We start from the raw sequence: 141,726 nt of genomic DNA, 5'->3' as shown, positions 1-141,726 counted from the left end.
GATTAGTTAGGTTTAAGTAATTCTAAGTTCTAGGGGACTGATGACCTCAGATGTTAAGTCCCATTGTGCTCGGAGCCATTTGAACCATTTTGTAATCTTACTCCTCTCGAAGTTTACAAAATTTGCGCAAAGAATGAAAACTTTAATGGTGTTGTGTAGGAGGGTAAGATTACGCCGCGTTAGGGATTTTCGTGTAGATTTTGACATTAGTACTGTTAAAAGGTTGTGTTCAAACTGCCGTGTGACGAATATTGTTTTAGAAATGTTGTTGAAAATGTTGCCCGTTTACAATAATACACAACATTCTTGAAAAACCAGGTGTAGTGCACACTTCTCAAGCCAACATATGGTGCGTAGCGGAGGACATCTTCTAGCACTTGCAACGTCATCAGCAGCTGGATCGACTATTGCAGGGCAGACTGAATCTGATAGGTCGGTTGTGGGCCAGCGTGAATGTTTGCTGGAGCGCCCAGCTGTCAGTAGTGTTGGGACAACCGATTGTTTTTGAAAACCGAGTGGCCAGTCTATTGTTTTTGCGTTCAGTTGGTTTTTCTTTTTTGTCGAATGAAAGAACCGAATAAAATTAGTCTCTACGGACATATCGGCTGTATGAATGTTTTCACTCACTCACCAAGCTTCAGTGGTTTCATTGAATGCGAGACAACAGAATGAAACAAGTCTTCGTCAGTTGAGGTCGTTATATGAATGTTTTCACTCACTGGGTTTGAGTGCTTTCATTCAATGCGAGACAAGGGAGTCACAAGTCTCTGTCGGCAGCAACCGTTATATGAATGTTTCCACTCAGTCTCCGGGTTTGAGTGATTTTCTTTATAAACTTCTTTTGATTTTTCGGTTATACATGAATCACGACTAGGGTCGACAACATTTTTAGAGACAAATAAAGTATTTTATTCAAGGACATATACATAAAAACATATTTATAAAAATAAAGTCTCTTCAAAGTTTATATGTTTACTTACTCAAACACGAATTTTCGTAATTGGGACATTAAAAATAAATATTTCGTTGGTTTCAAAAGTTTAATATCTGATGCTGCACTGTAAATTTATGTATATATAAATGAACAGTCACTTTTTAACACGTTTTTCTTAGGTCAGTTTCTTGTCTGTTAGTTCAGTAAAAATTTTGTAGTTGATTTTAAACTATTGTATTGTATTGTATGTTAACCGGGGACCTAGAAACGACGGAGAGGATCCGTCCCCGCTGCAGCCGCAGCGCTCCACAACCCCACGACGACTACCGCAGTCCACTTCACCCCTCCGCCGCCCCACACCGAACCCAGGGTTATTGTGCGGTTCGGCCCTCAGTGGACCCCCCAGGGAACGTCTCACACCAGACGAGTGTAACCCCTATGTTTGCGTGGTGGAGTAATGGTGGTGTACGCGTACGTGGAGAACTCGTTTGCGCAGCAATCGCCGACATAGTGTAACTGAGGCGGACTAAGGGGAACCAGCCCGCATTCGCCAAGGCAGATGGAAAACCGCCTAAAAACCATCCACAGACTGGCCGGTTCACCGAACCTCGACACAAATCTGCCGGGCGGATTCGTGCCGGGGACCAGGCACTTCTTCCCGCCCGGAAAGCCGTGCGTTAGACCGCACGGCCAACGATTTTAAACTAACTCCCCGACAAGCTAGAGTCTTGAAACGTTCAACATAGCTCATAAATGGATGACACTGCAACAGCAACTCGCTTTAGAGTCTGGTGTGTGGTGAAGGGTACTTTGTTTTTCGCTATGTCTGTCAGTTGAGTAGAAACTTTGCAACTGATTTTAAACTAACTTTCCGATGAGCTAATTATTTGATACTTTCAACTTAGCTCAGAAGCGAACGACAATACAATATTAACTAGCTTTGTTTTCTGCTTGTGGCGTAGAGCACTTGGTAAGCACTGCTGTTTCCCTGTTTTCCTGCTCGCACTTAAGTGTGATTGCATTTTAAGCTTCCCTGTGAGCTCGATTCTCCCTAATTTCTACATTCGGGGCCTTTTAGCGAGATATATGTAGGAGGTAGCAGTATATTGGTTGACTCAGTTGAAGAGAAACTGAAATAAATCTGACATTTACCACATGTCTCAGTTGTAATATTTTTACACACACTCCCGAATAAAAAGGTGGAAATAACTATTTAAATAAAAAACTTTTTTCTATAACGCATTTTTCGTTTGAAAAGAAAGTATGAATAATTCAGCCAGTATGCAAAGCTGCAACGGTGTTCAATGATTCAGTTCAATTGCTCCCAGAGACTGCTTTCACTCGAAAAAATAAATGACCAGTAATCCAACTGACACCTAAACCTACAACCGACTTGCTCGATCGTTTTCATGCAGCTGCTCCAACAGACAGGTTTGACTCAAAAGGATGAATGAATGAATGAATAATTCAGCCGATACGTAAAACTACAACCGAATGCGTCGATTGTATTCCGGCAACCGACTGAATCGATTGTTTTTAATTTGTTGTTCCCATCACTAGCTGTCAGAAGGGCTGTGAGGGGCGAGCAGAGCTCAGGCAAGAGGCAGTCACGAGGCCCAGCAGTTACCGTAGTTTTCCCGGGCGGAAAGAGGTGTGTTCTGACTGCATGCTCGCAGGATGAGCTAAGGTCAGGGCCATATTCTCCATGAATTCAGTGCATGTCTTGCATGCTCTGTTAAATAACTGAGTCGTCGGGTCACAAATACTTGTCATACGTCCATTCGTAAAAATTAATTTCTAATATAATACTGTGTCACAGTCTGTATTTTATTTGCTTTGAACCGACAGCTAGTTCCTGTGCTGCACAAGAGATGGTGCACTTGCATGGACGCTTCCTAGTAATAGTTCTTAAAGCGTGTAAGCAAGTGGATGTGGTAGTCTAGACTCCCATTTGGCCGTTTGTGACTTCATACCAAGCTCGTGTGAAATATGGGTAGACGCATATAATAGAAACATTGGATTCAGCATGTTTGCTCTTCAGCTACCCTGAATTTAGAGAGTGTTAGTGAGTTTAGTGACGGATGAATGCATCGAGGTGAATGCCTTTGAATGATATTTTATCCAGCAATATCGCTAAATGAATAATCTTTAATAGTGATGTTATAGTAATAATTATTTTTAATAAATCTTTCCACTCAAGCATTAAGAGGTACAGTGGCTTTCAAAAAATATGGTGCAAGGCTGAAACCATAGTAATACTATAAGGAAGAGAAGAAACTGTACAGAAACATCTATAAAGGGTAACTACAGGAGGATGTAATTAGATAACCACGCAGTTAACGTCAGATTTCAGTCGCTGTCTGGCTTACAGCTTATTGAAATGTTTGACCCAAAGAAGTTTTCCAGCTTTGCATTTGTGCTTCCTGAGGAGGCGTTTGAAAACTTAATGACAGTATATTAGAAGTTCTTCGATACTATTAGTTTAATGCCTGAAGTGAGTGCTCTGTTTACGCCACAACATCTTGAAACCCAGTGCGTGAAGGAAATACAAAGTTTCCTACGTCGAAATGAACACCACATTACATTGCCATAACGCTATAAAATCTGTGAACTGATTTTAATCATACCACCGCAATAAAAAGAATAAAGACCTTCATTAGGAATGTACAAGGACAAAGTCGTCTGTCCGAACTCTCCTTCGAAAACGATGTTGGTGCAGATGAAATTTGGAAACTCATTTTTCTACGGCGTTACTGAGGAGTTCTGCAAGGAGGCCGCAGTGCGGAGTTCCACTAAAGATAAAACGATGGCGAGTGTGCAAAGTCACATATGCATACAACTGATAAGTTGCATGTTGCATGCCTTACCAACATCTCCAGGATGCACCACTGGCTGAGATGGAGAGGTCTGTGACTTGGAATATCGTCACCACTATAATTTTAATGAAAATACGTAAAATGCCTTGCACGCGTGCTAGAAAGAAACCAATAACAGATTTGTAACAGCGGAAATGGGACTAGCTCACCGAATATAATTCATGTCTGAAGCTTTAATAGTTAAAAAGTTGTTAGCATTATTACCATTATCATTTATAATGAATTGTAAGAACTAAAACCCTCACGAAAGTTACTCTTATGATACCTCAGATGAAAGAGAATAATGCCAAGAATATAATGAACGGATTATTTTTCTAACTAAACAAATATAAAACGTGTTAAACTTAGCGAAATAGTGCAATAACTATGTAACTCTCCACAAATGATCTTCTCAGCATGTACATCCTTCTTTAGTATTCCAAAAACTTTCGATGTACAGGGTGATTACAACTAAAATTAAACTTTAAAAAATGCTGTAGAAATAACACATCTGGTCAGAATGACGTTAAATTGCAACGGAATATTATCGGAGAAAAAGGGAAACGTATGGCAGGAAAAAAATAGTGTGAAAATTGATCAATAGATGGCGCTGTATGTGTCAGAATCCGTAAATGAAAACACCTGTCATGCGCACGATCCATTGAACGTGGTACAAACAAGCCGGGTACACGGCTTTTTCTCCTTTTGCGTCTGCGACGTTCGCCATGACTGTCTCAATGCAGGATCGCACTCTGCTTGTTAGCTGCGTTACAAGAACAATGACTGTGCACATGTCGCTGTGCAGAAGTTCCGGACACTAAAGAGTTTGGAAAAAGGCGTTTGTTCGATGACTCCTGAGGGTCTGGAGAAAATGATTCGAAAATGCTACAAGCCATGTTCTTTTGCTGTGCAACCAGGTAGAAGGAGGAAACGAATTGATTCGGCGTCAGTGGGAACAGTGGCCACAGCGATGCAGGAGGAGACGAGTGGTGGTGTGCAAACGTGTAGTGCACGGAGAATTGCCCGCACATTTGACATACCCCGAGCATGGTGCGTAAAATCCTATGAAATATCCTTCTTTGTCATCCATTAAAAATTACCCATGTGCATGAGTTGCTTCCCGTCGACCTGCGAGCAAGAGAGACTGTTGCTTTAAAATTTCTTGCTCGCATGGAAATGGACAATGTTTCACCGTGGAAGATTTTGTGGACAGACGAAGCGCACCTCTATCTGACAGGATACGTTAATACACAGAATTTTTGAATACGGCAACGAAAAATCCACACGCAAATCAACCAATACCACCTCATCATGAAAAGGTCACTGTGTCATGCGGGTTTACGCCATCATTCATCATAGGTCCACATTTTTTCGAAAAGGCAGGTGCTTCCCGTTCTGTTACCTTTACCACCACGGGTAAGCGCTATGAGTGTCTTTTGCGCAACCACGTCATTCCAGCTCTCCAACAGCTTGGGTGTGTGAATGGGATCATCTTTATGCGAGATGGTGCACCTTCGCACATTGTAAATCCAGTTAAGCAGCTGCTGAAGCGCCATTTCGTAAATTCTACAATTATCAGCTGCTATTTCCCTACAGCCTGGCCGTTCCGATCACCTGATCTTAATTCGTGTGACTTCTGGTTGTGGGGCTATCTGAAAGTTGTTGTGTTCAGTCTTCCGACAGCAAACTTAGCTGCATTGAAGGCACGCATTGCGCAACACATTCTGAACGCGACTCCAGAAACATTTCGATCAGTTGTGGAACATGCTGTTTAACGATTTCAACTTGTTGCAGAAAACGGTAGACAGCATATTGAACATGTTTAGCGCCAGTCACACGGAAATTAATAATCCGATTTAATTTCGATTGATGCGTTTCATGCGGCTTTTGGCTTCAGAACAATTAAAAACCGATGCGATTAATGCTTTTATTCGGTTTTTGTCCTCAGGACAATTGAAAACCGATGTGAGCGATGCTTTTTATACGGGTTTTGGCCTCAGGACAATTAGAAACCGATTTTTCCCATCCGATGTGATATGACCTTGCCGTGGTGGATGGGCTTACGTAACTAACAGTATCACACCTGTACAGCCATGCACACTGAGTAATACAGTTTGTTTAACATCAAACGTAAACCTTAGGCATTGTTGTGTGATTCATTTGTCATTTGTAGTCGACCACTACTAAATTATGATGCTTAAGCGTCATCTATTGCTACATTTTGTAACTATCTATTTTTCTTCTGCCATAGGTTTTCCGGCTTCTGTGATAATATCCCGTTGCATTATGACGTCATTCTGACGAGTGGTGCTATTTCTACAGTGGTTTGAAAGTTTAACATTAATTATAATCACCCTGTATATTTAATTATAGCTTCAACTTATAAAATAGGTCAACGAATTTCTGCTACCTTTTACCTGTCGACATTTCCATTTTTTTATCTGAACTGAGAATGTAAAAATACCTGTTTCCTCAGCATTCTACCAGTTTTGAAATTTAACCACAGTGGGTCTTTTCCGTCCTTAATCCACTTATTTGGCACATAGTTCTCGCCATTTATAATGCCCATAATTCCTCTAAATCCAGCATATTGGAGCTATGTCATGTCCATTATTGTCTAAGTGAAATTGTGACAACTGCTTGTCTGCTCTTTCTAACAAAAATATTCTCTTAGCCTTCTTGATGGATTTATTAACCTCAGAAATCATCATAGCCATGATGATATCATGATCACTAATCCCTGTTTCTGCATTGACACTGTGAATAAGGTCAGGCCTCTTTATAAATAAAAGTCTCAAAATATTTTCACTTCAAAGCCGGTTGTCGAACCGTCTGTTCAATAATGGCTGCAACTTGGGACATTAGTGTCACGTATCGCTATGTGATATAGGTTCATTCTCTGCCACTGTTTCATGGTTTCATTTTTGAGCATTTGGCCTGAGTGCTTAGGAGAAGAGGTTCATGTTTTTCGCCCTGGGACGGTACATTACCACTGTTGTCAGCAGAAGGCAGTCAGTGAATCTAAATAGGAGAGGTGCACCTCGCCATGGAGCTTGGCAGTTTTTGTGGAAATTATGCTGCTGTCTGCTTCGTGATATTGTGGACAGAACCAGCACCCTGGGCTGGCTGTGGGCAGGAGGCGTCGTGATGCCACAGGCATACCTAGAGAAAATTTTAGTTTTTTTGCCTTTTCTGCAAGGACACCAAACGCTGTGAGCAGCAGCACTACGCAGCCAGCATGAAAATGACGTTTGCTTTCGCTTCATAATTTTGGTTATCTAATTTAACTGAATTGACCCACCACCGCTCTTGGTTTGAAGAGAACAACTAATCAAGGAAACACTGCTCCGTGATGGTACTGACCTTGTGTTTGTTAATGAGCATTTTATACCCAAAGAGTGGGAAGATTCCGCTGTGTCCCCCGGACTTTTTCGTGAAATGAGTGATACTCTCATCCATCACATTGACAACAGCATTTAGTCATCCCTTCCATGTAAAGTTTTTTGCAAGTATGTAGTAGAGGGCTGTGAACTTAGATTTTGGAATTTCAGCTCTAGACCGTCATTGAGAGGTGCCCGCTGTCTAGTGCTGAATGGTGCATGCGAGCTGATGTGAAGGAATGTAAGTCTCACAAATTGCGGTAGTGCTATCTACATAATGAGCAGTTTCCTACTTGCTTTCCTTGCCGTGCAAAGTTGTGTTGCTTAGTTTGATTATAAATTGTAACATATTGTTGTATCGTTAATTTTGATTGTGCAAGCTGCTCAGATGATCAGAACTTATTGCGCATTTCCAAACAGTGTAAGAAATTTTTTGATACGTACCTACAGTATTACAGTCATTCTGTATTTTGTTTTAGATTTCAAATAACTGAATTCATATGCACATCGACGAACTTCAAGCACTACATGTCCATTTCTCTATGTTTTATATACATCAATATTGTAGTCTATTAAGATGTTATTGCATACTCACTAAGTGAAAGGTGGGTGAAACTGGGTACTTTCAGTTTTGTACGTATGAGGACAAAACTTACACATGCAGCATGAAACACTTTTACAAGAGAGAGATAATTGGTTGACTTTTGTCCATTAATTTCTTGTGAATATCTATGTCACTACTAGCTGAAAACAGCTATTTATTTTTAATTTGTGTTGTTTAAAATATTTTTGCCATAAGTACAATTCTTTAAAAAGGAAGATGTGAAGTTAGTGTGTTCAAAGCAGATCCTTGCGTAGTGAATGTGAATTAATGAGTGATGCTCATTTTGCATGAAGTGTGACATATCTGAGGCACATTACGAACTTCTGTGTCGCATAAATTAAGTATAATATATCCTCTATTTAGAAGGTAGAACAGATGATAAAAGAAATGTGTAATATACAAATAGTACAAGACAAATCATCTTAGTTTTAAGAAAAACCAGAGTAATATTTTTTAAAAAACATCAGTAATCATGAGGTGTTTTTGAACTTTTTAATTAAAGTAAGATGAATGATTAATTTTTGTTACTACTATTTAAGTGAATTCTTAATCTCTTTACATAATAAATAACCGAACCTCATGGTACTAGTTGTAATGTGGACCCTGACTTGTTCACTGCATGAATGATTGTAACTGAAGTCAGTAATGTTTTGCTACATGTATTTGGATGCAGGTTCTCTTTCGCAATCATGGTGGGCTGGCTGGCTGATTTGTGAAAGGGGACCAGACAGGGAGGCCATCGGTCCCATCGGAGTAGGGAAGGATGGGGAAGTAAGTCGGGCGTGTCCTTTTCGAAGGAGCCGTCCCGGCATTTTCCTGAACTGATTTATGGAAATCACGGAAAACCCAAATCAGGATGGCTGGGCACGGGTTCGAACCGTCGTCCTCTCGAACGTGAGACCAGTACGCTGTCCACTGTCATGCTAAGTTGTTTTCAACGTTCTTGCCGATTCGTTCTGAGAGATGTTAGATATCCTAACGTGCGGGTATGAAACACAGGCTTCCTCAGTACTGAAATATGGAATTTACTTTTCTTTTACTTTTATTTGTAAGCGTCAGGCCACTGAGTTTAATACAAGGAATTACTGCCAAATATTACTGAAAAAGGAAGATTTTGTGTATCGTCTGAACTCTGTAAGTACAGTAAAGGCTCTTTGCTCCTTGCTATCATAGAAGGAAATTTACGACGCGGGGTCTAAAATAGAAACTTTATACGTTCCTATGTAAAGGTAATTGCAGATATACAAATGTGTGAATTTGGTGCTTCTAAGTACAGTTCATGTTTATTAAAGTGGCGAACACAGTGCGCCGGGGCGTCGTCGGTCGAGTGTGTTGTTGTTGACGCTATCGTTCAGTCCACCTACCTTGATACGATTCTTGCCGATGTCCCTTTACTATGTGGTAGCAGATACGTGCTAGGCAGTGCAAAGCAGCGTTGATAAAACCACTACCTAATACCTACCACACAGAGGCCTCGTAACTTTAGTTGGTTGTCAGCCACTGAAAGTTCATGATTAAGAAATCGGGCGTTCGGGATATTCAGTCTACTTTCACAGACCCACAACTATTCGCGAGTTTAACATTCGCTGGTTTCAGTGGTATTCTTCGTAAGAAATGCTCGCCAAAATATTCCGTACAGAGCACGAAACACGCCACGTGGAGTTGTTACTACGACCAGAAAGTTTACACGCTCATAACTCTTAAACTATTTAACTTGGAAATACCAAAATCTCATTAAAATGTTCGAAATTCCAGTCGCTTCAGTCACGATATGTTCGAACCGAAATAAGTTCACTATTTCCTCATCTTACAGGGTATTTTTAAGGAGCCATCTAACATCGTGTTGTCCATAGGCCGGCTCTAAGCGACTCTCTCGAGGTGTTCCCCTCCCTGGACACTCCTCTGTTCATGTGGGAACAGCTTAATTCTGATCGGCTGTTGATCTAAACGACCAGTCAGAACGCTCCTTCCTGATAATTCTCACTGCAAATCTATCACTAATTTGATAGTAATTAACATCAGCAAAACGTCAACTTCTTGTATTATGTTTAACCAAAATAAGGAAATTGCGAAATATTCTTCAAATTAATAAATAAACTTATTCCGCCTCTAACTTGCATTCTGGCTGCTTTTAGACAAAAGCATGCTCACATAGATATCATGCACACATAGACATACGTCACCTGAATCGTGGTTGCAACGTAACTTTCCCATGGTTCGTTTGTACAAGGTTTTATGTAAAATCAAATATTAAATTTTAACGTATGTCCCACATACACTCTCTCAATCATTCTAATGCACTCACACAACAAAATATAATCAAATAATAATTTGGACCGATTTTTGTATTACGTAATGCAAATTGACTAAAGTTTTAAAAAGAAAATTCTAATTAATTGATTTTCGTGCACTGACCACTTTGTAACGACTTCCAATGATAATGAAAGTCAATCTCTTATTGTTCCTAACTTGTTTTTACAAAACAACAGTGGGTTTTAAGAATTTTAGGTAATTCTCTTTATCTCCGGAACTATAATAAACAAATATCTGAAATTTTGACATCATTCCATTACTAAGAAAAGGCTGTGAACCAAATTTGAACAAAATCAGATAATAGCTAATGTGGATTATTTAGATTCGCAGAGGGTATGAATGTTCGCATCGACTGAATGTTACGCTATGCAGTTCTCACGGCAGGCAGCGTCAGCTGTGCTATGAGCAGAGCGAAAAGAAACATAGTCCTCCTGCAGCCACCGTACTAGACTGCTGCGTGCCTTACTGCGACGTATGTTATCTCGTAATAACTTGCTGCGTTACAACAGCACGCCCCTACGATTGACGCGCATGGACAAACATTTAGAAACATTTGAAGAAGTCCAGTGAATATGTACTCACCTCAACCGACTTAAAAGTTGTAATCATGTGGTTAATCCATGGACACCACCTACCTCCTGAGAAACCCACAGGCAGTCTTAAATTGAAGCGCATGCAGGGGAGATGTACCACGCCAATAGCCAGCAGCAACGGTTGTTGCAAACATAGCTGTCGCCGCATGTCAAACTAAACGCATAAGTGTAAAAATTTCAAAGCGCACAAAACCCGCACAAATGCGCTTTAGATACGTTTACTTATTGCCTGTGGTGGACACTATATTGAGTGAAGGTGGTCAGTAAGTTGTATACTTCGTTACGAACTGTGAGAGACGCTTTAGTATGAAGTAATGTAGTAAAGTCTGCTAACAGGGTTGCCAACCAACAGTTGGATGATAATGTAAGTCTCCAAAAATTGTAGATCGTGCTGTTATGTATATAAGCAAAGCAAATTTTCTGCCCGAAAACGCCATTCTATTAATTTTATAAAGTTTTAGTTCCTCTCGCATGAAACCACAGACAGACTTCTAGTGGTGCACTGAGATGCTTCTGGTATGTAGTGCATAGTAACAGTCGCTTATAGCATTCAAAGCAACAATCGACGCGAAGATTGTGCTACGTGATTGTAGGTGATTCAGATATGCGTTTTTATAGTGTTTTTTAAAATATTTTTGCCATACGTACAATTCTAGAAAAAGGAAGGTGTAAAGTTAGTGTGTCAAAGCACATCCTTGTATAGTGAATGTGAATTAATGAGTGATACTCTTTTTGCATGGAGTATGACATTTCTGAGGCACATTGTTGGTCGTTATCAGCCCTAATATTCTGTGTGTCGTTGTATTGAAATCTTGTTGTCGTTTTGCTGGTTGCATGGAGTGGAACTAATTTTGTTGATTGGTCGGTCGGCTGTCTGTCAGTTGGGTTGCCTTCAGATTAAGAAGTCATTGGACAGGCTGCGTGTCTCACCTAAACGGGCGCTTGTGTTACAATCTCAGGCCGACCCTTGCAAACTTCTGAGCGCCGTTCCTTGTGTGTTACATAGTAATTTACCTGTTTGGGTTTTAGTTATTTGGTTGATGTGTGGCCTTCAGTTGAGTATCAATATCTCTTAAACTAATGTTCTTTTCTTGTCCTTAAGGCATGAGATTTTTATTCTTTATAGGGGCCTTAAGCCGAATATTATATGAAATGTTTTAATATACCCCCTTCTGCCTTTTGAAACTGAAACTCTTCTTTCTAGGGCTTAAGCTGTTAAATTATTTGCTTATGTGCGGCCCTCAGTCGAGTTTTATATCTCTTAAATTAATGTTCTTGTCTTGCCCTTAAGGCATAAGATTGTTATGCTTTTTTATGGGGCCTTCAGCCGAATTTTGCATGAAATAAGATAAGGCCTTCTGCCTTTTGATTGAAACTCTTCTTATTACTTAAAATGTGGCCTCCAGCCAAGTTCCTTTAAAATTAAATTGATAAGGCCTTACGCCGGCCGCTGGTGGCCGAGCGGTTCTAGGCGCTTCAGTCTGGAACCGCGCGACCGCTACGGTAGCAGGTTCGAATCCTGCCTCGGGCATGGATGTGTGTGATGTCCTTAGGTTTAGTTAGGTTTAAGTAGTTATAAGTTCTAGGGGACTTATGACCTGAGATGTTAAGTCCCATAGTGCTCAGAGCCATTTGAAGCATTTGATAAGGCCTTCAGCCTGTTTAGATTGAAGACTTAGAAAATATTTTTGGGTGAAAGCTCCAGAAGAACTTCGCATTTAAATTTATTACTTAGGCCTTGTGTCTTGGATTTTGAGCGTGGCCTCCAGCCGATCTAAAGTTAATCAAGGAGGTCGATTAAAGTTTTGGTGTTTTGCATCCTTATTTTAATATTGTGTGTTGAAAAATAAAGTTTGTATGTTGAGTGCAACTGACAGCAAATTATTTTGGCCCCTTTCCACAGCCTAATCCGCTCTGTCCTGCTAGCCCAGGCATTTCATCTGCATGTCAGTACCCTGAGGAAGATCAATGAGAAACTTGCCAAAAGCGTGGAACTTTTAAAGAAATCTGCAGTCTCTATTCAACTCAACTGGGGACTTGTGAAACAATGACGAAAGCGATTCGCATCTTAATTGATCAGCGATACCTTAGCTTTTCTCTTTCACGAAACGCTTGAATTTTGTGCCTCGGATTAGCAGTTATGAATGACAAAAATACAGTGTTATAACATTTTTGGGGCCTAGAATGAAATTAGAGTTTAAAAATGCTAAGAATAAGAGAATTTCAGAGCTGTTGTTGCAGTCAATTGAATGACGCTCCGCCTGGAATTTCACGCCACCCTTCACGGAAACTAGCATCCTCGAGGCAAGCAACACTCCATGAATTTATGGAAAGTTGTTGGCAATTAAAATTTTGGCTTTGAAATATCAGCAAAATCAACAGTATAACGGAGGAACGTGCATGAAGTTCTTTCTGTTATATCAATTTTGTTATTGTAATTGTCATGTGCGGCTCTTCTCGATGGTTAACTTTGTTTGGAGGTGTTCTGCAGAGTCTGTGCACCATGTGCCTTGTGATTGCTTGTTTCCGAGAAAATGAACAGGTTGATTACTCGTGTGTTATCATATCTGTTTTATCTTGTGGTGCACATTATTTATCTGCAAAAAACGGACTGCTTGTTCCTGTGTTTCAGCTGTAAAACGTAATACCTTCTACATATCCGTGCCAGTAGGAACGTATATGTTTGGTTATGATAAAAAATTAAATGCAACTGTAAAAGACCAAAAACACTTATTATGTGTACAGAAAAATTGGACTGAACTAGTAACAGAGGAAGAATGACTGAAGATGTTAATAACTATTGCTTTTCTGGTGATCAGTTCTAAGTCCGCAGCTCGTGGTCGTGCGATAGCGTTCTCGCTTCCCGCGCCCGGGTTCCCGGGTTCGATTCCCGGCGGGGTCAGGGATTTTCTCTGCCTCGTGATGACTGGGTGTTGTGTGCTGCCCTTAGGTTCGTTAGGTTTAAGTAGTTCTAAGTTATAGGGGACTGATGACCATAGATGTTAAGTCCCATAGTGCTCAGAGCCATTTGAACCATTTTGATCAGTTCTAAGACTGGTTTGGCCCGTCTCTCTCTCTCTCTCTGCAATTCTAACCCCTCCTATACTTTCCTCTAATAGAAAACTGAAGAGCCCTTGATGTCTCGGACAGCATTTATCAACCGATACTTTGTTTAAGGCAATTTACGCGTTAATTTTTTTCTCCCCAATTCGGTGCATTACCTCTTCATTGGTTACGCGAACTATCCATCTAATCTTTTGCTTTATTCTGTATCACCATATTAGAAAAACTTCTGCACTGGAGTGACAAAAATCATGGGGTAACTCCCAGTATCACGCCGGACATCCTTTATCCCGGCGTAGAGCAACAGCGCGACGTGACACGGACTCAACAAGTCGTTAGAACTTCCCTACGGAAATATTGAGGCACGCAGCCTCTATAGCCGACAGTATGTGCGGAAGTGTTGCCGGTGCAGGATTTTGTGCACGAACTGACCTCTGGATTAAATTTTCGATGGGATTGATGTCGGGCGATCTGGGTGGCCAAATCATTCGCTCGAATTGTCCAGAATGTTCTTCAGACCACTTGCGAACAACTGTGGTCCAGTGACAAGACACGGTTGTTTGGGAAAATGAAGTCCATGAATTGATGCGAATGGTCTGAAGTAGGCGAACATACCATTTCCAACCAGTGATCCGTTCTACTGGGCTAGTGAACACAGTTCATCCCATGTAAACACAGTCCACACCATTGTGGAGCCACTTCCAGATTGGGCAGTGCCTTGTTGACAACTTTGGTCCATGGCTTCGTGTGGTCTGCTCCACACTCGAACCCTACCGTCCTCTCTTACCAGTTGAAATCGGCTTCCCAGTCGTCTAGGGTCCGACCGGTACGATCAAGAGCCCAGGAGAGGCGTTGTAGGCGATTTCGTGTTGTTAGCAAAAGCACTCGCGCCAGCCGTCTACTACCATAGCCCATTAACGCCACTATTCGTCGCACTGTCCTAACGGATACGCTCGTCGTACTCTCACAGTGACTTCTGCGGTTATTTCACAAGTATTGCTTTTCTGTTAGCACTGGCAACCACGCAAACGTCGCTGCTCTCGTTCGTTAAGTGAAGGCTGTCGGTCACTACGGTGGCCGTGGTGAGAGGTAATTCCTGAAATTTGGTATACTCGGTAGACTCTTGTCACTGTGGATTTCGGAATATTGAATTCCCTAACGATTTCTGTAATGGAACATAATATAATTCTGGCTCGAACTACCATTCCGCGTTGAAAATACGTTAATTCCAGTCGTGCTACCAGAATTACGTCAGAAATCATTTCACATGAATCATCAGAGTACAAATGACCGCTCTGTCAATGCGCTGCCCTTTTATACCATGTGTAACCGACACTACCCCATCTGAATAAGTACTTATTATTCAAATGGTTCAAATGGCTCTGAGCACTATGGGACTCAACTGCTGTGGTTATCAGTCCCCTAGAACTTAGAACTACTTAAACCTAACTAACCTAAGGACATCACACACATCCATGTCCGAGGCAGGATTCGAACCTGCGACCGTAGCAGTCGCACGGTTCCGGACTGCGCGCCTAGAACCGCGAGACCACCGCGGCCGGCGTACTTATTATTATCTCATGATTTTTGTCACAGTGTATTAATATGATTATAAGACAAATGCAGGGCCGCAGAAAGTTTTAGAACTAAGGGAAAGATAGATGCTTCCTATAGAAGAGTCAAAGATACCTTTGCAGAAAGAGCTCGGATGAGAAACCAGTACAACAAATAAGAGAGTTCTGAAAGATGGAAGAAATATATAGGAGGCACATACAAGGAAAATGAACTTGAAGACCATATCATAGAAAGAAAGTTTAAGTAGATGAAGATGGAATGGAAAATATGCTACTGCGAAAAGAATTTGACAGAAAACTGAAAGATCTAAGTCGAAACAGGGCCCCTGATGTTGGTGACACCAGTCAGCATTACTGAAATCCTTGGGAGAGACAGCCACGACAAAACTGTTCCACCTGGTGTCCGAGCTGTATAAAACAGGGTAAATATCCTCAGACTTCAAGAAGAATGTAATAATTCCAGTTCCTGAGAAAATAGGAACAAATATTACGGAACTATCAGCTATGTCATGCTTACAAAAAACTGACACTAATTATTTACAGGAAAACGGAAATATTGTTAGAAGCTGACCTTTGGGAAGATCAGTCTGCAGAAATGCAGAAACACACAGGGCAATACTGGCTCTTTGACTTTATATAATGCCTATAACCTGTCTTCGCTGTACTATTACTCATTAAATTCTAATAAAATTGCCCTGATTAAAGAGACCTACTTACTACGTGTCTAAGGCCTAGAAGAACAATATAATCAGATAATCTGATTGACCTTCTGGTAAAATTCGATATACATACACTTAGCCTTCTCTGGCGTCTGTAATGATTTACTTTTATTAATTGAGCGAATTTCTCTTCATCTAATCTAACTTTGGATCCCATAAGCAGAATCTAGATTACGCCTAGTGGGAAAGACATATGTGGATTCCTTTATGGCTTATAACACATGGCTGTTCGTAATTTTATAGTACATCTTTAACAAAAAACAGTGTATCAGTCCGGTTAACAACTGCTGGTCTGGAGTTCTCGAGGCAATCTTACCTTCTGGAATCTGAAACCATATTATTAAAGATATAGGAATTCTCGTTGGCCGTACAATTCGTACGACATAAGAAGAGTTTACTATCGTACCAATGGTAGATCTGAAGGCACAAGATCATTTCCGTCATTTTGCGTATGCAAGGCATTAGTGCAAAGCCTCTTGGGTACTCATATTATCATAATGAAAAAGGTACTTTATTTAATTAAATTGATGAAAGGAAAGCATTGTAAATGAATGAATAAATTAATGAATGCAAGTGTTTTTACATATGACGATAAGATTAACATTACATAGATAACGTGGTACCTACAAAACAGTCACACGATGACTTGCTCTTCTGAACAGCGTGAAACACACAAAGTACAAAAAATCTTTTGGTGAATTAAATTCTTAAGTTAATTATGAACAAACACAACGTACAAACAGATCGGAAGCTGCCCCACTTTAGTCATAAGCGAGAATACCACTCCGCTATTCTTCCTGCTTTAATAACGAGAGACTACTCTTCTATTACCGATCAACAAGTTGAAAATGAGTAAAGACACTACCTTGTGTTCCAGAGTAGACGTATAGAGAAATATTGTGTACACTTCTCAGTTGTTGTTGTTGTTGTGGTCTTCAGTCCTGAGACTGGTTTGATGCAGCTCTCCATGCTACTCTATCCTGTGCAAGCTTCTTCATCTCCCAGTACCTACTGCAACCTACATCCTTCTGAATCTGCTTAGTGTATTGATGTCTTGGTCTCCCTCTACGATTTTTACCCTCCACGCTGCCCTCCAATGCTAAATTTGTGATCCCTTGATGCCTCAAAACATGTCCTACCAACCGATCCCTTCTTCTAGTCAAGTTGTGCCACAAACTTCTCTTCTCCCCAATCCTATTCAATACCTCCTCATTAGTTACGTGATCTACACTCCATACAAATACTTTCAGAAACGACTTCCTGGCACTTAAATCTATACTCGATGTTAACAAATTTCTCTTCTTCAGAAACGCTTTCCTTGCCATTGCCAGTCTACATTTTATATCCTCTCTACTTCGACCATCATCAGTTATTTTACTCCCTAAATAGCAAAACTCCTTTACTACTTTAAGTGTCTCATTTCCTAATCTAATCCCCTCAGCATCACCCGATTTAATTTGACTACATTCCATTATCCTCGTTTTGCTTTTGTTGATGTTCATCTTATATCCTCCTTTCAAGACACTGTCCATTCCGTTCAACTGCTCTTCCAAGTCCTTTGCTGTCTCTGACAGAATTACAATGTCATCGGCGAACTTCAAAGTTTTTACTTCTTCTCCATGAATTTTAATACCTACTCCGAATTTTTCTTTTGTTTCCTTTACTGCTTGCTCAATATACAGATTGAATAACACCGGGGAGAGGCTACAACCCTGTCTCACTCCTTTCCCAACCACTGCTTCCCTTTCATGTCCCTCGACTCTTATAACTGCCATCTGGTTTCTGTACAAATTGTAAATAGCCTTTCGCTCCCTGAATTTTACCCCTGCCACCTTCAGAATTTGAAAGAGGGTATTCCAGTTAATGTTGTCAAAAGCTCTCTCTAAGTCTACAAATGCTAGAAACGTAGGTTTGCCTTTTCTTAATCTGTCTTCTAAGATAAGTCGTAAGGTTAGTATTGCCTCACGTGTTCCAACATTTCTACGGAATCCAAACTGATCTTCCCCGAGGTCCGCTTCTACCAGTTTTTCCATTCGTCAGTAAAGAATTCGCGTTAGTGTTTTGCAGCTGTGACTTATTAAACTGATAGTGCGGTAATTTTCACATCTGTCAACACCTGCTTTCTTTGGAATTGGAATTATTATATTCTTCTTGAAGTCTATGGGTATTTCGCCTGTCTCATACATCTTGCTCACCAGATGGTAGAGGTTTGTCATGACTGGCTCTCCCACGGCCATCATTAGTTCTAATGGAATGTTGTCTACTACCGGGGCCTTGTTTCGACTCAGGTCTTTCAGTGCTCTGTCAAACTCTTCACGCAGTATCTTATCTCCCATTTCATCTTCATCTACATCCTCTTCCATTTCCATAATATTGTCCTCAAGTACATCGCCCTTGTATAAACCCTCTATATACTCCTTCCACCTTCCTGCCTTCCCTTCTTTGCTTAGAACTGGGTTGCCATCTGAGCTCTTGATATTCATACAAGTGGTTCTCTTCTCTCCAAAGGTCTCTTTAATTTTCCTGTAGGCTGTATATATCTTACCCCTAGTCAGACAAGCCTCTACATTCTTACATTTGTCCTCTAGCCATCCCTGCTTAGCCATTTTGCACTTCCTGTCGATCTCATTTTTGAGACGTTTGTATTCCTTTTTGCATGCTTCATTTACTGCATTTTTATATTTTCTCCTTTCATCAATTAAATTCAATATTTCTTCTGTTACCCAAGGATTTCTATTAGCCCTCGTCTTTTTACCTACTTGATCCTCTGCTGCCTTCACTACTTCATCCCTCAAAGCTACCCATTCTTCTTCTACTGTATTTCTTTCCCCCATTCCTGTCAATTGTTCCCTTATGCTCTCCCTGAAACTCTGTACAACCTCTGGTTCTTTCAGTTTATCCAGGTCCCATCTCCTTAAATTCCCACCTTTTAGCAGTTTCTTCAGTTTCAATCTGCAGTTCATAACCAATAGATTGTGGTCAGAATCCACATCTGCCCCCGGAAATGTCTTACAATTTAAAACCTGGTTCCTAAATCTCTGTCTTACCATTATATAATCTATCTGATACCTTTTAGTATCTCCAGGATTCTTCCAGGTATACAACCTTCTTTTATGATTCTTGAACCAAGTGTTAGCTATGATTAAGTTATGCTCTGTGCAAAATTCTACAAGGCGGTTTCCTCTTTCATTTCTTCCCCCCCAATCCATATTCACCTACTATGTTTCCTTCTCTCCCTTTTCCTACTGACGAATTCCAGTCACCCATGACTATTAAATTTTCATCTCCCTTCACTACCTGAATAATTTCTTTTATCTCGTCATACATTTCATCTATTTCTTCAGCATCTGCAGAGCTAGTTGGCATATTAACTTGTACTACTGTAGTAGGCATGGGCTTTGTGTCTATCTTGGCCACAATAATGCGTTCACTATGCTGTTTGTAGTAGCTAACCCGCACTCCAATTTTTTTTATTCATTATTAAACCTACTCCTGCATTACCCCTATTTGATTTTGTATTTATAACCCTGTATTCACCTGACCAAAAGTCTTGTTCCTCCTGCCACCGAAATTCACTAATTCCCACTATATCTAACTTTAACCTATCCATTTCCCTTTTTAAATTTTCTAACCTACCTGCCCGATTAAGGGATCTGACATTCCACGCTCCGATTCGTAGAATGCCAGTTTTCTTTCTCCTGATAACGACGTCCTCTTGAGTAGTCCCCGCCCGGAGATCCGAATGGGGGACTATTTTACCTCCGGAATATTTTACCCAAGAGGACGCCATCATCATTTAATCATACAGTAAAGCTGCATGTCCTCGGGAAAAATTACGGCTGTAGTTTCCCCTTGCTTTCAGCCGTTCGCAGTACCAGCACAGCAAGGCCGTTTTGGTTAATGTTACAAGGCCAGATCAGTCAATCATCCAGACTGTTGCCCCTGCAACTACTGAAAAGGCAGCTGCACCTCTTCAGGAACCACATGTTTGTCTGGCCTCTCAACAGATACCCCTCCGTTATGGTTGCACCTACGGTACGGCCATCTGTATCGCTGAGGCACGCAAGCCTCCCCACCATCGGCAAGGTTCATGGTTCATGGTTCTCAGTAACACACCATAAATACAGACAGTGTGCTGCTTTCATATGTCGCTCTCCATCTTTCTCATTGTCCGTGTAATTCAGTGCACCCACACTCAAAATTACATCACATCACACAAAGCGGCACTCCTGTGTTTCAGAATAGTTCAAAACAAATAGAAAGATGAAGGCTTTGTTCGCCTCCAAAGTCCCAAGCCATGGGAGAGTGTCAGCGCCCTCAATTCTCACTGGGTGAGGACGCACTCACGTCGAAAATCTTAATCAATAAAACGCAAATCGATCAGTGGACCCAAATATAACATCAAAATTTCCTCGCGAGTGATAGAGACGTAAGAACTTAATACACGGAAGTTGGCAAATTGCTACAGACAACCTGCAATAAGAATTAGAATCATAGTTAAGAAAGGTAAACCTACATGTATAGTGTTTGTAGACTTAGAGAAAGCATTTGACAATGTAGATGAATCGACTCTTTGAAACTCTGAAGGTAGCAGGGATAAAATACAGGGAGCGAATGGTTAGTTTCAACTTGTACAAAAATGGTTCAAATGGCTCTGAGCACTATGGGACTAAACATCTGGGGTCATCAGTCCCCTAGAACTTAGAACTACTTAAACCTAACTAACCTAAGGACATCAAACACATCCATGCCCGAGGCAGGATTTGAACCTGCGACCGTAACGGTGGCGCGGTTCCAGACTCAAGCGCCTAGAACCGCTCGGCCACTCCGACCGGCCCAGCTTGTACAAAAACAAGACTACAATTCTAAGTTAAAGAGCGTGAAAGGGAGTCAGAAGAGCTTGTGGCCTGTCAATGATTTTATTCAACATATAATCTAAGCAAGCAGTAAAGTAAAGCAAAGAAAATTTGGAGAAGGAATTAAAGTTCAGTGAGAAGAAACAATAATTTTGGTGTTTGCTAATGACATTATAATTCTTCCAGGGACAGGAAAGAACTTGAAAGAGCAGCTGAGGGGAATGGATAGTGTCTTAAAAGAAGGTTATAAGCTGGACATCAACAAAAGTAAAACACGGGTAATAGAATGGAGTCGAATTAAATCAGATGATGCGAAGGAAATTAGATTAGGAAATGATGAGTTTTGTTGTTTGGGCAGCAAAATAACGTAATGGCCGAAGTAGAGGAGATATAAAATGCAGACTGGTTATAGCAAGGAAAGCATTTATGAGAAAGCAGAATTTGATAAAATACAGACTGATTATAGCAAGGAAAGCATTTATGAGAAAACAGAATTTGTTAACATCTAATGGAAATGGAAGTGTTAGGTCTTTTCCGTAGGCGTTTGTCTGGAGTGAAGGCTTGTACAAAACCAAAACATGGACAACAAGCAGTTCAGAAAAGAAGAACAGAAGCTTTTGAAATATTGGATACAGAAGAGTACTGAAGATTAGATCGGTAGATAATGTAACTAAAAAGCAGGTAATGAATCAAACTGCGCAGAAAGTAAATGTATCTCGCAACTTGACTAAAATAATATATCAGCTGACAGAACTCGTCAGTTTGGTGTCAGAGAGAAGTATAGGAGGGGTTAAAATTGTAGAGAGAGACCATGAGAAGAATCCAGTAAGCAGGTTCGAAAGGATGTAGGCTGCAACTGTTACATGGAGAGAAAATTGCTTGCACAGCATAGACTAGTGTGGAGAGATGGATCAAACCAGTCTTTGAACTGAACACCAGAACAACAACACTTATTAACATTTTCAGTCATTCTCCCTCAGTTGGTAATTAAATCCTATTTATTCTGCGTACAATAATAACTGTTATTTGTCTTTGCACCCACATCTGATTTTGTATCATAACCAAACATTTACACTGAGGTGACAAATGCCATGGTATAGCGACATGCACATATACAGATGGCGGTAGTATCGAGTACACAAGGTGCAAAAGGGCAGTGCATTGGCGGAACTTGCATTTGTACTCAGATGATTCATGTGAGAAGGTACGAAGTGGAGTTAAATTGTATCCAATAAAGAATACAACAGCGCTTGGCATCAACAGAAGAATTCTTACGGATATCGTACAGACAGTCTGTAAGCCTGTCGCATTCCTAACAAATAATGCTTCCTAGAGGACATTAACATCAAACACATTTTAATATTAAGATTTCATTTGAAAAGTAACCCGATTGAAAACGTATTTAGAAAATTCAATCATTTTGCACTAACGTATGTAAGTTCACAACACACACTTTGAGTGGAAATCATTGAACCTTTTTAACACATAGTAATCAACCCACCCATTTACAGAACCCCGTATAAACCATCAGTTCTATTAATGAACAGCAAAGAAGCTAATGACTGGATTAACTCACTGCTACGACTGCTGAAAGAAGAATTAACACTGGAGGAAAGGAACACACTGATTCCACTCGCTGAACAGGCTATAATTCGAAACTCAGAGGGTTATCTTTTGGCTTTTTTGAAAACATTCAAAATTAGATGACTTTACAACCATCAAGATATGTAAATCTATAATCAGTAAGTTACGTAAAAAATCTGCGCTAAGCAATGTCGTACATGAATGGTTTTACTATGATGCACCAATTTACGTACAGCGAATCCTAAATAAAACTGTGAGCTATTTTGTCTGAAATTTGCAAACATATGTTTTTTTATGTAATTGGATAAACCAGAAAAAAGAAGAGTACATATGTAGTTTGTAAGAGGATGTACTTCTCGTACAGTAATTTCATGTGTGGCACTGATGCATACTAAAAACAAAGCATAGTAATGGAAAATTAGTTTAAGTCTGAAAGAGGTCTCTTATTTAAATTGCTGTAAACTAAGTAGACTTTTTAAAATGGTCATCACTTTTCTAATGTCAAAAGTTATTACTTGTCTGTGTGTACATTAGTTGTGAAGATTTTTGTGAGTAAACAGTGGTTGTGTGACTAGAACAGTAAAGCACTTGAGGATAATATGAGCTCGAAAGCAGAGTACAAAATGTAAATATTTATGATATAATCAGTGGTTTAGTATAGCCATACTATTCTCTGATTGTCTATATTTATAAAATGAAAATTGATGACCTTGAATGAGGCCAATTTCTAGTTCATTAACTGTAAATAGATAAGACGTAGTTAAGCGAAGGACGAATACCTTAGCGTGCAAGTTGTGCGTATAATAAAATGTGATGCTCCTCTGATTGAGCATAACGTTGGAATTTTAATTTGGTTTGCGTGTATTGTTGCACATGCACGTGGTAATTATTCTGCTTTAAACAGATGAGTCGCATTCTGGAATGACGACTTTAAGTCGTGATGAGTTCCTATTGCGGCAATTCTTTGAAAAGGAATTGGATAAATCTATCAGTAGCTCACAGAAAAGGAAGGGTACTTTATAGAACGTAAATACCTTTGTAAATCGTGACAAGAAAGTGTAATGATAGATGTGGAACTAATTTCTTTTATGTAAATACAATGAAACTGCTTTTAGTTACAATAAGACTAACGCTATCCGCAGGAATTCATTTGAAGTACGAGGTTTGTCCAGAAAGTAAGTTCCGATCGGTCGCGAAATGGAAACCACAGTGAAAACCAGAAACGTTTTATCTGGAACAGTTAGATACGCCTTCCACCTACTTCTCTACATAGTCGCCTCTCCAACTTCGAATGTTGTCGTAGTGTTGTATCAACTTTCCAATATCCTCGTCATAGAAACCAGCCGCCTGTGTTTTCGGCCAGTTATCTGCACTGGTCTGCAGCTCGTTGCCTGTGGAAAAATTTTATCTTCACAGCCAGCGGTTCTTGTGAACAGAGAGCAGGGGGAGCCAATTACGGACTGCATTGTGGGTGATCAAACACTCCTCACTGGAAACGCTGCAGGAGCGTCTTCATTGCCCCTGCAGAGTGCGGCCGATAATTGCTATGAAGAAGGAACTGCTCGACAGTTGTGTTATGTGGGCTGCATGACACAGGGGGAAATCACTAACCAGGCCCTCATACTTGGCGGGAGACGCTATTCCCTACGCATCTCTACGTGCTCACTGTTCGCTCTAAACTGAAGAGCGACGCGACACGATCGACGGGCATACTAGAGACACTGCCCAACAAATCTTTGCAAAGCTTTACCGGATTTTCCCAGTGGTTTCCATTTCGCGACCGATCGGAACGTACTTTCTGGACAATCCTCGTACATTCACATATCAAAACTTACAGTATGATGAAGTGAAAACCAGTGTCAGAATTATTATGTAACCCATTTGTACATTTAAAAAAAGGACAATGAAGCGCTAGTGACTGAAATAAGGATATTAACGTACTGGCTAATGTTTGAGAGAAATCTTGTGTCGGGCAGTGTTGCATAGTGCAACCGGACAGAATCTTGACACGGATGCTGTAAAGAGGTGAAGATTTCACTTACCTGAGTTCAAATCTTTGAGTTGCTCGTTGCCTATGGCTCGGTGTGCAGAAGAAGCATGTTCTTGCATTGTCTGACGAGGAGTTCTAAACAAGTACTATCGCGAACTCGGTAGCAACCGCACTGTATCGCCAGCTGACTCTGTGAGCTTTAGCTGCGCATGCATACGGCGACAATCCCAGTTTCGCACAAGCGGCACCATTAAGACGTGCCCAACTAACAGAAACGGACTTGATATGAAAGTGTGCCTAATAAGGACGCAAATTGTGCCTGTTATGAACTTTAATGATTGAACGTACGTTGCGGTGCGTAATAAATAAGGAACCAGTGAATTCCGCTACGAGATAAAACGAATAGACCGTTACAGGAAATAAACTCTAAAATGATGTCACTATAGAAGTATTGTGCTGATCTCTTAATGACCTGTAAGGATGCACTTGTGCTGTGGTATGATATCTTTTAATTCTGCAAAGCCGTTGTGAGTCGTTCAAAGACATTTCTGATATCACTGTGCGATTGTACTATGGAACGTCGCCCATGCTAGACAACTGATGCCTAGACCAGTGATACCGCAGTTGGGTCATGATGCCAAATTCCAGTCCAGCCCTATAACTCATCACCCGGGCTCACTCCTTCTGATTGGCGGCATGTGACAGCTGCTGACATCATCTGTCACCTGTCACCTATTCCTATGTTCATATCGACGAATGCTGAAACTGCATCAACTGAACTATTTTAGATTCACTGTAACAGCGTAGTGACAACTATTCTCAGCCTGCTATATATAACTTATCGAACGGGTGCATTGACACTACACTCGGAGTAAAACGAACGAGTCAAGAAATTTATGGACGATGAAAAGAAAAAAAAATGTTTTAACTGCGTCAGTATGTGTAAAATGTAATGTATATTGAAAGACACTGTTTATAATTACAGATGGATTGTGATGCATGTGCTCAGTGGCGATTAGCGCCGTGAAGTCAGCTATCACAAACTATTCCTGTGCCATTCAAAGGGGCTGTATAACAGTACATTTAAAATGGAGGAAAGGAAATCCATAGCCTCCAGAGTATAGGATACTACGGCCATTAAGACATTATATCTTGTGTAATTTTTCGGTATATTTCTGTCTGCAAACATTTGATACCTCCAGCTTGCTTTCTTTCCCGCCACTTGTCTCTTAGCATCTTGTCTGTCTGCAGGGATAGCAAAAAAGTGATGCTGTTGTGCTGTCTAGACTAATTACGTTTGATTTAAATCTGATATATAGTAGTATAATATTGTTACTATATAATTTTAATTAATATTGTGTTTATACTGGTTGCTGGTGAGTAGGAAAGTTAGTTATTAGTATTTTATTAATGATCTCATTCATAAGCAGCCTTATCACAGTCGCTCAAGAAAGTTATAATTAAGCTTTACTTGTTTAGTCAGAATCGGACGATGACTTTCCTTGTCCGCAGTCTCGATGATTCAAAGCGATCTGCAATCCTGTGTAAATAAAGTGTCTTGGTTTTCTTGCGTTGCGTAGTCAGTCGGGAGACCTCAGATCAAGGGGAAAGTTTGCTTTGATAGAGTTTAATTATCCGATGAAATAATGGAGCTCTTGGATCTAATAATTGCAGGTTCGTTTCCAATTCATCGGAAGTTCCCTTCTGATTACCAACGAAACGACACCTCCGTGCAAATTTCCTATTAGAGAATACATATATAATGAAATTCCTTACACACCTTTGATGTAAATGCTCAGTATATATTTTCTTGAGTAGTGTACAATATATTTTCAGTCTCTTTCTTCCAGTAATCTCGATAGCACAATTACAATTATTCAATGCGGCTATTCAGCACGGAGAAGATCCTAGAAGTCCTCTCAACACACCAGAGAATATTACAAAGAGTAATTATGCGCTCATGGAATAGTAATAGTGCTGTACTACTTTGCGCATCGATTCAGCGAGTATATAGACGGTCAAGTAGGAAACGTAATTCACTCATAGAATTGTGCAGCGATAATTAGTAGAATATAAAGAGATATTTCAACTATTCTCTGCCCTCTGCATTTTCACGGTTGTAACCAGGGGCACAGGAGGACGTCGGTGTTATTAATACAGCGATGCCATTGATCGGTAGCCATTGCTGCTGCCTTAAATGGAAACTGCACGATTCATAAAATAATCTGTCTTTGAAGAATTTGGTTTTCGAAATCCGATCCATACAAAGAAGTATTGCTCCTCTACACTAATAACAGCGTTGGAATGCCTATATTACTGTATAGATTGTGCTGGCGCCGAATAATTCGTCCCCGTCATTAACATGATTTGTTCATTCTCCTTTTTCGCTATCACATGCGACAAACAACATTTAATCATTTATCCAAGAAGGAGGAGGAATTATATACCATTAAATCTATAATAAATAAGTTATCAATTAGAACAGGACAGTATACATCATTTTTATATCTGAATGTATGCTACTATTAGGTATTATTTTCTACTCTCAAATAATGATTTAATCAGAATCGAAAAAGATGCGAAACCTGTATCTAAGTCTAATAATTATTCTTTATGTTGAGCACAAGTTGTCTTTACAGCTAGTATACTGTCCAGTCAGCTGATGTGACATATATAAGGCGGTGTAGTTTCCAGACTTTCGTTCTTAAATGTAATGCGAGACTATTTACTGTGGAAACTCATTTTAGGCACAAAGAACGATTTTATCTCAAATGTGGATCAGTTGGGCCATGAACCTATCACTGATATCTGATTTCTGACATTTCTTTGACACCGTGGACACCTGACGAAAACACACGTTATCCATCTATAAATTCCAGATTTCGTCACGATGCACTACTAGCTCGTGTGATATTTGTCTGAAAGAAATTTCTGAGGCTCAGTCATGGATCTAACGTAGCCCACTCCAAAGTTTGAAGTAGAGAGTGAAGAAAAAAAAAAAAAAAGCTGGCGTAAGAACAGTTTCCATCGGGTAAAATACATTCGTGAGTCGTTCACAAGAGGTATTTTGATGTCTTAAACATAAAAGAACTACAAATTCAAAGTGTAGTAAATATAATGATTGTAACTAATGGATGAACATAGATTACCAAATAAATTAAAATATATTTCAGTTAACAAAGTTCAGTTTTCTCATTTACATGCATATGTACATAATTTCTCTATGTATTATTCCTCTGTAACGAGAAACAAAAAATCTATATTATAATTCAATTGTCCATGAGGATATAAATTATTAACAAATAATGGTTACATTTGCAGTAATTTTCAAAGCCATTCAGTATAACAGCAAATCTGATTACAGAGTCCATTTAAGTTCAAGACGAATTCCGCTAGCACAAATTCGGTCAATCTCCATAATGTAAAGGTCTCGCAATAATGACTGATAAGCTCATCTCGTGATGAAGGTGCACACTGTGTTGGAAAGTACTGTGATGGACTGATTGAGTCCCTAGGAGACCGAAAGGCGTGTATGCAAGGTTTAGTTGAACTGCTGTTGAAGTGCCTCAGAGGTGAATGAGGCTAACCATAAAAATGAATAAAAGTACGTGTCAAATTGCGTGCATTATCTTTTTGTATTACTGTATGACTAAGCGTTATGTTGTTCGAGAATGGGCTTCACACTAATTACAAAATCAGCTACGGCGCACCTTTTGAGGCACACTGATCCGTTTGGGTCTCTCTATACTTGTGTGAAACATTATTCGGAATGTGATTTTCCTGTTCACAAAAATCAACTGATCATACACGTGCTCAGAAGAAGAAAGATTTTCACAACTGTGTAAAGTAGAAGTCTTTCTATCTCACTGATTCGTAACAGCTGATGTGAATCTTCTTACAGAAATTTTTTTTCTTACAGAAATTATTGATGACTCTTATACCCGCCAGTGCAGAAAATACTCTTGACGCAGCGTCGTTCACTTGTTGATCACCTTTCGGCGTCTCCTGACTGCGGTTACACCCATTTCCAGAGACCACGGTACCACACAAAAGAGGCCGAGGACAGTGATTGCAATAAAACTCGCGGTAAAGCTGCCAGTCACATCTCTGACTTTACCTGAAAAAAAAAACATAAAACTTAGATTATAAACAAACAATACTGGAACCAGGAAATCCTTGCCAAGCTGAAGAAAAACTTCTGGTTATAATTGTTTTTAATCATGGTAGCAGAAAGCTTCTACTGTAGAAAAAAAGGCCTTGGCTGATTTACTATTTGGCATTTTAGGAAAAAAGCAATATGAGGCTATGTGTGTTGAGAGAAATCATTAGTAAGGTTTTACGACCTTTCCCTGATGTTTACCTCATGTACACTTTTCTCGCGTGGAAACAGAGTGGCACAGATATTGTTCATGTCTTTTTAGTAATGAGTTGTGTAGCACTCGACAGTTTCCATTCTTATAAATATATTGGCAAATACGGTCGCTGGAGAACACGAAAAGTGAAGGGTTGATAATATTTCTTACTTTACTCATATTTTTGTGTACATTTCAGTTATTTAACCTTCGTCTATGTCACAAGAAGTTAAAGTTCTTAAATCAGTCTTTCATTTAATATATGCCCAAGTGCATAGGATATATACTACTTAATTCTGTTCAATGAAATCAATGTGTTTGGAAAGCCTGCACGTGTGGCATTCATGATTTTCATGATTTAAGTAATGAAAACTGCAACAGTTGCTTATTTTTTCATGCTTAGCGGAACGCGTTTCGAGAATTTATTCTCATTTTCAACTGAGTTTGTTTACATAAATATTTTTGTGACATTTACATGTTTCCTTTTCTGCCTCTCTTGTACTGTAGTTGTCTTTTTGAGGATGTACTGGGAAAACCGGACTAAATGAATCTTTGAATGTTTTTATATGCTAAAGTTGGAGATAGTCTAGTTGCAAGTACTGTGCCTCCTCCATTACACAGAATATCACACACAGGCAAATTATCACTTACGCTGTTTGTTTTTGTAATCAAAACAATTTACGGAGATATTACTACACTATGGTTTCACAAAGAGTTTGTACGCAGCTGTTAACCAGATCTGTCCCCGATGTAACACGTGTGGAACCAGTTCGGACGTCAACGCGCTCCCAGTGTCGGCGTCCAGAATATAGAGGACCCGAATCAGAGCAGGGCTTTCGCTTATTCCTCTCCATTTGGGTGCTTTGCTTTTTTTTTGTCAGGGAGTATTATAAATTCGAAACCAATAAGTGAATTAAATACCATCAGTAAAATTGGACTGCCTAATAGCGGTATATTAATGAAATACAGTGGTGCGTCCTTAGGGTTCCGTACATGAAGGTCAAACACAGTCCATAGCTGATTTTTTTATGTGCTTTACCTTGCTGATTAGATCCAGAATGTGATAATAATCTACAGAAAAGGTGGTAAGCAGTAATTGAAACAAACATACATAGTTTATTAAAATTAACAAATTTCATACAAAAAAATTGCTGCCTATACCGCAGGTTACATTAGACAATTAAAACATATTGACTCATTTTGGTTGTGCATAACAAGCATCTTCAGGTGATCAAATCGTAAGTGCAGGTGAATATGCGCTGAACAGTTTCAGTAGAGAACACAACGCAAAAACGTGCGTTTGTATTAAAAAACTAACAGACTAAGAGAATACTGATATTAAAAGCAGCGTCAAGGATGGGTCAGGTGGTAACACATGATCTTGCGAAATGCTGGTAAAAAGGGGGGGAAGGGGGCAATTGCATAATTAAAATTTCTTAAGTCATGCATTATGTCCATTTGTAGAACGGGTAATGCAGTGAGAAAACTTTATACAACGGCAACAAAAATTAAAACCTGTTCCACACCCTGGTTGACATGAGAGCAGTCCATCATTACCGGGATGTAGAAGAGTTTTTAATTCTTGTTTGTCGTTGCATAAGGCTTTCTCAGTATATTACTTGTTTCACAAATGCCAATAATGGAAGACTGACGCAGTTTTACTGGTGCAACTCCCCCTACCCCCTCTTTTTTTACCCGCGTCTCGCAAGATTATGTGTTACGACCCGGTTCACCTTGAAGTTGCCTTTGACATGGGTATTGCCTTAATCTAGTTGCTTTTTTTTTTTAATGAGAATACATGTTTTCTCATGACTTTCACTGTTGATGCTGTTCAACGCGTATTCACCTCCATTTACGATTTGGGCAATCTAAAGATTGTTGTTACACACAAGCGAAACATTCATCATGTTTTAACTGTCCTATGTGAATTACTGTCTAAATGGTAAAAGTTTTTCGTACATTTTTTAAAATTTTAGTAAATTATGGTAAGTCCTCTGTCTCATTTCGTGATGTCAGGCTTCACAAACATAAAAAGTGGCTCAGACGGAAACAGAAGTTGTCATGATGCCTTTAGACGTCATGTCTTCGATTTTGGAACACCTGTTCATTTTTTTCCTTTCTGTTATTTGACCTGGCAGGTATACTTACCGATGGCAGGTCCAAACGCGACGGTCATTACGCCGCCCATAACAGTCTGGATCCCGAGGGCGGCGGGGAAGCGCTCCTGGCTGCACGAGTCGGCCACCACCAGGGGCGCCAGCACGAACATGAAGCACTTGCAGAAGCCCAGCAGCGCACACAGCACCGCGATGGCCATGAAGTCGGTGAAGAAGATGTACACTGGAACACGAAACACGAACAGAGCAGTCACGCTGATGTCACGCTGCATGTAGAAAAGGCAGCGTGATTCGAAAAGATTCGTCAGATTTCACGAGACTATATTTAGTGCATGTCCGCAGCTCGTGGTCTTGCGGTAGCGTTCTCGCTTCCCCGGTTCGATTCCCGGCGGGGTCAGAGATTTTCACCTGCCCCTAGATGACTGGGTGTTGTTGTGTCGTATTCATCATTATCATTCATCCCGATTACGGTCGGAGGAAGGCAAAGGCAAACCACCTCCATTAGGCCCTTGCCTAGTACGGCGAAGCGGGTCTCCCTCATCGTTCCCATACGCTCTGTCACGAAGCATGGCACTTCATCTCCATTTCCATATTTAGTACTTGAATGAAGAGAGAAATTTGGACTAAATTTCAACTTACGCATAGGACTAAGAAGTTTTTATTGTCAAAAGGACCATACGATTTTATAAGGGTATTTCATTTACATGTATGTACGTCGAACCTTAGGGTATTTCTTTCGATTATGTTTGTATCAAAGCTTCGACTTACATTTCACAAGTGTTCAGCGTGCTCTCCACCGAAAGCTGGATAAACATCCAGACGATAGTAAAATTCGTTGCATATTTTTGCGTCCCTGAAGTAACTACGTTCACTTCTGTAGCCATGTGGCACTGCAGCTAATCCAAAGTTGTTAGAAAGGGAGGCACGTTGTCTTTTGCAACGCCACGTCCCTCCCCCCCCCTACCCCTTACTTCTCAAAGGAAAGGAGGATCTCGGAGGCCAGTGATACAATCCGAGATCCATACTTCCGTTATGGCTCATCTATATTACTAAATGACTACCCGGATTAATGGTTCATGGCCACAGTTGCAGGTTACCTATCTAACGACTTACAGAAGCAACAAAATTTTGATTTTCAACATTTCACATAATCATTATCTATTCATTAAGAGGTATAATCTTATGTTAAAGGTTTAACACACTAAGAGAAACATACAGTTAGAAACTGTGTATACAGGGTGTTTCACAATTCATACAACGCACTTGTACAGATTGTAGAGGGTACTTAGTAGATCAAGTTTTACATAGGAACCCGTGTCTGGAAACATCATACAATGTGCTACATAGCGTAAAATTTTAGGCCCTGGAGCCTGTAAATGCACAGTATGTATATACAGGATGATTTCGTGATGATGCAGCCGTGCATAGTGGCCACACAGTTTGAGGTGCAATGTCACAGACTGTGCGGCTCCTCCTGCCCGAGGTTCGAGTACCTCCTAGGGCATGGGTGTGTGCATTGTTCTTAGCATAAGTTAGTTTCAGTTAGTTTAAGTTTGCAAGTCTAGGGACCGATGGCCTCAGCAGATTTGGCCCTTAGGAATTCACACACATTTGAACATGGTGCAAAGTTTCAAAGTGCTGGTCCCAAACCACGCTGGTGGGTTATTACGACAACCTACCATAGTAGTTTGACTTTTAACGTGGATAACCTTCCGAAAGTTGTGGCTACGTAACTGTACATCTACATTATGGAAACGTAACCATTAAAAACCTGAAGATGCATCAATGCTGTCGAGAGACCGGAAGCTGCTAATAAAACACCATCAATTACTTACCGATAGATGACAGTTGCATTAATTTAATAGTTCACAATGTAAGATACTTAGAGATGACATGATTACATACCCCATTGTTTAAAATTAAACCTTGTAAAAGCAGTTACACAATGATAGATCTACAGAACTGTAGTAAAATACTCACATTTGCGAGATATCTCTCATATGGATAAACAAATTCAAACACAAGCTACAAATATACCAATATGGCTGAGACTGCATTAGGGTCAGTGGATCATTGTTGCAATATAATGAGATACATATCAGTATGGTGTAAGATGGTGTGCTCTCCTGACCTTCATTTCTTATATATTCCGACCTCACCATCGTATTCTGCGTATCAAGACGATTCATTTAAGCCAAGACTCGATAGGGTAGAGTCAATGTTACATATTTCCATTTAATCAATATGTAAATCTAATAAATAAATCGCAAGTGTGCACCAAGATTAAAAAGTCGAGGCTGGAATACACAAACATTCAAGACATGACGGCCACAGGAGTTTTTGTTCAGCAGGGGCAACAAGCTTGCTGGAAAGTCCGTAGGAGGGTGGGTTAGCATGCAGCTGCACCGGCCGACTGACCGCCCATGGACCAAAAAAGTGTTCACCTTAAAAGCAAAACCCGTTGTATAGTTTGGGAGAGCCCCAGCATACGCATTTTTTTTTACGGACCTAGTGCGCAGTTTCAGAGTTCTCACTAGTGGACAGTAAACGCCTAACGCAGATGCTATATATTTCCGAATTGGTTGGCTTAAACGGAGCGCCATTCTCCCGTTTGTAAGAGTAACGCTGATTGGTGGACTATTTCTGATGCAATGAGCCGGAGGAGTGAGAGAAAGACAGCGGATGATATACCCTTTACTTTTTGCGTGGAAGGAAGTCGTTCCGGTGACGCTCTTGTAGCGAGAACACGTAGCGGGAGTGAGTGCGCTCGTGCGTGTATGCAGAGAGCGAGGAACCATGTCTCTACTCAGTACTATACTGGGAGAGCACCTCTGACGCTAGCGAATCGGAGTGATACTCTGTATTGAGTTGCTTGCGATTAAGAGTTTGTTCACTGTGCTGGCCGTGACACTTAATGTGCAGTGTGGACACAGACAGAGTATTAGTTAGCGCCTGTGAGCGAACACTGAGTGGCAGTGTGGTGGACTGGTTATCTGTCATTGCGGCTGGTGTTACGCTGAGCGCGGGTCTGATGAAAATCGCACTCTCATACTTGCCGTGAGGTCTTTCAATGGCCAAATACATTCCTGCTATTTTAGGTCTGTGGCTGGTGGCTTCCCGGTGTGTTTCCTGCACCAACAATACGTCGCATTTATGCTTATGGCAAATGTGTGCTAATAAAACACTCTTATGACTAGAGAATCCCTCAATATTTATCGAGATAGTGTACCACGCCAATAGTTAGACTAAGTGCAGATGGGAGTCATTGACTTCATCAAGGCATAGTGAGAGTTCGATTGGCGAAGGTCAATCCAGATAGAAAGAGATAGTTTTGTTATTTTTCAGCGACGAACGACGCAAGTAACAGTCGTCGCAGCTCACGGTATTGTGCACTACACCGTAGGCATGCCCCATCTTTCCTCCATTAGAAATAACATACTTAATTCACGTCACTCCATTACATTTCTTGTGCGACAGCCTCGACCGTACTTAGAAAAATTCAATCGTATAATTATTCAAGTTGAGTAGGCACGGCTCTCAGCCATTCTGCTGAGTAAATAACATTCTTAAAGAAAAGGGATGAAAGAGCTTTCACACACTTTGTATATAAATGTCATTAACAGGATTCCTATTCCTATTCCAAAAAGAACCCAGAAATTTGAATATCAGTTTATAAATAAAAGTTTCATTTGAATCTTCTTAAATTTTGGAATAAATGATATTTTCCGTTCGTTTAATGTTTTTCTTACACTAACTAGTAAAACTCCAGTACCCAAGTATCCCACTAGTTACGTAAGAAAATAGAATATTTTTGTTTCTTTTTCTTGCAGCGGACGACTCCGGAAGATATTTATTGCTGAAAGTTTTTCAGGCATTTCTTTTTGGTACATTAGGAGCGTCTGTCTGACTTCTGTAGTAGTGTGGGGTGGAAATTGCTTCTTGCAGGAGCCAAAGGGTACTTGTCAGATCAGTCCATTGTGCAACTCGTCAACATAACACCCACACACTGAAATGGGACAGAATGTAATTTCAGACTCTCATCCAGCTGTGCCTATGTTGTATAACAGAAATCTCGCCAGGTTTTGTCAGAGGAGAAGATGCAGTTCACTAAGCAACCAGTTCAACTTCACATCAGATCCGTTTCTCAACCGCTACAAGGGTTGGGTCAGCAGTTGCAAAAGAAGTCCAAGGCGAAGAAGAGAAAGACGTTAAAGCCAAAGAAAACAGTGTATTTATGAAAGCAGAAACTGGAGATATGTAGAAGAAAAATCGATAATCATTATGAAGTAGTTGATGAAGAAGAAGAGAATGATTATGATATTAACGATGATGATGGTGATGATGTCGACAAAGACGAAGAAGGAGAATAAGAAGAGAATTATTATGATAAAAATGACGTTTACGATTGGAAGACTGTCTAAAACCGATCGCCAGCAGATATCGACTATACACACTGGAATGACTCAAACAAATTGTTAGAATGAGTAGTTAGCTTCAATAGCGATAGGCAATAATTAATATGCTAATGATATAATATCTACTTAGGAGAAACTGCGAGAAGCATTGATTATTGCTTGAAATTTACAATGGCTGCAAAAGTAGGGTCAAAGACTCAATTCCAGAACGGAATGTTGCATTTGAAAACATCTGTCAGTTGAAAGACATCCACACAAGGTGCATTTCGCGAATTCGAAAGTTTTGGAAATAGTTCGTGTAATTACTGTATGAAATTTGGCTTGTAGATCAGCAGAAATTGGATCTTGGGAACACGTGGTGAGGGATCGTATTCGACTTCAGAAGAGAACAGAACGTTTAGGCGGATTTGTAGTGCCAACACTACAAACTGGTTGTCACACATGGTAAAAATATGTGAAAATATTAAGTGTGACAACACTGAATGTAAAAAACATTGTATAATTTAAACTTTGAGTATCCCTTGTCGTAGCCAGAGCGTACATTTAACTTTTCTTTCGAATGTTTTACAATAATACTTATATATAGAATATTTCTCCTTCATTTTTTCTCCAGTTCACCCTTCTGTAATATATTATAAAACGAGAGATGACTTTTTTTTAACCTTGGAAAAACTGTTAGAGAGAATAATATTGCACATAGCGAAAATTTCAAGTGTGTGTATGTGCTTACGATATTTTTAGATAAATAATCCAACACTTCTGAACTTGCTGCCGAATTCAAGTAAAGAAGGAGAAGCTTTTAAAAATACAGTATTATAACTAGATGCTTAGAAGTATGGCGAGCTTTGCTAAAATATATTGTGCTGTCATTAGCTGACTGATGTTAATGAAAGCTAAAAAATTTCCCATTACTGTCATCTTGTATTTATAAAAGCTGTCATTGGCTGAAAATTTTTCTTACCAGCGTCATTTTGTATTCTTGTATTTCCCGCCCACCGCCATCTTGCGAACTTAAAACTTCCTGCCAATGTCATCTTGAAATTTTAAAATTTCGCACCAATGTGACGTCATTGAAAGCGTGCCGGGGTTTCTGAAGGCACGAAGACGACATGGATAAGGGACCGTGATTTGTGACGTCACAAAAGTAAACAAATTACATTTTTTTTTACTTGTACACAAAGTGGTCCAAGTTCCCCAGAGATATACTTCTCAAATGACGATTGACAATTTTACACCTTAAATTTATCGTGAAAGAAAGCGTGTACCTTAGAAAAGCAGGTCATAACTGACATTAAAAACGGTGCGTACCTATTAAATCAGTGACATTAATGTGACTGCTCCCAACCAACATTTCAATCGGAGATATTAATATACTGAGTGTAATCACAGCTTTAACTCTTTGTGTCTTAGGTACAACGATGGGGTACAAAGAAGGAGCCTCATAGAAGATTGTGAGCCTAAAGACTGAAGACAGGCACAATCGGGCGTACCCTGGAAACGGTAAAAAATTTCACCGGCTAATCCTTCTAACACCAAGACGCAACGGCCTTTATCAAGACCCCCTTATGACTATCTCGATAAATATTGAGGGATTCTCTAGTCATAAGAGTGTTTTATTAGCACACATTTGCCATAAGCATAAATGCGACGTATTGTTGGTGCAGGAAACACACCGGGAAGCCACCAGCCACAGACCTAAAATAGCAGGAATGTATTTGGCCATTGAAAGACCTCACGGCAAGTATGAGAGTGCGATTTTCATCAGACCCGCGCTCAGCGTAACACCAGCCGCAATGACAGAAGTAAATAACATTGAAGTCCTTACCATTCGCGCTCAGAAGTTCTCTGTGACGTCGGTGTACAAACCACCAGATGTGGACTTTATTTTCCATGAATCAAACAATTTTACATATGACCATAATAATTTTGTCATGGGCGATTTCAACTGCCATGGTGAAGCATGGGGATATAATGAGACTGATGAGAATGGTGTACAGCTTGAATCCTGGGCTGACACTAATGACCTACAGCTCATTCATGACCCAAAACAGCCAGCATCGTTCAACAGCAGAAGATGGAGAAGGGGATATAATCCTGACAACATCTTTGTGAGTAGGAAGTTGGCAGCACAATGCATGAAGCTTGTTGAAGAATCTATCCCAAGTACACAACACATACCCGTCATTTGTGTTGTGAATGCCATGGTTAAACCAGAGCAGGTGCCTTTCCGAAGACGGTTTAATTTCAAAAAGGCAGACTGGCAGAAATTTAAAGAGCAATTGGATGAAGAGATTGAGAAAATCCCTCCTCGACCAGATGAGTATGGTAGATTTATCGATATTGTGAAAAGGATCTCAAGGAAAAACATCCCAAGGGGTTGCCGTACCCAGTACATCCAGGGTCTGACCGCCAGCAGCAAGGTCTTACTTGACAGGTACAAAAAGCTTTTCACTCAGGACCCCTTCAGCGAAGATACGATGGAGGCTGGGGAGGAACTAATGCAGGCTATTGCTGAGGATAAGAGATCACGGTGGTGCAAACCAGTCAAGAATCTTGACATGAAACAAAACAGCAGACGTGCATGGAAATTACTGAAAAACTTAAGTGGAGATCTAACTGACCACCAGCAGAAGAACAACGGGGTAACAGCAAATCAGATTGCTAGCCAACTTCTGAAGAATGGGAAAACCAAAGGGAAAAGAGAAAGGGAAAGAGTTATACCCCAAGAACAAAAAGATTACGGACTCCTCAATGCTTCATTCACAGCAACCGAACTGGAAGACGCCATTCAGAGTATGAAGCTGAATAAGGCCGCTGGAACTGATGACCTTAGAACGGAGCAGATAAAACAGTTTGGGCCCAAAGTTCGAAACTGGTTACTACAAATGATGAACACCTGTATTAAAGAGCTGAACATTCCAAAACTATGGCGGCAGGCGAGAGTGGTGGCTTTACTAAAACCTGGCAAGGAGATAAAGGACCCCGAAAGTTACAGACCAGTGTCACTTCTATGCCATCTCTATAAGATACTGGAGCGGATGATTCTCAACCGGGTGGCAGAAACTATAGATGGAAAGCTCATAAAGGAACAAGCCGGTTTCAGACCGGGAAGATCTTGTTGTGGGCAAATACTTAATCTGACGCAACATATAGAAGATGGGTTTGAAAAAAAATTAATAACTGGAGCAGCTTTCATAGATCTTACTGCTCCATACGACACGGTAAACCACAGAAAGCTATTGCCCAAATTATATCACCTCACAGGGGACTGTAGGTTGACGATGGTTATTGGTAGTCTTCTGCAAAATCGAAGATTTTATGTCTCCCTAAATGGTAAGAACAGTAGATGGCGACTGCAGAAGAATGGCTTACCACAAGGAAGTGTACTTTCTCCCATCCTTTATAATGTGTACACTAATGACCAACCTATACCTCATGATGCAAGACTGTTCGTATATGCTGATGACACAGCTGTGGTGGTCCAGGGGTCCAATTTTGATTCAACATCTGGAAATCTCTCTAGAGCGCTTGAAGAACTGGCTCAATACTACGACGCCAATCACCTCAAGCCAAACCCTGACAAAAGCCAAGTATGTGCTTTCCATCTGCGCAATAGAGACGCTGGAGTTGAGCTCGACGTTACATGGCAAGGTAAGAAGCTAAAGCACTGTCCAACACCTAAATACCTTGGGATTGTACTTGACAGAACGCTTTCCTTCAAGCAGCATTGCCAAAACACCAAGCCTAAAGTCTGCTCCAGGAATAACATCATCCGCAGGCTGATAAACTATGAATGGGGTGCTCAACCATCAGTACTGAGAACATCAGCACTTGATCTGTGTGTTTCTGCAGCAGACTATGCAGCGCCAGTATGGGAAGCATCTGCACATGCTAAACAGGTTGATGTAAGTGTAAATGAGACAATGCGAATTGTTACAGGCTGTCTCAGACCCACACCAACGGGTAATTTGTACCTACTTGCTGGAATTGCCCCATCCAAGATCAGAAGGCATGTGGCAGCAGACGCTGAGAGAACAAAGAAAGAAACAGATTCTCGACACCCACTGAATGGGCACGTCACTCAGGCTCGGAGGCTTAAGTCTAGAAATAGCTTTATTGCAAGAACCAAAATCCTTGACGGTTCACAGGAAGATAATAGAGTCCGTAAATGGGAGAATGAACAAACCGCACTGCAGATAATACCAAAAGAGCAAATGGCACCTGGAAACAAACTTCCTTACACAGTGTGGAGAACACTAAATAGGCTGAGGGTTGGTGTACCCAGATGAAAAACTAATCTGTGCAAGTGGGGACTGCTGACTAACGATGACGACGTTCTTTGCGGATGCGGAGAGTTACAAGACGAGGCACATCTGCTCATGTGCCGACTACTGCCGGAGCCCTGCAGTTTTAGTGACCTGCTACATGCCAACGACAAAGCCGTAACGGTGGCTAACTATTGGAAAAATAAAATTTGATCTGGACACGGAAAAGTAAAGTAAGGTACAACGATTCTTGTTAATGAAATCAAAGATATTTAGTAAAACAGACGAAAATAAAACGCTGCTTTGCCTAATTTAAGAAAACGGAAAGGAAGAATCTTTAAGGCACTAGAGAAACAGAAACCGTGGTCCTTTTTGACGTAGCAAGCATCATAATAAGTCTAATGCAGACGCAATTATAGACGGACCAACAATGAAACATTCAGCATACAGAAGAAATACTGACTGATGACGGCAGACCTAGAAAATGCGCAGTTTAGTATCTCACTTTTATCTCCCCTCCCCCTAACCGACGAATTTGTAATAAACAGATTTTGCAAAATCCCGCCCTAGCATTCAATCTCTCACGGCATACGTGAGAAAAAGAATATGGCCTAACAGTCGATCATTTGTCAACAACTTGTGCTTGTGTGTCCGTCAGCAAAACACTGCTGAAAAACAATGTTTCTTAGGTCAGGAAACAGACCAGAAAACTTAAGTCTGTTAAATAAAAACATAATCATTTTTAATCGTATAGTGTCTCCAAAATATTACGAAGTGTCCTGCCAACAAATAGGTGATCGCCGAGCGAATGGTTACACCAAGACAGGTCAACGCAGGACTGTTTAGGAGCGTTTACACGCACAAACATTTTTTGGATAGTGGTAGTAATCTGAGGCCGATAGGTGCATTAATGCATAATATTCTCTCTTAAGACTCCTTGTTCTCATTATTCAAGAACGACAGCTTGCGCTGTATTTGAAAATGACTGCTTATTTACATATATTTGGGGCTGGTTTGTTAACGTTATTAAGTGAGTTGGATAGGTTGGGCACGTCATTGTACGAGATATGCGAGAAAAATAATGAGACTAATTTTACATCTACCAAAGATTTTATTTTTTTTCAAAGAACAGTATTGTCCATTCAAAGTAGTTCGCTTCGGCACCTACAGTGTACGGCGCTTCAATTTGAATTTCCCACGACATCGTAGCTCCGCCGGAGGTCGCGATTGCCGTTCTTGAAAGTCATAGGCATCTAGTAAACAGTCAGAACCTCAAAATGGCCGAGATGTTACGGACGAGTGAGGAGTACAACCGAAGAGCTGCGATTATCGAAAGTCTTCGAGCTGGGCGTTCGCCACTGCAATAGTCCGATTCTTAAGGTACCCGAGATAAAAAGTTTACGATATTGTGGCCAAGTATAACGCTTCGGAGAAGTCTGGGGTGATATCATGCCCCCAATTTTTTTGAAAAGGGACGAACTGTCCCAAAGAAGTTTATCTGCAAGTTTTGACGACTGTCGTGAAACCATGGATGGTAACTGGGGGAGACACTGTATCTTTCAACGGTGCACCGGCTCATATGAGCCATTTAGCCCAAAACGGGCTCTCTGATAACGTTGACATTTGAACCCCCTCTACTACTATGTTTGGAGCGTAGTCGAAAGTTACCAATAAAACGATTCACCCTAATGTCGCATCTCTACACACCGCTGTCGAAACAGCATTCACGAATTCGAACAGTGCTATTTTAGAGAGTGCGTGCGATCGCTTCAGAGCAAGATTGGAGGCGATCATTGCGGCTGGAGGGGGTTACATCGAGTAATGTTATTCTTGAAAGATACCACTACTTATATGTAAAAGGATTATCAGTTTCATTTTTATTGTTTAAATAAATTTGCTTTTAAAGAAAAGATTCATTTGTCCGGATTTAAGGGCCGCACCATGTATACACCGGCAGAGTCGTTGTTTGCAGTCTTGGTAGCAGCGCTGAAAATTTACGAATAGCAGGACCTTTAACATATCATCAGATTATTCTGAATGTTCTCCAGAAAACCAAAATGATGTTCTTATAAGATGTTTTTAGATTTCGTGAAGAGAAAAAGTTCAGGTGAATAGGGGGGGGGGGGGAGGGCTGTGGAACAACAGGAATGCCGTTTGGGGTAAAAAATTCTGTGACGGAAATAAAATATAAAATGAAATGTCGTGTGACTAGGGCCTCCCGTTGCGGAGGCCGGTAGCCTGGTGCAAGTCTTTTGAGTTGACGCCATTATAACACCCAGTCCCTGCGTGGAGAAAATCTCCGACCCAGCCAGGAATCGAGCCCGGGCCACTTGGCATGGCAGTCCATCGCGCTGACGACTTTTTTTAAATTTTTAAAATTTTTTTAATCTCATATTTTTCGCTTTCATTCGTTGCTTCTGCTCGGGGCGGCCGTCGTAAGACATCCATTTAAATTCGCCGTTGATCGGTTAATCAGTTTTCTTATTACAGAGGGCAGCTAACCCTCTGACAGAACACGCTCAGCTACCGTGCCGGCGACCACTCGGCTGTCGGGGCTGACGTAATGGAAATGGCCGTATGACAAGGGGCGTTGCCATGACGCAGCATCCACTTGTCTGTAGCGTCCGGTCTTACGCGATCCACCCTTGCCCTGGGCCTTTAAAGGACATCTTTGTAAAACACTTGGTTGACATTATGTTCTGGAGGAACAAATTCTTTGTCCACGACACCCCCACTGTTCAAAAAGTTTTTATTTGCTCACTTGAGCTTCTTTCGGTAGAAGAGATGTCTCAGTATGCCACTGTTCATTTTGCCACTTTGCTCAGGGTTGTATTCAAAAATACAGGATCCATTGCCTGTGGTCACACGAGTGAATTATTTGTGGCCTTTGACAATCCTCTCAAGAAGATCAACGCACACGTTTCTTCGATGGTAATTCTTCTCGGTTGTGAGGTTTTTCGGCACTATTTTGGCAAATACCTTTCGCATACGCAGAACTTTGGTCAAAATTTGATGTACGGTGAAAGCGTTTAAGAGGTCACCCATCATCCTTATTGTTAAATGCCAGCCTGATTTCACAAGAGCACGCATAAGTTCGACGTATCCGCTAGTTTTTGAAGTTAAAGATCTCCCAGAGCGAGGTGCATCTTCAACGTATTCTCGGTCTTCCAAAAATAATTTTTGCCAGCGAAGGAATATTTCCCATATTCAGCTATTCAAATGTTACACTTGCGGATTTCTCATGTTTGACATAAAAGATGATAGCATAACGTTGCTCTGAATTAAGCTGTTCCATTTTCGTAATACGTAACAAAAACACGACTTCACGTATGGCGCTCTCAAACACCACGTGATGGCTAAAGAAAACTGAAACTGGAACTGAGCATCTGGAAGGGATGAACACATCGGTCTACCAAAGTAGAACAACACGGCGTTAGCAGATCGCTCGCAGTCTCATTACTTTTTTCACACACGTCGTATTTCGGGTGAGTGAGTGCATTTCTGCGTACATATATAATTATTATGCAATAGCATTGCAAGTATACCTTACTGAGAATTATACTGAATGCCAGAGAAAGATGTTTATTTATTTTTTGTTCCTGGTTTTTGCGTGTTTGAGTAAAGATACGGAGCGCATTTGTGGTGCACAGTGAATTTCGTTTTATTCGTTTCACCTCAGAACTCCACACATCGACTGTATTACTCTTGACTGACACACTGAAATTCATTCACTTTAACCTAGCGAGATTATATCACCACTTAATTACACTGTCATTTAAACCACTTAATTTAGGCTGATCATCCCATTCTGTAATAAACAGCTACTAATTTTTGAGGTGCTGTCCCTCTACAGTGACATCATGTCACTACGCAAGGCAAGATGCAGAGGAGCGACCTATGCGTGTTGTTGTAAGCAGCAGGGTACTTACGTGCTCGAATGACCAGAGTCGCCGCTGAGCTCAGCAGAAAGACCAGCCTGTTGTCGGGCACGCAGCAGGCTCCCAGCACAGCCACGCTGAAGCGGCCCACCAGGTCGGCGATCCCCATCACGGATATGCAAAGCGCGGAGTCCTCGCGGGAAAACTCGTTGTGGAACAGGTAGAGCGGCAGCAGCGTGCAGAAAACCATGTCAACGAACATGGAGAGCGCCGTGCCCACCAGGATGTTGGTGCAGCGCAGGTCTTGCAGCAGTCTCAGGTCGAACAGGTCCACCACGGTCAACCACCAGCTGCGGATACGAGAGACAATTTACTTAGCTAAATACTGCGAGTTTTTCTACGCCTCGTTTGAACGCGGCTCGTTCACAGATTCCCCTGCTCCTCATGCTCGGATAGCGCGCCATGATGGTGGGGGAAGTGTGCAGGTAGGCTGAGCGCTGTGGCTCTCGTGCCAGGGCACGTCTCAGAAGACGAATTCTTGGCCGCCCCTGAGCTAAACCATTGCTTAAGGCATATCTTAGAAATACAAGGTGTAACAAAGAGGTACAGCCAAACTTGCAGGAAAACTTACTCACACACAGACGAATAAAATGTGTTGTATGGACATAAGTCTGGAAACGCTAATCATGGGAAAGACACAGAAAAAAACGAAACAGTGTTACAGGAAACGTTTTCTTGCATGAAATGTTCAAAATACCCTGTTGGTTATTTTTGGTTAGAATATACAGTAAGACGTAATACTAGAATTGGACAAAAAGTAGAGACAGCACTGCCATAACATGAAGGATGTGCGTCCAGTGGCATGTGCATTGGCTCTAGCTGATAGCAGAAGGTCTGTTGAAGTAGTCCAGTGAGTGGCGACGGCTGTGTTTGAATCAGTTGCAGTGTGTACTGTCTGAAAGTGCGGCAGGCCCGTTCAAGAGCCCTAGGAGTAAGTTTAGCAAACACGAAAAACGTGCATGGATCAAGATTGAAGTGGCACGTAGTAGAGTGCACAACAATGTTTTCAGGGACTAGGTGAGGTGTGGTGATGCAGCATTGCCATATCATATGGTGGCGAGATGGCCGAAATTGTTTCGGGGTGGCAGGGATGTCATTCAGGATTAGCCCAATTAATGGAAATTTCATGGTTCTCCTCTCCCACAGAACATGTGCCATGAACCAGCTGGTACCAAAGTGATGGTTATTGTGGCTCACAATATCCACAGGCTAATCCAGCATCACCTTGTACCGCAGGGGCAGACCGTCACTGCAACCTACTACTGCAGTTCCTTGTGAAATCTACTTGATCCTGCACTGAGAAGAAAGTGGCGGCATCTTCTGGCACTGCATCCAATCATCCTTCATCGCAACGCATGGTGCAACAAGGTGAACCCATACACGAGCTACTACGTATGTGAGGGTAGTAGATACTGGAACATCCACAGTATTCACTCGATATGAGTTCGTGCGATTATGAACTGTTTGCCAAAATGAAGCAACCTGTTCGTGGTATACGCTGCAAAACAAGAACTTCGTGGTATACGCTACAAAACAAGAAAAGACATCATCCGTGCCGTAGAGCGGTCCCCTTGAGAGGCATCGACAGAGAGGGCCGCGCTGATAGTGTACGACGCTATCCACCTGTTTGGGGGAAGGTGATCGAGATGCAGGGCGATTATATTGAGGGCATAGAATTCGGTGAACATCTGTCAGTAAAGTCTGGTATGAATTATAATAATGTTGCCACTACTTTTTATCCACCGCATTTACTTAGATTCGGCGCTAGTGTTCGTTGTTCCACTGGAACGAAGGTAATGTTGACATGTGACTCTCTTCATTATTGTGATGACATGCGACTAACCTCTACTAGCATCAAGCACGTTATACCAACTGTTTAATGTTCATCATGGACTGTGGTAGGTTCCGTGAGACATGGATAGCAAGAGGGGGAACAATTCCTTGGCCTCCAAGCTCTCCGGACCTAAACCCACTGGACTCTCATTTGTGAGGGCATTTGAAAGTCTTGTGTGCGGAAACCCAGTAATGTACAGAGTCTTAGTGCGTGTACTGTGGAAGGCTGTGAAACAGTGAGCAGTTCTGCATGGATACTCAGCGCATAAGGTATTTAATGCGACGGCGGATTGATGCGTGTATCATTGCTGACAGAGGGCATTTTTAACACTGCAGTTAGGAAAGTGTTTCATACCATGCTGATGCGTTATTTTTCTGTTCGTTTCCCACGATTAATGTTTTGAAGAGTTGTAGAAACTGAGCTCTAACATGGAAATAAAGCATTTATGGACCCATCCACATACAACATTTTTTCTTGCTCTATGGGTGAGGAATGTTTCCTGAAAGATTGGCCATACGTTTTTGTTACACACTGTATTTGACTTATCACGTTTATTTGTCCCACTAAAGGATGCAAGAATTCATAGTACACGTGAATCTGCAAATACTGTACTACAGCTACAAAGCTGGAGAGATGCTGACATTAGAAAGGAAACCAGAACGAAATAACGTTTCTGTAATATTTGTCTTTCAGACTTTAGTACTCTGGGTATGACGGTACTTAGCAGGCAGCAGTACTCATAAATACTGACTGCCAGCTTCGCACTGAGTTGGACTATGACATATGCGTTGGTATATTGTGGTACAGAGGACATCACTGCTTAACAGTACTATTAGTAATTTAATGCTACTAGCAATTACTTGATTTTTCATGAGCTCATACGTGTGAGTGCTTTACTTTCAGAACATGTACTTATAAAATCAAGGCATTTCAAAACCAAATTATGCAACTGGACAGTCTTTGTGTAAATCGTTTGGCCCTATCCTTTTATATATGCATGTTACCCTCTCCGTAATTCTTATGGTTTGAGGCTTAATTGTATATTAGCATTGTTCGTACGAATCAAATTCCTTGACTTACAAGTACACCGGACGGAAAGGATAGTCATCCCCTCGGAGGCACCATTTTAATACTGTGTAACACAGCCTCAATTTTGGTAATGGACTCAATTCGGTGACGAAGAGTGTTCACAAGTTTCTTCGGCAATTGTCATATAGGATTCTGTTACGACCACTCTACATACACCATGTTACATGGCTACGCCTGGTACACCACTTCTTACCAGGTGAAGCCATTAATTTGCGATTTGTTTATTGATCTATCAAATGGTGTATCGGCAAGTGCCGGCACGAAGACGAAGATCATAAGAGCAAAGAAGGTGGTGAGAAGACGTCAGCCAATAGCCCGCTGACAAGGACCGCACCACGACAGGGTCGTCCTCTAGCCGAAGAGAATATAAACACCGCTCCTGCCAGCCTCGGCCGGAGAGTATTAGGACAGTACTAGCTCGATCCTAGAAGAGAGCACTACGATAGCCGTTATTAGTGATCCACAAACTGTGTGACAAACTCGCATGAACGATGTATACGACAAAGGACTTTGATTGTTTGCATGTCGCCCATCGTTTGCGACACCACTGTAAATTCAAAGTTAAGTAGTCTATTGTCTATCCTGTTTATTGTATAAAAGCTACAAATGTGATTTGCTTGAATTTTTGTATAGCATTCCGAGAACGCAACATCCATTAGGCACCCTATACGAGACGAATGGGCAGGACCCAACAGTGGGAATGCTGTTGTTCGCCACGCTTCACTTGCTGTTCCAAAGAGGTACAGACGCTGTGTATCTGATTAAGATCGAGTGAAGGTGTGAGTCTCAGTGTTCGCCAAATCAGGAATCTATGCGTGCAGCCATGTGAACAAGGGATGGCAGTGTATGCCGTATAATCATTATAAAGATTTGGAAGAAAGGGCAACGTTTGGTCACCGAATTTTATAACAAATATCCTACGGAGTGTCTGATACGTCACTCCCTAGTTTTAAATAGTTCTTTATTTATGAACAAATTTTCTTAGACCTACTTTTGTTAGAAACAGCACTCAATGAGGTTGTGTTTAACATCATTTCTTCTTTAGTTTCAATTACAAAAGGACGCCTCTGACTGTGGACGAACGGGCCAAAACAGCAGCTGTTTGTGACGTCTGGGGCACAGTGGTGCGAGTACAAATGTCGTTGAGGGCTGAACGAGTGATCCATGCAACGCTGGATGCAAAAACAGTTAAAAATTGCCATTTCAAATTACTAACAACAGGGAGTGTCGCCGGTGCAACAAGATCGGGGAGACCCTCGACTTCGAGGACACCAGAAAATGTTGACAGAGTTCGTGAAATGTTCATGAGGCACCCTAAGAAATCACTGCGTCAAGGATCTCGTGAAAGTGGTCTTTCTTGCTAACCAGTACAATGATGTAAAAGACCTCACTTTTACGCCACTGAGCCACGTTACATGCAACAGTTGTTTCCTGATGACTGTGACAGAAGAACTGAGTTTGGATAAATTTTCTTGAGTTAAAATGATGACTGGCCCACGCTTTTTGAGAACATTCTGTGGACTGATGAGGCAGTTTTCCACATTATAGGATCTGTAAACTGGCGTAACTGCCATTACTGGGTAGCCGAAAAGAAGCACAGGGGCATCCGAAGGTGATAGTGTAGTGTGGCATCACGTTATCCGAAGTTGTTGGTCCTTTATTTCTGCGGAACACAATGAAGGTGAAAGATACCTGTAAATGCTGCAAAATCGTGTATGGCCAGTAATTTCACAGTGGAACAATTTACAGCATCATTCATGCAGGATGGAGCACCTGCACATCTTGCAAACGATGTCCGCGAAAGACTGCATGATCATTTTCCAGGTAGTTGGTTTGGCAGACGTAGTACACATGAATGGCCTGACCGCAGCCCTGGTTTAAGGCCTTGCGATTTTTATCTGACGTGTTAGCCATATTGCTAGTAGTAGCTCTTTTATTCCCGAGGAATAATCCATGTAGATCACTTGTAACAAGGCAAAACCGTAACTAGACGCTATTATGCTTCATTATCGGATCGTTTGAAACTTGCGTTGGCTGAAAAAAGATCGAGGTTGGCACTCGAAGAAGTACTATGTCACCATGATAATGCACTATCCCACACGTCAGCGGAACGATGGTGAAAGTGCATTAATTGGGCTTTGAAGGTTCCTCATTCACGCTATTCACCAGGCTCAGCCCCATGTGACTTCTTGCTGTTGCCTACCTTGAAACTTTGGCTTACTGGGACGAAGAGTTTGTTAGAGGATAGCTGGACCAAGTGTATATCTCTCAAAGCAGACTTACGTCGAGAAGTGAGGTGGCCGGCCGTTGTGGCCGAGCGGTTCTAGGTGCTTCAGTCCGGAGCCACGCTGCTGCTGCGGCCGCAATTTCGAATCCTGCCTCGGGCAGGTCCTTAGGTTAGTTAGGTTTAAGTAGTTCTAAATCTAGGGGACTGATGACCTCAGATGTTCAGTCCTATAGTGCTCAGAGCCATTTGAACCGTTTTTGAAGAAGTGAGGTGTGTTGTTTACGAAACAATATTTGTTCGGCTTTCTTACCAGACTTATCAAAGAACCCTGGTATTTTTTCCTTAGAGCTTACTATACCATAACCTATATAAATGACACTAGTGCTAGTTAGTAGCGATGCGAAAAGGGCCATGATCACAATAGTTAACCTTTAATCCAGACTGTCGTTTTATATACAGTAACAAGGCCCGTGGCTACGAATACAGGATCGTAACCTTTTGGACGAATTCTGCGACTTGTTGCCCACAGAATCCGGGAAGGCTGCGCTGACCACGCTGGTGACGGAGACCCGTGGTCGCAGGCTGCCGCCGCCACGCCGAGTTGTCTTGCTGTCGCTCTTGACCTTATCTTCCTCCTGCAAGTACAAGCTATCAGTTTGTGCCTAAGCCTATGCACTCTTCTACATCTCTTACACATGCGTCACTTTTATTCCAAGCAGTAGCTCGGAGACTTAAAATCTAATGTACAAAACTTGTTGGAATTCTTCTTTCTTTTTTCTCCTTAATTTACTTACCTCGATCGAAGGGAGAGAAGATAACGATTTAACGCGCCGCCGAACACAAGGAGAAGTTATTCAATCTGTATATTGAGCAAGCAGTGAAGGAAACAAAAGAAAAATTCGGAGTAGGTATTAAAATCCATGGAGAAGTAATAAAAACTTTGAGGTTTGCTGATGACATTGTAATTCTGTCAGAGACAGCAAAGAACTTGGAAGAGCAGTTGAACGGAATGGATAGTGTCTTGAAAGGAGGATATAAGATGAACATCAACAAAAGCAAAACGAGGATAATGGAATGTAGTGGAATTAAGTCGGGTGATGCTGAGGGAATTAGATTAGGAAATGAGACACTTAAAGTAGTAAAGGAGTTTTGCTATTTGGGGAGCAAAATTACTGATGATGGTCGAAGTAGAGAGGATATAAAATGTAGACTGGCAATAGAAAGGAAAGCGTTTCTGAAGAAGAGAAATTTGTTAACATCGAATATAGATTTAAGTGTCAGGAAGTCATTTCTGAAAGTATTTGTATGGAGTGTAGCCATGTATGGCAGTGAAACATGGATGATAAATAGTTTGGACAAGAAGAGAATAGAAGCTTTCGAAATGTGGTGCTACAGAAGAATGCTGAAGATTAGATGGGTAGATCACATAACTAATGAGGAGGTATTGAATAGAACTGGGGAGAAGAGGAGTTTGTGGCACAACTTGACTAGAAGAAGGGATCGGTTGGTAGGACATGTTCTGAGGCATCAAGGGATCACCAATTTAGTACTGGAGGGCAGCATGGAGGGTAAAAATCGGAGACCAAGAGATGAGTACACTAAGCAGATTCAGAAGGATGTAGGCTGCAGTAGGTACTGGGAGATGAAGAAGCTTACACAGGATAGAGTAGCATGGAGAGCTGCATCAAACCAGTCTCAGGACTGAAGACCACAACAACAACAATGGAAGGAGATTGGCCCTCAAAAGTATATTTTCCTCATTCGTTTATTGGATTGGATTGGATTGTTTGCGGGAAGTGATCAAACAGCAAGGTCATCGGTCTCATCGGATTAGGGAAGGACGGGGAAGGAAATTGGCCGTGCCCTTTCAAAGGAAATGCAATCCCGGCATTTGCCTGGAGTGATTTAGGGAAATCACGGAAAACCCAAATCAGGATGGCCGGACACGGGATTGAACCGTCGTCATCCCGAATGCAAGTCCACTGTGCTAACCACTGCGCCATCTCGCTGGGTTCTTCATTCGTCATAGGTTAACCAGGGTAAAATTAAAACTGAATGACGGATGGGAATTTTAGCCCAACTGCTTAAGTTTGCGAACGCAGCGTCGCAACCACTAAACAGCATTTCTCGGTCTCTTACACCTGAAAACTATCTTTATGAGTTATGGAAAAGGTTTGAAGACACGCAAAGACATCAGCTGGAGTACATCATGGTGAGACAGAGATTCCAAAATCAGATGTTGGAATATAAGGCGTATCTATGACAAATAAGCAATTTAAGTACGACGAAGAGTAGAATGAAGTTAAAGAGAATATTCACGTGGATCAGTGTGTATAAAAAGTGGGATCGTGAAATACTGAGAAGTTAGAGAATATTCACGTATATTAATGTGTACAAAAAGTGGGATTGTGAAATACTGAGAACTGCAGAACAGCGTTTCAAGTTATCTGAGACCATGAATAGTGTGATAACGAATACCACAGTGGGAAATTAATCATAAGAAAAATGGACACCCCTAAAAACGCAAATCACAGGAAGTGGACACATGAATTTAGATATAAGAAAGGTAACTGAGAGGGAATATTGTGTAGCGGAAGGAATATCTCAACTGATCTACAAAAGGAGGATATACAAAAATGTTCAAGAAGACGAAGGAGTACAGGAATATAAGTTGTGGTGTCACCGCCAGACACCACACTTGCTAGGTGGTAGCCTTTAAATCGGCCGCGGTCCGTTAGTATACGTCGGACCCGCGTGTCGCCACTATCAGTGATTGCAGACCGAGCGCCGCCACACGGCAGGTCTAGAGAGACTCCCTAGCATTCGCCCCAGTTGTACAACCGACTTTGCTAGCGATGGTTCACTGACAAAATACGCTCTCATTTGCCGAGACGATAGTTTAGCATAGCCTTCAGCTACGTCATTTGCTACGACCTAGCAAGGCGCCATTATCAGTTACTATTGATATTATGAATCATGTACCGTCAAGACCGACGTTCACCATTAATGGATTAAAGTTAAGTATTCCACCAGCTACGTCCGTTTTTTCTGAATTCTAATTTCCTTGTCCTGTTCCAGACCTCACGCCAGCCTGCGTGAGCTAAAACGCGTGCCTTTCCGCCTCCTCTAGTAACACGGTGTTGGCTCTCCTGCCAACCAAAACATAAGTCACATGTTAAGGCAGAGGTTGTAAATACAGCTCCAGTTGTAAGGATCTTTTTATTTAAAACACGACCGGTTTCGGGCTCTTACGTGCCCATCATTACCGCGTCCTGTATTCGTCCACTGGGGCGCTCGGGTTTGCAGCACAAAGTTATAACACCTGGAATGGGCACGTTAGAGTCCGAAACAGGTCGTGTCTTACATAAAAAGAACCTTACAACTGAAGCGGTATTTTCAACATGTGCTATAACGTTCAGTTGCTGATGTTGCTCAGGCAGGATTGTTTGCAGATTGGAAGGAACTAAAAAGAACATACAGGAAAACTAAAGCAATGTCAAAGCACTGAAAATTAAATGGTCGTCGGAAGGACAAATTCAGCATGTAAAAAAGTTGAAATAATTTTCGGTTAAATTAAAAGCGAGGACGTCCACATTAAGAGTGCAAGAGATATTCCACTCTTTAACGTAGGTGAGGGAGCCGATGGGTGGGAATCGTACAGTGAGTGTCCCTACGAAGAAGCAGACTGTGTGCTGATGTGATAGAAGAAAAAATAGGTGTCGATTTGAAAGACGCAGTAATTGTAGTGTTAGAATCAGAGATTGAAACAGCTTTGCAAGACTTGCGGTCAAACAAAGCTACAGAATTTCTGAAATCAGTATTTCAAAGACTTTCTTTGTCTTACAGTTCTTAAATAAATTGCATTACACATGTACTTCTTAAATTTTTGAACTGGTGTTTTTCAAATGATATGTCTTCCAAATGCAATTTTTTAGAAGCTATTTCCCCGACCAAAACGATTGTGTTCTGCACGGAAGGTGGCATTCCGGTCACCCGATAACCACACCAACCGTGACATCAGGCACTTGTTAAGCGGGCTACTGTTTGCAGGGTAGTTCTATACCCACAATCGCTATGTACGCAGTCACAGACGGTGCAATGTGGCACAGAGAAGACGTCCACAGACTCTCCGCTGTGGAGGGCAATAGGAAGAATGGAAGCCGGAGAGTCCAAACTGATATGGCCCGATGGCTTAATGTGAATCGTTCTGTTGTTTCTCGGATGAGGCGGCAATTTACAGAGACCGAAACTATAGCCCGGAGACGTAGACAGGGCCGACCATGTACGACATCAGAAAGACTGTGACGTTATTTGGTTGTAAGGGCACGACGGTACCGCCGTAGTACTGTACTGCAACTGACATCTGACCTCGCAGCATCCCCTGGACGTGTTGTATCGAGCCAAACGGTACACAGAAGGCTTCAGCAGAGTGGCCTTTATTGTTGCAGACCTGCTGTCTGTTTACCTCTGGCGTGTCTTCGCAGAAGGGAACGTCTAGAGTGGATTGGTTCAAATGGCTCTGAGCACTATGGGACTCAACTGCTGTGGCCGTAAGTCCCCTAGAACTTAGAACTACTTAAACCTAACTAACCTAAGGACATCACACACTTCCATGCCCGAGGCAGGATTCGAACCTGCGACCGTAGCGGTCGTGCGGTGCCAGACTGTAGCGCCTTTAACCGCTCGGCCACTCCGGCCGGCTCTAGAGTGGAGCTGTTAACATGCCAGCTGGAGGGTTGAATGGTGGGCCAATGTTCTCTCCACAGATGAGTCCCATTTGGCCTGGAGAGTGATTCTCGATGGATTCGCATCTGGAGGGCAGAACAGGATTTCGGGACCCAGACGTAGTGGAAAAAGACCGATGTCGAGGAGGACCCCTAATAGTGTGGGCACGGATTATGTTGATCATTCGAACATCTACATGAAATTGTATGGGTGAATCAGCAAGATTGAACTACTGTGAGGTACCTTGAGGAGATCTTGGGATCTCATCCGCTGTTGTTGCGAGGTGCTGTTGAGGCGTAGCGCCGTATAACGATCCTGCCTTGGAGGCGATTAAGTGGGAGATGTGTCTCAGAGTTGGGTAGTGACAAATGGTGACGAGAGACTGGACGCGCACGTAGTTTATGTATCAGCCGATAGAGAACAATATTGCATAGGGGGACTGTGATTTTAGTTTCGATTGTGCCCACTAGAATGCACTGAAGTAACAGAATATTTTTCATAAACTGTTCTAGTATTTTCGTAAAGTGTTATTATGTCTTTTTGTGTATGTAGAATGTTATAAATGAGTTTTAGCAGTATGAATGATGCGTGAGTGTGGTTTAAGGTTAATATTAAGATAATTGTTCAACGAGTTATGTAGTAGGATTTAGTGTGGGAACATTTAGAAGAAGTATGGATATAGACAAAGGGGATTTTTGTAGAACAGATTTGTAAAGTAAGTTTATGGTATAGGGAAAGTTAATTCAGGTATAAATAACAATAGTAAATAACTTTATGCATAAGCAAAACTTCAGCATATTAGATAATTACGTCGGTAAAAAGTGCAACCATTAGGTTTACTATTTTGCGATTGGTTATTGATGAAAAGCGCGAATTGACGCTGGAGAGTGTTGTTTTAGTATTGGCTGTTGAGTAAACTGACCAATGGTAAAGCAGTATTCTTCGCGCGCCTTTCTCTGCTGATAGTGAAGACTTTGAGTATTCTAAAGAAGTATGGGAGCCTAGCCATGAAACAGTACGGACGTGTGTAGTAGTAGTTCCGATGGAAATGACAAGTTGCCGGATCTAACAGTGTTTCATACATCAAAAGTGTTGTAAAGTGACGGCATAATTATTCCGATGGCTGTGTAGAAGTTTCGGAAATTGTAAGTGAATTTTGTGACGAGTAAAGACATAAATTCCGCGTGCCGTATTGGGCAGGTCGGTGGCTAAAAACTGTGACTGTATTTGGTACCGACAGACTTAATATTTGGCGAGCATTATCAATAAAAAACAATCAGTATTTTTGTAGCTATTACGTTTTCGGGAAATGAAACACCATAAACTTGCTAACGTGAGTGAAAGGGATTGTGAGTGACTGTTAAGACTAGCACGGGCTTGGCAGTGATACTTGTTCACCCAAGTTTCAGAATATGTTAATTGAGGACAAAATTTCTAACCTTTCATTTGTGTGAAAACTTTCTCCCGAAACGTAGATTAGTGACTTCAATTGCAGCCTGGTTCACGTCGAAGTACAGTAGGTTTCACTCGGCTTCCCTACTGATGATCTGCTGAGACAATGTTCACAGGTAGGTGTTGGTCCGTCGTAAAGGGACGGAAAGAACCGCGCCGCCGCACTGTGTTCTCGAATTTCGTATTGATGAACGATAATGCACGACCTCATAGAGCACGGGTAGTTAGAGTTTTTTTCGAAACGAAAGATATTGTATGTATGGCGTGGCCTGCTCGCTCTCCCAATTTGAAACCCATAGAGCACGTCTGGGATGCATAAGGGAGACTGGTTGCATCACGTCAGCATCAACAAACCACTTTCTACGATTTGCGAGCAGCACTGCAGGTAGAGTGGGTGTTATTGACTCAACATGAGATTGATGACAACATTCACAGCGTGTCGCGTCATTGTCAGGCCTTTACTGGTGCCAGAGGTGCTCACACCCCGTACTGAGCACATTAACCAGTTGTCAGAATACGTGTGCAAATCCGTCAAGTTGTAAGAAAACGAAACACATTTTTGTGTACCGTTATGCATGTTGCAGTTGATTACGTTCTGAATTTTTTACATTGTTTCAACTTTACTATCACCTGTTTATACTGTTTCGTGGCAAAATAAACACAACCTTGCAAAAATTCCGTTTGTTGCTTTAACTTTGGACATCAGTGTATCCAGTAGCTATTGATGTTAAAGACAGACTGTGATAATTGAGGCAAAGTTTACGGAAACTGAAGATACCTTAACAGAACTCGTCGAACTAGTAATGACGTTCGACAACATTAAACGTTCAAGGTATTAGACATTCTGAGGAAAATGTATACAAGCTACAACGACAGATAATATTCAATATGTGTAAGTGGCAGTCAGATGAAAACGAGACAGATGGAATAAAGTAGAGAAACTGTTTACTATTTCAAAAATAATCGCCAAAACTTTTAATACATTTACTCCAGTGTCAGAAAAGACGGCCAATCCCATCATGGAAAACTGTTAACGCTTGCCTATGGAAGCATGATTGTACCCAGACGTGCACCTCTTCGTCAGAATAAATCGATGGCCACGAATGTCTCCCTTCAGGGCTCCGAAAATGTGGAAATCACATGCGGAGAGATAGGGACTGTATGGAGGACGTGTAAGGGCTTCCCAGCCAAACGTCTACTGCGTAGTCGAAACAGCAGCTCCGGTAAAGTCATGATGACCTTTTTCTTCGACTGCAAATCTTCCCCGCTCATTGACTTTCCGGAACGCTGCACGACAGTTAAAGCACCAAGGTACGTGGACACTTTGCGAAAACTGAAGCGCGCCTTCAAGTCCAAACGCACAGTAATGTTCACGGACAGCATCATTCTGTTACAGGATCATTCCCGCCAACATGTTGCCGAGCTTGTTTCGACAACTTTGCATAAGATTCGCTGAGAACTCCTTACAATTCATCCATACAGTCCCAGTCTCTTCCCATGCGATTTCCATATTTTTAGAGCCCTGAAGGCAGACATACGTGCCGCGCGGGGTAGACGCGCGATCTCAGTCGCTTTGCCATGGTTCGCGCGGCTCCCCTCCTTCGGACTTCGAGTCCTCCCTCGGACTTGGGTGTGTGTGTATGTGTTGTCCTTAGCATAAGTTAGTTTAAGTTAGATTAAGTAGTGTGTAAGCCTAGGGACCTATGACGTCAGCATGGACCGATGACATCCGTGACAGTCTATTTGCTACGGAGAAGAGGTGCACACCTGGGCCATTAAGGCATTGATCGTCTTGCATCAAAGTGGGATAAATGTATTAACAGCTATGAGGTCTGCTTTTGAAATAATTAGAAGTTTACATTTTCCTGCCTCTTATATAAGACTGAATGGGGAACAATAAGATCATGAGAGAAGTGCCCTCATTAAAAATAGTGTCAGTCAATGATGCAGTCGTTCTCTCCCAGTGTTTGAAGTGTATGTCTAAGACGCTACGGTGGAGAAAAATATTCAAGAAAGCGATAAAAATTCAGGGCGAAAGTAAATCAATGACAATATCCGCCGATGACGTTGCCAACGTCAGTGAAAATGCGGAAGAATTATACTACCTGTTGATTTAGGTTAGTTCGGTTTAAGTAGTTCTAAGTCTAGGGGACTGATGACCTCAGATGTGAAGTCCCATAGTGCTTAGAGCCATTTTTGAGCACAGGCAAAAGAGGAGTATAATAGTATCAAACATAGATCTTAACTTAAGGAAAGCATTTCTGCGCACGTACGAGGGACTTTCAAAAAGTAATGCATTTTTTTTTCTGAAAGCATGTTGGTTTTATTCAGGACTCCAATACGTCACATTATTCCCGACTCTTCCGACTACAGAGCCTCATTTTTCAACATAATCTCCGTTCAATGCGAAGGCGTTACGATGCCTTACTGGGAGGTCATGTACGAGGATGTTCGCACAGTAACAGTTTACTGGTCAACGTTTGAGCCAACGTCTTACTGCATCACCCTCGTACTGCTTCCCGCGGAGTGCATGCTTCATTGAGCTAGAGGATGAGAGGTCGGAAGGTGCGAGATCTAGGCTGTAGGGTGGATAAGAAAGTACAGCCCAACGAAGTTTTGTGAGCTCGTTTCGGATGCGCAGGCTTGTATGAGGCCTCGATTGTCATGGCGAAGGAGACTCACTTACATTTTTGTGGTGACGAACATGCTGATGTCATTTCTTCAATTTCCTGAGGGTAGCACAACACACTTCAGAGTTGATCGTCGCACCATAGAGGACGAAAAACGGAGTAACTTCTTCAGAGTCTCAGAAGACTTTACCGGCTGTGGTCGCGGCTGTGAACATTTTCTTCGGAGGAGAGGTGGCGTAGCGCCGCTCCGTGGATTGCCGTTTTGTTTATGATTCGAAGTGATGAATACATGTTTCATCGCCTGTGGTGCTCCACGATCAGTCTGGTAACGCGCAAATAATTCCATACAGGTGGTCCTTCGTTGCTGTTTATGGTCTTCTGTTAGGCGGCGACGAACCCAGCGGATTCACAGGTTTGAGTACCCCAACTGGCGGACGAGTGTGTCAGCACTACCAACAGAGAGATCCAGTTGAGCAACAATGTTTTTGACTGTGATCCGTCGATCACGTCGAATGAGAGTGTCCGTACGTTCCAACATCGTACGCTTCACAGCTGTGTGCGGCCGGCCGGAACACGGGACGTAGGAAAGGTTTGAGCTTACTTGTTGCGATTAAGGTAGACACCTGGCCTAAAGAACCGCCGTAATTCTGTTCACTGCCAGGTCTTCGTAGACATTCTGCGAGCGTCAATGAATACCTGCGTTGCTCTGGTTTTTCGGCAAAAGAAACTCAGCTCTCTGCTTCGAACGCTCCTCCGTTACAGACGTCATTTTGATGGCTACCTATAGCGCCATCGCCTACCGTAGCTTCATAAAACTACAGCGACTGAAGCGGGAATATCTCACGATGTACCGCAACAAATTCCGCTTTTATTTCACCGCAATCGGACGAGATAAAAAAAAGTATTGTATTACTTGAACGCCGCTAGCGCATTTGGATCAAAGCATTTTATGGAAGAGAAAAGAAGAGAAGCAGATGAGACGTGGTGTTTCAGAAGGATGCTGAAAATGAAATGCACTAAGGATATAAGAAATTTAGGAGTTTCTTTGTAGAATCAGAGAGAAAAGGAATATGTCGAAACCAGTAGCTACAAGAAGGGACAGAATAACAGGGCATGTGTTCAGACAACAGGGAATAATTTCCATGGTACTAGAGGGAGCTATAGAGGGCAAAATCTGTAAGAGGTGACGGAGACTGGAATCTATCCAACAAATAACCGATAAAGTTAGATGCAGGTGCTACTCCCAGATGGGTCCATAAGGCTAGAAACTACCATCGTACAACACGGATAAAAGTCAGTGAAGAAATTATTTACTACACAGAGCAGAAATGTTTGGGATAGCTGAACAAAATAGCACACGAACTCACAAAGAACACGCACATTCAGTATTTGTCAACAATTCTGCTCACTGAAACGTGGAATTTATAGTCTGTGTCTATAAATGGTTTGAGCTAGACAGTAAAAAAATATTAGTGTTAGTGAAATCGAGGATCGTCCTAGTATTTTCCTATAATGGTGGTGGTGGTTAGTGTTTAACGTCCCGTCGACAACGAGGTCATTAGAGACGGAGCGCAAGCTCGGGTTAGGGAAGGATTGGGAAGGAAATTGGCCGTGCCCTTTCAAAGGAACCATCCCGGAATTTGCCTGAAACGATTTAGGGAAATCACGGAAAACCTAAATCAGAATGGCTGGAGACGGGATTGAACCGTCGTCCTCCCGAATGCGAGTCGAGTGTGCTAACCACTGCGCCACCTCGCTCGGTTAGTATTTTCCTATAAGTCTGACGGTAAGCCAAGAAGTATTATGATTAATCTCAACGTAAAAGATATAAATTTGTATGAAGTGTAAGGAAGCCCATGTATGAAAAGACACAGTGAGAGACACGTGAGCTTTTTTGGTGGAAATGTAAAAATTTATCACGTTTAAGCAGGAAGACATGGTGTTTTTTTTATAATCCGCGATCTCTGTTTTGACAGTGTGTTCCTGCCCTGCTAGGATCACAACACTTATTTTAGGTTATTACAGCCTTTTCCTTGCTTTAAGCAAATAATGGAGTTAATCAGTACTGAGGGCTGTGGCCCTCTCTTTTCCTACAGAAGACAGTAATTAAATTTTCTGTTATCTACCAGATCAGGACTCGACCACTGACGCTTTCCTAATCTGATAGAGCTGATATCCTTCTTTCCAGATACCAGAAGCACTAGTCCTTATGAAATTTCGTCAAATCACATTGATGCGCCAAAGAAACTGGTATAGGCATGCGTATTCAAATACAGAGATACGTGAACAGGCACAATACAGCGATGCGGTTGGCAATGCCTATATAAGACAACAAGTGTCTGGCGCAGTTGTTGGATCGGTTACTGCTGCTTCAGTTGCAGGGTATCAAGATTTAAGAAAGTTTGAACGTGCTGTTATAGCACGAGCGATGGGACACAGCGTCTCCGAGGTAGCGACGAAGTGTGGATTTTCCAGTACGACCATTTCACTAGTGTACCGTGAATACTAGGAATCCGGTAAAACATCGCTGCGGCCGGAAAAGGGTCTTACAAGAACGGGACCCAAGACGACTCAAGAGAATCGTTCAACGTGACAGAAACGCAATCCTTCCCCAAAGTGCTGCAGATTTCAATGCTGGGCCATCAACAAGTGTCAGCGTGCGAACCATTCAACGAGCTTTCTGAGACGAAGGCCCACTCGCATACCTTTGATGACTGAGCGACACAAAGCTTTACGCCTCGGCTGCGCCCGGCAATACCGACATTGGAGTGTTGATGAGTGGAAATATGTTGCCTGAGCGGACGAGTATCGTTTCAAATTGTATCGAGCGGATGGACGTGTACAGGTATGGAGGTAACCTCATGAATCCATGGACCCCAGCTGCGCGGGGTAGCCGCGCAGCCTCAGGCGTTTTGTCACGGACCGGGCGGCTCCCCCCATCGGAGGTTCGAGTCCTCCCTCGGGCATGGGTGTGTGTGTTGTCCTTAGATTAAGTTACCTTAAGTTAGATTAAGTACTGCGTAAGCTTAGGGACCTCAGCAGTTTGGCCCACCATAAATTTCCAATCACCATGGACCCTGTATGTCAGCAGGGGACTGTTGAAGCCGTTGGAGGCTCTGTAATGGCGTGGGCCGTGTGCAGTTGGAGTGATATGGGACCCCTGATACGTCTAGATACGACTCTGACAGGCAATACGTACGTAAACGTCCTGTCTGATCACCTGCATCCATTCAAGTCCATTGTGCATTTCGACGGACTTCGTACTTGGGCAATTCCAGCAGGTCAATGCGTTACCCCACACGTGCATAATTGCTACAGAGTTGCTCCAGGAATACTCTTCTGAGTTTAAACACTTCCTCTGGCCAGGAGACTCCCCAGACAAGAGCATTATTGAGCATATCTGGGATGCCTTGCAAAGTGCTGTTCAGAAGAGACCTGCATCACCTCGTATTCTTAACGATATTCGGACAGTCCTGCAGGATTCATGGTGTCATTTCCCTCCAGGACTACTTCAGACATTAGTCGAGTCCATGTCACATTGTGTTGCGGCAGTTCTGTCCGCTCGCGGGGCCCTACACGATATTACGCAGATGTACTCGTTTCTTTGGCTCTTCAGTGTACATGATTAATTGCGTCCGTTACGCATCTGAGCCTCTTGGAATTTGAAAAGTATGGGGGAGGCACTGGAACATTGTGTCTAGACAGCTCGATTGGCAAAATAGACAATTGTCCGAGTTTGAGACCCAATAAAGTACAAAGATTTGAAATTTCCGCTTGAGAGGGAAACAATTTAAAACAGAATATGAAAACTGTATAAACGTCAAATTTAATTAATGAAAATGAGGAGTCAGAAATTACCATCACATAGAAAGCTGCGTTTTTACTAGATGGATTTGTGTTATTTAGAAATTGTAATCCCCTTCAACGAGAGTCCAGAACGAAAATAAGCACTGTGACACCATAAGAAATTGTAGTTATTAAAAGATAGGAAATCCTAATAACACTTAAGACCAAATTCCTCCAAATACCAAAGGTTTTCATCAAAATCTACGTCATTGCTTTTCAGCTTTGGTCTTTTACACTGGACGAGAGGAATACCGAATTTGGATGTGTTGGACGGCGTTGAAGAACAGGCATGCACTCAAGAGGACTTAACGGAAATACGGAAATTTATTACTGTCAATGTGTTCACTCACAATTTCCTATAGGACAATTAGTAATTGGGATTTCTTTTTCCAGCAGAAAAGGTGTAATTATCTGTAATCCCTTCGTTGATTCCATCTATCATTTACATATGTATTCCTTTCGTTGAAAATAGGAAGTTTCTGTAGTTACCACTCACCTTAGCATTTCTCCCCTTTTGCAGAAGGTCACATTTCCCATCATCTGATCTCTCATGCTTCTCAGCGTTCTCGTCCGACGTGTTAAGACGATTATAATTCAAATTCTCTGAGCTTCGTGTCATAAAGTCGTGTACGAACTTTGCCTCCACTAAGTCTATCACAGATCCTTTTTTCTTTCCAGTTTGATTTTCTTCGTGTGTTTCCTCTGGGTTGCCAGTTTGTACTGAGGAGTCTTCATTACTTTCTACGCTCTGATAACTCTCCGAATATTTTATAGGTCTCATAACCGCCATTCCAGGGAACAACAGAAGACTGACTGCGAACAGTATACCCTGCGTCATTCTGAAGCCGACCGACGCTACGAGCCTCTGCGCCATGACCGGGATGCCGACGGTCCCCAGCCCCACGACGAACTGCACCACGCCCATCACGAACGTCCTCCTGCGGTCGAAGTAGCTGTTGAAGCACGTGAAGGTGGCCGGCATTATCAGTCCTATGCCGATACCTGGAACAACGCATCCAACCATCAGTTCTTCTGTAGCGCCCCATCTTCCTTCTACTATATAGTACTTTCTACATTTGTAAGATAGCTACTCTTTGTGCAATAGAGCTACTAGTACAAGTAGAACCATTAAGCCCTGACTTGTGTAACTAGACCTTGTTACAATGAAGGTCATGATTCAACTAATAAATTTTATAACGCTGTGTTATAACAATGAAAAAGAAAATTAAGAGAGTGGCCCATATTTACATATATCTCGCCATTTAAGGAATGGCAAACGTAGCAATCATATTTGAACATCAATGAACTAGAAGACCATTCGTAAGAACTACCAGGATTAGTAAGCGTAATACCGAACATTTTACGATCGATCATTGCGATAGTGTTGGGCACCTCTCCCTATGATTGCAATAATCAAATTTGGATAGTGAACAGCTGCTGCTAATACACCTCAAAATCATTTGAATAAGGTGCATTTCGAAAGATCTGAAAATGCGTGGTGTGTTAGATAAGACTGGACACACTGGCTTAATTTATTTCGTAAAATAGAAAAACATACAATTACAGTCTCAGCCGATCGTCATTAAGACCTGCCTTCACAGCTGTAATCCTGTGCAAAGAACGGTGTAGTTTTTACTATAAATAAGGCGGAACTGAAATGCGTAAGAGCTTTGTTAAGTGCGGCTTAAGTAGACAAAGGTAGGAATTTGCCACATATGAACACGAAATGACGGCAGACAAAGCATGCCTCAAAATGTACGTAAATATTCAATAAACGTCTTTGGACAGTGGAAATGAGAATTAGCATATGCTGTTAGATTATACCAGGTGGTTGAAATTAAAGAGCAGCTACACAGGCAGGTCTATGGTGTTGGTCTGTAATTGTCGTATGGCAGCGAAACTTTGTAGATATGCTAATGCGCTAATGACGAACCGACTTACGATGCAAAAAAATTAGTTCCAAGTTTGGCCACTAGGTGCAAATCTGGCGCTGTGTGACATCTCGTCAACGTCTCCGGTGCTCATATTAAACAAACTGTGTAAGCGACGATTAATAATAAAATTACATTACGCCTTTCTCACTTGTTTGACCTTTTCTGACCACATTTCTTTCCTAATCCATTACACATGGGAACATTTCTCTATGTCTTTCCTGGATTTACAGCACCAGATTTGCACCTGGTGTCCAAATTTGAACTAATTTTTTTTTCAGCGTAAATCGGTACCGGATTAACGCATTAGAATATCTACCAAGTTGCGTTACCAAACGATAATTACAGCCCACATTTGACCTCTGACAGTAGTTGCACTTTAACTGTAACCACCTGGAATAATTGTTCCCAAAATCGAATTAGTAGCGATCACAAGCCATTTGGCTTCCAAAAAATATCTGCACATTAAATGAGTGTGTTACCAATCGTAGAGACTTAAATATATTTATGTGATACCTTTAAAGGCATAATTGAGCTGAACTGATGAAGAAAGTGATTGAGTTGACTGCAAAATGTTGCGAGTAGTATGATAAGAAAGCAATTTTGTAAGCAGCTTCAACGTCAATGAATTCACAGAGACGTGAATTTTTTAACATTCCGTACTCGGACACAAGCTCGTCTGAGAAATTCATAGCAAGTTAATGTTAAATTAGTGAAAATAAAGCCATGGGACGAGAACGCCACATTGCTGAATTGTTAGCAAAATACTGGCAATGAAGAGACGCTTGAATAACGGAAAATAAATGCAGTGGTCACACTGCTGACTGCAAACACGCCGTACTGCATCTAACATCCGGCTATTACCACACTCTCGACCGCAACAGACTGTCAAAGCGAACCGCAGCCATTAACTTTTAACTACCAGCGCAGTGATTGGCTCAAAGCGCCCGGAAGCTGTCAGAGGTGATCACGCGTCCTCTAGAACAGCCCAGAGAGACAAATTCAAATCATTTATACTGTAGGCTGTACACCGGTAATGGTTAGAGAAACATCTTTGCCAGGTAAGAGCAGAGAAAAGTCGCGATTTACTGACAGAAAATTGTTAACACACTGAAGGTGGCCATCTAACAGGCAACTTACACATTGTTGGAGACAGGGAAAAAGCATCTGCTTACCGTCCATACGATAATGGCAGGAAATAAAACCGTTTACGTTAGACAACTGAAATGCTCACTACAGTTTCAAATAGCAGGTTCAAATGGCTCTGAGCACTATGGGACTCAACTGCTGTGGTTATCAGTCCCCTAGAACTTAGAACTACTTAACCCTAACTAACCTAAGGACATCACACACATCCATGCCCGAGGCAGGATTCGAACCTGCGACCGTAGCAGTCGCACGGTTCCGGACTGCGCGCCCGGAACCGCGAGACCACCGCGGCCGGCCAAATAGCAGGTAAAAACCATACACCTTCAAGTGCTGTTATGCTTAAGATCTATTTGTTTAAATAGTTCTATATTAGTACTGTCCTTTAGTATTCTCTACTTTTAGTGTTTACTATACATCACAAAAGTGTGTTCTTTCACGATATTTTTCGAATGCAATCCTTGATGATAGACTTAAGGCACTCGAAAGAATCTGCGTTACCATTCAGTGAATCTTTTTAGAATTCAGAAGAGAAAAGTTTGTTTTGAATGAATCGCATAGAAGATTCATACACGCTGGGATGACAAAAGTTATGAGATAACGATATGCACATATACAGACGGCGGTAGTATCGTATATGCACCGTATAAAAGGGCAGTGCATTGGCGGAGCTGACATTTTTACTCAGTTGATTCACGTGAAAAGGTTGCCGACTTGATTCTAGCCGCACGAAGGGAATTAACAGATTTTGAACGGGGAATAGCAGTTGGAGCTAGACGCATTTGACGTTCTCTTTCGGAAATCGTAAGGGAGTTCAACATTACGAGATCCACAACGCCAAGAGTGTGCCGACATTACCAAATTCCAGGCATTACCTCTCACCACGGACAAAGTAGTGACCGACAGCCGTCATTTAACGGCAGAGAGCACCGGCGTTTGCGTAGAGTTGTCAGTGCTAACAACTAGCAACACTGCGTGAAATAACTCCAGAAAGCAGTGTGGGACTTAAAGACACAACAGAGCAGCGAAATTTGGCATAAATGGGCTATGGCAGTAGACGACCGACGAGAGCGCCATTGCTAACAGCACTACATCGCCTTCAGTGCCTCTCATGGGCTTGTGACCCTAGACGACTGGAAAACCGAGGACTGGTCAGGTGAGACCTAATTTCAGTTGGTAAGAGATAATGGTCGGTTTCGAATGTGGTGCACACCCCGCGAAGCCCTGGAGCCAAGCTGTCAACAAGATACTGTGCAAGCTGGTGGTGGCTTCCTAAACGTGCGGACTGTGCTTACATGGAATAAATTGAGTCCTGGTTATGTTCGGTCCAAACAACGATCGAATTTTTATGAATGACAATGCGGCATATCTCTGGGCTACAGTTGTTCGCAATTGGCTTGAAGAACTTTCTGGAATATTCGAGCGAATGATTTGGCCACCCAGATCGCCTGACAGCACTTCCGCAATTATGGACGGCTACAGAGGGAGAATGGCTCAGCATTCCTACAGGGGAGTTCCAACGACTTAGAGAGTCCACTCCACATTGAGCTGCTCCACCGCGTCGGGCAAAAGGAGGTCCAATACGATATTAGGAGGCATTCCATGACTTTTCTCACCTCAGTGTATGTTTAGTGGAAGATTGTCTTCAATAGCCTTTATAACTTTCGGACCGAAGGTTTTTTCCTGAGAAAAATGTACAGTTTTTTGTCAGGTGTCCACTCATTGAAAGCCCAACATCTATCACACATCCTTGGGCAACCCTAGTAATTACGTTTACGTCTGTCAAATTTTTCTGTTAATAGCGAGTTTTGATCCTTATTTGCCAGGAAGTATTGAATCCAGGTGCAAATCCGGATCGTTACTCGGTAATCTCGTAGTTTCTTCACTAAATGGCAGGGAAGGACTGTGCTCAATGTCTTCTTGAAATCAAGGGATGCGGCATCAACCTGACCTGAGCACCGCCCTCTACAGCGATGTGGATCTCTTGGAGGAACAGAGCGACCCGGGTTTCGCAAAATGTCTGTCTGGGAATCCATTTTGATCTTTATACAGGAGATTTTCATTCTCCAGAAACGTCATAATACGTGAGCATAAAACATGTTCCATAACTCTATAACAGATTCACCTCAGAGGTATGTGCATCTATCCTACGACCCTCCTTGACAACGTGAATGAGCTGCGCCGTTTTTCACTCTCTAGGTATGCGAACATAAACAGAAGCGAGGTGCCACTCACGCAACACCCTACCACACACTGATAGTAAGAGACAGTACGTCAGAGTAGACTGATTGACTCTGCTGGCGCTGTGGAGGAGCTTCGGCTCTGCGCCAGAGGCGTAAAAATTCTCCTTCCAACCTGCCAGCCCATATCTCCGTTGCAACGGAGACATAAGAGTACATGTATACCAACAAGCGATGTCTCTCGGCTCGAACAGGAATCCGCATTTAAATATCTATACACAGACCCATTTCAGATTTCTAACCACGCCTACGAATGCGTGTGACTGTGTTTCTCTTGGTTTGTACACAACAGCGCATGCATTGTTGGAGAAGAAGGAGGGGGTGGGTTAACAAGCCACTTAGTCAGTTACCTCAGGAAGTAGTTGACATGTCTGGTACACGTGTGTCACCACTGTCATTCCTATCCAGCAAAGAAGAACGAAACAATTAATGTTTGGAAAGTTTTAAATATTGAGGTATTCAACTTAAGAAGGCATTATCGAACTGGAGACGGTGCAGGACAGGATGATAACAGTTTCGCAGTGTTTTTGATTGATCTGATTACTCAGAAACATGAATATTCATTTCACTGCTCAACAGAAGTTACATTGGATAGGACAGTGAATGATGAAAACGACTTTATAGGAGATAACGCGATTAATAGTGTTCGCGTTTGTAGTGCTAGTGACACTGGCGAAAACAGTATTCCTCAAAGAGAGGCTAACAGTTCTGGTGACTATTAACTTTCGCTAGAAAAGGAATCCCGACAAAATTTTCCGAGTAACACCTAGAATGTGTTTGTGATGATCATCATATGCCACCACGGAGAGTTGCGACCTACAGATGTTACTGAACAGACATCCACATATAAAAATCACATCGAACATCAGAGTAATATATGATTATGCAAGATAAAAGTCATAATGAACACCCATTTTGAGGAAACTAGGCAATAGCAGAACTAGAGAAAAAACAACACATTGTATCACAATTTAACACAGCAAGGAATGAAGAAAGACGTGTCCATCACTGGCACATTGAATTTTGAGCAATTACAAAAAAATTGGACAGACAAGTCTTAAATGTCCTGCAGCTTTCATAGCACGTCTAAAGAAAGAATACAGAATAGGTCGTACACGCATCACTGCTTTCATGACAGTCAGACGTGTACAGAAAGAAGAAGTTTTTCGCCAATTTGGGGCCCATTTTGTCATAGAAATAAACCAGAAAGCTGCAGGTTTCCACATATAGCCACACTACTTGTAGGACACTGATCAAAGTGGGTTTCATTATGAACTAACTTCTGGTGCGGCACTATCTAAAAAGGGGGGAAAATCAACAGTTTCATTGGTCCAGTCTGCAGACAAAACAACTCACTGTTAATAGATGCTGGGCTTTCAATGAGTGGACATCTGACAAAAATTTTTCTCAGTAGAAAACCTTCTCTCCGAAAGTTATAAAGGCTATTGAAAATAATCTTCCACGAAACATAATCGTACATTTGGAGGATAGCACGAATTGTAACTAGCCGAAACATCACTTGTTAATGACACTGTCGAAAATAACCGGAAGTGTATACTACTTTGTGACTCTTGCAGTGTTCACAAGGAAACAACAATAGTAAATGGTCCATTTGCGGGTAAAGACATTGGATACATGATCATGCTGCCAAAAACAAAAAAGTACTTGTAGCATTTGGATGTATATTTCTTACGGAAATATAAAATATATGCAAGAAAAATAACAGACTCTATAAGGTCTCTTTGCAGTGCCTTCGAGACTAAATTAGGATACAGAATTTTGATAATGAAAGTGCTTTCTATTATTCATAACCAGCTGTCTATTCCAGTATATTAGCCTATGCTTCAGTACTCCTGGCAAGTGGCTGGGTACAATACTCCAATACATGTTACTGAATTAAATTTGATTTTGCAGCTCAGGAATGTGATTCTGAGGACTCTCCAGGCAGTGCTTTCGCCTAATGAGCCTGTTGTGATGCAGTGTATTGTTTCATGCATTTCGTTGTGGAGCCCATGTACACTCTTAAAGTTCGATAGCGGGAAAACTAACAAAATAATATGTTTTCACCATCCTAATCACAATGGTGCGTACAGCTTCTAAATACTACTGGAAGACCGAATTGCTCTTAGGTCCGGGAGACTTCCCTTGTAAGTACGGTGGTCAAAGCAGGCCAAGTAGGGTTTCCGCTAGCCTGGCAAGCTTCACGGTAACCGTTCAACCTGCAGCGCCTGAAAACATGCTGCACTATCAGTCCAGCGTGACTAAAGAATTGTCAGGTATATGTGTGCGTCGGTAGTTTTACTGCAGCTCATTTATCACAACGGTAGGGGGAGCAAAATGAACAAATCAGACTTAAAGGAGACTGAGGAGAAATTAAGAGCTGGTGAATATATATCAGTTACGAAATAGAGTGCAAGTCGAGCAGGTTCAAATAAATCGGTAGGTGTATCGCAATGCCAATTGTGTAAATTCTTACTAAACACTCATTCGGGATCTTCAAGTATGTTACGACTCGTTTGTAAATTAGACCAGCAATCTCCTCATTCCATAAATATTTTGAAAGAGTACAAAGACTTAGTGGCTGAGAAGTGTGTGGAAATACGTACTAAGGAGTTGAGGCCATTTGGCAGTAACGTGAGTTGCTGTCATGTCTTCGTATGAAGCAATTGTACACTGCTGGCCACCGTAAATGCAACACCAAGAAAGACAAGAGGTAGCACAACAAAATTTATTTTGTAGATAACATGTTGACCAAGTATCAAATGATTACGTTTACAGACGTCTGTGACATGTGGTTCCTGCCAGAATCAGTAGCCAGAGTAGCCGCCATTGTTGGAGATCACCTCTGCCACACGTCTCGGCATTGAGTCAAAGAGACGTTGGATGTGTTCCTGGGGTACAGCAGCCCAAGCAGCTTCCACACGTTGCCAAAGATCATCGGGTGTGGCAGCTGGGGATGTAATCTGGGTCACTCGTTGAGCAACCATGGACCACATGTTTTCTGTCGGCGAAAGATCCGGAGAGCGAGCCGGCCAGGGAAGCAATTCAATCTGGTTATTGACGAAGAACCTTTGGACAATGCGTGCCACGTGTGGTCGCGCATTATCCTGTTGAAATATTGCTGTGGCCGAGCCCTGAAGGTAAGGAAGGACAACTGGCTCCAGCACCTCGGATATGTAGCGCCGGCTATTTAAAGTACCGGCAATGCGTACTAGAGGCGTGCGAGAGTAATATCCAATACCGCCCCATACGATAATACCCGGTGCAAGACCAGTGTGGCGGTGCATAATGCAGCTGTCCAGCATCCTCTCTCCACGGTGTCTCCACACTCAATCCGACCATCGTGGTGCTGCAGACAGAAGCGTGCCTCGTCAGTAAAGACAACGTCATTCCATTCTGCCGTCCACATCCGTCTGTCATCACACCATTGGCGACGGAGACGTCTGTGGTTCTGCGTCAATGGTAGACGAAGCAATGGACGTCTTGCGGACAGACCACTCTGCTGTAAACGGCGTCGAATGGTACGCGCAGACACTGGATGATGCGTTACAGACGCAATGTGCTGTGCTATGGTTCGGGATGTCACTGAGCGATCCGTCACTGCCATGCGCACAATTTGCCTATCAGCACGTGCAGTGGTGCACCGAGGTGAATGCGATCGACCACGTCGGTCCGTCGTACCCTCCTGCATCCAACGGTCACATATTCGCATTACAGTTGTTTGGTTTCGTCCAACACGACTAGCGATTTCTCTGTATGATAATCCACAATCTCGGTAAGCCACTATCCTTCCTCTGTCGAACTCGGATACTTGATCAAACGATGTTCGCAGTTGTCTACGGGGCATAACTGATCGTCTTGTGAAACAACCACAAGGTAAACACACGTGCCGAACGTACACTCGTCGAAATCGCCAAGCCTTAAATGGCGCTATGAGGTGGCGCCACAGGCGCGCGTGATGTGCGTCTGCGCTGAAATTCTAATCAGTTGCATATCTCATCGCTGCAAACCCATGGTGTAAATTTCACTTGATTCGGATGCTTCCTTCAGGGTGTTGCATTTACGGTGGCCAGCAGTGTATAACGATTGGAATTCACGATATCCAGTGATTTATGGTGATATACGACGAGTTCGTTTATTTGCATAAAAGGGTATGGGGCCTGAAGATAGCAAAATGAAATGCCGAAGCTAGTTGCTTCCAGAATAAAATAAAATATCTTAAAGTATACGGCTGCTGGTGAAGTTTATTGACGTTGAAAATTGTTCAGGAACAGTGATTCAGCCCCCACGGAAGCCTAAACCTCCGTCATTCACTGTACACTATCCAGGAAAATCAGCCACCTATTAGAACAACTGACTGCCATCCACGACAGCGAACCACACCCGGAAATTCGCCTTCCTGGAAATGAAATCTACAATATCATGGTGCCGTCTCTCAAAGACCACAAAGTATGTAGTATTAAGCTTATAAGGGGAGGCCACGAAGTTCGTATCATGTATGCTTTCAGTAGTCCATTCGGACAAGATAACGTACAAGTAATGAAGCCTACCACTTAGGCGATTTCGAGAAAATATCAAGAGAAGTTTTATGCGTTAGTGTTGCACCGGTGCGTTGGACGATTATGTAAGAGGTGACGGTGGTCACGTTGTTAGAGTTCTAGTCCGTAATCGTCGACCTATGATAACTCTGCTTAATTTACACTTTGTGTTACACATGGTTTGAATCCAAATTGTCAGAAGAAAGAGAATGTTTAAAAAAATGTCAATTCTAAAAAAAATCTGAATGCTCCTTCTGGATGTGGGAAAATTGAATTCATTTAATGTAGTAGATGCCATTTTAATTTATGTTTCCGTGTTCCTACGAACAGTGTGATCCTACAACTTGTAATGTCGAAAGCATATCCAACGATTCAACAAGATGTACTGAAATTATCCTTTTTTTCTATTTTCTACCCCTCCTACTGTTACAATATTCAAGTCGTTGAAATAAATCTGGTATACACGTAATACAACTTTTGCTCAACAGTAGTCGGGAGGTTAGAAGTGGAGGGGTACTGAATTACATCATGGACAAACAAGCTTTCCAACTTGTCTGTTGAAGATGAAAAGCTACATGATTATTCACCAAAAAGTAACGCAAAATAAACCACTTCAGGTGGACTATAACATCTGTGAAACTGATACGAAAGCGAAATCCTGGCTGATTTCGCTAGTAAATTCACATTGAGCATTGACCCAATGGATCCGCAACACTTCTACCTTCTCGCTGAGCTACTAACAACATTCCTTGCTGAACGAGCAGCCGGCCGCTGTGGCCGAGCGATTATAGGCGCTTCAGTCCGGAACCGCGCTGCTGCTACGGTCGCAGGTTCGAATCCTGCCTCGGGCATGGATGTGTGTGATGTCCTTAGGTTAGTTAGATTTAAGTAGTTCTAAGTATAGGGGACTGATGACCACAGATGTTAAGCGTCATAGTGCTTAGAGCCATTTGAACTATTTTGAACGAGCAAAAGACATTATAGAACCAACAATACTGCAGGCAGCCAAGAAACAGCTAAACTCCCTTGATGTCAGAACAGCAGGATGCCTGGATAAGACACCGACCGTCTGCAGCAGGGATTAAACTTCGCTCAAGTATTCAGTTCAGGAGAGTTCCAGACAGCCTGAAAGCGGGTTGAGGTCGCTGCAGTTCCGAATCTTGGCAGCGACGGGCGACCACCAAAGAGCTGTCAACCAAAAAGCATTGCTCCTGGACAGAAAATATTGTCTGAGAAGCCATATGTAATGCTTCTCAAGAAGTGCACTGAAGTCTATGGGCTCTTCCCTGAAGGTCAGTTCCGTTTCCGACGTGGCTACGCCAGTACTCGCCAGCTCCTACGGCTAGTAGAATAAGCTATTCAAGCCATGGAATGTCATGAGTATTCCACCTTCCTGGATGCTTCATTAGCTTTTGATTCTGTATGGCACTAGGGCTTCTTACACAAATTACTTGTACAACAGGTCTCCACGTCACACGTCAAGTTACGAGGGATGTTCGGAAAGTCTCGAAATGAAAACCGTAGTAAAAATCAAAAATTTTTTATTGGCAACGGTTAGCTACACCTTCCAACTAGCTCTCTAAATAGTCGCCGCCCCGACTTAGGCAATTGCCGTGGCGTTGTACAAAATTTCCAGTACCCTAGTCATAGAAAGGAGCCGCCTGTACTTCCCTCCATTTCTCTACGCCAAAATATCGTATTCGTAGCCAGCGGTTCATGTGAGCAGAGATGAACAACGGAGGGAGCCAATTGTTGTTGTTGTTGTTGTGGTCTTCAGTCCTGAGACTGGTTTGATGCAGCTCTCCATGCTACTCTATTCTGTGCAAGCTTTTTCATCTCCCAGTACCTACTGCAACCTACATCCTTCTGAATCTGCTTAGTGTATTCATCTCTTGGTCTCCCTCTACGATTTTTACCCTCCACGCTGCCCTCCAATACTAAATTGGTGATCCCTTGATGCCTCAGAACATGTCCTACCAACCAATCCCTTCTTCTGGTCAAGTTGTGCCACAAACTTCTCTTCTCCCCAATCCTATTCAATACTTCCTCATTAGTTATGTGATCTACCCATCTAATCTTCAGCATTCTTCTGTAGCACCACATTTCGAAAGCTTCTATTCTCTTCTTGTCCAAACTATTTATCGTCCATGTTTCACTTCCATACATGGCTACACTCCATACAAATACTTTTAGAGCCGGCCGCTGGTGGCCGAGCGGTTCTGGCGCTGCAGTCTGGAACCGCGCGACCGCTACGGTCGCAGGTTCGAATCCTGCCTCGGGCATGGATGTGTGTGTTGTCCTTAGGTTAGTTAGGTTTAAGTAGTTCTAAGTTCTAGGGGACTTATGACCTCAGCAGTTGAGTCCCATAGTGCTCAGAGCCATTTGAACCATTTTTTGAATACTTTCAGAAATGACTTCCTGACACTTAAATCTATACTCGATGTTAACAAATTTCTCTTCTTCAGAAACGCTTTCCTTGCCATTTCCAGTCTACATTTTATATCCTCTCTACTTCGACCATCATCAGTTATTTTGCTCCCCAAATAGCAAAACTCCTTTACTACTTTAAGTGTCTCATTTCCTAATCTAATTCCCTCAGCATCACCCGACTTCATTAGACTACATTCCATTATCCTTGTTTTGCTTTTGTTGATGTTCATCTTATATCCTCCTTTCAAGACACTGTCCATTCCATTCAACTGCTCTTCCAAGTCCTTTGCTGTCTCTGACAGAATTACAATGTCATCGGCGAACCTCAAAGTTTTTATTTCTTCTCCATGAATTTTAATACCTACTCCGAATTTTTCTTTTGTTTCCTTTACTGCTTGCTCAATATACAGATTGAACAACATCGGGGAGAGGCTACAACCCTGTCTTACTCCCTTCCCAACCACTGCTTCCCTTTCATGTCCCTCGACTCTTATAACTGCCATCTGGTTTCTGTACAAATTGTAAATAGCCTTTCGCTCCCTGTATTTTACGCCTGCCACCTTTAGAATTTGAAAGAGAGTATTCCAGTCAACCTTGTCAAAAGCTTTCGCTAAGTCTACAAATGCCAATTAAGAGCTGTATTGCGGGTGATCGGAGACTTCCCATAGAAAACGCTGCAGGAGCATCTTCATTGCCCCTGCAGAATGCGGCTGAAAATTGTCTTGAAGAGAGAAACCCATGACATTTATGTAATGTGAGCTGCATAGCTTCAGGCGAAATCTCTCACCAGACTCACATACTTGGCGGGAGACACTGTTGTTCTAGGCACTTCTGTGTGATCTGTTTGCGCTCTAAACTGAAAAGAACGACGCGAAGCGATCGACAGTCACACTAAAGACACTACCCAACACAATCTGCGCTCAGTTCTATTGGATTTTCACTGTGGTTTCCATTTCGCCCCTAACTGGACCTTACTCTCCGAATACGAGTAGTACTTTGGAGTTACCTACAAGGAAGATGTTTCCATATAAGGGCTGACGACAGAGTCGCCAGTCATCATCTGATCCCGAGAGGTCTGAACTCGGCTGACTGTTGTACATGCTATGCACAATGGACCTACCTCAGACTCAGAGAGTAAAACTAGCTTTGTAAGATGATGACACTTCCCGTGTTCACATACAGCATGAACGCCGACATGGTGCGCCAGATTTATGGATAGCCCTGCAGGAGCCGACAACCTCGCTTAGTGGGGAGAAAAATTACGGCTCCCACACAACTCCCCGAAAAGCCAAAGTTTTGTAATTACTCAGAAGGTGGTGACCAAAGACTTACGAAAAATAGAGGTGTAGTTTGAACACGTCCAGTAGTCCTACAGTCAAGTATCTAGGCATCATGTCTGACAGGAGACTGACATGGAACACTTTATCTAGGTGACTGCGTGAACTTTGTGCTGTCTTAAACCTCAAGTCTTCTCTTCCTTGTCACCTCGGGTGGGTTCACCATATACACTGAAGAGCCAAAGAAACTGGTACACCTGCCTAATATCGTGTACGGTCAACGCTAGCACGGAGAAGTGACACAACACGACGTGGAATAGACTCGTCTAATGTCTGAAGTAGTGCTGGAGTGAACTGACACCATGAATCCTGCGGGGCTGTTTATAAATCCGTAAAAGTACGAGGCGGTAGAGATCTCTTCTGAACAGCACGTTACAAGGCATCCAAGATATGCTCAATAATGTTCATGTCTGTGGAGTTTGGTGGCCAGCGGAAGTGTTTAAACTCAGAAGAGTGTTCCTGGAACCACTCTGTAGCAGTTCTGGACGTGTGGGATGTCGCATCGTCCTGCTGGAATTTTACAACTCCGTCTCAATGCATAATGGGCATTAATGGATGCAGGTGGTCAGAAAGGATGCTTACGAACGTGTCACACGTCAGAGTCGTATCTAGAACTTTTTCCAGTCCCGACGATCTCGGATATTTGATATTTTACCGGATTCCTGATATTCACGGTACACTCGTGAAATGGTCGTACGGGAAAATCACTACTTCATCGCTTCCTCGGAGATGCTGCGACCCATAGCTGGTGCGCCGACCATAACACCAAATACAAACTCACTTCAAACTTAATAGCCTGTCATTATAGCAGCAGTAACCGATCTAAAAACTGCGGCAGGCACTTGTTGTCTTATATAGGCGTTGCCGACCGCAGCGCCGTATTTTGTCTGTTTGCGTATCTTTGTGTTTGAATACCCACGCCGCTACCAGTTTCTTTGGAATTTCAGTGTAAAAAGCTATCTTGTTGTCAGTACTGGAATACACTGCTGTTTTCTGGGGCAGCACAGTAAAAAGGAACCTACTGATGCTTCAAAAAGTACAAAAGCCACACAGTGAAAGTACCTTTTTAATGTCCTACAATAACTACTCACGAGATAGTTGCGATCCCGATCCTCTGCGACTGCTTCAAGAACTCGACACCACAGTTCTACTATCCACTACCCACTACCCAAATGCGCAATGCAAAATTTCGCACACTGGGCTCCAAGGTCAATCTGTGCAAGATAAAGAAATGGCCTGATCTATCTTGCATGATGTGCATTACTGCGGTACCTGTCGAGCACGAAATAACGACACCAACGACTACAATTAATACCCACAACATCTGTTATACCCAATGTTCCAGAGTTCTAGTTACATAGACCGTTACAGCAGTAACTGCCCAGCATGAAATAACAACGCCAACGACCCTTCATTGCCCAGCACGAAATTAAAACGTCAGCGTCTCTAACTACTCAACACGAAATAACAACGCGAACGACTCTTAACTGCCCAGCACGAAATAACAGCACCAACGGCTCTACCTGCCCAGCATGAAATAAAAACGCCAACGACTCTTAAGTGCCCAGCACGAAATAACAGCGCCAACGTCTTTTAACTGCGCGGGATTAAATAACAGTGCTAACGACTCTAACTGCCAAGCACGAAGTAACAACGCTAACGACTACAATTAATGCCCACGACATCCGTTATGTCTTTCAACGGTGGTGATTATCAAGGTTGAACACTTATTTTACGACGCCTGGTGGCCGAATGGAGCAGCAGTTCTCGTTTGCGAATTACACAGTTGAGGGAGTTCTCCCTAGATGACATGACATTGGATATCATGTATTTCGCTTTTCCTGTTGTCGGTACATTACAGTTTGCTTGTTGGCTTGCAGCATTTTGGGCGGTTTAGTTGGTGTACGTTTTGAAGATCAAATTTTTCACATACATATTACTTTTATTTTCAAGTAAGTACACTACTGGCCATTAAAATTGCTACACCAAGAAGAAATGCAGATAATAAACGGGTATTCATTGGACAAATATATTATACTAGAACTGACATATGATTACATTTTCACGCAATTTGGATGCATAGATCCTGAGAAATCAGTATCCAGAACAACCACCTCTGGCCATAATAATGGCCTTGATACGCCTGGGCATTGAGTCAAACAGAGCTTGGATGGCGTGTACAGGTACAGCTCCCCATGCAGCTTCAACACGATACCACAGTTCATAAAGAGTAGTGACTGGCGTTCAACACGATACCACAGTTCATAAAGAGTAGTGACTGGCGTATTGTGACGAAACAGTTGCTCGGCCACCATTGACCAGACGTTTTAAGTTGGTGAGAGATCTGGAGAATGTGCTGGCCAGATCAGCAGTCTAACATTTTCTGTATCCAGAAAGGCCCGTACAGGACCTGCAACATGCGGTCGTGCATTATCCTGCTGAAATGTAGCGTTTGATATGGATCGAATGAAGGGTAGAGCCACCGGTCGTAACACATCTGAAATGTAACGTCCACTGTTCAAAGTGCGGTCAATGCGTACAACAGATGGCCGAGACGTGTAACCAATGGCACCCCATACCATCACGCCGGGTGATACGCCAGTATGACGATGACAATACACGCTTTCAATGTGCGTTCACCGCGATGTCGTCAAACACGGATGCTGTAAACAGAACCTGGATTCACCCGAAAAAATGACGTTTTGCCATTCGTGCACCCAGGTTCGTCGTTGAGTACACCATCGCAGGCGCTCCTGTCTGTGATGCAACGTCAAGGGTTCCCGCAGCCTTGGTCTCCGAGCTGATAGTCCATGCTGCTGCAAACGTCATCGAACTGTTCGTGCAGATGGTTGTTGTCTTGCAAAAGTCCCCATCTGTTGACTCAGGGATCGAGGCGTGGCTGCACGATCCGTTACAGCCATGCGGATAAGATGCCTGTCACCTCGACTGCTAATGATACAAGGCCGTTGGGATCCAGCACGGCGTTCCGTATTACCCTCCTGTACCCACCGATTCCATATTCTGCTAACAGTCATTCGGTCTCGACCAACGCGAGCAGCAATGTCGCGATACGATAAACCGCGATCTCGATAGGCTACAATCCGACCTTTATCAAAGTCATAAACATGATGGTACGCAATTCTCCTCCTTACACGAGGCATTACAACAATGTTTCACCAGGCAACGCCGGTCAACTGCTGTTTGTGTATGAGAAATCGGTTGGAAACTTTCCTCATGTCAGCACGTTGTAGGTGTCGCCACCAGCGGCAACCTTGTGTGAATGCTCTGAAAAGCTAATCATTTGCATATCACAGCATCTTCTTCCTGTCGGTTAAATTTCGCGTTTCTAGCACGTCATCTTCGTGGTGTAGCAATTTTAATGGCCAGTAGTGTATTTTCATACGTAAATTTATTTCAAGCTATTTACCTGCAGCGCAGTAGTTATGTAAAACAAGATTGTTTATTTCATATTTTTGTTCATTTGATCTAGGTTATTGCTGTTAACCACCGTGCAACTGGGACGTAACTTCCATCCAGTATGGCTACGAAGTCTTTTAGTGACGATGAAATTCGAAAACCTCTTATTGAGGACCTTACGTCAGACTGAGACTGTGAAATAAGATTGTTTCAAGACTCTGATAGTGACCCTGCACACGAAGCCAAGTGTGATAATATTATATTATCATGTTCTGAAAAAGTAACAATCAATTAGATGATAATTTATCGGAAAGTAATAGTCACTTGTGCGATAATAAATGACCAAAACTCCGTCAATTGATAATTCTTAAGCCTTTGAATCATTTTGTCAGTCCAGGCATGGATGTTAGAGATCACCATTGGTTGTAGCAATAACATTTGTGGCAATTAGTTCTTCAAACATTCGGTCAGATACACCAAATAATACTGGTACCTCCGCCAGACCTGAAAGTGTACCTGTTGTTGAGAATGATCTTCCAAAATGGAGCGAAAATTTCAGAGTTGTAGCACTGCCTAATTATATGGAAGGAAGTGGCTCTACAGCTGTTTTTACACAGATGTCAAATGCGCCAATACATACAATAGTCTTTTTAATTTTTTAGTGTATTAATGGTAAAAAGAGTGACATTTCACGCTAATCTGCATACCACACAAAAACGAATGCCTTTCACGCCACCTAGCAAAGACGGGATAAGAGTTTTCTTAGGTATCAATTTATTTCTGAGTGGCAAAAGGTTACCATGTTATTGAGATTATTTGTCTTCATCTCCAGATTTAAACGAGGTATGTATATAAGAGTTGATGACTGTAAAACGATTCAGATTTTCCCTGAGACATACACATTAAAATGGCAACTAGATGCCTAAAAGAGGACAACCCAATTTCGACAAGCTTTATAAAAGAAGACCACATGTTGAAACGTTGAATGAAAGGTTTGAGAATGTTACCAGTCTTATCAAACAGTAGCGTTTGACGAGTCAGTGGTATAATTTAAAGATAGAATCTCAATGAAGCAGCATATGAGGCACAAGAATGTGAAAAGAGGCTATAATATATTGATGCTATGTGATGAATCTCCATGTAATTTGAAGTTCCAGATGGATACTTCAAAATTAACTAAAGAGAAGTCTGAAATGAGACTGGCTGTATGGGCAGCGACAGATTTATGTGAAGAACTTTAGCTGAAAATTATGTTTTCAAATGTAATTTCTTCATGTCTTATAGTCCCTTTGTCCTACTAAAAGCTCAGAAAATGTTTGCATGTACAACTGTGAGCCATACACTTAAACTCCTCCCCAAACTAAAGGAAGATAAAAGGATGAAGTGCTTGGGCTTTTACAGCAGTCAGCAACCATGGTGTAGCATTTTACAAGTGGATGAACAAACGAATTTTGAACCTGATCTTCACTATCCATGACATAAGTAACACCAGAACTTTAAAAAGGAAGGAAGAAGATGGCACAACTACTTTAGTGGTATGCCCCCATGTATCAAATGACTGTAACAGGAGCTTGAATTTCGATGACAATTTTATCGTCTAAAACGGGACTATTATTGTGATCTGAGAAGTAAAAAATGGTGGAATAGACTTACTGTTTTTCACTTTACTGATTTGTGTGTTGTGAAAGCATTTATCATCCACAATGAAATTGAGATGGAGCAATTCACGAATAAAGACTTCAGAAGGAAAGTGTATGAGGGCTGCTTTCTAAAGTGATTGTCCACAGTCGCGACGTAAATCAAAACCAGATGAGAGTAACACTCAACAAACATAGATCACATGTGGACAAACAAATCAGATGCGCAGATGGTGCACATCAGCGAAAACAAGCCACATCTAGAAGATGGGCAGTATGTTCCTCTTAGATCTTTGTAGATGTGTTTAATACATATTGTGTCTCTTAGTCTAAGAAAAGGCCTGACTTACTTCCGGCAATTTAATTCTCAATAATTGTGTACATCTGTGCTGGTTGCGTAAATAATTTCCTAAGAAATCTGTTTCACTTTGCCTCTCAAAATCTGTCAACAAATGAACAACTAGTGAGTATTACTGGTTGTGGTTAACGAAGGTAACCACAATTTAATTGGCTGTAATTAAAAAAATAAGCAAAATACTGTAAAACAGTATTAAAATAAATTTTTTGTTTGTTATAAGTTTTATAATTTTGACAAATCACACGCTTTCCTCTAAAAAAATGTTTCGCCACTCAGGGAGCTATGCCTAATTCTACATAGTTCCAGTTACGATTGCTCCTCACTGATCATTAAATCCTACAGGGCTAACAATCTGCGAGGTTGTTCACTGATACATTTCATACATTATTAAACAGTTTTAGACATTATCTGTTGGCTTAAGATTATGATTTAGCGAGCCAGTCGATGTACGATAGGTTGTTTAAGTGGTCGCCAAACGAGAAGCGTAGTTGTACAGCCCTGTGAAGACGGTCAGTGTCATCTTGGGGTGCGGGAATGTCCATTACTCATCATGAGGATTTAATACTTCCCATCCCGTGCTAATACTATTTAGTTAATAGTTGTTGTTGAAGTTAATTTGTCAAAGAAATGAATAAATCACTGTCGCTAATTGGTCACCTGAAAATAACTGTCGGAGCTCTAAGTGTGTACAAGGAAGTTACTGAGAATAAGTGAACAAGTTTAGAAGTTTATCATTTGTTTACTGAAATGTAAGCACTTTATAATAAATGTACCAGTGATATTAACAAATCACGTTTAACCCAACGGGCACTGAGGTAAGGGGGTTGGTAGCGTCACTTAGTGCATGCTCCAGATGGATAGTATCTACGAAAAGTTTAAAGTGATGAGACTTTCGTGTACAAGAATTTTCATATGGATGAAACATCATTTAAAAGGCATTGGCGTATCAATCTTCACCATTTGCAATGCTAACCAGTTGAGAATCCATGCTGGCTGAAAGAAATGAATAATCAGAACGCAGTGTGTGGAGTAAGCTTTCCAAGATTCATAACATTCGTCCTGTTTTTATTGATAGTTAACAGTAATAAGTTTCTACAGTTCGTAACAGATGTGCTGCCTTAGTTACTGGGAAAACTCACTGAACATAAGACAAACCACGTGATAGCAGCGCGAAGGAAATGTCGCCGATTTCGCACATGTTATTTACTGACCGTCTTAGAAGAACATTTACAGCTGATTGGATTCCTATTTCGAGAATTATTATGAATGCAGTATGTAGAATCTTAAACAAATCAAATGATTGCTTATTCAAATAAAACACCTAGAAAGCACTGTTACGGTAATTCAAACTATTTCGCTACCTTCGCCTACTTCACAACCTTTGTAGAAACTGTTAAGTAATTATTAAATTCCTTGAACCTATCATCTGGTCAGAAATGGAATGTTGCCACATACTACCTGTAATTAATTCTTTATACCATCCCTACTAAACATAAACTCTGTGCAGCTCCTCCACTAACACAGTTGTTTTGGCTATTTAACAGCACGTTAGTTCTCATTCACTGAATTCTCCGTTGGTGCTTGACAAAAAGTGACAATCATATCAAAAGGGAAACAGGCTGAGGACCTTATGTGCATAATATTTGTTCAATCACTGTAACAGTACAAAACAAAATATAATCGAGAAAAATGTTTCCTTTTGGACAGCGTCTTATTTGTCAGTTCTGTTTGTTTCTGCAGTCTCTCCTCATAGTCAAGAATTTTGTCCATTCTTTATTTTACAGTATTTTTTGTTGCTATTAACAAACAAAATTATTTTTTAAGGCTTAGTTTTGTTGAGATGTGGGACAGTCTCAACCACAGAGATATAGTTATGTTTCTCATATATCTTTGTCCAATTTTCTTGTTTATCTTTGTACTATTGCACATCCCCTTCTGTTCTCCATTCCATTACCAGAGTTGTTATTGTTATTTAAATCTTTCAGGTAAGGTTTCTTCTTATCTGCTATACCTTTTCCGAACTCACTATTCCATACTATTAATTACTATTAACCTTTCCTTTTTATACTTTTCCACTTTCTTAATATTTCATATGCTTTGGTGGACAACGCTATTGTTATAATCTTCCATTCACTATTGTTGTAATTGCTTACTTTTATTCATAATCATATTGATCCAGCCTTTGGTTATGCAAAGAATTATTCTTTCTTTATGTACTGTGTTGACTTTATCTCCTGAGATAGATTATATTTTTATCTAAAGAGACCTGATATTATCACTTAGACTTACTCCTGTACTTTGCATTAGTAGAGTAATTTTGTTGTCTACCATAAGATAAACCATTATAAATATATTTATACTTTACAGGAAAAGAAATTCATTATAAATCCACAAACGTGATGATGTGTGTTTCTTTCACAACAGTGGCATATCTACAATGAAAACACAAATAATTATCCTACAACAAACAGCAATTCTTTGTACCTTCTGCGCAGATGTAACTGTAAAATAATTTGTGAAAAATTCAAGTAATAAAATGAAAAGCACTCCCACGCTTGTTCACTGCGAAATGTGATGTGTAACCACCTTTACTATTTTTAATACCTCTCAGTTTCATATTCTATCACCTTATATAGACTATTGATATAATAGAATGAAATATTTACGAATAAAGCTATGGAATAACTTGCATAAAATGTTTCTGTTTATTGTTGTTATGGAAACATCGTAATATACGCTTAATTTTATACAATTTAAATATCTGACATGTAAAACACGTTCTAAAAATTGAACTAACGTAATTTATAACATGTTGATGACGAAAGCAGATGTGTTACGCCCTTAAAGCAGTATAACGATCAGTCAGTCACACAGCTTGCAAAAATATATTGGACATACTTACTACTTAGTAACTGAAACCACTTACGTCTGTTTTTAGTGGCTAATCATTACTTTATTTTCCTCACCGAGACATAGAGCTGAGAGGATAAAGTGTGTAAACGATGTCGCCAACGCCACTGGTCCTTGTCCTAAAACGAAAAACACAGCTCCCGCCAACGCGATCTGTCTGTAGGAGAATCGCCGAAATAGCTGATTGCACAGCAGACCTGTAACAGGCAGTAACAGGGATTGGAAATTCGAGTTTATTTAGATGTACCAGAAAAAGACATTTGTATATTTACATCTAGATCTGTATTAAATACATAACCTTAATCTACGTAGCTGAGTGGCACTACCAGTTCCTCCCTTAAATGTAAGCACTACAATTTCCTCCCTTAAACGTAACTGAATTACCGTGGGATATTATAACAATTGCTATTTTACTCAGCGACATAGTAATAAGATTTTGAACTTTTTATGAAACGTTTTATTTTCTATTTACATAAGATTTTGTAGTGCTACTCAGATAGCCTAAAGCGTGAAAGGTACCAATAACACATCAACACCTTCATTTGTGCAGAGAAGTACAATTTTATAGATTCACCATAAATTCCATAAATGAATAATTGTCAGCAACATAAAATCAGTCGCCCATGTGTTACACTTACGTCAGGCACATCTGAAAGGGGATTTAAGCGTGGTCTTTTTTCCATACTTCCTCTGATGAGCCATGCACGGAAGATGTTTTGCCTTTTAATTTAACTTGAGCATGAACACTCTGTGTTGATTTTAGCCGCACCTGAAGATGGGGCGAGACCCCAAAACACGTTTGTGTAAAACTTCAATAATAAAAAATTTTGTACAACTGTAGCGGAGGTTTCACTTACGGACAATTTACATAACAGCTGTCGATGTCCCACTAACAGAGATTTATGGCTCCTGTCATGTTGAAAAATAGGGTTTCTGCCGGTTATTCCCGTCTTTCTTGCACGGTATTTCAACTACGTGACTCGCAGTCTTCTTGAGGAAAGCCTGAAGAATTACATCTGCTGTTATTATTTGGACATTACACCGCCCGAGCAGAGCTGCTCTAGGTAGCCGACTGCATTAATCCAGTAATACTCCTGATGGTTTCCCGTAGCTGCGTAGAGCAAGCAGAAACGATGACAAGAGTTCTCTAGCAGGCGTCATTACCTTTACTTCCTTTCCTTGACTATATTTCACTTTCAAGGACCAATACGCCATGACAGAGTTCCCTAAGCATACGTGAGGCATCTTTTCCTTTATTCGAGATAATATTTTCGGTTACTATATTTGTATATTAGTAAAATGTATGATGCAATAGCTGCATATTCAACTGCCTGGGATATATTTTAAAGTATATTTTAAGAATTATTTAATCTTGTCTACTTTCTAAAAGTGTTTCCTTATACTGCACAATCGAGTGCTTAGTTAACTAATCCCAGGTGCTGACTAACCTTTCTCTTCTTCCGTTGCCGGTTTCCCTTACTCTTCTTCCCTCATATTTTCGTTATAATATCTTTCCATTTACATACGTTTTACGCCCACTTAAATTTTAACAAATTTCTGTCTGTCATTATTTTATCCGTTACTGTTATCTTACTCTTCCGCTTTTCGATGGTCCACGTTTCACGCCTACAAACTTATTTGCTCTAGAGCTGAAAAACTGCGATTCAACACGTAATTCCAGTTGAGTTTGTCTACTGAAAACAGTTTCGCTCTCGAGCACCAATCTGCTATGGATGTTAATTTTACCATGGTTTGGGAAGTTCCACCATTTGACTGTATGGATCGTTTATTCTACTGCACTATTATGATTTTAGCCTTTGGCCATTTTCAAGCACAACAATATTGGGCATGATCAGAAATCATAAATTCCGACTATGACTTCGTTTATTTCACTCTGGTTACGCCCAGAATTGTGGTACTTGAAAATGGCCAAAGGCCGAAATTATGATAGTACAGTAGAATAAACGATCTGTAGAGTCAAATGGCGGAATTTTCATTTAAAAAGAAGTACCGTTGATATCTTCCTTGTATTGATCATTTCGTGTACTTTTATTCCTGAGATAGGAAGATTCTTCACTTATTTTATTAATATAGTCTGTTTAATAAGAAGTACTTTCCTTTTAAAGGCCGTTTGTGACTTTTATTTTTATTTTGTTAATTCCCTACAACACTCCCCCCGCAATCAAATACACTGACATAGCGGGTTACGGCTTGTACACCGTCGGACCAAAAATATCTGGAAACCCCTATTTACTGCAGAATTGACCACCAGACGTCGCGAGACGTCAACCCGCAAGGATGAAAGGAAGCAGGGAATATTGTGTTGTCAGCAGAGAAGCAGTAACAGCAAGATGGATCACTCAGGAGAACTCAGTGATTAGTCGTTAGGTACCACCTGAGGAACAAATCCTTCAGGACATTTCAACCATTCAAAAGCTGCCCAAGACGACTGCTAGTCATGTCATCGTTAAAATGTAAATGTTAAATGGAAATGCAAATGAACAACCGAAGCTAAACCAAGTCCAGTCAGATCGCCTTACTGACGGGCAGGGACCATCGAGCATTGTAGAGGGTGATTTTAAAAAAAATCGCATGAAATCAGCCGAAGGAATCAGTCTAGAGGTCTAGAGTGGTACCGCCAGTGCAGTTAGAACCAGGACTGGGCCTAATGAGTTACAGAGAATGGGGTACAACGGTCGAACAGACCATCATAAGCCTCAAATTTCGTAGCCAATGCTGATCGACACTTGAGGTGGCGTTAAGAGTGACGCCACTGGACAGTAGATGACTGGAAACATGTTATCTGCAGCAATGAATCACACTATATACTGGCAGTCCGGTGGAAGGGTCTGGGATTGGGGAATACATGAAGGACCTCACCTGCTATCGCATGAAAAACTCCGCCGCGCGGAGTCACCGCGCGGTTAGAGGCGCAAATGCTACAAATTGCGCGGCCTTCCCTTCGGAGAAGTTATGTGTAAGTCTAGGTGGTGGTGGTGGTTAGTGTTTAACGTCCCGTTGACAACGAGGTCATTAGAGACGGAGCGCAAGCTCGGGTTAGGGAAGGATTGGGAAGGAAATCGGCCGTGCCCTTTCAGAGGAACCATCCCGGCATTTGCCTGAAACGATTTAGGGAAATCACGGAAAACCTAAACCAGGGTGGCTGGAGACGGGATTGAACCGTCGTCCTCCCGAATGCGAGTCCAGTGTGCTAACCACTGCGCCACCTCGCTCGGTGTGTAAGTCTAGGGACCGATGACCTCAGCAGTTTGGTCCCTTATGAATTCACACACATGAGGATTTTCGGGTTCGGTCCGCTTTTTGCGCTTCAGAAAATACTAAATACGGAAAGATACGAACGCATTTTACAACATTCTTTACTGCAAACAGTAGACGAGCAGTTCGGAAACGATGATTGTTTCAGTCAGCATGACAACGCACGCTGTCATAGGACAGCATCTTTTAGGCAATGGTTCATGGACAACAATATTGCTAAAATGAATTGGCCTGCACGGTGTCCCGAGTTGAAGCCAACGGAACTATTTTCGGATGAGTCAGAACGTCGACTTTGCCCCGAACCTGAGTTTCAAACATCACTACCCTCCCTGGTTTCAGCTCTGGAGGCAAACTGGACCGCCATTCCTCCACGGACATTCTGATATCTCACTGAAAGTGTTCCTAGCAGGGTTAAAACGGCCACAAAGGCGATGGGTGGACACATCCTGTACTAATATCTACTAATAACTAGCCCTATACTTTTGATCAGATAACATATGTCAATCGTGCTTCCCACTGTCAGGAGAACGGCACGCGCAAGATTTTTAAGTAATGAAAACTGTGGCTATCCATATGAGTGCCAAAAGAAATCCGCTAAATTTCGGGTACACACAAATGTAAAGGCTTTCAATTCAATGAAGTACCTAGCGATTACTGACACATGACGCAGTTGGCGCCAGTTTTTCTCTGTATTCATTTAAGATGTCTGCTATCGACTCTGTATCGCGTGGCCGCGGTGTTCCTCTTTGGTCTCTTTTCGGCTACTCCCGCCCACGAGGCTGTGGGGAGAGGCTGACTTTTGGTCGGTTGGTTGGCGCTCCGGTGTGCAGTCTGGTTGCCGGCGGTCGCTCTTTGCGCATGCTCTGCTTCTTTCTGTCACGTGGGCAGTGGGGCTGCATACGGTGCGGCTTTGGAATGTATCAACCTGCGACTGGATACACTGCAGAATCAGACGGTGGGAATTATTCAGGTTTTTGAAGTACTGCTGTATATATGTATATTGAATTTCCTGCTGTTTGCAGTTAACGGCTCTCTGAATGTTTGGATGCCCATGTTATCTGTTTCGTATTGATCACTGGTGCACAACTTATTGAACAGTGGTTACCTGTGTGAATGAGGTTTGTCTGTTTTGAACGCACTTGAGATACGGGCAAGGAGTGTATATCTAAGTGTATGTCTTTGTACTCTGAAATAACCACAGGTTCAATTTTCTGGGTGTCTGCCGGTATTTAGGTAATGTTTTCAGAGGTAATCAAGCAGGGGGCTTAATGATGAAAAATTTATTGTATGCTAGAGTCCTGTAATACTGTAATTATTGAATGTGTGTTTATAGAATGTATGTAATACAGTTAATCGGCTCTGTTTTTTTTTAGTTAAGTTATGACTGCGTAATTTAGCACTATGAGCAAATTCTTATATATTTGAGTATATTATCACTTCCTGCTTTGGCAGTAATCAGCCTGACTTCACATAGGCGTATTATTAATGACAAAGTAGTGCAGATATTTAAATGGCTTGTGGGTCCCTTGTGGCCGTATTCCTGTTTGGAAATTTTTCTAATGTTTTAAGGATTTTGTTACTCTGGATATTGCCCAGTTGCTGTGTGGTTTTATGTTGTTGTTTCAGTGGTACAATCAGCGGTGCCCGTCGTCCCTTGTAGCTGGTCGTTTAACTTGGGGATGACGCATTGGTGGCGGCCAGTTTGAATTTCTGTCGCTGTGTTTAATCAGTAGACTCCAGTTCTTCGGCGATTTTAGGTTGAGTATTTTATTATTTATTCCTGGTGACACCGAGCCGTCCGTATTTCCTTCTTCACCGTTCCTTTCAGCTTCCATTCAGGCTCGATCTGAGTTGCAATTTCCGCGTACCTCTGATATGCCATTACTTTTCACTGAAATTTTGTAATACGTGAAAGATGCCTTTCATTGTTCTGGGTTTTTAATATCTTATTCAGAAAGAGAAATTGTGAGGCTGTTATATCTTAAAAGGTGTCCTGCTTCTTTGGAAGTTTTTGTCAGCAAACCATTTATTGTTAGTATGGTGCTTAAGATTTATGTAAAGAGGGTTTTAAAATTATTTATTTTTTGGCGTGGGCTTTAACGCCCGTAGATATTGTGTTTGTTTAGTAATGTTTCAAATTCTAGGGCAATTATGTATATTATTTTGGGGTAATAGCAGTTTCCTGTTGTCAAGCAATTGTTAAATAAAATCTGTTGGAAATTACAAGCCAGAGTTTGTGTTTGACTGGTAATTATTGCCTCGCCTTTGTTGAGTTGAATTATCCTTGAGCGTGTGTCCGACGTCGCAATTACAGTTATGAACTACTTAAAATGGAACGGTCACTTAGATAATGTTGTGGGGGAAGCGAACAAAAGACTGCGTTTTATTGGCAGAACACTTAGAAGATGCAACAGTCTACTAAAGCGATTTTATACACTACGCTTGTCCATTCTCTTATGGGGACATGGGAATCGTATGAGAAAGCATTGACTAAGGACATCGAAAAATTTCAAAGAATGTCAGCTCGTTTTGTGTCATTGCGAAACGCGGGACAGAGTGTCACGGATATGATACGCGAGTTGGTATGACATTAAAACAAAGACTTTTTTGTTGCGGCGTGACCTTTTCAGCAAATTTTAATCACCAACTTTCTCCTCCGCACGGGGAAATATTTTCTTGCCACCCACCTACATCTCTTGAAGGTGGCTCGAGGAAGTCTTTGCCAGGCATTTAGCTGTGAATTTCAGTGCGTAGGAATAGATCCTGACCAAGTGTCATATTCGTCTCTGTGGTAGAGTCATACCGTGCATACACAGCACGAAACGTATTGCATGTTGTAGCTCATTAAAAATACATAAATTTCCGTGCTAAGCGACAGTCTCATTAAAATCCTTCTGGGCGTACTGCCACCTCATCTCATAACATACTTAAAATGCTAAAATACTAAAATATTTGACGTTTCATCCGTGATTCCTCATAGTGGAGACTAGTTTATATGAAGAATAGGTGCTTCAATAGATCTGGTTTATAACATTGTCATAAGAACGCCTGTCTGAAACTTCTTGAATTTTATTGGCCATATATACCACTAATCGGCGTTAAGAGAAAGGGAGTGGGTGTATTTCTGGCTATTCATGGATTAGATGGAATTCTGTTGTCTGGTAAGCCATTGCGAATTGGTGACAGGGGCACAGGATTACGCTGTCCTGCGGTCAGCTGCGGAGAAACGTCACCTGTTGTGTGTACGCCTTGTGTTTAGCAGGTCGTGGCTGCGTCCGGTGAGGAAGACGTCCTGCGATCACACTCTGCCCATCGTACTGGGATTGCCGTCAGTCAGTTCGCGTACGCCCATCCACAGCCGTCTGACAAGTACTCGTGTTTCCTGAAACCTTACTCGCTCGGTCTGTAGTTTAACCATTGGTATATGCAGTATCCTTCAAGACTCCGAAGGGGCAACTTCAACGCGCTCGGATGGTGTAAACACTTCCTACTCGACCACTGCTCGCGAAGTGGAAACAGTGGCAATTTGGTGTTGGTACCTGCCATATTTGCATAGACTCTGCCAAATCGTTAAAACTCTTGCTACTCTACGATCACAACCATAAACGGTGGTGGTTGATGCCCCACTGCTAGACAAATTTCGCAAAAAGAGCCTTAGTTCCGAAATGAATACTGACACTTTACATGCGTCCATCAGTGAAGTGATTAGCGAAGGAGTCATCGGGTCTCACAACGCAGACACATCTCATCATGTTCTACTCGTCGATGCAACTGCAGCAAGAGACTTGCAGCCCTTGGAGAAACGACGAGACCTCACGAAGGATGAAGGACACGACGACCAACGAGATAAAATGGAGAACGTGTTACGTGTCGACACCAAGCAGAAAGCAACCATCACCCAGCAAACTGTAAATACTTGCATGGATGAATTACACGCAACTACTGATAAAAGCCTTTCGTCTTATTTGTTGAAAATAGAAACGTAGGCAGGCTCCAACCTATGGCGCTAGGCAAAGTTATTAGATGGAACTGTGAGTCGTTATTCAAGAACGTAATCAATATTACGGCGTCAGGGAAAAACCGTCTGAAAATCGAGACAGTATCAATGTTAACTGTAGATGCCTTGGTTCAACCTTTTTTTTTAGGAAATGAAAATTTGGAGGCCTATATTCCCAAGTTCTTTACTACTAAATAAGGCACCATCAGTAGTGTTGAAACCTCACTTACAGGACGAAATGCTAACGGAACGGAGGTTTCGCTGCTTAGCTACTACCATTAGGTGACTTAGTAAAAGTATAAACCTGAATCGGTAAACGGTAACTAAGCCGTCATCAGTTTGTGGTGTGATATTGAGATCAAAATGGCTTCCACAGATTGTTTATATTCCTGGAATTTTCTTCTCAGCGGAGGTGTATGTACCATCTGTTGTGGCGTAACAAGCTAGTCACGCCACACTGAGAAGGAAGCCGAAAGGCACGCGCTAATCTACAGCAGGATGGCTTGAAGTCTGGAACAGGATACGTATTGAATACTATAAAGAAAATACGTAGCTTTGGAATATACTTAACTTTTAATGCTTCCTTTGGTACATCTCTCTTGACTATACAAATGAGACTCGTAAGATACATGCACTGATACAATTGGCGCCTTGCTAAGTCGTAGCCATTAACTTAGCTGAAGGCTATTCTAACTGTCTCTCGGCAAATGAGAGCAAAGGCTTCGTCAGTATAGTCGCTAGCAACGTCGTCGTACAACTGGGGCGAGTTCTCGTACGTCTCTCGAGACCTGCCGTGTGGTGGCGCTCGGTCTGCGATCACACAGTGGCGACACGCGAGTCCGACATGTACTAATGGACCGCGGCCGATTTAAGCTACCACCTAGCAAGTGTGGTGTCTGGCAGTGACACCACATTCCTCCCCCGCAAATCGGCGAACGGTCGTGTTATAAGGCTTCCGCCCGCCGTGGGGAGGACCCCATGTTGACGTATGTGATGAGGTGTGGAGCCTAACAACAGGCGAGGCTGTGCCACCCGCACCCGGCCATTCGGTCCGAGGGGAGCTAGGAAACGCCTGAAAACCTAGTCCAGGGTGCACGTCAACATGCGGTGTATGCGCCCGTAGAGAGACAGGAGGGGCCGAAGGGTCGACCTCCATGTGGTCGGGGCACCCGACGGGCGAAGACGACATCTGGTCCGGAGCGGGCAAGAGTTCCATGGTGGAGGACAGCCGGTCACGGGAAGCGAGCGGCGGCGCGTGACCGAGGGAGCCGCCAACACACGCGGTTGCACCTCCGTTTCGTAGCTTTGACGCAGCTCAAAAAACAATCTGTTGTGGCGTAACAAGCTAGTCACGCCACACTGAGAAGGAAGCCGAAAGGCACGCGCTAATCTACAGCAGGATGGCATGAAGTCTGGAACAGGATACGTATTGAATACTATAAAGAAAATACGTAGCTTTGGAATATACTTAACTTTTAATGCTTCCTTTGGTACATCTCTCTTGACTATACAAATGAGACTCGTAAGATACATGCACTGATACAATTGGCGCCTTGCTAAGTCGTAGCCATTAACTTAGCTGAAGGCTATTCTAACTGTCTCTCGGCAAATGAGAGCAAAGGCTTCGTCAGTTTAGTCGCTAGCAACGTCGTCGTACAACTGGGGCGAGTTCTCGTACGTCTCTCGAGACCTGCCGTGTGGTGGCGCTCGGTCTGCGATCACACAGTGGCGACACGCGAGTCCGACATGTACTAATGGACCGCGGCCGATTTAAGCTACCAACTAGCAAGTGTGGTGTCTGGCAGGGACACCACACCATCTGTCTTGCAATGCTATAACTGTCTGAGATTTGGACACGTTAGCGAACACAGCAGAAAAAGCACGAGATGTGCGTACTGCACAGACCCATACAGAAGTGAAGCATGTTGGAGGGCCAATCAGCCAATCTGTATTCATTGTGCCGGAGGTCATAGTGCCCTACCTATCAATTGCCCAAATATCTGAAATACAAAGAAATTAACAAAATTATATCTCTCAATAATATTACCTTCCGAAAATCAGCAAATGTGTTCGAAAACAGGCCTTGTGCCACTGCAGCTACTTCTCCCCCAAACATTACGAGGCTGGGTACAGAATTCTTCCCCCTCCCAACTCAACCATGCTGGGTGATGGTTGCTTTCTGCGTGGCGTCGACACGTAACACGTTCTCCATTTTATCTCGTTGGTCGTCGTGTCCTTCTTCTTTCGTGAGGTCTCTTTGTCGTTTCTCCGAGGGCTGCAAGTCTCTTGCTGCAGTTGCGTCGACGAATAGAACATGATGAGATGTGTCTGCGTTGTGAGACCCGATGAGTCCTTCTTTAATCACTTCACTGATGGGAGCGTGAAGTGGCAACTCAAGGCAACTATCAACACCGCCACCCACGATACGCAACAACCAAACCAAGCCATGGCGACAATGCCACAGACGTCAGGAACGGAGGCTCCACTGGATTCACCGCCGATACTACCGTCCCCTCCTCTAGTACAGCATGCCCAACTCTACCAGCAGCAACGCATAAATTCTATAGAACACAGAGGATTTCACCAAAGCACGGTCGCCCGAGAACAACTGTATAAATCAGAACTTTGCCTTCCTCTTGCTCCGTTGGGTCCCAAACTCTAGCCACCACAACATTACAGGCTCAATCAACCGAGTGATGTTGGGAAACACTTGGTTAACAACATTTTAAATATAACTATGACTGCGATGAATTATACATCGTACCAGCAGAGTACTAATGGACGCACTCCAGATCAACAATCAGATTCGATTCATATTGAGAGTTGAATAACATTTAGACGGTTTTTTGTTCTACTGATTTTTGTTTGTATGAACTAGTTTTCGGCTTATTAGGCCAGTTTATGATAACTACTGGCTATTGTTTACAAGGAGCTTGTGTTCTTACGAACCAAACATTCTAGACTAAGGTACAACGCACTTACATACGATCTTTAGTTGTGGTATTGTCTTTGGAATTGTCAACCGGGTCTTTTGACTTTTTGTTCTGTAAATCTGTTCTTTAATATAATAAATAACGTTTTATGGTTTGTCAGTACCATGTATGACAACAATCAGAATTATTTAGAATACACATTATTACAGAATTACTATTTTTTGGTATTGGTTGTGAACAGTTGCACTGGACACTAATTGTTGGTTGTACAACAGCGATGTTTTCTTTGGGGGTTACATTTTGTTATTAGAAAAATTGTGCATTAATAAACACCAAATATTACATTGTTACAGTTGAGTTACAGTTAGGAATGTAAACACTTAACGGATGTTACATTATACTGGGGCATGAACTTGTTTACCATTGGGACACTTTGTGGTTAGTACCAGGTTTACTGTATTGTGTAAAGTTTAAGAGTGGTGAGGTGCTCAGTGGTACAGCATCAGGGACAACGTGAGTACACATATAAAAGTGACGCACGTGAGAATTACAAGCATTCTACATCCGTGTGAGTTGCAAAGAAACACAATTAATCAGTGTTTGGAATGTAATAAAGAACATAGGGAACCGTGTGGCAAGGGACATGCATAAATCTCCACCATCCGGTGACCTATCAGAAACGTTCTTATGAGTGATAGCTCCACCTGACTATAGGACAAGGATGACGAGACGGAATATGAAGAGGACAACAATGTTATTAATGCTTTTCCCTGAAAGAACTTCAGACTGCGCTCTTCCAAGCGAAGGGTACTGCACCTGATCCGGATTGTACTGACTACCCAATGCTACGACACATTCCACACAAAAGGAAACTCCTGTTGCTCAAAATTTACAGTAGCGTATGGACACAAAAGGTCAAAATCGACTTCCTGAAAAGGTGTTGCGTCGTCCTCATCGACAAAATTTGAAAAAAATGTGATAAACTGGAGATGTATCGGCCTGTCATCTTACTATCGTGTTTGGTGAAGGTAATGGAAAGATTACTAAGCGATGCTTAGAAAGTTGGTGTGTAAACAATAAAATATTAGTGGAGGAACAAATTGGGCACCGTAAAGTAAAAGGGGCTACTGGAAACATTTTACAGTCTGTTACTGCCAAACAGCTAAATTTCTCTCTGAATAATTGTATGACAGTTGCGTTCATAGACTTCCTTAAAGCGTAGACAATATCGTAGTGTCAGTTTTAGGGAAAAATGGAGAAACTTAATATTCCAAAACCAATCACTCGTAATTTTGTAAGCTTCCTGAACTACTGGAATACAATGATTTTGCAACACGGAGCAACTTTGGGATCGAAGCAACTACCAGAGGCCTCGTGAAGTGGTCCGTTCAAATGGTTCAGGTGGCTCTAAGCACTATGAGACTTAACATCTGAGTCATCAGTCCCCTAGACTTAGAACTACTTAAACCTAACTAACCTAAGGACATCACACACATCCATGCCGAAGCAGAATTCGAACCTGCGACCGCAGCATCAGCGCGTTTCCGGACTGAAGCGCCTAGAACCGCTTGGCCACATCGGCCAGCGAAGGGTTCCGTCTTGGCTCGCCTATAGTTCAATCTCTGTTTTGCAGACATTAATGATCTTTTTCCCAGTGATGTCCTAATGTTACAGTACGCCGACGACATACGCATGTACGCCGAAGACAGTGGTCTTCAGTTTTGTCATCTGAAAATGCACACCGCTCTCATACGTCTGCGTGAGTGGCTTGTAGAAAGTGGCTTCGAAATATCTGACAGCAAATCTGCTCCAGTGATGTTTACTTGACACAGGAATCCAGTTACCCAAACAGTGCAACTCGGACAACATAATTTTCCAGTTTCGAAAATAACACAATTTTCTGGGATGATTATAGGTGATAAAATAAGATGGGCTCATAATATCTAACACATAATTAACACACGTGAAAAAGCAGGCAATACGTAAGAGCTACGACTGGAGTATGGCGGGGCTCTGATAAGCGGAAAGCGATGACTTTTTACCGGCCACTAATAAGAACGTATAGATAAGCGTCAGTTACTTGGGGCTTTTATGCCAACGCCAACCAATGCATTGTTGGTGAAAGAGAATTGTTGTTGTTGTTGTGGTCTTCAGTCCTGAGACTGGTTTGATGCAGCTCTCCATGCTACTCTATCCTGCGCAAGCTTCTTCATCTCCCAGTACCTACTGCAACCTACATCCTTCTGAATCTGCTTAGTGTATTCATCTCTTGGTCTCCCCCTACGATTTTTACCCTCCACGCTGCCCTCCAATACTAAATTAGTGATCCCTTGATGCCTCAGAACATGTCCTACCAACTGATCCCTTCTTCTGATCAAGTTGTGCCAGAAACTCCTCTTCTCCCCAATCCTACTCAGTACCTCCTCATTAGTTATGTGATATACCCATCTAATCTTCAGCATTCTTCTGTAGCACCACATTTCGAAAGCTTCTATTCTCTTCTTGTCCAAACTATTTACCGTCCATGTTTCACTTCCATATATGGCTACACTCCATACAAATACTTTCAGAAATGACTTCCTGACACTTAAATCTATACTCGATGTTAACAAATTTCTCTTCTTCAGAAACGCTTTCCTTGCCATTGCCAGTCAACATTTTATATCCTCTCTACTTCGACCATCATCAGTTATTTTGCTCCCCAAATAGCAAAACTCCTTTACTACTTTAAGTGTCTCATTTCCTAATCTAATACCCTCAACATCACCCGACTTAATTCGACTACATTCCATTATCCTCATTTTGCTTTTGTTGATGTTCATCTTATATCCTCCCTTTAAGGCACCATCCATTCCGTTCAACTGCTCTTCCAAGTCCTTTGCTGTCTCTGACAGAATTACAATGTCATCGGCGAACCTCAAAGTTTTTATTTCTTCTCCATGGATTTTAATACCTACTCAGAATTTTTCTTTTGTTTCCTTTACTGCTTGCTCAATATACAGATTGAATAACATCGGGGAGATGTTACAACCCTGTCTTACTCCCTTCCCAACCACTGCTTCCCTTTCATGTCCCTCGACTCTTATAACTGCCATCTGGTTTCTGTACAAATTGTAAATAGCCTTTCGCTCCCTGTATTTTACCCCTGCCACCTTCAGAATTTGAAAGAGAGTATTCCAGTCAACATTGTCAAAAGCTTTCTCTAAGTCTACAAATGCTAGAAACGTAGGTTTGCCTTTCCTTAATCTTTCTTCTAAGATAAGTCGTAAGGTCAGTATTGCCTCACGTGTTCCAGTATTTCTACGGAATCCAAACTGATCTTCCCCGAGGTCGGCTTCTACTAGTTTTTCCATTCGTCTTTAAAGAATTCGTGTTAGTATTATATAGCTGTGGCTTATTAAACTGATTGTTCGGTAATTCTCACATCTGTCAACACCTACTTTCTTTGGGATTGGAATTATTATATTCTTCTTGAAGTCTGAGGGTATTTCGCCTGTTTCATACATCTTGCTCACCAGATGGTAGAGTTTTGTCAGGACTGGCTCTCCCAAGGCCGTCAGTAGTTCCGATGGAATGTTGTCTACTCCGGGGTCCTTGTTTCGACTCAGGTCTTTCAGTGCTCTGTCAAACTCTTCACGCAGAGAATTAATCAGCGTTAAAACTGCGAAGAATATTCGGCTCTATTTCGACCAAAATGGGTCCCTCGACGAAAAAAACTGGCAATTAACATCGTGCTTTGGGCGCGGGAGATAATAGATAACTAAGCAATTCCCACCTGTAGCGGCTGAACGTATGAAGATACAGGCATTAAGGCACTAGACATAGGATAGTTCTCTCATACCGCACTTCTCTACAGACTGATGTCAGGACCCGTTTAACGTTTCAAAATCAGGATCCCAGTAACGCTACAGCAATGGCATTCCTTTCTCACTATCACGAGTGTATACAGATGGCTCCATAGCAGACACAGTAGATAATATCTGATAATATGCCAATCCAGCAACCGATTAGAAACCATCATAATAATTGTAACAACCTAATAGCTGCAGCAGTTTGCGACGATGTGTTCCGGTTGGATACGATCTATCGCAACATCGTGATGGAACGGATGAAAGGCCACTTTGAGATACCTGGAAATAAACTCTCGTTGAAAACCGAGCATCTCTATTTGCAGCTGTTAAATATGATAACCTACCTCTCATAGGACATCTAAAAATCAATGGCAGTCACTAAGCACTAATTCATCCCACGACTCCAACAGTATCGCGGTATAATAAGACAAAAACACCTCGGAGCTTCACGACAGCTATAGCACGAATGAAATTTCATCGTTTGAAATTCAACAAACACCTATATCGGCTCAACCTCAACACCTATGTGTTAGCGGAAAGGGAGAAGATAGAGGCCATATATTCCTACAATGTCTTTGCAGCACGAATTACATGAACATCCTTGGAAACAATCTTGGTGGTACTGGTCATCATTTCCCAAGCATCTTCCAATTCTTGTTGGCATCTAACGATACAGTATCGTGTAAAATACTGTAAGAGTTTGTCAACAGTGCCAACATTCAGTTGTAGCTACATGGGCTACTAATCTAAAGCTCTTGGTAATTAGAATGCCAGGGAAAGGCCAAACTACAATTTAACTGTCTTCTCACGTGCTACTCAATGGGATATGGAACGTTCAACCTATAAACGTATGTCGCTGTGCTCCCTCCTACATGCATGTGTCTGAATTCCAGGGTACCTATACGTATGGGTGTAGTACCCAAATCTGGTTCTTGTATAATTTTATCATATTCTCTCTAGATGGTACTTCTAGACGTGCACAGATATTCAGTTCTATATCCGCGACCTTTGAAACAGTTCTTACAGGACACCCAAAAGAATATTTTACTGTTACTATAGGTATATAGTCATTCATCTACATCTACATCTACTTGATTACTCTGCTATTCACAATTAAGTGCCTCGGAGAGGGTTCAATGAACCACCTTCAAGCTGTCTCCCTACCGTTCCACTCTCGAAAGGCGTGTGGCAAAAACGGGCATTTAAATTTTTCTATTCGAGCCCTGATTTCTCTTATTTTATCGTGATGATCATTTCTCCATAAGTAGGTTGGTGCCAACAGAATGTTTTCGCAATCGGAGGAGAAAACTGGTGATTGAAATTTCATGAGAAGATACCGTCGCAACGAAAAACGCCTTCGTTTTAATGATTGCCACTCCAATTCACTTATCATATCTGTGGTACTATCTCCCCTATTTCGCGATAAAAAACGAGCTTCCCCTCTTTGAACTTTTTCAATATCATCCGTCAGTCCCACCTGATACGGATCCCACACCGCACAGCAATACTTCAGAATAGGGCGGATCAATGCAGTGTAAGCAGTCTCTTTAGTAGATCTGCTGCACCTTCTACGTGTTCTGCCAATGAATCGCTGTCTTTGGTTTGCTCTACCCACATCATTATCTGTGTGATCATTCCAATTTAGGTTATTTGTAATTGTAATCCCTAAGTATTTAGTTGAATTTACAGCCTTCAGATATGTGTGACTTACCACGTAATCGAAATTTAGCGGATTTCTTTTAGTACTCATGTGAATAACTTCATACTTTTCTTTATTCAGAGTCAATTGCCACTTTTCGTACCTCACAGATATCTTAACTAAATCAATTTTCAGTTCGTTTTGGTCATCTGATGACTTTACAAGATTGTAAATGACAGCATCATCTGCAAATAATCCAAGAGGGCTACTCAGATTGTCTCCTATGTCATTAATATAGATCAGGAACAATAGAGGGTCTATAATACTTCCTTTGGGAACGCCGGATATTACTTCTGTTTTACTCGATGACTTTCCGTCTATTACTACGAACTGTGGCCTTTCTGGCAGGGCCGGCAGGAGTGGCCGAGTGGTTCTAGGCGCTACAGTCTGGAACCGCGCGAGCGCCACTGACGCAGGTTCGAATCCTGCCTCGGGCATGGATGTGTGTGATGTCCTTAGGTTAGTTAGGTTTAAGCAGTTCTAAGTTCTAGGGAACTGATGACCTCGGCAGTTAAGTCCCATAGTGCTAAGAGCCATTTTTTTTTCTTTCTGGCAGGAAATCACGAATCCAATCGCAGAACTGAGGCGATATTCCATAGGCACACAGTTTGGTTGGATGATGCTTGTGAGGAACGGTGTCGAAAGCCTTCTGAAAATCGAAAACTATGGAGTTTTGACATCTCCTGTCGATAGCACTCATTTCTTCATGAGTATAAAGAGCTAGTTGTGTTCCGCAAGAGCGATATTTCTGAATCCATGCTGACTAGTGTCAGTAAATCGTTTTCTTCGAGGTACTTCATAATGTTCGAATACAGTATATGTTCCAAAATCCTAATGCAAATCGACGTTAGCGGCATGGGCCTGTAATTCAGCGGATTACTCCTACTTCCCTTTTTGGGTATTGGTGTGACTTGAGCAACTTTCCAGTCTTTAGGTACGGAACTTTCTGTGAGCCAACGGCTGTATATAATTACTAAATATGGAGCTATTGCATCTGCGTACTCTGAAATAATACTGTAAATAACATGGACTGAATTGAAAATATCCCAAGTGTGTACCAACGGCGATTTATCAAAAAAATGGTTCAAATGGCTCTGAGCACTATGGGACTCAACTGCTGAGGTCATTAGTCCCCTAGAACTTAGACCTAGTTAAACCTAACTAACCTAAGGACATCACAAACTTCCATGCCCGAGGCAGGATTCGAACCTGCGACCGTAGCGGTCTTGCGGTTACAGACTGCAGCGCCTTTAACCGCACGGCCACTTCGGCCGGCGGCGATTTATCAATTCATATTACTTCTGCGTATCCAGTGTAAAATTTTCGGCTTGATTTCTCGCTTCAGTACACTATGTAGTTGAAAATTCGTCTTATGTCGGTATCTGTCATTTGTTAAGTCTATGTAAGTTCGTACCAGAGTACGAATTAAACTAATATATACTCTTTACTTGTCAAAAACAAACTCCAGTGCTGAGATGCCTGTGTGGCCACTTTCCGAAAGCCAATAATAATAATAAAAAAGAAAGATCGTTATAGATTACCCATAATCGCGAAAGCGCTCCACAAGTGCCGATCTGCTGTGCTGCCACAGTCAGATACGACGCTCATGCTCCGCTAAGCGGGTGCTAACAGACCTTTCTGTTTCCTCAGTGTTAGAATTTGACGTCAGTGGTTTTAGACACAGTTAGAGACGCAATCTACTGATGTTGCCGCTGCCGAACTAAATTAGTCCACGGCCTGAGGAAGGTCGCTGCAACAACGCCAAAAAGTTCAGTAGTTTATTATTATAGACTTTAGTATTTTCTGATATGACGCTGTTGTAACCCAGATTTTTATCATCTGAAGAAGGCTGGTTAGTAATTGAAATCGATAATTCGACTTGTAATTTGTGATCAACTAAAATAGCCGGCCGAAGTGGCCGCGCGGTTCTGGCGCTGCAGTCTGGAACCGCGAGACCGCTACGGTCGCAGGTTCGAATCCTGCTTCGGGCATGGATGTGTGTGATGTCCTTAGGTTAGTTAGGTTTAACTAGTTCTAAGTTCTAGGGGACTAATGACCTCAGCAGTTGAGTCCCACAGTGCTCAGAGCCATTTGAACCATTTTTTTCTACTAAAATAATATTTGTCTTGGATGGCTGTCGAGTCAACAGGAAGGCTTGAAATGTTAGCAGCTTACCGGAGAATGAGGATATGCACATGCAGACACTGACGATGGTGGTCATGGCCTCAGTGCCGTGTCCTAGCTCCGCCAAGTAGTCTGCGAAGACGAATGGGTACGAAATCGCTGACGACAGCATCACCACCTGCAATAAGATAATTGGTATCACATGTTGGCCTGGCCTCCGCACAAACAGATCGCTGCCAGCTGTTGTTAAGGCCTGAACATCGGAGTGCAGTTTATGCACGGTCATGAGTACTGCCTACATCTTACAACAAATGCGCTCTGTATTGTCAGTGCTCCACGGATACGCCGACAAATCAACCTGATCATAAAATACTTGCTGTTTATATGACGCCGACCTGTCAATCCCTACATGGGTTACGGAGTTCTCCTTCACTGAGAGAGGTAAGATACCTAGTTACTTTTGCTTCCATAGCTCTTTGTTGTCAGTGATAAATAGGTACCATGCTGTCACTGTTTTGTGTCCTTTACTTGGAGCACTAATCCTCGTCGTCAGACGGCAAAATGTTCAGTTTACTTGTACTGTTTCGTGTCCATGTTGTGTTTTTTAAAATGTTGGTGTGGTGGCCGCTTTAGACACTAAAGATAATTTAATAGTTGCCATCGTATTCACGTTGTCTTCAGCTAGCACGTTGTATATTTTCACACAGTACCTTCTTGTATAATCCGCTTTCATGCTGTTGGTGGCAACACACTTTTTCTTTTAATTACTAATAAAATATCCTGTCTACCTGAATTTTCACAACTAATCTGGCGAAACAATGTCCCTATTATTTTACAAACACTATTGTCATAAACAATCATTTTCATTTGTTGTATTTGGGGTAAGGTCCTCTAACAGCAAGTTAGTAAAAGTAGGTGGTAGGGTAAAACAGGTTCATATAAATAATGCTATATGACAGGACTTCAACTTCCACCACTGCTGTGCAATTTGTATGTCGGAGAATCATTACAGGAAGTGAAAAAATTTCGAAAGAGGTTTGGAAGTTCACGGGGAACAGGTATTAATGCAACGGACCGCAAACGACAGAGAACATGCGGAAAATAAGACCTACCGAAAGGTCTGGAAAACATACTTAAAACTGAATATAGGATAAACAGAGCAAAGACGATGATGAATACTAGAGTAGGAGGATGCCTGCATTCTCTCTAATCCCTCCAACTTTGTGGTTGGTTACTACGTATGCTACCTACATTACTACGTATGCTACTTACATTACACGCTCTACATGCTCCGTTACTGTCTCTCTCTCTCTACACTCCTCTCCCTCACTCTCTCCAGCCACATATATAAATTGCTAACAAGCCTTGATTTAACGTGCCATAGATGCCTCTGATTTTAATAGTAATGGCAATAAAATAAATAAAAAGTTGTAATGCACTAGTAATAATTCGTTTATATCAGTGCTTAATACAGCGCCGTAGCATAATTTCCAAGAAATTACCGTTTAAAGAAATAAATCATTTGAAAAGCACCAGTTGGAAAACTTGATATGAGTATGTGTCATGCAGTTGAACTGAGAACTGTAAGAACAAGAAACTGCCTGATATTTTGATTTCAGAAATTCAATAGCAGCGTTATCTACCCCTTCAGCCTTGTTTGATCGCAAATATTCTAAACGTCTTTCAGCCTCTAACTCTAATACTCTGTCTACTATATCTTTCAAACCAATGTCCATTTCTTCTTCTTTCATAGTAGCAGACAGTTGCATTCCCTTATAGAATCCCTCGGTGTACTATTTCCACATAGTCGCCTTCTCCTCTACCTTTAAGAGTGGAGCTCCTTTCGCCCTCTTAATTCTTACGCTGTTACCTTTACATGCATGTAACTGATTATTGATTTTTCTACATGTTAAATCAGTCATTCCAATTTTATTTTTTTTACTTTTTTGCATGTTTCTCGCACCATTTCGCTTTACTCCCCTGCTTCTTCTATTGCCCTCAATCCTAAGTGAATAATATTGCTGTATTACTTCTTTTTCCGGAGTGTTTTAGCCTTTCATAGGTAAAATGTGGTATTTCTTCTATTATTCACGGTTTCTCCGCAGTTACCTTCTTTATACATAAATTTGTCTGTCCAAAGCTTATGACCGCCTTCTACAGTATCGTCTATTCTGCTTGAACGGAACGACCTGTTGTGGTATTCATTATCGCAGTATTTACAGCCCCAGAGAACTTAGACTCCGATAAGAATGATCTTACCGATGAACTTTTATCATTAACTTACTTTTTGCCCCAACCTGCTATTCATTACGAATCATGCACAATTACCATTATTTTCTATTGCAGCTGATATTACCCGGTATTTATCAAACGAGGAATCCTTATCTTCTATCTGTTTCAGTTCATTGACTCACACTATATTCAGATCCAGTGTTTTCACTTCCCCTCTCAGATTTTGTAGCTTCGTCACCACATTCAAATTTCTGACAATCTCGTGATATGTTACTCTTTCGTTTCTTCTTCAGTCGCTTTCTCATCGTCACCTCCTCCTTGGCAGTCCAGTTACGAAGATCCGAAGGAGCCGGGGAGGGGGAGGGGAGGAGGGGGAAATAATCCAGAATTTTTCCCAATACATACGACATTTTCCATGGTTTTCAGTACGGTGTGTTGTATCTTCATGCCATAAATCATCGATGATTCTTCCGCCTTTTAGGTGCAGTTGCCCACCATCAAGAGCAAGAGGGGGCTCTGAATGTCCATCTGCCATTCTGTCCTCTTTGAAAAGGGCGTTGTCGGAATTAGGGTGACTTCCTATATAGAAATCCTTCGGCCGCCACTGGGGACTACAATTATTTAAAACCGAAACAGCGACTAGAGTCAAACACGGGACTCCGGACGCCTGGTCAGACACGCTACCTCTTCATCACAGTACAAGTGTAAACACGTTAAGTACACCTACGCTTATCAGTACATTGTTTAACAGAGCGATCTTAAACAATGGTCTTCACAACTTGGCTATGCTAGCGTTTAAAAGGAGAGGATGTTGTTTCATTCGATCTTTTCCGCCTACATTCTAAACTCAATGTTCATTTTATTTTCTTTTTGATGGAAGGACTTACTCTTTCTGTCTTCACTAACTCTCATTCGTTTGGTTTGCCATTTTTTTTAAATTATCTTCTTGTTGTTAACATGTGGCAAGTTACTGTCAACCTGTGACACGGTAGGTTTACGTGGCTGGAAAATTTTCTGTAGCCAGAAAACTTATCCAAATGGGTTAGAAACCGATGTCAAACGTAACTTCTAATTCCTCACCGCTTTCGAGATCCTAAATGCTGATTAATTCTCCGAGACCTATGCGAAAAATATCGAGATCTATATAATAGGTGTGGTTATAAGTCTTGCCTATGATCTACTTATGACACATTACGCTTTTTCTTTTACTGCTTCAACGGACTGACATGTTGTCTCTTTTAACACAGATTTGACCTAGGGGTATAGATAAAAGTGAGGCGAATGAGGTGGGTGGTGCAACACTGGGACGCTATACATCGCTAGAAACTTCTTAACACAGAATGCGGTACGAGTCGGTGCGTTGTCCTGATGCAGAACCCATGACTTGTTTTTCCACAATTTGGGTTTTTCTTTTTTCTTATTTGGTCACAGTGTTGAGCATGAACCTCAAAGAAATGTTAATTAATAGTTTGACCTTCAGGAACCCACAATTACATGAACATCGAAAAAAAATCCACCTCGCTGTTAATTGGGATTTGCTCATTCGAGCTTTTTTCACTCTCGGGTAAGGTGAGCCCTTATAGTCCATGGACTGGAGTTTAGTTTCCGTATCATAAGTGAAAAGCAAAGATTCTTGACATATTATAAATCTTTCAAAGAAATTAGTATACTTTTCAATGGTATTCAAAGAGTCACTACAAATATTTTCGCGAGCTTCTTTTTATTCGATCGTGAGAAGTTTTGGCTTTAGTTTCGTACACACTTTTCTCATGTTAAATTGGTTATGTAAAATTTTTCTTACGCATTCTTTGTTAATTCCCACAATTTCAGCAATCGATCGAATACTCAAGTGACTTTTCAGATGTTTTAGGTATTTTCATCCGTTTTTGAAGTTGAAGGGGGGGCCCCCGAGGGTGAGTCATCTTCTACGTCTTTTCATCCGCCTTGGAAACGACTGAACCACTTAATAGCTCCCGTACCTGATAAACAGTCTTCGTCGTACACTCCTGTCATTAAAAGATAGGCTTCAGTAGTAGTTTTTCTAAGTTTCAAGTGAAACTTCATGTCAGTTCGTTGCTCTATTATTACATTTATCATTTTTCTAGCAAAACAAAATAACAGCCCCCACACAAACGAAGGCCATGGTCACACTGATTTGTCTACCGACACCAGAGGAGCCGCATTCGACCGAGAAGGGTTCACGCGGTACAGTTAATCGTCGTTCATCTTTGGCGCATGCGTACTTACTCTGTGACAGCATCAGTCCCCTTGCTTTATAGCCATGTTTCTTATGTAAAAGTACAAATGCGTTCATAAAAATTTGAGGGAGATTCACGCATAACAAAATGCTATCGCGTTGCAGCCGGTCTTGGTGTTGATGTTTGCTTTACTGTTAGCAATACTTTTTGAGATAACTTGGAGGTGTGGATACTCACGCTGTTGAAGGCGACGGAGGCGGCGACGACCCACCCCCAGCCCCCGTCCGGCGCCACCCCCTGCGGCTGCCCTGCCGGCGCGCTGCCATCCTCATGGTGGGCCTCCTTCCCTCCCTCGTTACGCAACTGATTCCTCTGCGGCTCCCCCTCAAGTCGTTCGAGCTTCTCTGCCTCCGTCAGACGATCCTCGCGATTCTCACGCTGCTGCTGTTCCTCATCAGCTACCAGTGCCATTCCGTAGGCACTTGTCGTAAACTCTCTGAAAAAAAAAAAAAAAAGAAAAAGAAACTGTGTTAAGGTGAAGAACGTCACTCAGAGTATCAGTTACTCAGTCAAGAGGTAGAGGGATTTTCTCCTTTTTTATGTCAGTACAATGTGGGTTTTGATATGCAAATGATCTTACATGACACGAGGGGCATTCAATAAGTAACGCAACAATTTTTTTCTCTCTACCAATTTCAGCTGAAAGCAATGCGGAATTTGTTGTGGAACATCGTGTAATATTCCCGTAGCAGCCCCTTCAGATTCGAGAAGTCCCGATAGGCAGCGGCGCTATACATAGTCTTCAAAGTGACGTCTACGACGAAGGTGCGTTTCATTGTCGTTGACTTTCTTTCGGCGGAAAACTAGAGCATTGCAGATATTCGTAGGCGCTTGCAGGATGTCTACGGAGATCTGTCAGTGAACGAAAGCATGGTGTTTCGTTGGGTGTCTGTTACCTTCGCAACAAGGTCTGTTCGATCTCCCGAGTGCTGGCCGGCCGAACACAGCAGTAACTCCTGCAATGTTGAAACGTGCGGACACTCTCATTCGAGTGGTCGAACGATCACAAACACCTTGCTGCTCAGCTGTATGTCTCTCTTGCTAGTGCTGAAAACACTCATCCACTAGTTGGGATGCTCAGTGGTGTCTGCCCGCTCGGTTCCTCGTCGCCTAACGTAAGACCACAAAGATGTGCGAAGAACCCTATGTGTGGAGTTGTTCGCACGTTATGAAGCTGATCATGACAATTTTTTTCGGACATCGTCACAGGCGATGAAATGTGGTTTTATCAAAAAAATGCTCAAATGTGTGGGAAATCTTATGGGACTTAACTGATAAGGTCATCAGTCCCTAAGCTTTCACACTACTTAACCTAAATTATTCTAAGGACAAACACACACACCCATGCCCGGGGGAGGACCCGAACCTCCGCCGGGACCAGCCGGTGGTTTTATCACTTTGAACCGGAAACAAAACAGCAATCCATAGAGAGGCGCCACCCCATCTCTCCTCCGAACGAAAAGTTCAAAGCCTCACCCTCAGCTGGTAAAGTCATGACGACAGTCTTCTGGGACTCTGAAGGGATTATTCTGTTTGACGTCCCCCTCATGGGGCAACGATCAACTCTGAGGTGCACAGTGCTACGCTCAGGAAACTGAAGAAACGATTTCAGCTTGTTCGTCGCCACAAAAATGCAAATGAACTTTTCCTTCTCCATGACAACGCAAACGCAATGCCTCACACAAGTCTGCGCACCGGAGACGAGCGCACAAACCTTCATCGGACTGTTCTCCCTCATCTACCTTACAGCCCGGATCTCGCATCTTACGTCTTCCATCTCTACGTCCGAATGAAGGATGCACTCCACGGGAAGCAGTACGTGGATGATGGAGGGGTTATCGATACCGCCTCCTATGTCGACCAGTAGAAGGGTAGCACGTGGGCATACAAGTCATTACAGTAGGGTGGCTTAAGAACGTCAAACTGAACGGAGATCTGTTGAAAAATAGGGTCTTGTAGTCAAAAGAGTGGGGAATAATATGGTGTACTGGAATCCTAAATAAAACCAACCTCCTTTCACAAAACAATGTGTTGCATTACCTATTGAACACCTCTCGTAATTGCAGAGGTTACTATTTCCCTATAACAAAATGTTTCCATTAATTGCGTACGGGTTTGCTTGTGGTACCTGGTTAGTTTTAGCTGAGATGAGGAGTAGCCTTCGGTAGCAAGTTTTTCCTTTGTGCGAAAAGCCACAGGGACAGGGGCTTAGAAGGAGGCTTGCGCCAGGCGCACCGTGAACGTGCGTGGTTCTCTGTATCAGGAAAGGCGCTGGTTTGCAGAGTATAGAGGCCCAGAATCTGGACCGCGGATAAGAACGGGCAGGAGTTGTGAGAGAGCACTCACGCACGCAATAAGCCGGTTTGTTATTTCACTGCGTCGCATGTAGTGCCGTGTTGGCGAGTGCAGAGAACAAGTCCAGAGATTCTGGGCACTTGTTTCGAGTGCAGATAATATTTTTTGTAGGCCGTAGGAGGGCAGTCACGAGCACGTTAGGCCCAATTAGGAATTTCACCGTATCGTGGATGGTGCTGGTCTGGCGATCAGTGGATGCTTTTGCAAAATTTGGGCAGCGGCAGGGATTGCAAATAAAACTTGTGAAGGACGTCGAGCGCTATCTTGCACATTAGGCCTTCATATGGAGCAGGAGCTTGGAGGTCGTCGACCTGACCTTTTGACAAAGGATATAGAGCACTCATCGACTGGACTATGTCTTAACTATTAACCAGAGCGGGAGCACTGGCGTCACCTTTTTCTAGGAACAGATGTGTGAGTTCTCCCACATTAGTCAGGATTTTCACCATGATGCCAGCTAGGGGTCTCACACCAAATTGTTGTAAATGTGTTTAAACTGAAAAGTTAAAAGATTAGCACAAGTAATGACAAACTTTTCGAAAGAGAAAGGAAATGTTTGCTACGCGGCCTCTCCTTGGCGGTGTTCCTAACATTCTGTCTGATTGGAAATGGCTCTGAGCACTATGGGACTTAACATCTCTGGTCATTAGTCCACTAGAACTTAGAACTACTTAAACCTAACTAACCTAAGGACATCACACAACACCCAGTCATCACGAGGCAGAGAAAATCCCTGACCCCGCCGGGAATCGAACCCGGGAACCCGGGCGTGGGAAGCGAGAACGCTACCGCACGACCACGAGCTGCGGACGGTCTGATTGGAAAAAAATGGCTCTGAGCTCTATGGGACTTAACATCTGAGGTCATCAGTCCCCTAGAACTTAGCACTACTTAAACGTAACTAACCTAAGGACATCAAACACATCCATGCCCGAGGCAGGATTCGAACCTGCGACCGCAGCGGTCGCGCGGGTCCACACTGAAGCGCCTAGAGCCGTTCGGTCACAGCGGCCGGCTGTCTGATTGGACGACCAGTAATTTTTAGCAGTCTTTCCGCAGAGAGCTTAGAGAAGTGTCGCTTTAAGAGTACTTTTGGTTGGGACGTGAAACAGAAGAGTTGTCAAGGCTACGACATGAAGCGGAATGGTAATCTTGGTCGTGACCGGGCCATAGGAGTACTCTTCGGCTGGACGGTGACTGAAATAAGAGATTCCACTACTCTGCTGCACTTGCAGCACTTGCAGCACTTGCAGCTTCGCCGCCTTCTGCAGTTGCTGAATGTTCGCTCCTTAATTTTGGTAAATTCTGGCAGCAAATCGAGGCGAAATATTAGTGATGAGACATGAGTACGTGCATTTTCAGTTGAAGCACAGAGTATCTCGGTTTAAAACACGCTCTAGCAGTTGATGGCTTAATCATGACACAGTTATTTGGATTCTAGTATGTATTTTCCTAGCCCCAACAGAACGACCTAATCATCATGTCTGATTCGAAATCGTATACTTAATTTACTCGAATTCTTCCTTTACCCGTGGAATTTCCCCCTCCGTTTCACTCAGTTGTTTAATTATATGGATTTCATATTCCGATTTCTACTCATCCACAGTGTGTGAGATAGTTAACTATTACGTTTGTTTATCATGTACTGTTCTTCTTGTGGAGTATTTTGTACAGATCAATGGTCTAATTTAGCAATGCTCCAATTCAGTATTTCTACATGAACCACATCCACGACTCAGTTGGCAGAGCGAACCCATTTTCAGTTCGTTTCCATTGTGCAGAGTTTATCAAAAACATCTGCGTCAGAGGGAAGCGATCTGCATGTCAACTGGGTTTATTCGATAACCGTTGAAATACGACAGGGGAACAAAAGCTACTGCAGGCCTGTCATCAATAATATTTGCAGAGACCAGAACGTGCAAAACCCACATTTGTATGATGGCTTTCTCCTCATAGCGCGTCACTGGATGAGGGAGGTGATACTCCGTGTACACATAGTAGAGTCATTGTTTGGATGAGCAGTCAGACTATCTCTACAGATGCTAGCCGCTACAAGGCTGCCACCTGCCTTACTGTTTTCTAGCTTTTGTTCCTATGGCACTTGCTGTGCGTAGTGTATCTAAAATGTGGTTCTCCAACTGTGAAGAGGCGAGTAGTTTATTTCGTATAAAACTCTGCCATGTAATTTATAAAATCATGTATCTGTATGAGGGGACGCCAAAGCAAAGTGAATTACCAAATCACGACGCCACAACAGAGATTTCCTCAAGCTTCTGCATCTGCGATAGACACCCCTCGGCCTTCTACCGAGTAGCTCAGGGTGAAATTTTCACAACGAAGGCGTCAGGACACACAGCTCGACAGAACACATAGTCTGCAGATTTTAACAGATGTCAGGAAATTAGCTGTCAGTCACGAATGGAATGCTTTTACAGAGGAACATTGTTGGCAGGAGTGTGATTTTGTTTGCGTGGGGAAGAAGAGGTTTACAGAAAACCTTGCCAGTCGGATGGAAGAAAACGCCCAAATCAAATATTTCAGAACGCTAGGAAGAGTCATGCTGTTATCTGAATGTGATTTTGCTGTTAGTCAACGTTTGAAATTTAGGGAGGGGCGCAGTGCACTCAATTTTGTACAGGTTGTAACAACAACGACACTGTACTATTGTAGATATAAGTAATTTTTTTTCTTCTAATTTTTCGATAAATTTGTGTAATTGATGTTCTGATTTCCTTTCTTTTTTGTTTCATGCCATTGTGTTAAGAAAACTAAATAAGTTTCAATGTGAATATTGATGTTTATGTCAAATGTCAAGTAATACTGTAATGGAATTGAAATGTAACAAATGTTGAAACTGTTGTAAGATGTTTAAAATTGTAACTGTGCGTCTGGTCCATACGTAGGCAATGTGTTAGGATATGTAGAATGCAAAACCTCGGGTGAATACCCTGTCTGTAAGGGAGCGGCAAAAGGTGGATTGCAGGCGAGCGCGGGAAAATGCGCACGGGCGCTGCACGGTACAACTGGCTCAGCAGTAGTAGTTGGAGTTTGGCATTGGTCTGAGCAACACCTTCTGGAGCGAGGAGGCTCTCCTGGAAGAAGTAGTTTCATTGAGCCTCGGGTATGCCGTTCCAACGCCCACACAGCATGGCAAAATTCCATAGGCACTAAATGGAAAAGTATTGCGACGCTAAGAAGAATTAAAGTGCCGATACGTCAAGAGCCATAGCTGTGATTGTATGTGTGCTCTGTGCTTCGCCATCTCGCCGCTTGCCAACCGCCGCATCGATATAAGCAGGTTAAAACTTTTAGTACTGTATTCGTATGGACCATGAAGTGAATTGTTTAATAATAACCTAAATTTTACCAGAACCTTCCCCTCATTTGATTATCCTCACAACTAACCTAGACAGGGTCCTTTCCAAATGTTGTGCAACCCGAGTGTCCCGAAATGAAAAATTGAATTTTGTGCTAATAATAATTACTTGCAGACCTAACTATGTTAGAATGATGTTTAAAGAACTGTTTTGTTAATGAACCAATAAACGAATAACGAAGGTCTAACGAAGTTGAGAGATAAGTTTAATATTGATATAGTAATGAAGTTTAATTATTTCGAGACAAATATAAAGGTCCAGAATGAGATTTTCACTCTGCAGCGGAGTGTGCGCTGATATGAAACTTCCTGGCAGATTAAAACTGTGTGCCCGACCGAGACTCGAACTCGGGACCTTTGCCTATCGCGGGCAAGTGCTCTAACCATCTGAGCTACCGAAGCAGTTTTAATCTGCCAGGAAGTTTCATATCAGCGCACACTCCGCTGCAGAGTGAAAATCTCATTCTGGAAACATCCTCCAGGCTGTGGCTAAGCCATGTCTCCGCTATATCCTTTGTTTCAGGAGTGCTAGTTCTGCAAGGTTCGCAGGAGTACTTCTGTAAAGTTTGGAAGGTAGGAGGCGAGATACTGGCAGAAGTAAAGCTGTGAGTACCGAGCGTGAGCCGTGCTTCTGTAGCTCAGATGGTTAGAGCACTTGTCCGCGAAAGCCAAAGGTCCCGAGTTCGAGTCTCGGTCGGGCACACAGTTTTAATCTGCCAGGAAGTTAGATATAAAGGTATTTAAATGAGAAGTAAATAAGATAAAAAGAGTAGTAACTTATATACTGGAAATCTTGAGCGCATAATAATTTCAGTAATCAATTTTTTTAATACAGTGATCATAACAGTTTCTGGGTCCCCCCCTCCCCTTTTTTTTTATTCATGTGAATTCTGAAGTGTTCTAAATTGATTTGACCAGCAAAAGTTAAAATCAATATAAAAGCCAAAATTTATCAGTGTTTTATCTTTATCAAAATTGACATTGTGTGTGTGACTCGAAAGTGCTGCTTCTAGGGTAACCTATGCCCGATTTTAATCAGATCAATAGACAGTACGAAGTTTGGTAGTATACATTATAGTGTAGTGTTATGTATTTATGGTTTTTCCATATCAGTACAGAACGTGAAACTATCACTCCAATAGATTTTCTGGTTCTAAAATTCTACTATATTATGCAGTGTTACTACTTGTTGCGTTGCACGAATATCTGCCAACTTGTACGGGGAAGAAACTCAGTTCATGCCTAATTAGGCTGGCGACCGTATTATTATTAAATTGGTAGCATCTTCAGTGTTACTTTTGGTACATACTGACGTGTAATTGCATTTTGAACTTACTTGACGGATCATTGTTATTATAGAGTGGGTGTAAGTCTGATTTGCCACCATTCAGGTACACGCGGTCAATATCTATACGAAAATCCTGTCTCGTAAGGTGAACCCCACTCACTTACCATAGTACAGGTTTTAATGAGTATTGTGTGGCCCCCATGCGCACGTTATAAGGTCTTCTTGCTAGAGTCCTATTGCTCATCGTCCCAGGCAAGGGAGCGGATTTCTGTAGCTTACTGAGGTACGTGAGTACAAGCAGAGATACTGAGCACAGCTGTACTGCCACAGACTAGATTTTCTTTGATTACCATGAGACTTTTATACGTTGATTTACATTGAATTTGATTATTAGTGCTGAATGTGAATTTGTTCCAAAAGCTGATTTCTTAATTGGTAACGATAATGCGGCAGGAAGTGACTTTGTGTTGGACGCAGTCTAGCTGCTCTGAACGCACTCCCACCCATAATTTCTTACGGAGAGAGTGGTCGTGACGGTCTGGCGCTCCTCTTAATATCCAGAACCTGCTACCTACGTTGAGAGTTGAATAATTATGTCTGCACGATACAATAAATACAGTTTCTCTCCAGTGGTTGAGGCAATAGTCTTCTTAATAAAATTCCTTGTCGCAAAGAGTTATATTTATAGGGCATTAGGCGTAAACATTGTGAGGCCTGGTGAGGTCAGACTATCTCAGTTCTAAGTTACTCACGGAGAAGGAACAGTAATACGTCTCTGAGGTAGAGGATTAAAAACCTATCCTTCTGCTGACTGAACCTGGACTAAATGCTCTTCCAGAAAAATAATTTGCTTTGTTCTACTATGATGTGTGTTTATATGTGGGAGGGGGGGGGGAGGGTGGTGTGATGAGTTAACCATTTCGCTACGGGGTGTAAATAATAACAGTTTAGTGTACCACAGTGATGTAAGTGAAATCGAGTCAAAGCAATTGATACTGGACACTCGTGGTATATCGAGCAGGGAAAGAACCTAAAATTGGTCAACGAACAACCATCAGACAGGGAGCTTCCACGACACGTGAGATTTTCGCTACAACCGATCTTGAATAATAAAAGCTACTTCTTTATATAGTTACAGAATGTAAAATAGACTTAGTGTAAATTTTATCTCTATGAATACTGATGGCATTAAATTAACAGTTAAATCGTTTTATCCGTCTGGCCTTCTTAAAGCCTTTTTATTCATCTATAGATCTCTTTTGCGAGATTACTGGACATGTCTTGGGATTGCAATTTAAGAACAACAAAAATAAAATGATTCACGTGTACATACATTTACAGACTTACAGGTTTAGTATGAGAACGATGGAACAGGTGATCGAACATGGCTTTATAGTGGGAACCATTCTGGCATTTTCCTGAAATAATTTAGGGGAACCACAGAAAACCCAAATCTGGATGGCTGAATGAAAACTGGAGTCTTCATGCTCCCGAATATAAGACCACTCTCTTTAAAGCATTGCTCCCTGAGTTTACCCCCAGTGTACAATACTGTTCTACAAGTAAGTTATTTAAGACTAATGTTACACTGCTCATTCATTTTCCCTCCCAGTCACTGCAAACACTGCACGCACATCAACTGATGTCAAGACCATTTTGAGCACTGAAACTTCCCATTTGCTAGTATGTAAAAGATGAGTTAGTATCCCTCTATAAATAGCGAGATGATGGGCTCAGAAAAAGGATATGATGTTAGCATTATAATTTCCATAGATTTGGGAGTAAGTTTTTCCAGAAAACGCAGAAAATCAGGAAAAAATGTTGCATGAAAGTTTATGTGGAATGTGAAAGTGTTATGTAAAATTTTAGATGTTTACTATCGTTATTATTATTTATGTTACGGTTTGTTTACCAAACCCCTACTCTGCATTATCAAAGTAATCCTTCAGTCTGCAAAATGTATGGCTTAACAGGTATTTTTAACTGCTTTTAAAAATAAGTTTCTTTTAACAGTTTCTTCAAACTCCTGTCGTAATTTGTTGTATGATTTTAATCCTTGGTAGAAAATGCTGTTTTAAGTATTATGTTTATTCTTTTTTTGTAAATGTAATTTCAGTTTGGATGTTGTTCCATTGTCATCAGCAGAACTGTTTTTCTGTAACTATCTGTAACTATCAAAGCTACATTTGATGCGTACAACTGATTGGTAAATCTATTCACACAGACGAGGCAAAATCCCCAGTGTTTTGAACAGATGTTTACAGTGAGCTTGACAACTATTTTCGGTTATTATTCTCATGCCCTTATCTACAGTTTGAAAACTGTCTTCGTATTTTATGCATTTGTTCCCCAGAAAAGAATGTACCAGCTTAGAGATGAGTGTACATACTTACAGTATGTAACTAAAAGAGAGAGCTACACACTGCTGACAGTACTCTAAGGGCATAATACGCTGATGACATTCTGCCTGGAAGTATCTTTGTGTGTACCTTGCCGGCCGGTGTAGCCGTGCGGTTCTAGGCGCTTCAGTCTGGAACCGCGTGACCGCTACGGTCGCAGGTTCGAATCCTGCCTCGGGCATGGATGTGTGTGATGTCCTTAGGGTAGTTAGGTTTACGTAGTTCTAAATTCTAGGGGACTGATGACCACAGATGTTAAGTCCCATAGTGCTCAGAGCAATTTGAACAATTTTTTTTGTGTGTATCTTCAACAAATGGCTCAAATGGCTCTGAGCACTATGGGACTCAACTTCTGAGGTTATCAGTCCCCTAGAACTTAGAACTGCTTAAACCTAATTAACCTAAGTACATCACACACATCCATGCCCGAGGCAGGATTCGAACCTGCGACCGTAGCGGTCCCGCTGTTCCAGACTGTAGCGCCTAGAACCGCACGGCCACTCCGGCTGGCTATCTTCAACAGAAAATAGTTATTCATTCTTATAAATTTTGCTTTTTCATGCAGTCCACAGAGGTGCCATTTACTTTAATTTAATAGTCCCATTTCGCTCTCCAAGCCGAAATTCATGGCATTTATTTTCGCTGTGTTCAATGTCACCTTATTACTTTTTGGCCAGTTGTAAGCTTCCGAGAGGGTTTCATTTGTTTTTTGTGCAATGAGTTCCCTTGTTTTCTCAGTGACTATAACACTGCTATTATCAGCAGACAGAAGTATTCCCCGTGGCTAACATGGCTGGGAAAGTCATTGATGTACGCATATAAGGAACATTACTGATCCTAAAGTGCTACCTTGAGGAAATCCTACATTAATGTATTTTTCCAAGATTAGTGTTTTACTGAGGTTTAGACTTACTTGAGGTGTGTGTCACTCCTACTCTTTGTATCCTATCTGAGAGGTACGATCGGAAGCTGCTGTTAGCTAGGCCTCTTATATCTAATGCTCCTAGCTTATTAATTAGGATCTTATGGTCAACAATTTCAAAAGCATTAGAAGGTTCAAAAGATGCGTCTGCGACTCACTCATCTTTGTCTAGAGCACGAAGTACCATTTTTTTCAATTCTGCTATAGCTGATTCTGTACATCTGCTACTTCGGAAGCCTACCTGTGATTCACTGAAAAAGTTTTATTTATGCCAAGAGGTCATCGGTCTGTCTTCGGTAATTGAGACAACTATTTTTGAGAATGGTGACAGCAGGGAAATGGGTCGGTAATTTTCTGTATCTTCTGGATTACTTTGCTTTTATCAGAGATATAACTCCTGCTTGTTTTAAATATTCTGGAAACTTCTCTGATCTGAAGGAATCGTTTATTATGTCCGTTATGGAGCTTGTTTACTCTCTATGCATTGTTTCAGGACGCACACATTGATACTTCATCGAAGCCTGCTGATTTTTTATTTTTTATTTTGTACAGTTTCACTGACTTGATGATCTGTGGTAGCAACGTTATTATACGTAGTGAAAATACTTTACAGATGCTATATTTGTTTTTGGAGTTTGTGCTGTTACTTCACTGCAACACTTGATAAATGGTCATTAAAAAGTTTGTGGGTGGTGGGGAATTGTTTATTACCTTATCCTCATCCCTTATTAGTTTGTTTTTATGCCTTTGTTTGTCTCTCTCTGTTTTATTTTTTGTGACACAACAGACTGCTTTGTTTTTATGTTTGCACTGCGTATTCTTGTGTCATTAAATGACTTTTGTTCAGGAATCAACACCTTCCCAAAAAAATTTCTGTGCCTAAGGTAGACATTTAAGAATTCTGGCTCATTGTGACTCTTTTTCATGAAACTGAGGTCTTAAGGGTTTGGGAGGACTCCTTAATACATGTTGTTACCATTTCAGTATCTGTGGCCACATGATCAATTACTTACGCAGTCATTGTAGTAACACTCTTTGCACTGTTTACCAACAGTGCCGCGGCAAAACTCTGAAGGAGACTGCTGCTAGTTTCATTTTTATGTTTATGTTCATGACTCTGTACAAAATTATGTTGACTTTTGTACTTGAGACTTTATATAGTACTTCTGTTAATATACTAAAAAAATTTGGCTATAAAACACCGTTTTTCAGCATAATCTCCGTTCAATGAGACGGCCTTACGCCACCTTACTGGGATGGCCTGTATGCTCGAATGGTGTCACTCTACTGGTCGACGCCGTAACCTACGTCTGTCTGCGTCAATACCCTCCCATCATTCAAGTACTGCTCCCCATCGAGTGAATCCTTCATTGGCCAAACAGATGAAAGTCGGAAGGTGCGAGATCCGGTCTGCAGGGTGGATGAGGAGGACCAGACCAGTGAAGTTCTGCGACTTCCTCTTCGCAGTCTTGTGTGAAGCCATGCGTTGTCGTCAAGAATGAGAAGTTGGTGTGCATATTTGTAGCGACGAACACACTGAAGTCGTTGCATCAGTTTCCTGGGGGTAGAACAATACACTTCCGAGTTGATCGTTGCACCAGGGTGAGAACATCTTCAGAGTCCCAGAAGACCACAGCCACGGTTTTATCTGCTGAGGTTGCGGCTTTGAATTTTTTCTTCGTAGTATAGGCGGTGTCGCGCCACTCCATTGACTGCCGTTATGTTTCCGGTTCGAAGTGATGAAACGATGTTCCATCGCCTGTGACGATGTTCGACGAAAACTGTTACGATCAACCTCGTAACGTGCAAGCAACTCCACACATAGGTTTCTTCATTGCTCTTTATGGTCTTCTGTTTGACGACGCGGAACCCAGTCAGCGCACACCTTGAGTACCAGCACTACCAACAGAGACGTACAGTTGAGCAGGTATGTGTTTGACTGTGATCCATCGATCACCTCGATTGGGAATGTCGGTACGCAGGAGTCACAGCTGTATGCTGCCGGCTGGGAGATCGGACAGGTTTGCGAGACCTTCTTGCCATGATGACAGACATCTCGCCCAACGACTCACCGTGCTTTTGTTTACTGCTAGGACTCCGAAGGCATTCTGCAAGCGCCTATGAATAACTGCGATGTTCTGTTTATAGCGCCGTCACCTATCGGAACTTCATGGTTCAAATGGTTCAAATGGCTCTGAGCACTATGGGACTCAACATCTTAGGTCATAAGTCCCCTAGAACTTAGAACTACTTAAACCTAACTAACCTAAGGACATCACACACACCCATGCCGGAGGGAGGATTCGAACCTGCGACCGTAGCAGTCCCGCGGTTCCGGACTGCAGCGCCAGAACCGCACGGCCACCGCGGCCGGCGGAACTTCATGAAACTACTGTATAGTGGCTGAAGCAGGAATATTCCACGAAAGTGTATTGCATTGCTCTTTGAACACCCCATGTAGTTCGCTATACTGCACCAACATCGCTTATATTTTTCTCACAGAAAATTTTCCCATACCATCGCACGTAATGTGAAACGATTAATTGAGTTTAATTATTTCCTCAAAAAGCTTTTCATATTCTCTTTAATAATTTACCTTTATGTTAGCTTTATAGTCTAAAAGGTTGTGAAACTATGTTCAGCATGTACCATTTGAAAATGTCGGTGTAGCGCCATCTTGGTGAACGACCCTGGTATAATGATCCAGTCACAGTGAGCGCTAGATAATTAGATAATTGGCTGAATAGCAGTCATTTTCTTTGTGGTAGTGCCTTGTCTGTTAGAGCAAACCAGGGCGGCAGGGTTCGCTCCAGTGCAAGTTTGTACCACTCTCCACTGTCACTGCATGTCCTGGAATGGACAGCTGACGGAAAAGAGAGTAGCGGAGAAGCGCGCACCTGCTGTGCTAAAATTTTGATCTGATCCGTAATGCGAAAGCAGACGTTCTCTGATAAGATCAGCCGTCTTAAAACTGCACCCCCGAGCTATTTGAATTCTGATCCCTGTAATATGTTTTGAAATTTCAAGGATTTGAAATGACTCGGAAAGCGGATCCATGGGAATTTATTGAGCATTTAAGAGGTGTCAGGTAGATTAAGCGTATTAGTGAGAAAAATCGAAATGATAACTGCCTGCAGTTATGAAGTAAAGAACATGGTCACCAAGACATATAGCGTATGTTACTAACAAACACAGGCACACAGGAACACCACGACTTTTGCATGAGAAAATTTGGTAATGGTGTTCGGCTGGGCTCGATTATCACCAGTTATAGTTCTTGATGTCAATGATCTACCATCTCGTTCGTTGCATCGAAACGAACATGTGAAAGTTATTAATTACAACGAATGAACTATCGTTAATCTGGGACAAAGTATAGCTTATCCGGTATTGTAACGTCAAAAATTACCTAACACCAATTAATGTGATATACGGGCAAAAAATAATCAACAGGTTTTAAATTATAGTGCTTGGGTGTGCACAGCTATGGAAACTAAAGCAGACCAGAAAAACAGTTACGTTCCATATTTAGTTACGTCACTGTGTCATCCACTTCATGACTAAAGTAAACGCATATAGAGCAAAACACAGTAGAACATAGTGCACTTTCAGTACGTCAATTTGTTCTCGTCCTTTGAGGCTAAACTCGGGGCATAATTTCCTTGTAGTGTTATCCAGGATCCCGTACCCTTCTACCGCTCAACACCTCACCGACACTTCAACATAGAATTTTCATTCAGTTGTAAAAATCTGGTTACCGCCCCAGTTACAGCACTGAAGGAGTCTGAATACAGAGAAACCATCCATAAAAAAAGAAAGAAAGAAATAGACAGAACGGTCTATCTGATCCAAACTAAGCCTCGAATTGGAAGATCCTCTTGGTTGTAGCGATCACTCTTCGAAGGTAGGATGGATATGTGATAGACAAATCGGTTTACATCCGGACTAATCTGTTCACATGGACGGTTAAAGACAAGGCATACGTCAGTTCACAGCAGTACTCAGTGGAGCACAAATATCGCCATTAGACAGTTCTAAACTACTGCTGCCATTTTATCGTGATATGTGAATCGAAGATGACTTCCTGCGTGCTACGGTTCTTTTAAAGTCGTTTGAATAGCCCCATTCCCTGGAGACTTACCTGCGATTTAAGTGTCTGTCCCTGACAGATTTCGGACAGAAGTGAGCTTTGTCAGCTGCAGCCGTCCTTCGTCTGCGCAGCAAACAGTGCTCCCCGGTGCGCTTGCGGAGTCACTGGGACTTCGGAACGCCTCCTCATACGTCGCTGTTCCCCAGATCCGTTTGGCTTTATGTAATTGCCTCTGGCGCCGGCACCTCACACGAGATAGCGAAAGAAGTTCCTATTATTCTGGTGGTCGCATCAGCGGACTGTGTCACTAAATTACCACTGAAACAGTCCTCTTCTTTATCATGATATGTAGACAGTCTCCTTCCCAGTAGTCAAAAAGCACTTGTGACATCGTTATAAGCACTTTCTAGGACGCGATGATAAAACGAGAAGGACACACCGGCTTTAAGGACATTAGGAGTACACCAGTACTTGTTAGTTCGATTACCTGCGAAAACCAGTTTCTTCAGGGCTCTAAGTCAGAGCCGTGCCTACAAGTTCGTGGAGTGCTCAAGAAAACTTATTATTTTGCTTTCAGAATATAATTTTTGGTTTTAGCCCCCAATTTTAGCCCCCCACAGCTGTTACACAGCGTGCGAAAGATGTAATTATTTATCCATATCTTAGCGTACTGGTAGCAGCCTTGTATGTTTGGTGACTCCGCGCGACGCATTACAACACAGCCTTGGGCAATGACTCATACCATGGTCTTTTAAATTTGACAAACCAGTCGGAGCCGGTATCGCCACAGAAATTTTTGAAGGGGTTTTGACTGTAGTAAACTCTATTTCTAACGCTGAAAGTCACAATATGTAGCGGTATATGTCACATGTGCTTATTTTTTTATAATGGGTATATTTTAATTGATTTTTGATGATATGGAAATAATGATATTCCCATGTCAAATTACCTGCTTATAGGTATCAGAAGCGACCAGTGTTCTCTCCATATATTTCTTTTACGACTGATATCGTTATAGAAAATTTTTTGAATGAAAATATTTTTTTCTCTAAGGATTCGCCACTGGATAACTTTTTGCTATGGAACAATTATAGGCTTTTACAAGCTGTCGTAACGAAATTGTAGCATACTCATAACCAGCGGAAAAGATAAACTGCTGATCTTCTAGGCCAAGGTTAACTTTGATTATATGCCAAGAATTCAATCCAAATTCCAATTATGAAAGCTCATTACCGTAAAATAATTACAAATTTGTCATAGAGTCGGCCATGTTCTACGTGTTGTCAGAATAACATAATAAAAATACACTTAAATTTCAGATAAATTTCGAATATTTAAGTAGGCGAAATAACCAGGGCATTTAACTATAAATAATCTCTTTTCTTCAAATACCTGCTATTGTCAACCGAATATTGTTTATACCTCTACTTGATTATACTATACTCCACAATTAAGTGCCTGGCAGAAGGTTCGCCGCACCATCTTCAAGATATTTCTCCACCGTTCCACTCTCAAAGGAGCAGGAGAAAAACGAATTCTTAAACCTTTCCGTGCGAGCTCTGTTTCCTGTTATTTCATCACGACGATTATTCCTCAATGTGTAGGTGGGTGCCAACAGAATATTTTCGCAGTTGGAGGAGAGGTGACTGAAATTTCACGAGGTCCTGCCGCAACGGAAAACGCCTTTGTTTTAATGATTGCGTCCCGAATTCACATATCATGTCCCTAGCCCTCTCATCCCTGTTCTGTGATAATACAAAACGAGTTGCCCTCCCTTCAACTTTTTTAATGTCCTCCGCTATATATGTGGATCCCACACGGGGGACAAGCGTGGTGTGAGCAGTTTGTGTTTTGCAATAAACCACAGTCTATGGTTTGCTTTCCCCACGAAATTACTATGTGATTGTTCGACGTAATTGTAATCCTCACGAATTTAGCTGTATTTACAACCTTTAGATTTGAATGAGTTATCGTGTAACCGAAATTTAGCGGATTTCTTTTAGTACTCATATGGCTGACTTAACGCTTTTCATTATTTAGAGGCAATTGCCACTTTTGGTGCCACATACTTATCTTGTCTAAATCATTTTGTGTCGGTTTTGATCTTATGATGTCTTTATAAAAGACAGCATAATGTGCAAACAACTTAAGACGGCTTCTCAGATTGTCTCCTAAATCGTTTACGTAGGTAAGGAACAGCAGAGGGGCTATAACACTACCTTGGTGAACGCCAGAAATCAATTCTGGATGACTTTCACTACGAACTGTGACCTTTTCGACAAGAATTCGCGAATTAACTAATACAACTGAGACGATACTCCATAGCCACGCAATTTGATTACATTTCTGTCCGCATCTTGTGGTCGTGCGGTAGCGTTCTCGCTTTCCGCGCCCGGGTTCCCGGGTTCGATTCCCGGCGGGGTCAGGGATTTTCTCTGCGGTGGTCTCGCGGTTCTAGGCGCGCAGTCCGGAACCGTGCGACTGATACGGTCGCAGGTTCGAATCCTGCCTCGGGCATGGATGTGTGTGATGTCCTTAGGTTAGTTAGGTTTAAGTAGTTCTAGGGGACTTATGACCACAGCAGTTGAGTCCCATAGTGCTCAGAGCCATTTGAACCATTTTTTTTATTTTCTCTGCCTCGTGATGACTGGGTGTTGTGTGATGTCCTTAGGTTAGTTAGGTTTAAGTAGTTCTAAGTTCTAGGGGACTGATGACCTTAGATGTTAAGTCCCATAGTGCTCAGAGCCATTTTTGATTACATTTCCGTTGTCAGGAAAGCCTTCTGGAAATGTCAAACTATGGAATCAGTTTGGCATCCCCTGTCGGTAGCACACATGACTCCCTGAGAATAAAGAGCAAGAGCGATAATTTCTGAATCCGTGCTGACTATTATCTGTACATATACAACATACTTCTTTAGTAGCAGAAGGATAATTATACATTCATTATTATATAGATAATGTTCGTAGAGAATTTTAGAAAACAAATAGGCAGTTGATACGTGTAGTTAATATCTGCATTAGTGTCCTGCATGTCGGAGTAACCTAGCACACAGTGCGAGATGAGGCGAGGCAGCCTAACTGAATAGGTTGGCCGCAACAAGAACCGAGGTGACACAGAAGTCATGATCGAACCATGGGTCATGTTTGATTCCATATACGTTAGACGTGTCTGTTCGTGAGTGACAGGTCAGCACAGGCGTCTTATTCGTGGTGTATTTAAAAACCAACGTCTAGAATAAATGTTTGTTGGTTGTAGACGAAAACAGCTAGTGCACTGGGCACAAATCGTGCAGAAACTGTTCAACATATGTTTCCAGACGCAACGACTCATTTAAAGAAAGACAGCGAAAGAAATCCCACGCTTATACGGCTCCTTCAGGTACACTGAACCCATTAAAGAACAATATTACAAGAAAGTGGGTTGCAATGTATGCTAAAGTTATGAGATCTGTTAATGCTGTGTCTGATCTAGGTTTCAAAGAACTACAATAAGAATTAATAGATCGAGGTACACATTATGGAGAAGTCAAGGCTACACAAGTAGTTTCTCATCCTTCTGCTATAAGTAGACATGTCAAGGAGCAGGCTGATGAATTTCGAAAAAGTTTTATCCTTTCTATTATTAAGGAAGTTTTTAAAGAAAAACGTCCTGATAAAGTTGGTGTGTGGGCGGATTCACACACTGAACTGCACAATTTGACGGTGAAATGAAATAAAATGTGTGGCGAGGGCCTTCCGGCGGGTAGACTTGATTGCCTGGTGCAAGCCTTTTGAGGTGACACCCCTTCGGCGGCTTGCGCGTCGATGAGGATGAATTGATGACACGAACACCAAGTCCCTGAGTGTAGAAAATCTCCAACCCAGCCGGGATTCGAACCCAGTTCCCCCAGCACGACAAGCCGGCGCGCTGGCCACTCAGTTACAATGGTGGACAATTTCGCGGTTACGGCATATTACATAAACACACATTGGTCTTTTAGGAATAATATTTTATTTAAAAGAAATTTCCTCGACGTTAAGGAGACTGAAGTGAATATTATTGAACAGAAGTGAGGATGGATGACTGGAACAATTCGCCAGACATGCTGCACTGTTTCCTGTATTTCACAGACGAGGGTGCCAATTTAATAGTTCTGGAAAGTCACTAGCGGCTCCCCTCTGCTGCTCACTGTTTTAATGCAACACTTACTCTTTAGTCACACTTTAACTGTTGTTAAATGATCCTCCAAATGGCAAGAACAATAAATACCGAAAAATGCATTGTATGGTACATGAAAAAAAGTGGCCTGAATTCATCTCTAGAAGAAAAGGTCAACATACGGTGGGACAGCTTACACAGCATTGGGAATTTGCTACTCTATTTGTGGCCTCCGCTTGCAGATTGGGGGGATATAGTAATGAGCATACAAGAATACTTGTCCATTTCCTGACACTATTTAAAGAGGCTACTGTTTATTAAGAAGGCGAAAAAGAACCTACAATTCAGTTAGTCCTTGTTCGATAAAGTGTTTGTTAGCAAATTTGTCCCAGTTACAGTGCATATAACAGATTTGTTAGCAAACACTTCATGAAATATTAAAAAGTTGGTGGTCCTGTGTCAACAAAATGTTGAAACTGAGGAAAAAATTCTTATTTGGTTTCATAAGTTTCAACAAACCTTCGGTGCCAATGGCAATACCTAAGAGGTGAATTTAATTATTGCAGTTACAAGTATAGTTTCACGATGATACGACGAAGACGTAGATTTATAATAAACTACTCAAACACGCGTTTACTGATGTGTATTCTTTTTAACACAACATGAAACTGATTAAAGATGTCTAAGGGAGAGTTAACTTCCATAAACCTGCTAGTTCCTGAGCTCTGTGATATAAATCTGTGCAAGTCATTCCAGTACAAAATGTAATCATAAACGTAATCGTTTTTGTTTTCTCAGTGCATTGTCTGTTACAACCCAACGGCAGTATTAGCCTAAATTTCGTGTAATATGAAACTTCAATTTGTTCAGACGTACAAGATGTTGAAACAACTTACGAGAATTCAGCCGGGTGACGTCTTCAACAAAAGCCAAAGCGGCTGTCGAAGACGGCAGCCAGCTCAATTCCCGGAAGTTGTTTCAATATTTCGTATAATATTTCAACAACGTAAAACACCTTTTTTCCAGGTAAGCCTTCATGAATTTCAGATCAGCTTCCCTCTGCCTATAGAGCCTACAGTTGCAATGTCATCGCCACCCAAAAACAGAGGTAATTTCAGGGACTAGAAGACTAACATATCCTCTGCAGTAAAAGGAGTAGATCCATATATTTTAATACACTACGAGGATGGTGGAGGATGGTGGAGCAGACACGAAAAGATCTACAAGGATTCGTTGCAGTTCCAAGACGTATTTTATGTTCTCCAGTAAAAAGTGAACGGTGCTTTAGTGAAGTTGGTATGTTATTAATAAATCACCCTAACTCTTCCACTCTTGAAAAGTAGTGAAAAATACGAAAACTCATAGTTGTCATATAGACTAGGATATGCCGAAAAATACGGCCTAAAATTATTTATGTGTAAACTCTTAAAGCTTTTTAAATTTACCAGGTGTTATCAACATTCTAACTCTTTATTCTTCGTGACTACTTATTTACAGAACTCTGCCGCTAGAGGGCACTGAAGAGTAACGAGTATCATGGCGATGTATAACCTAACTATGACAATGCCGGACCACGCACGACCGGTGCGACATCTGCAACAATCCGACGCCTTGGATTCACTGTCATCGATCATCCACCATACAGTCCCGACTTGGCCTTATCCGATTTTCACATGTTTCCGAAACGTATTGGATATCTTCGTGAACCTTACTTTGATAGTGATGAAGCGGTGCAAGCGGAGGTGAGGTAGTGCCTCCGTCAACAAAATCAGACATTCTTCAGTGACGATATCAACAAACTGGTCTCTCGGTGTGTTCGTCGCCAGATGACTACGTTGAGGGGTGCTGATATCCTCGCCGTTGACGCCCGTAAGCTCCAAACACACACACACACGCACACACTATGTTGAGGACTGAATACGTATATATGAAGAACAAAGATGTAAAATGTTAATAAGGATTGATCTTTAAGAAAAACAAGATTTAAGAACTTTCACCTAAAAAATTCGCATCCTTGCTTTTCAGCATTCTCTTGGAAATTTTATTTGTAATAACAGCAGTCTACTAGATTTATGAGATGGTATTTATTAAATTCTTACGTAGTTTCCTATTACTGATGAGCAGAGTAAATCATCTGTTTGGAAATGATTCTTATATTTTCCATTTTATTTTACTGAAATGCGCAATTATTTGCCACGTGCTGTATGTAGTTAATTTTGTCACGATAGCATTCTCGGAAACGCTATATTAATGTTAAAAAAGAAATGGTAACAAAGAAAGAAAGAAAAAGAAAGGGAGAGAGAAAGGAGGCGTATTATACATTTCCATAAGGCTTTTGAGGCCGGCCGCGGTGGTCTAGCGGTTCTAGGCGCTCAGTCCGGAACCGCGCGACTGCTACGGTCGCAGGTTCGAATCCTGCCTCGGGCATGGATGTGTGTGATGTCCTTAGGTTAGTTAGGTTTAAGTAGTTCTAAGTTCTAGGGGACTAATGACCAGAGATGTTAAGTCCCATAGTGCTCAGAGCCATTTGAACCATTAAGGCTTTTGAACCACACATTGCAGGAGGCTTCTAGTCATATTGCGTGTATCAGTTGTGCGACTGGGTTCGTGATTTTCTGTCAAGAAGCCAACAGATCGTAGTAATTTACGGAAAGCCATGGAGTAAAACAGAATTGATTTATGGCGTCCCTAAGGAAGTATTACAGGCTCTCTGATGTTCCTGATCTGTATCAACTATTTAGGAGACAATTTGGGCAGCCTTGTTAGATTGTTCGCAGAGGATGCTGTCATTTACAGTCTAGTAAAGTCATCAGAAGGTCAAAACCAATTGTCAAATGTTTCACAAAAAAAAGTATTGGTATGGTGCGAAAAGTGGCAATTTACCCTAAAAAATTAAATTTTTAAGGCAATTCAAATGACTAAAAGAAGGCATTTGTTAAATTATTGTTACACAAGAACTCACAAAATTCTAAAGGGGGTCAAATCAACTAAATACCTAGGGACTACGATTCTGAGCAACATAAATTGGAACTATTATTGTGGAGAAAGCAAACCAGCCGACCGGGGTGGCCGAGCGGTTCTAGGCGCTTCAGTCTGGAACCGCGTGACCGCTACGGTCGCAGGTTCGAGTCCTGCCTCAGGCATGGATGTGTGTGATAACCGTAGGTTAGTTAGGTTTAAGTAGTTCTAAGTTCTAGGAGACTGATGACCTCAGATGTTAAGTCCCATAGTGCTCAGAGCCATTTGAACCACTTTGAGCCAAAGCAAATCAAAGACTGCGTTTCGTTGGCAAAACAGTTACAGTACACGGCAGGTCTACTAAAGAGACTGCCTATACTACGCGGTGTGGGATACACACGGTGAACATCGAATGTTCAAAGAAGGGCAGTTGGTTTTGTACTGTCGCGAAATAAGGGAGAAAATGTCACGGATATGATACACAAGTTGGACCTGCTAATCTTTCATACAGATTACGAACAGCAGAGGGCCTATAATACTTCCTCGTGGTACAAAAATATCACTTCTGTTTTACTCGATGACTTTCCATCGGTTACCAAGAACTGTGATGTTTCTGACAGGAAATCACGAACTCAGTCGCATAGCAGGGACGATGATCCATAGGCACGCACTTCGATTAGGAGCCGTTTGTGAGGTACGATATCAAAAGCTTTTTGGAAATCTAGAAGTGTAGAACCAACCTGCGATATTCTGTACACAGCACTCATTACTACACGAAAGTAAAGTGTCAGTTGTGCTTAACAATAACGATATTTCCTAAATCCGTCCTGACTGTGTGTCAACAGATCATTTTCCTGGAGGTAATTCGTAATATTCGAACACAGAATATGTTCCTAAATCCGACAGTAAATCGCTGACGGTGATATAGGTCTGTAATTCATCGAATTTCTCCTGCTTCCTTTCTTGACTATAGGTGTGATCTGTGCAAGTTACCAGTCTTTAGGTACGGATCTTCCGTTAAATGTGCCGTTGTATATGATTATTAAGTATGGAGCTTTTACATCAGATACTCTGAAATGAATGCAGTTGGTGTACAGTCTGGACCCAACGACTTGCCTTTATGAAGTGATTTAAGCTGATTCGTTACATAGAGGATATCTTCTTCTAACAAAGGCAAGGTCTTAAAAGGCCGATGATGTTTACGAACATTCGAAGCAAGCTACCACAACATTGGCTGCTAATGGCAACAGGGGGTGGGACTGGAGCTATCCAACGGTGAGTGCATCATGAAGCTACAGGACTTAGATGAACTTCTTAGTCAAATCGTTCAAATGGCTCTAAGCATTGTGGGACTTAACAGCTGAGGTCATCAGTCCCCTAGACTTGAACTAATTAGACCTGACTAACCTAAGGACATTACACACATCCAAGCTCGAGACAGGATTCGAACCTGCGACCGTATCAGCAGCGCGATTCCCGACTGAAGCGCCTAGAACCGCTCGGCCACAGCGGCCGGCTACCTGCTTAGTCGACAAGTAACTCACAACAGTGCTACAGTGCTAGCGGTGTTGGACAAAGCAGAGCGATGGCCACGATAAAGAAAGAAAACACTGCGTTACATCTACAACAACTGTTGCCGAAGTTGACGTAACGTCAGAGAGGAACCCAAGGAATTTCACAAGTTGAGAAAGAACTGACAAATGATATACAGGGCTATTACAAATGATTGAAGCGATTTAATAAATTCACTGTAGCTCCATTCATTGACATATGGTCACGACACACTACAGATACGTAGAAAAACTCATAAAGTTTTGTTCGGCTGAAGCCGCACTTCAGGTTTCCGCTGCCAGAGCGCTCGAGAGTGCAGTGAGACAAAATGGCGACAGGAGCCGAGAAAGCGTATGTCGTGCTCGAAATGCACTCACATCAGTCAGTCATAACAGTGCAACGACACTTCAGGACGAAGTTCAACAAAGATCCACCAACTGCTAACTCCATTCGGCGATGGTATGCGCAGTTTAAAGCTTCTGGATGCCTCTGTAAGGGGAAATCAACGGGTCGGCCTGCAGTGAGCGAAGAAACGGTTGAACGCGTGCGGGCAAGTTTCACACGTAGCCCGCGGAAGTCGACGAATAAAGCAAGCAGGGAGCTAAACGTACCACAGCCGACGGTTTGGAAAATCTTACGGAAAAGGCTAAAGCAGAAGCCTTACCGTTTACAATTGCTACAAGCCCTGACACCTGATGACAAAGTCAAACGCTTTGAATTTTCGGCGCGGTTGCAACAGCTCATGGAAGAGGATGCGTTCAGTGCGAAACTTGTTTTCAGTGATGAAGCTACATTTTTTCTTAATGTTGAAGTGTTTAAACCTCCTCTACCAAGAAACGTGCCAGAACTGCGAGCTCGCATCAACGATGCTTTCGAACTCATTGATGGGGACATGCTGCGCCGAGTGTGGGAAGAACTTGATTATCGACTTGATGTCTGCCGAATCACTAAAGGGGCACATATCGAACATTTGTGAATGTCTAAAAAAACTTTTTGAGTTTTTGTATGTGTGTGCAAAGCATTGTGAAAATATCTCAAATAATAAAATTATTGTAGAGCTGTGAAATCGCTTCAATCATTTGTAATAACCCTGTATTAGAGTTTCTGCAAGACGAATTAGTGGAATGTGTGTTGCACACGATCGACTGTGCGAACAAACTTATCCCACCGTTCAGTAAGGAATTTGTTATCAACATCGACAATTGGTGTTTGTGGAGAAAATGCATATGAAAGAAAGCCTGGAAATTAGAGGTATCAAGAGAGCTGCACAAAGATCAGCTAACATCAATACCTTAATTCATTCGTATACAATTATGGCGACTGTTAATCTGAGTGGTTAATTGTCTGGAAAGTTAATTATTGTGCTGCGAGAAGTAGGAGGTGCTCTGTCCCCTACGGTTCCTTCTCGTGTGCGTGATCTTGTAAGGGCACTAGGGAATGGAAAAATGAAATGAGCCTATGGCATCGTTGGCTGGGAGGCCCCATTCGGTGAAGTTCGGCCGCAAAGTGTAAATCTTATTTCAGTCGACGCCCCGTTGGGTGACTTGCGCGCCGGTGATGAGGATGAAATTATGATGAGGACAACACAACAGCCAGTCCCCGAGCGGACAACACGTCCAACCCAGCCGGTAATCGAACCCGGTCCCTCTTGCTTGGGAGGCGAGCGCGAGCACGTTACCACCCAGCTAAGCAGGCGGACACTAGGGAACATCTACGTCACAACAAGTAAGAATGGGAAAATGAGCGTAAGACAACTACAACTAGGATATGATTACTGCTTTTGGTCAATAGCTGGTCAAAAACTTGCTTTTGCTTCATTAGTGGTCCGCGTATAAAATTCATAGTCCTTTAGAGCAAACTATCGCTCCCAAAAACTGTGTGGTATTACACTTAATACCGCTTGGACCCATTTGACAAATTCAGCCTCTGGATGTTTTTTTTTTTTTCTTGGCTAGAAAACATATTATCACACGATCTGCTGCCAAGCCTTAAAGCATAGCAAGCTACACGATAAGCTCCATGACAGACGGTTTCGCATTTGGTTGCATGCTGTCACATTCCATCAGCTCTCATCACCCCGTTTCATCAATATGATTCTGTTCTTTAAGAGTGGATACCTAGGTGAACGTCCTGCTCGGTTTGTAACACCCAGGGAGATCGCCTTCGATCTTATGGTGCAAACCTTTGTGATCACTGTGGCGCCCCATTCTTCATTCAGTGTTCATGGTGCAAGCAAACGGTTTCTTTCGAACACTTCTTGAATGTCGACGATATCCATTCTGTGAAGTATAATGCATATATCCCGTAGAAGGTTGATCTCTGCATCTCCCGGACACTCTTTTTCTGTCGCCCTCCTGATGCACATACTAGTCATTCAGTAGCAGCTAATAATTTTCTCTTATAAATGTTAACACTAAACTTTCAAATGAGCCTTACTAAAGATTAACTTGCGACCTCAGACTCGAGGGTTTTAGTGTAAGCCACTCATGTTGGCAGCAGGTTTTGTTTCGATTTCTGGAATATTTTCTTCGTTTTCTTTGGCAAAGGAATTTCGGAATAGCGTATTTAGTAACTCCGCTTTAGTACCACTGTCATCTGTAACATTAACATCGCTGTGTCTTGCCGCTGGTGTAGTTGATGGACGGCCAGAATCTCTATGGGTTTTCTGCCAGATTTCGAGACATAGTCTCGATGTGGAATCTATCAAAAGCATCCCGCACTGAAGTTCACACTAACTTTCGAGCTTCTGTGAAACCTTACCAGCCTTGTGGATTTTGCGTTCTTTTAAATTGGGCATGCTTTTATCGTTGCTTCTGCAACAGTGTTCTGACATGATTCTTGTACCATGGAGGGTCAGTTTTCTTATTATTTGGTAGAAATCTCTTCATCGCTGTCGATACTATTTCTTTGAATTTAAGCCACAATTGATCTACACTTTCATAGTTCCATTTTTTGATAGAGAAATACATCGATGGTGGCGGCAGATGATATATATTAACGTACGTATGCATATTAGTGACCCATCATACATTTAAATCAGACTTTAGTAAGAGGCTCACCAATGAGATGACGCAGAGTGAATATAATACAGATCTAATCTCTTTTAGGCATACTTGACAGTGCCGTTGTCTGTATATATAAAATATCCATTGAAACGTTGTTAATAAACAGAAAAGTTGTATTTGTGGCTTATTTTTTTAGTTAAAATACTACTACTACTACTTCTATTACTACTACTACTACCACCAGTACTATGGAAACTGAACTTGCAATAACCATAAAGAAGAGGGAGAGAAGGGGAGAAGAGAGAGACAGAGGGGTGAGAGGCAAATGAACATAGAAAACTGGAAGGAGGAGATGACAGAGAGGGGGGTTGGGCAGAAGGAGATGGAGAGACAGGAGGAGTGGAGCATACTTACAAAGAAAAGGGGGGGGGGGAGGAGTTGATAGACCGAGAGAGGGGGAGAAAGAGGAGGTAAAAGGAGACGGAGAGAGAGGGGGAGAAAGTGAACAGAGAGATGAGGATGCGGTGATGGCAGATAGAGGGGGAAACACGAGGAGATGGACAGAGACAGAAAGAGATAAGGAGGTATATCCAATTCACATCCATATTAGAAACGTGAGCTCTCTCTTTTCTTTCTTTTCCATTTAAGCAGACTGAACCACAGAAAAGTGTGGCCGGGTACAGCTAGTACTTTATAAAGTTGAGATGAAAGAGATATGCTCCTGAACATTTTTTGATATGTTGTGTTCTTCTCAGACTTTGGTATTGCAACAATCTTCGTCTTCATCTTGATTTAGCGATTTGCATTTTAAGAACGAAATCGTTCATAATAGTTCCATCCTAGAGTTGCCAAACATCTTTATTTTCTCAGGACGTTGGCCATCTACTCCGGCAGCTTTACTGCCCTTCAATGAGTGTTATTATTATCCAGCTGCTTCATTGGGAAAGAGATAACGAGCTGAATTTTCTCTTCGGTATATCTTTGAGATTTCTTGTTCCGAGGTTTGCTACCGTTTCAGAATTGAGCAGAAGTTGTTGAGCTATTTGATGAGTGGTTAAGATTTCGAGTAGTCGTTGTGGATTAATTTATTGAGACTTTTTAAAAGCTGCCAGACCTTACTACTGCTTTCCTCCATTTCTTAGCTTCTAATCAGGTTACTCAATTTAGTTTATTATTGAGGATGATGTAGCCTGTAGAAAGTTTTCACCCGCCTCTACAATTACTTCAGAGACAGAGTCACAGCATCCCGGGAAATATTTACCTGAGATGGACTTGACAAGTTCAGTATATTTGTTACAGTCCGCAGTGCAAGCGTTTAGGTTCTGTACCGTGTCAAAAAGCTCTTCGGACAATGTGTCCTACACAGCATGTTTGAAATTAAATTTTCTTTTCGAATTGGCGAAACGTTGGTTTGATCACTGCTTCTATCAGGCAAATAATGGCGATGTTGTGTTCGTGGGAGACGTTCCCCAACATTCTTCCTGGTTTGTTGGGCGATATGTTCCCCTACATAAATAAAGTCGTGGTTGTACCCACGTTTCTATATGTTGCTATTGAAAGAACGAAGAAGTTTACATTGTCAGCCGAGGCCTCGAGGTCATGTCCGTTTTTACTTATGGCTTTATACACTAAAGAGCGAAAGAAACTGGTACACCTGCCTAATATCGTGTAGGGTACCCACGAGCACGCAGAAGTGCCGCAACACGACGTAGCATGGTCTCGAATAATGTTTTTTACGTTAACATAAGGAAAAGAAAGGAATGCTGGAGCCCAAACAAAACTGCAGCTCCCCGTAAAACACCTGAATGCATCTACAATAGATAACGTTAAGCATCTGGTTAACAGCGACGTTGTGGTGTACTACGAATTGCTTACACAGGTGTAAACATCACTGTCGACATATATTGTCAACAGCTCAGACGTCTGACAGACGCAAACCGAGAACAGCGACCAGAAAGACTGCATGAAATTATGCTACTCCACGATAAAGACCATCCGCGTTCTGTTAGACTGACAAAAGACGCTATAGATAGAAGAAGTGGACAGTGTTAAATTCTTGGGATTACAGCTTGATAATAAATTCAACTGGGAGGAGCACACCACAGAACTGCTGAAGCGTCTTAACAAATCTCTGTTTGCAATGCGAATTTTGTCAGATATAGGGGATATAAAAATGAAAAAGCTGGCATACTATGCTTACTTTCATTCCATAATGTCATATGGAATTATTTTTTGGGGTAATTCATCAAGCCAAGCTAAAGTTTTCCGGGGACAAAAACGTGCAGTAAGAGTTATATGTGGTGTGAACTCAAGAACATCCTACAGAAGCCTGTTTAGGGAACTAGGGATACTAACTACTGCTTCCCAATATATTTATTCCTTAATGAAATTTGTCATTAAAAATATATCACTTTTTCAAACCAACAGCTCAATTCATGGAATCAATATTAGAAATAAGAATAATCTTCACAAGGATTTAAAGTCACTTAGTCTTGTACAAAAAGGTGTGCATTATTCAGGAACACACATTTTCAATAACTTGCCAGCAGCCATAAAAAGCTTAACAACCAATGAAATTCAGTTTAAGAGAAGCCTAAAGGATTTATTGGTGGCCAACTCCTTATACTCCATTGATGAATTTCTTAGTAAAACCAACTGATTTGTATATAAGTACAACATAACTTCTGCACAATTTCAGTGCAGTAATGTGTTCATTGAAAATTGGTGTGTGTGTGTAAGTATAATCTAACTTCTGCACCATTTCAGTGCAGTAATGTGTTCATTGTAAATAAGTATTACAGTAGTTGTATTACATGTTTATTACCTTATAAATAAATTAAAAAAAATGGTTCAAATGGCTCTGAGCACTATGGGACTTAACATCTGTGGTCATCAGTCCCCTAGAACTTAGAACTACTTAAACCTAACTAACCTAAGGACATCACACACATCCATGCCCAAGGCAGGATTCGAACCTGCGACCGTAGCAGTCGCGCGGTTCCGGACTGAGCGCCTTAACCGCGAGAAAATAAAAAACTTATTTATTTTAAATTCAGTGCATCAGTATTTGTAAAATGACTCTTAGTGTTCATTAAAAAGTGACGATCATTCCACTTGGGACCAGTGGAATGGTACATTAGCTTACTTGTTTTAGTTGTAAATATTTGTCGTGTATTGTTGTTTTTCTGACATGTTCCACATCCTGGAGGACCTCCTCACTACGGATCAATTGGAATGAAAATAAATCTAATCTAATCTATACAGGAGTTTGGTTGGTAAGTCATTTCACACCCATCTTATTCACTTCATCATGAGCCTTCAGATTTTCACCTTTTCCACTCTCTATCGAATAAACCTCTAGGAACTTCTTTTTAGGATGAAAATGCGCTCCGACCATGACCTGACGAGTTCTTCTCATGATTTCAACAGTCGCAGAATCGAAAAGATACCTTGGTTGCTTGATTGATATGGAGGAGAAGACCAAACAGCGAGGTCACCGTTCCATTGGATGGATGGGGAAGGAAGTCGGCCATGCTCTTTCAAAGGAACCATCCCGGAATTTGCCTGAAGCGATTTAGGGAAATCAGGGAAAACCTAAATGGTGTTAGAAGACTTTTGTAAACAGTAAAGGAGAATATAGCATTGATACCTAAAGTGCCTCTTATGTGTATCTGTTGTGTTTCTTAAATTTGTGGAAAAACGCTACGAACGTACGCACCAAAACAAATATTAAATGAGGAGCCTAACAAACATGTTGACATTTTTGTACTGAAGAATGCTAACGTGTTGTGCAGTAAACTGCTATTCGTTGTCGTAGCGTGACGGTAGCATTTTCCGAATTCCACAAAGCTAATGGAATGTGGAAAAATGCAAAATTTGGCTCCATAGAATCGGAAAAAAACACATTTCCATTCAAATTTTCTAGACTTCGAGTATAAGAAATAAACAAACATTTCTCTCCTTATGGATTACTTAACAAAGATACTTATAACACTATTTAGTAATTGAAGCACAGTCTCTTTATAACGTAGTTTGTAGACTGCTGGAATGTAGGAAATATCGTTCCTCACTCCATGCTAGATTTTTTTTTCCGGCCGGCGTGGCCGTGCGGTTCTAGGCGCTTCAGTCTGGAACCACGTGACCGCTACGGTCGCAGGTTCAAATCCTTCCTCGGGCATGGATGTGTATGATGTGCTTAGGTTAGTTAGGTTTAAGTAGTTCTAAGTTCTAGGGGACTGATGACCTCAGATGTTAAGTCCCATAGTGCTCAGAGCCATTTTAACCTTTTTTTTTTCTTCCTGCAATCTTCGCTTAATATTACTGTCTTCTTAAATTTGTTTTTGGAGAGGGTCCACCTTGAGCAAAACATAATTTTTATTTTTATTTTCAGACACGTTACTATGAAATTTCAGCATCGTCAGTGGTTTTTTTATTATCTTTCTATAAAAGAGGAAAAATGCTTGTGCACACATAAATTTGAGCTTTTAAAACGGTATTTACGTATTTGAAAAACAAAGTTTTGTGTATAAACCCTGTACAACATGCTGAAGATATCCTGGATTTTTAAGTTTTATTGCACTTGTTTTGTTTCACAGTTTGTCATCTGCAACCATATAGAACGTCGTGTACAACGGTTATTTACTTCGTAGTTCTACGACTGGGAAGGTTATAGTTATGTCTACCATTAATGAATTCTAAGAGGAAGATTTGTGTGTGTGTGTGTGTGTGTTTGCAATATATTTAACTTTCGTCTTTGGCTTGCTCATTATTTCCCAATCTTTTTTTCCCCTTTATTGATTTTCAATTCACCATAGGGGGGGGCGGGCTGGCAGCAGCTTAGTACGCTGCTCTACAGCCTACAGACTTTTTTTTAAAAAAACGGAAGAAGAAAAGAAGTATGGGTACAGAAAACGAATTGTGGAACAAAACAACTGCAATAAATAACATAAAAATGCAGGAAATCCTCAGCGTGATTTAACAAGGTATAGATGATGAACACTAAAAAAACTGACTTACTGCAGGGATGTATTCCTGACTGGAAATGGAGGGAAAAAGGTCGTATGGACATGTGTCCAGAAATGTATCATTTCCACAGTAGATGGCGCTGACACACGACAGTTCCTCTGACCATGTGCCGTGTGTTAGTTGCGTGTTCCAGGCTGTGCGAATGACGCAGCGTGGTGTAAGTAGCAGAATGGTGCGGTATTCATGTCGGTAACAAGCCGAGCTGGTGTTTGGGTTCGGCCAAGCACATGAAAACGGTAGAGAGGCAGCACAGCTATACCAAAATAAGTAACCTCACAGACGAAAATCACAGCACACAACATTTTAAGCCCTTTTTGGGCGTCTGTGTCATCGTGGATCCTTTCAGACAAATGAACGTGCGGGGAGCTGTCGGACTGTGCGTACACCAAATTTGGAGGACCAGGTTCTGTAGGCTATTGAGATGAACCCTAGTACAAGGTCCAGGCAAATGGCTCGCTATTATGGTGTAAGCCAAAGTACCGTTATATGTTTTATGCATGGCAAACGCTAGTACCCCTATCACCTGCAATCCCACGGATGCCACTTTCAGCATCTGCTGTGATGTGGATGCGCTGCGTTGTCGTTGCACGCATACCTTCCATTTCCAGACAGATATTCATAAGATCTATTTTCCTGCATTTCCAGTCAGCTATTCGTCTCTGGAGTTTGTCGGTTTTATTAATGTTCACCCTGTATATACAAAACTTTATCTGTTTTTAAAATGTCAATACTGTTTTAAAAACTCAAATTTATGTATGTACAAGTAGTAAAAACGCATTTTTTCTGTTTAATGGAAAGATAGTAAAAAACCCACTGATGATGCTGAAATTTCAGCAAAACATGTCTGCGAAACAAAAGTATAAATGAAAATTGTGTTTTGCTCAATGTGGACCCTCTCCAAAAACAAATTTATTTGTAAGCGAACGAGGACAGAAGAGCTTCAGGCTCAAAATCATAATTAGTTTCTTCACTCTTAACAGAGTTCTGTAAGACCTTTAAGTTCCACATCATATAACATTTTAATATCTATTGTCTTTTCTTAGCTTCATTTTTCGCCTCATCAGTTCTGAGATGAATGGCTAGGATGGTATTAATAAACAAAATTTCGCGCCTGCTATATAATCTGAATAATGTGAGAAAACATTTAACCATTTCCGGCAAGATCCTTACTCCCAAACATGTCGCTGAAGGCAATAATTTGCCAGTTCCAGCTGTTTCAATTGATTTTTGGAAGGAAGAAAATGAAACATTACCTGGTAACATATAATACGATCAGGGCAGACCATGAAAGTTGGCCCTGCCTCTACAGTTTTAAGTCATAGTACTTCAGCAGCAATGAGTATGCAGTGGGATATAGTTTTAATGTTCTGATGACTAAATAAATACCAGGTGGTCAAAACGTCAGTATAAATTTGAAAACTGAATAAATCACGGAATAATGTAGGTAGAGAGGTACAAATTGACACAAATGCTTGGAATGACATGGGGTTTTATTAGAACCAAATAATACAAACTTTCAAAAAATGTCCGACAGATGGCGCTTCAGCTGATCAGAATAGCAATAATTAGCATAACAAAGTAAGACAAAGCAAAGATGATGTTCTTTACAGGAAATGCTCAATACGTCCAACATCATTACTCAACAATGGCCGTAGTCGAGGAATAATGTTGTGAACAGCACTGTAAAGCATGTCCGGAGCTATGGTGAGGCATTGGCGTCGGATGTTGTCTTTCAGCATCCCTAGAGATGTCGGTCGATCACGATACACTTGCTATTTCAGGTAACCCCAAAGCCAATAATCGCACGGACTGAGGTCTGGGGACCTGGGAGGCCAAGCATGACGAAAGTGGCAGCTGAGCACACGATCATCACCAAACGACGCGCGCAAGAGATCTTTCACGCGTCTAGCAATATGGGGTGTAGCGCCATCCTGCATAAACATCGTACGTTCCAGCAGGTGTTTATCAGCCAGGCTGGGGATGGTGCGATTCTGTAACATATCGGCGTACCTCTCACCCGTCACGGTAGCAGTTACAAAACCAGAATCACGCATTTCCTCGAAGTAAAAAGGCCTGATAACGGTAGATGTGGTAAATCCAACCCATACCGTGTCTTTCTAGTCGTGCAATGGAGTTTCCACGACAGTTCTAGTATTTTCGGTAGCCCAAATTCTGCAGTTGTGGGCGTTGACAGACCCTCGGAGCATGAAATGAGCTTCGTCGGTCCACAACATGTTACTCAACTAATCGTCATCTTCCGCCATCTTTTGAAACGTCCACACCGCAAAAGCCCTCCGCTTCACTATATCGCCAGGTAACAGTTCATGATGCCGATGGATTTTGTACGGATAACATCGGAGGGTACGCCTAAGTGGCAACCAAACGGTAGTCTATGGAATGCCGGTGCGACGTGCAACTTCACGAGCGCTGACTTCCCCGTGCATAGACGAACCCGCTACAGTCTCCATTTCTTCCTGAACTGTCTCAGCAGCATTACGCCTTGTGCTCGGTCGGCCACTACGTGGTCTATCGTCTAAAGAACTTCGAAATCATTCTCGCCACAGCTGCATTTGTCAACGGACCTTTACCCGTTCAAATCCCCTTCCTATGGCGATAGGATCGTAACGCTGAACTAGCACATTCCTGATTATGATAATACAGCTTCACTAAAAGCACCTTTTCAGGTAACGTCAACATGCTGCGATTGGTGGCGCATCTGATTCTCTCTCTCATTACAGCTCCTTTTATACACGATTGTCATGCGCAGTCAATGACGTATTTCTGTCCATCGCCATCTGTCGGACATTTTGTGAACTTTGTTTTTTTTTGTTTTTTTTTGTTCTAATAAAAACCCATGTCATTCCAACAACGTGTGTCAATTTTTAGTTCTCTATCTACATTATTCCGTGGTTTATTAAGTTTTCAACTTTATACTGACTTTTTGATCACCTAGTATATTACAGACATAATTTTCCGCTTGTTTAAATTAACGAAACAGAAAAACTGCAGTGTTAAAGCTGTTGGAGACACGCACAATGATGCTGTGCAGTTCGTCTCGAGTGTTACGACGATGTTTGAAAATTTGAAAACTGGGGAAAAAGGTACATGTAAACAGGAGTAGTGCTGGTAACACCCACAACAATTAATATTCAGAAATAACTTCTGAATGAAAAAGGCTTCCACTATATTTTGTTGTGCAGACTTTGTCCAGATTCCCTGGAAAACCAGTATAGTAATGTCCGAGAAAATAATCCTGTTTCTGATTCTCTGTATTTTAAGACAATTCTTGCTTACTTGTGGTGAGTGAGAAGCTAACGATGATACAGTCATGCCTGTAATTGCAAATTTAGACATAAATGACGCAGATGGGATTTCAAACGGATTTTCTGCATTATGTAGCCGTGAGAAGTGTAAAACAAGTTAAGTCGAAACACGTGTTATGTTTATCACTTTCAGCAAATAAAGAGTGTGAATGCGAACGAGTTCATATATTGACCAAATTCAAAACCAGTACGACCGACGGCAGCTTAGAATGTGTATCGGCAGCAGAGTTAAACATTATTCAAATGACAGAAAAATTTTCTTTGTCAATGAGAAACAAAGTTCTGCTTCAAATACTGGAAGTAGATGCTTATACAGCAGCAACGGAACTCCCTCGCAATATTCCGTCTTGTCACACAGTCACGAGGAAAACTGTACGTAATTTTTGACAAAAGTTTGTTCATTCTTTTGAGGAAATATAGCCACCAGGTTGAGATGGACACCATTGCATAATGTGACAGCAAAAGTATAGGCATGAGAAATGCAGTGAGGTTATTTTAAGAGACAGTCACCAGGCAGGTAACTTGCTTTCTATTTCTTATGCTAATTAAGTTATTTAAATTTAAATAGTGTTATAATCTGTAAAATAAATTTAAACATTAAACACATTAACATGTACACAGGAGTATGCACTGTGTTTCAATACAGTTTGCTATTCCGAAATATCTCCGTCAAACAAATTGATTGGGCCTCATATATAACGCTGTTATGTATAGAGCATAATTACTTACACAAAAGTAACTGGGGGGAAGTTTTGCCCGTATTTTGAGAAAAATAAGCTGCCATGATTTCAGTGACATACTTAACGAATGTTGTCAATTTTTCGCTTCATATTTCCAGTAGAAGCAAGGTAACAATTCAAAACTGTAGATCATTGTTTTCTTCACGCACTAGGATATGACATGCACATATTGTTTCTTTCACTTCCTTATAAATGACAATTTAACAGTTCTGTCCATCGAGCTGCAACAGCCGATTGGGACCAAAATGGCGGCCGCCACCGAGTTGGAGTTGTTATATGCGCAAAGAAAGTTGACCTTCGGCGCGCTGTCTGATGGGAGCGACTGTAATGGGAAGTGGCTTTACGGTCGCTCCCAGCTGCCACCGCGCCGATTGTCAACTTAGATTGCGGATACAATACTTCCTTTATTCACGGAATTAGTTTCGCGGTCCCGAGTGTCATCTGGCAGAGAGAGGCCGAACTACACGTAATGTTTCTTCGCTAGATAGAGTTGCTACACAGTAAGTACCTTACACAGTGTCACCGCAAATACGAGCATAATATCTAAGAATAAAATAATAAAAATTTCACACCTGTTACCTTTTGTCTTAGAGGCGACAGCTCCCATTGTCTGTAAGAGTGCTAAGAACGTTAATCTTCAAGAAGGTTGTGTTATCTACCTTGTCTTTTGCTTGTCTTGTAAGTGGTCAAACAAAGTAATTTGTATCTCGTAAAATATGATGATTCGCATATATATAAGCTCACTATCTTTAATTATTTGTTTCTCTTTGTAAAGAATATTATTAATATTTTATTTATGTGAATAACATGGATGTAATTACGCTCTTAGCCCTTAATGTACGTCATGCAGCTATCTGTAAATATTCTTTGTTTTTTAGCGTGACT

At 41.8% G+C, this 141,726-nt stretch overlaps 1 protein-coding gene across 1 annotated transcript; it reads right to left on the bottom strand.

The window, feature by feature from the left end:
• Nucleotides 1-28,107: 28,107 nt before the first annotated feature.
• On the bottom strand, nucleotides 28,108-120,278 carry LOC126252892 (monocarboxylate transporter 14-like). Its single transcript, XM_049953862.1, has 8 exons — nucleotides 120,151-120,278; nucleotides 101,231-101,357; nucleotides 83,356-83,496; nucleotides 61,852-62,357; nucleotides 49,198-49,337; nucleotides 43,544-43,842; nucleotides 30,966-31,157; nucleotides 28,108-28,582 (listed from the first exon to the last, which is right to left on the bottom strand). Exons 2-8 carry the CDS (start codon nucleotides 101,349-101,351, stop codon nucleotides 28,443-28,445), a joined length of 1,539 nt encoding a protein of 512 aa, XP_049809819.1. The 5' UTR covers nucleotides 101,352-101,357; nucleotides 120,151-120,278; the 3' UTR covers nucleotides 28,108-28,442.
• Between the last annotated feature and the right edge of the window lie 21,448 nt (nucleotides 120,279-141,726).

Source organism: Schistocerca nitens, chromosome 4, assembly GCF_023898315.1.
Source record: "Schistocerca nitens isolate TAMUIC-IGC-003100 chromosome 4, iqSchNite1.1, whole genome shotgun sequence".
Taxonomy (NCBI): Eukaryota; Metazoa; Arthropoda; class Insecta; order Orthoptera; family Acrididae; genus Schistocerca; species Schistocerca nitens.
Note: the sequence above shows the minus strand (reverse complement) of the source record. Positions and strands in the feature narration are given on the sequence as shown.

What these genes read in the sequence shown, in the direction of transcription:
- LOC126252892 (XM_049953862.1), bottom strand. Translation starts at nt 101,351, where the DNA reads ATGCTGTCGTCAGCGATTTCGTACCCATTCGTCTTCGCAGACTACTTG. An exon ending in CCTCTCAGCTCTATGTCTCG is followed by an intron (nt 62,358 to 83,355) that starts GTGAGGAAAATA and finishes GCGTTGTTCCAG; the next exon opens with GTATCGGCATAGGACTGATA. An exon ending in CGCGTTTGGACCTGCCATCG is followed by an intron (nt 28,583 to 30,965) that starts GTAAGTATACCT and finishes TTTTTTTTTCAG; the next exon opens with GTAAAGTCAGAGATGTGACT.